The sequence below is a fragment of the Gastrolobium bilobum genome, unplaced genomic scaffold (assembly GCF_033153095.1).
Source record: "Gastrolobium bilobum isolate Gb01-03AN ecotype WA unplaced genomic scaffold, APGP_CSIRO_Gbil_v1 utg11591, whole genome shotgun sequence".
NCBI lineage: Eukaryota > Viridiplantae > Streptophyta > Magnoliopsida > Fabales > Fabaceae > Gastrolobium > Gastrolobium bilobum.
The window spans coordinates 1-123,211 of NW_026899902.1; the positions used below are offsets into that span (position 1 = coordinate 1).

Sequence of the window (123,211 nt, forward strand, 5' to 3'; positions counted from 1 at the left end):
TCAGAATCATATTCCCTATTTCTATAAACCATTTATAATTCATATTTAAAACCTAGAGCTCAAAACTCAATCAGCACGCTTTACGGTGCAACTCTACCGCGGTATTTTGACCCGGTAAAACACTATTCACTGAATTTTCTGAAACTTGCCTAACCATTCAATTTTTCGTTTTGAATCCATTTCCAGGGTTATTTTCATCATCTGAGACCTTCTACTCAATTTTTATCTTCCTAGGGTTGCGTGTTGGCTAATTACCGTTTTGCCCTTTCTTTGTATTTTTGCCTAATTTTCAGAATTTTCACTAATCCTTCACTTTAATCCTCATTTAATAATTTAAAATTTAATTTAGAATTGTGAGGTGTTATAATCACCCCACCTTTTAGAATTTTGTCCACAAAATTAACATCCTAACGATCCCGTAACTCGGGATGTAACCGGAGAATCTCATTTTTCCACTCTCTACTAGCCTCCTTAGGTGTGCATCTTTACAATTTTACTTTCGTCACAGGTATAACCTTGTTTTTGTGGTATCCTTCGTTACCCAATCCTTCACAAAACTTGACAATTTCGGGGATCTGGCCTCTTAATTCACTATATTTTCACTGTTCCCATAGACTACAGTTGCATTTTCGTTAATTTTTATGTCATAATATGCTCATATTACAAACTTGTCTGCCTAATTTCACCTTATTTTCATCTTTATCTATCTTTATGACCCAATGTCGTTCCCAAAAGCCTCTAACCCTATTCATAATAGACTCTACTCGTTCTCATGTATATTAACTGATTATTCCTAGAATATTTCCAACTCACACTTTCTTTAGTACTTACTCCTTTTGTTGTCCCTGCTGTTTCAATACTACCCCAATATATCGGTACTTTGCATTAATGTTACAATCTTACCATTTTGCTGTTGCCTTAGCTTTCACATGAGCACATACCTTCTTGTCTAAATGGCACTCTACAGTATCCAATAATCCCAACTCACATTAAATTTCATATTTGCATACTTTACTTTACTCTGTCACATGTCTCCACATCCATTGGATAATCACAACTATATTTTTCCCTTTGGGATACGAAGCTAACAATCCCCACAACAGCTCATACTTCCTGTCAGTCATTTCAAGGTCTTCACCCACAATTCCAATCATGACTCTTTCCATCTACAACATCATGTTTATGATCTACACTCTTTGTTAATCTATTTGTCATTTAAACATCTAAACTCTATCAATTTAGCCCTCTCAGAGCCTAAACACAACATCTATCAATGGCTTCCGCATTAAAGGCCTCATTCCTAATACTTTCACTAACTAACCATTTTTATCCTTTCATTCGATGTAAATGTTGCAATTCAACATATGTTCCCCTTATTTGTACCTCAATTTCGTAACCATCGACATTTAATCATGGATGTCCAACTCAAAACACTATATATAATTCTCCTTTAAAAGTCTCATCACATTGGCAATTTCCGAACATCTTCGTTCTATCACATGGAACTACTTTCATTCTTAACAATTTTCAAAATTTTATCAATAATTTGTATCTCAAAGGACCTATCTCTCACACTTAGCATGTATCACTACCGTACTCCTAAGCACTCCAACGAGTTATCAACCTTTCTTTAATCACTACAATTTAAATTACTGATCTTATTAGACATCTCCACTTAACTCATCACAACTAACTTCTTATGAAAGGCCATCAGGCCACCATCTTAACTGCACATTTATTCTTCATTAGTCCTTTCTAATATACATTCACTCCATTCATCAATATTAACAAGTTGCTATTCTTTACCATAGGGCAAGAATCCCCAATAAACTTCACACTTTCCTTGGAACTCAAAATTCATGTCACCACACTCGGTGTACACCTACGCACATCCCCTAGTGCTTAGGACTCATACCTCAAATACCTTCTCATGACGTCTCATATATTATATTCCATTTGATACATTACTGTTCACTTAAATTTACCTGATATCGTATCTTGCGTTCTTTACACGACACAGTCCTCCCAATACAGTGGGTAAAATATCCCCAGGTTAAATCCCTCGAGCTCTTGCTGTCCTAAGGGCCCCAGATGTAAATGACCCACCGATCAGAGAATCTATCCTTATGATCTATGCAGTAATAGGTAACCTACCACCAGCTGCCTGCTAGGAGCATCCCCGAATGTTTCTTATTTGTGCATTTCTATAAAACACCTCAACTATACTAGCAGTTCCATCAATGCAGAATACTTCCTCGTCTCCGGGAACATAATCCGCACGGAGATAACTATACACTCCGGGCACATAGGCCGCACAGAGATATCCATACTATCAAGTCGTATAACATGCACCCAGTGCACAGAGAAATTTATATTTATAACATATCTGTATATCACAGCCAACGTTTACCCAGTACACACCAGATCACACCTGGGCCGAATCCATTTGGTGTCTGTATCATACCCTATATAACGGTAAAAGTGTTTTGTATATCCACATGGGGCTACCCCCATAATCATAGTAGTAGTAGTATAATAACCATATCACATATATGTATAGTGCATTATTTCTTCCTTGATTATTCTTCTCAAAGATTGTTTACTCTTTTACTTTGACTAGTCACCTGACATGGTTCATAACATAATCTCTATTCCATGAATCCAGAATTTTTCTAAAAGTTCTGTACACATCTCACATCTCTTAATATATTGTATCATATTTCCCACATATAATTTCCATCACATAGGGATTTTCTAAACATAGCAGTCCTATCACAGAGCACTAGTTATACCTCCGTCCTTGCAGCAATAATTGTACATCAGCCCTTGCACTGAAAACTTTACATCAGCCCTTGCACCGAAAATTATATGTCAGCTCATTAGCTAATCTTATCATTTTCCTTTTGACATTACACATTAGATCTTTCGCTAACCACATACTTTCACACTCCATGCACATTTTATACATCAGTTCTTTTGCTAACCACTTAATTTCGCACTCTACTGCAACCTAGTTCATACACTAATCACGTGATTTCACATTAAGTTGTACATTAGCTCATTCACTAATCATACTATTTCATCTTGTTGTTGTAAAACCATATCTCACAAAATTTTGTCACTGTTCTAATCCATTGCCTACTATGGCTCATATAAACCTATACTCAATACCGTAGAGCAACTCATCCATTTTCCTGCTCACTTCTACCCTTCGTGGTCGTAGAATATTCCTTACATTGAAAATACCTCCACTCCGTCTATCCATCCATATCAAATACCAAATGATTTCACAAGCACACTACTATTAGTAGTATATATATACAGATCACTATATCATGATTTTTTTACAATTCTCATTACTATCTTACATATGATTATACCATTCAACCATCCTATCCATTTTATCATTGACAAGTCTGCCAATTTGAATCGACACCCATTAACTACAATAATGCCTTCATTGTACCTTTATCTTATGTCATCCATGGCAATTCTCTCAACTTCTTCCCTATACAATAATACATAATTAATTCATCTCACCTATGTTCAATCAACACTACCTCCTTATGGATTTAAATCCCATAATTCAATATCTCTCAAATTAACACTTCACTAGCATAATAATTTCAAGTGGTCCAATCCCTTAGGATTAGACATCATATCTTCCATTTGTTTCTCTACATTAACCACCCCAATTCATTCAAGCGTACACCATCTATCAGGGACTTATAACTTCTACTCAAACATAATTTATTCAAACTCATACCTAAGCATACCTGTTCACATTTTTCAATAATCCATCAAGTTCTAAGTCACTCACCTCAATAAAGTCCATTCACCAAGTCCTCCTGTACATAATTATTTTACTACACAACACATATACATAGGAATTTTACCAATACTGTCTTCGTACTATAAACCCATCTCAATTATATATTCATTATCCACAATACTTTAAATTTTTCCTATGCTAATACCGTACACACCATAGATTTGTTTACAATTTTTACTTATGATACGACTTTATAAATTTCAACAAGAAGGTCAGACAAAACATTTAAGTATGTTTTCCTTAAGTCCTCTAATACTTATATTTTTACTTACCGCCATCTCATGTCCATGGAGCAGTTAACACTGCAGCCACAACATCAGGCTAAGGACTTACATTCAGTGCTCCAGGGTTGCCACATAGGCTTCTTACGATGACCACACATGTAACACAAAGTAATGGGTTGATCAGACCCACACTAAGGAATCACATATACAGTACTCGATAAGAATCTACATACAACTATGCAGCACCTAACACAACTATACATTATCAGAGTTCCCTAAAAAACTGCTCTGATACCACAAAATGTAACAGCCCGGTGTACACCGGTATTGTTAACATTAATTATGATATTAAGCGCAGTTACAATCACAGCAGTTCATTTATAAAAATGCGAGTAAACTTTTTTCCGTTATTACGCGAGTATTTAAAATAATAAAAGGCGTAATAATTAAAAGCTGTGACTATAATTGTAAACTCTTTGTGGAATACTTATTTAAACTACTTTTGTAACTTATTTTACTTATTACAAGTCACTAAGGGGTTCCCATAAACCCACATAGCATAATTCTCACTTTCACGTTTTCTACTCTTCCGAACATGGTTTGGTCACTGATTTTCTGCGGATAAACCGTATTCTAAAAACCTCCCTTCTTTTGATATGTTATTCTAAACTCAATTAAATTTCTAGGAAGCTATCACATGCTTTATTTAGAGCCTGTTTGCTCCGGATATCGTTGTTTGAAGTTGGACAAGCAAAACTGCCAACCAACCCCAAAACAGCTCCAAACATCCCTCACTCCGCGAATTACTGCAGAAAATACACTCAACCAATTTCTCTCAAATTTTTATACAACAAACTAGACACCTCAACCATCAGTTTGATATATCATAAACTTAATTTGACTGAGAAACGAAGCGGGAATAAATTTCCCAAAATCGATCCAGAACTGCCACATGTGCAGTGAGCAAATGGGCAGTCTGTACTCTCTGCCTTCTCCTGGCCGACGATCAACCCAGAATTTTATCAATTTTTACCACAATATATAGGACACCTCAACCTTCAAAACAGCGTATGGCACTTCCTTATCGGACCTCTATGGAGGGAGATATGCTCTCCCGAAGTTCGCCTAAAATATGCCAATTTCTAGAAATTTCGCCAGAGTTTCCTTTGTTTTTATAAAAATCATCAAATTTGCTAATGTGATCTAGGACCTCAAATGTACCTAATAATCATTGGGTGGCACACACAAGGACCAACAATGCCTTGGGAAACTTACAACCCATCACACTTTATTTTACTTATATAATACATAGCACATTGCTTACTTTGTTAATTCTCAATACGTTTCAATCATCAAAGTCCAATTGCATGCATTTACTAATCATACACATAATCACAATCCTAAAATAGGTCTATTTCCCTTTCATCATATTACATGTACTTCATAATTACATCAACTCATGCATAGTTTACAAGGCTTCACATGACACATTACACTTACAACTTAAATCTCCAAATAATACATTGTAAAGAAACCTCCAAATGACATAATACAAATACAACTAAACTTAGGCAAAAATAACATGAACAAATATGACTATAACTCTCATCTTATCAACATATACATGTTCATGCCCTAAGTCTAGCCTAGGCCCAATGACCATCAAAATGCAAAAGTATAAAGTCATCCAACGACTCATCCTACGGGCCTCTAGCCCACCGCTCCGGCACCACTGTTACCTCTTGAAATAATGCCCCCAAGACGGGGTGAGATATACGGATATATCTCAGTAACCCAGAGGTTCTGGAGAATACTCCGCCCAATGGTTCACTTCGATGCATATAAATAATACAAAATAACATCTTGAAAAACGGGATAAAGCAAGGGATTTAGAGAAACTGGGAAAATATAGGAATATAAAATATGACGAAGCGGAAATGGTAGCTACCAATACCACACAACGTCCTGCCTAATGGCTTGGCATATAAGCCTACGAGTCTCATCCAAGGCGTGTTCCAAGAACATCGAACCAAGGTACCCCTCCCATCCACATACACCCGAGACTTCCTAGTGTGCTCTTATTCGGATCACACACCACGACCCTAGATCAACTGGAACTCCCTCTCAGAGACCTATCCAGTGGAAGTCCGAAATGCCCAAAGGCAATACTGTCTACTGGCCAGAGACTCAGTACATATGTACCCACATAAATACTCAATGCATGATCATGTTATTCTACATTACTCATATACATTTCCTACCATCACCATCAACGGGCATGGTGGAACACACAAGCGGATCAAGCCCCAGTACCAAGAGGTTACTTTAATAAACCTCTCCACTTAGCTCCAAAGCAGTACATTTTCCAAGCTCGTTACTCAACAGAAATGCCTACACAGAGGACATCCCCAATTACTTAAAACTCATATGAACACATGCAAGTTACTAATTATACAAGCATTGCTCCAATCACTTATCTAAATCCCACTTGGTCCAGGACCAAGGGCAATCCACCGACTCACGGTTCAGGGTTCAAATCAACGTACGACAACCTACAACAACCATGTACGAATCATCAGTACACGGCAATTCTATCAAAATACAAAAAATGTCAAAAAAAAACCCCTACACCCTTGTAGGTTCGGCCAAAGTAGTGTAAATTTGAGATTTATTTTTCTAAATTTTCTATTTCATTTTTTTAGGCATCCTTAGGTTGCCAAAAGGCAATATCAAGTGCCACTTTTTATTTTACGTCATTTAAACGTTGTTTTGCCTAATACAACCCTTCTAGTTACCATTTAATACATGATACATCATCCAAGCAATGTCAACATCATAAAATCCCTAAATTTCCCTACATGACCGAATTGTAACATAGGCAATTCCAAAGGATTTTCACTCAATTTTAACCATTTCACACCTCATACAATCCCATTATATCAACATACAATCATACAACAACTCACTAATCCAATCCTAACACATTTTCAAAACTCAAAGTCATGACAACCTCACAAATTTCTGTTAAAAATTCACATTTTTCATCAATAATTTTTATTGCATTTATGGCTACTACACATCATTTTAAGACACATTCATGTACAAACATTTTCCATTTGAGCTCTCTAAACACATCAATCACAAAATCCCCCTTTAGGGTTCATGAAATCAATCACAAGATTAAACCGTTAAAATGCAAGGAAACTCACCCCAAAGCTTGGCACAAGGCTCCTCCTAAACATATCCCACCATTGGAGCATCTAGAAACTCCATGAACACAAATCTAAACAACTTGGCTGCGGACTTAGGGAGGATATATCTCAAAAACTAGTGGCTTTCAAGGCTTAGGAGTACCACCAATGGGTTTAGAAGGCAATTTTCAATTAATTTCAACACAAAAATCAAAGGATTTGATGGAGGAATGATGGAGTTATGGAGAAATGAAAGTTTGAAGTGAAATGGCTCATGGGAGGGGAAGGGTCGCGGGTTTGCTTAGAGGAGAGGAGGGAAGTGATGATAAATAGTATCCTAGGCTTATGTGGCTTAAGTGGTTTAACTGGGGTGGGTCCCATCGCCACCTCACATGATTTCAAACTCATTTCAATTTCCTTCCGATTCCACTCAACGTCGATAAATTCAAAACCTATTTAAAAACTCTAATTTTTAACATTAACCATTGTCCTTTAATTATACTTGATCAGATGAATCCGGAGTTCTCCGGACGTTCGGAGAAAACGCTGTTTTAAGCTATTGCGCGCGTCGTTGGCATGCTTCCCCAAACTTACTTATTTCCACCAAATTTCATCAGAATCATATTCCCTAGTTCTATAAACCATTTATAACTCATATTTAAAACTTAGAGCTCAAAACTCAATCGACGCGCTTTACGGTACAATTGTACCACAGTATTTTGATCCAATAAAACACTATTCACTGAATTTTTTGAAACTTGCCTAACCACTCAATTTTTCGTTCTGAATCTATTTCCAGGGTTATTTTTATTATCTGAGACCTTCTACTCAATTTTTATCTTCCTAGCGTTGCGTGTTGGCTAATTATCGTTTTGCCCTTTCTATGTATTCTGGCCTAATTTTTAGTATTTTCACTAATCTTTCACTTTAATCCTCATTTAATAATTTAATATTTAATTTAGAATTGCGAGGTGTTATAGCGCGCTCGCATGTGCGCATATGTGCGCGAGGTACGCGTGTGTGATATAGTTTAACCCAAATTTAAATATGGAGATATAATTTACCCTTTGTGTGTGTGTGTGTGTGTTAGTGCTTAGGCAATGATATAGTTTAATCCAAAATATTAATCAGGAGATATTAGATGCAAGTGAACAACCACTTATATATCTTAATGATATATACTAGATAGTACCTGAGTTATGCAACTTCGGTGTCCCATGTGTTGTATATGTGTGAACATGCACATGCCCTTCATGCGCTGGTTCTTTCTCCAAATCCCAGTCTCAACTTGGGTAACCTTAAAATGGTATTTCTAAAAATAAGCAGTGGCATAAGTATCAACTATAAGGGCACCCGTAGGAGTGCAGATAGGCAAAAATCTAGTGATTGGAAAATCTCCCCATGGTTGCGCATTTAAACAAGGTGATGTAAGATCATTAACTGCATCAGGAAACACATGAACAAAACTGGTGGCCTATATAACACCCGCAGCAAAAGACTTAATTATAAAGAAAATACCCTTCTCAGGGCATAGAATAGGTATAATTTTACAAAGAAATGGGATACAAACACCAATTGCACTACACATTAGTATTGATACTAAAGCTGCTATTATGTATCTAAGAGCTTTGGCTTTATCTCATTTAACGGAAAAAATATACAAATTAAATAATTTTTCACATACAACGAACCAATCACAAAAATCTCAGTACAAAGTCATTTTACCCCATGTATGTATAAGTGTGTGTGTGTGTGTGAGCGCGTGTGTGTGTACGTGAGCTTGCATATACGCGTGTGTGATATATTTTAACCCAAATTTTCATAAGGTGATATAATTTACCCTTTTTGTGTGTGTGTGTGTGTGTGCGTGCTTAGGCAGTGATATAGTTTAACCCAAAATCTTCATCAGGTGATATTAGATGCAAGTGAACAACCACTTATATATCCTAATGATATATACTTGGTAGTACCTGAGTTATGCAACTTCCAAGTCCCATCCCGTCAAAGAACTGGTGAAAAATGAAAGCAGCCACCAAAGGCTTTATTGTCTTTGGATTCTCTGAGGCTCCCAAAGAAATTCCTATTTTGACGGAATGAACCACAATTCCGAACTCCAACACCTATAATGCAATCAAAACCCTCAATCACAATCAATAACAATTCAAAATTAAAAAAATTATCATCAACAAAACAACTCTCGGTTCAAGTGGTAAAGAGCTTTTGAGTTTAAAAATTCAAAAATTATCAATTTAAGATAAGAAGAAAATTCATCTTGAATACTATATTTAAAAATTAAAAAATTAAATATACTACCTATGATATGACCCAATGAGGAAGAAGCCCTGAGGACTCATAAGGAACATTTCCATGTGCATGACCATGTGTTGTATGTGTGTGAACATGCACATGCCTAGGTTCCTTCTCCAAATCCCCAGTCTCAACTTGGGTACCCTTAAAATGGTATTTTTGAAAATAAGCAGTGGCATAAGTATCAACCATTAGGGCACCCATTGCAGTGCACATATCCACAAATCCAGTGAATGGAAAATCTCCCCATGGTTGAGCATTTAAACAAGGTGATGTAAGATCACTAAATGCATCAGGCAACACATGAATAAAACCAGTGGCCAATATAACACCTGCAACAAAAGCCTTAATTATAAAGAAAATAACCTTTTCACGGCTTAGAGCAGGTATAATTTTGCCAAGGAATGAGATACAAACATCAATTGCATGACAAATTAGTATTGATACTAATGCTGCTATTTTGTATCTAAGAGCTTTGGCTTGATCTTATTTAACAGAAAAAATATACAAATTAAATAATTTTTGACTTACAACGAACCAATCAAAAAAATCTCAGTACAAAGTTATTTTACCCCATGTATGTATAAGTGTGTGTGTGTGTGTGCGAGCGCGTGTGTGCGTGTACGTGAGCGTGCGTATACGCGTATGTGATATAGTTTAACCCAAATTTTCATAAGGAGATATAATTTACCCTTTGTGTGTGAGTGCTTAGGAAGTGATATAGTTTAACCCAAAATTTTCATCAGGTGATATTAGATGCAAGTGAACAACCACTTATATTTCTCAATGATATATACTAGATAGTACGTGAGTTATGCAACTTCCAAGTCCCATCCCCTCAAAGAACTGGTGAAAAATGAAAGCATCCACCAAGGGCTTTATTGTCTTTGGATTCTCTGAGGCTCCCAAAGAAATTCCTATTTTGACGGAATAAACCACAATTCCTAAGTCCAACACCTATAATGCAATCAAAACCCTCAATCACAATCAATAACAATTCAAAATTAAAAAAATTGTCATCAACAAACAACTCTCGGTTCAAGTGGTAACGAGCTTTCGAGTTTAAAAATTCAAAAATTATCAATTTAAGATAAGAATAAAATTCATCTTGAATACTATATTTAAAAATTACAAAATTAAATATACTACCTGTGATATGACCCGATGAGGAAGAAGCCCTGAGGACTCAGAAGGAACATTTCCATGTGCATGACCATGTGTTGTATGTGTGTGAACTTGCACATGCCCTGGTTGCTTCTCCAAATCCCCAGTCTCAACTTGGGCACCCTTAAAATGGTATTTTTGAAAATAAGCAGTGGCATAAGTACCAACCATAAGAGCAGCCATTGCAGTGGACATATCCACAAATCCAATGAATGGAAACTCTCCCCATGGTTGAGCATTTAAACAAGGTGATGTAAGAACACTCAATGCATCAGGCAACACATGAATAAAACCAGTGGCGAATATAACACCCGTAACAAAAGCCTTAATTTTAAAGAAAATAACCTTCTCACGGCTTAGAGCAGGTATAATTTTGCCAAGGAATGGGATACAAACATCAATTGCACTACAAATTAGTATTGATACTAAAGCTGCTATTTTGTATCTAAGAGCTTTGGCTTGATCTCATTTAATGGAAAAAATATACAAATTAAATAATTTTTCACTTACAACGAACCAATCACAAAAATCTCAGTACAAAGTCATTTTACCCCATGTATGTATAAGTGTGTGTGTGCGTGTACGTGAGCGCGCGTGTACGCGTGTGTGATATAGTTTAACCCAAATTTTCATAAGGAGGTATAATTTACCCTGTGTGTGTTTGCGTGTGTGTGTCAGTGCTTATGCAGTGATATAGTTTAACCCAAAATTTTCATCAGGTGATATTAGATGCAAGTGAACAACCACTTATATATCTTAATGCTATATACTAGGTAGTACCTGAGTTATGCAACTTCCAAGTCCCATCCCCTCAAAGAACTGGTGAAAAATGAAAGCAGCCACCAAGGGCTTTATTGTCTTTGGATTCTCTGAGGCTCCCAAAGAAATTCCTTTTTTAACGGAATGAACCACAATTCCTAACTCCAACACCTATAATGCAATCAAAACCCTCAATCACAATCAATAACAATTCAAAATTAAAAAAATTATCATCAACAAAACAACTCTCGGTTCAAGTGGTAAAGAGCTTTCGAGTTTAAAAATTCAAAAATTATCAATTTAAGATAAGAAGAAAATTCATACCGTTAAAATGGTATTTCTAAAAATAAGCAGTGGCATAAGTATCAACCATAAGGGCACCCATAGGAGTGCAGATAGCCAAAAATCTAGTGAATGGAAAATCACCCCATGGTTGCGCATTTAAACAAGGTGATGTAAGATCATTAAATGCATCAGGCAACACATGAATAAAACTTGTGGCCAATATAACACTCGCAGAAAAAGCCTTAATTATAAAGAAAATACCCTTCCCAGGGCTTAGAGCAGGTATAATTTTAGCAAGGAATGGGATACAAACACCAATTGCGCTACAAATTAGTATTGATACTAAAGCTGCTATTTTGTATATAAGAACTTTGGCTTTATATCATTTATCACATTAACGGAAAAAATATACAAATTAAATAATTTTTCTCTTACACCGAACCGATCACAAAATCTCAGTACAAAGTTCTTTTACCCCATATGTGTATATGTTTGTGTGTGCGCGCGCGCATGTGCGCATATGTGCGAGAGGTACGCGTGTGTGATATAGTTTAACCCAAATTTTTATAAGGAGATATAATTTACCCTTTGTGTGTGTGTTTGTGTCAGTGATTAGGCAATGATATCGTTTAATCCAAAATATTCATCAGGAAATATTAGATGCAAGTGAACAACCACTTATATATCTTAATGATATATACTAGATAGTACCTAAGTTATGCAACTTCCAAGTCCCATCCCCTCAAAGAACTGGTGAAAAGTCAAAGCAGCCACCAAGGGCTTTATTGTCTTTGGATTCTCTGAGGCTCCTAAAGAAATTCCTATTATGATGGAATGAACCACAATTCCCAGCTCCAACACCAAAATGCAATCAAAACCCTGAATCACAATCAATAACAATTCAAAATTAAAAAAATTATCATCAACAAAACAACTCTCGATTCAAGTGGTAAAGAGCTTTCGAGTTTAGAAATTAAAAAAATATCAATTTACGATAAGAAGAAAATCCATCTTAAATACTATTTTGAAAAATTAAAAAATTAAATATACTACCTGTGATATGACCCGATGACGAAGAAGCTCTGAGAACTCAGATGAAACATTTCCATGTGCATGACCATGTGTTGTGTGTATGTGAACATGCCCATGCCCTTCATGCCCTGGTTCTTTCTCCAAATCCCAGTCTCAACTTGGTTACCCTTAAAATTGTATTTCTAAAAATAAGCAGTGGCATAAGTATCAACCATATGGCACCCATAAGAGTGCAGATAGCCAAAAATCTAGTGAATGGAAAATCTCTCCATGGTTGCGCATGTAAACAAGGTGATGTAAGATCATTAAATGCATCAAGCAACACATGAATAAAACTGGTGGCCAATATAAAACCCACATCAAAAGCCTTAATTATAAAGAAAATACCTTTCTCAGGGCTTAGAGTAGGTATAATTTTACCAAGAAATGGGATACAAACACCAATTGCACTACACATTAGTATTGATACTAAAGCTGCTATTTTGTATCTAAGAGCTTTGGCTTGATCTCATTTAATGGAAAAAATATACAAATTAAATAATTTTTCACATACAACGAACCAATCACAAAAATCTCAGTACAAAGTCATTTTACCCCATGTATGTATAAGTGTGCGTGTGTGTGAGCGCGTGTGTGTGTGTGCGTGAGCGTGCGTATACACGTGTAGGACATAGTTTAACCCAAATTTTCATAAGGAGATATAATTTACCCTTTGTGTGTGTGTGATAGTGCTTAGGCAATGATATAGTTTAACCCAAAATTTTCATCAGGTGATATTAGATGCAAGTGAACAACCACTTATATATCTTAATGATATATACTAGGTAGTACCTGAGTTATGCAACTTCCAAGTCCCATCCCCTCAAAGAACTGGTGAAAAATGAAAGCAGCCACCAAGGGCTTTATTGTCTTTGGATTCTCTGAGGCTCCCAAAGAAATTCCTGTTTTGACGGAATGAACCACAATTCCTAACTCCAATACCTATAATGCAATCAAAACCCTCAATCACAATCAATAACAATTCAAAATTAAAAAAATTATCATCAACAAAACAACTCTCGGTTCAAGTGGTAAAGAGCTTTCGAGTTTAAAAATTCAAAAATTATCAATTTAAGATAAGAAGAAAATTCGTCTTGAATACTATATTTAAAAATTAAAAAATAAATATACTACCTATGATATGACCCGATGACGAAGAAGCCCTGAGGACTCAGAAGGAACATTTCCATGTGCATGACCATGTGTTGTATGTGGGTGAACATGCACACGCCCTGGTTCCTTCTCCAAATCCCCAGTCTCAACATGGGTACCCTTAAAATGGTATTTTTGAAAATAAGTAGTGTCATAAGTATCAACCTTAAGGGCACCCATAGCAGTGCAGATAGCCACAAATCTAGTTAATGGAAAATCTCCCCATGGTTGCGCATTTAAACAAGGTGATGTAAGATCATTAAATGCATCAGGCAACACATGAAAAAAAACTAGTGGCCAACATAACACCCGCAGCAAAAGCCTTAATTATAAAGAAAATACCCTTCCGAGGGCTTAGAGCAGGTATAATTTTGCCAAGTAATGTGATACAAACACCAATTGCACTACAAATTAGTATTGATACTAAAGATGCTATTTTGTATCTAAGATCTTTGGCTTTATCTCATTTAACAGAAAAAATATACAAATTAAATTTTTTTTCACTTACACCGAACCAATCACAAAAATCTCAGTACAAAGTCATGTTACCCAATGTGTGTATATGTGTGTGTGTGCGTGCGCGCATGTGCGTATGTGTGTGTGAGCGTGCGCGTACGCGTGTGTGATATAGCTTAACCTAAATTTTCATAAGGAGATATAATTTACCCTTTGTTTGTGTGTTTGTGTCAGTGCTTAGGCAGTGATGTAGTTTAACCCAAAATTTTAATAAGGAGATATTATATGCAAGTGAACAACCACTTATATATCTTAATGATATATACTTGATAATACCTGAGTTACACAACTTCCAAGTCCCTTCCCCTCAAAGAACTGGTGAAAAGTCAAAGTGTAACGCCCGACCACTTGCAAGCATCAATGACTATCCCCACACATTAACACGAGACTTTTCAGCGTGCTTTTTCCTCACTCGCACACTTCCCGGAAAAACTTCCCAAGAGGTCACCCATCCTTGAATTGCTCCAAGTCAAGCACGCTTAATTGCGGAGTTCTTTCGATCCAGGCTAGCGAAAAGTATATGCGTCTTGTTAGTATAGGTAGTACCAATTAATTCTTATAAGCTATCCTCAACTGTGCTGTCCTATACCAGCACAATCTCTAGAATCCCTCTCTTTCCGGTGTTATTCGATTCATCCATGTACCCCTCCCGCTGATAGTACGTGATGGGACGTAAATTCATTCTCATCTAAGCCCATTTTGATGGAAAAATACTATACGTTCCCTCCTCTGATGAGCAACTTCAGCATGAAAATCACTTGTTTTACACATTTGTGACAAAAACACAGTGGGGGAACGGATGGTAACGTATTCCTTTAAAATATATTAAAAGGGGAACGGACTGAGACACATTTAATGCACCTGCTCTATTCATTTAATGCTTCTGTACACTTTGCAGGTAACGCAGAGTTAAAGACTTCTAAAAAGCAAGGCGGTGCACCAACTGAGCAGCTGGAAATGTGAAGAACAAGGAATCAATAGTTCCCATTGGCTGAAAAGAGAAGCAAAACATGGGAAGGTCTGCAAACTACGGCTAATCATCACCAAACCTTGTTCCATCCAGCAATTTGCGCAGCTTCCATACTCTGCTGCCACCGTCACGTCCCCTCATTTAAGCAACTTGCTCCAAAGGATTTACAAGATTGCCACTCTGCTTCCATCTATAAATAGGACCACCCTCATACAAAAACATCATCAGATTCTGGAGGGATTAAAGTCCAGAAGGAAGAAGATCACCTAGTAGTAGTAGTAGTCAGTAACTTAGTTTAATTTTAAGTTGTAACTGTAGTTAAGTGACAACCCCTTTTCTCTTCTCTGTAAACAACCATCAAGACTCCTTACGAGCAAATACCCATCTTTCTCCATTTTCTGTTTCCTTTTGTAAACTGTCTTTTAATTTAATATAAGTGTTTTTCTCTTTGTTCCAATCATTATCTCTTGACTGAATCTCGGGTCTATGTGATCTCAATTGAGAATAATTATGTTTAAACTATCAGCCATGAGCTGAACTATCTGTGGAACAGGTAAACTGTGAAACTCTTAAAGAACTGTTTTCAAAACTCTTGACCGAAGCATTTTGTATTTCTTTGGCTAAGTAAGCTATATTCATTGTGCGCCAATGGAAATTGGGTACATACTGAGAAAGGAACTTCCATAAGGAAGGGATTTCAGACAGCTTAGCCATTGGGGGAAGGTAGATGTCATGGCAAAAACGCTACTAGTCACCTTAGGAATAAGGGGCCAACTCGTCCATTTTAAGGTTCTGAACTAAGTACCTTTTCGAGTCAAGGGAGCCATAGGAATATGGAAACTTGTGAGCCATCTAGACCATGAGCTGAGGAATCAGAGTTGGCAGGCAAAGAAACTGGGACAAAGCCAAAAGGTGCTAAGTCTCGAGCAGAGAAAACAACCCCTTTAAGAGTGAAGCAGTGAATCTGTTTCTTCTGTTAAACTGTTTTAACCACCTCCCTGTTGTCTCTTGATTATAGTTATTTCTGTTTTAGTAGTTTTATTTTATTTCATTTAGCACTTATAAAACTCCAATGATTGTTATCTCACCTTCTTCCAAACAGGAAGGATCACATACATAACGCAGCGAGCAACTGTTTGCCATCAGATTGAACCTACTGTTCCTGAGGAACGTTGTCAAGACAGTAGGGAACGTTTAACCTGACAGTTCATTTACTAACTTTTCTTCTCATTTTCACTCTTTATAAACAGTGATAAAACAATAATTAGCACTCTATCCTCGTGGGAACAATAATTTGGGCATTAATACTCCCTTTATTACTTGATGCGTGCACTTGCGCACTTGGGTTGGAACTAAGGGACGAATCTATGTTCTGCAAGAACAGAGGAACGTCCCCTATCAGAACTTATATTTTTCCACCATCAGCAAACCACCCAACAAGTTTTTGGTGCCGTTGCCGGGGATAGAAACACTAACTGTTGTTCTTATCATTGTTTTCTAACACATATACTGTATATCTGACTTTACTTTTATATTTTTTTTATCTTTATCTCTGAATCTGCTGTGCATATATATATACCCTGTGTTATTGGTTTATGAGTGAAGAGTGTGAAACAGACTCTAACCACTCAATTGAAGTACCTGAGTTTCTCTTTGATCCTGAGCCAGAACGCATACTACATAGGAGAAGAAGGAACCTCAGAGAAAGATTTCCTGAAAACATGGCTGATCACAATAATAACAATGAAGAGGTTCCCCCTGAACAGAACTTCAGAACTTTGGCTGCTCTTTTCAGGAACAGACCAAACAGGGGAGTAATCCTCCCTCTTGTAGCACCCAATTTTGAACTAAAACCTATCATGTTTCACATGATTAGGGAAACAGGGGTCTTCAATGAACTCCCTGCAGAAGATCCTTACACACACCTCACCACATTCCAAGATATCTGTGACAATTTTAAAGATGAGGGTGTAGCAGAAGAGAGCATGAGAATGAGGTTGTTCCCTCACTCCTTAGGCTTAAAAGCTAAAACATGGATGAAAACTCTCACCCCTGGATCAATCCACACATCGGAAGAACTCTCTAACAAGTTCATAGAGAGGTTTCTCCCAATGTCTCGACAAGCAGATGTTAGAGCAGAAATCTCTAACTTCAGAATGTTTTATGGAGAAAATCTCTATGAAGCATGGGAGAGATACAAGGACATCATAAGAAAATGTCCAAACCATGGGGTAGAAAGTTGGGGAGTGTTACAATCTTTCTATAAAGGACTTGATCATACTTCTCAGTCTCACTTAGATTTTGCTGCAGGAGGATATTTCTTTACAGGAACACTTGAATCAAGATATGAAATCATAGAAGGGACTGCTGAAAGATGTCTCCAATGGCCAATAGACAGAGTGAGCCCAGTGAGGAAGCCAGGCATGCTAGAACTAGATAAACAAACTGCCATGGAAGCCCAGCTGGCATCACTCATGAATGAAGTGAAGAACCTAAAAGCTGACCAAGAAGCACCAAGGATGGAAGTCTTACAACTCACAGCAACTGAAACAGAACCATGCTCAGCCTGTGGTGACCTTCATGACTCAACAGACTGCTCATCCACTGCATTGGTGTGTTATGCAGAAAATTTTGGCAATAGGAACTTCACCAGAGACAATCAACAAGCAGGACGAAATACACATTCAAGCCCTGGAGGAACTATCATTAAGGATCAGAACCACAACACCCAATGGAGGCCACCCATTAACCAGAGACCATTCAACAACAATCAGCAGCAGTATCAGCAAGGTAGCAGCAGTGGAACGTCTGAACAAAGAAGAAACAACTACGTTCCGTTCCACAGAGATGACCAACGCATCAACACCCTGGAAAATTATGTCAAGGAATATGTCACCAGGAATGATGCAGTGGTCAGGAACATTGAGTCCCATCTGGGGCAGATTGCTGCCAACCTTCAAACCAGAACACCAGGATCACTACCAGGGGACACTGAGGTCCCCTCAACCATTTCTGAAACACTTGAGAGGTAAGTACCATGTCTAGCTAAAGACATTAAACTAAGCGCTGACTGGGAGGCAACCCAGTAGATACATTTGCTCTCTGACAAAGAGCAAAGTTTTGGGGTGGTTATCCATAACCACACAGCTCCCAAAAAGGAGGGAACGTCTGATGTTCCTCTCCAAAAAGTCCAAATAAAGTACGTTCTGTTCCAGAAACGTAGTTTTGGGGTGGTCCCTGACCACACAATCCCAAATATATATATATATATATATATATATATATATATATATATATATATATATATATATATATATATATATATATAGATATAATTAAATGTTTTGTTACATGTTCATTTAGATTTATTAAATAATAGGTGATAGGTTAGTACGTTCCCTTTTCCTTATTTAGTGCTCACGGTTGTATATTTTCTTATTATTTATTTCAGTTAGTTATTTATTTATTAGTTAGGAAAAGACAAAGGGAACGTTCCCTGGGTTAGGAGATAAGAGTGACTGGGACACCTGTCCCTGCTGAGTCACTTAAAAAGATACGCAGCCATATCCAATTTGCATTCATTGCAATTCTTGGAAACGCGCGCAGAAAAAGCAACCGTCTCCTCAACCATTAAGACAACTGCACCCTTTCCTTTTCCCTCTCTCCCACGTCTTGACCTAAACCATTCCATCTTCTCACACTCATCCCATCAGTAACTGGTCACCTACTGCTGACCACTCGTTCTGTAACGTCCCCATTCCACTACCTCTTCAACCTCCTCTCCTTAACCTCCACGTCCCAGAAACCTTTCATTTTCTCCCCCACAGTCTATTTAAACTCGGTCTCTGATTTCTTCAAGTTCTACTACTTCCATTCAACTCAGAACCCTTTTATCCCTCCTGCATTTGTGCCCTAACTCCCTTTCTGAACAAAATGACTAAGCTTTCATTTAAAGTGACCCCTGTAGCCAACCGCGGCGAAGAACCAGAGCTCACTGAACCCACCATCATTCTGTACCCAGAAAGGAACATTTCTCTGCATCAGGACAAAGTGGTTCTGCCTTCATTTGTGAAGGAATCACTGGACAAACTTCGGTGGTTGCTTTTCGCCACTGATGACCGTGAGTTAAACTTGAACTGGGTGGGGGAATTCCTATACCAGACGAGGAGGCTGCCCGAAGAGGAGGCACCTGATGTGGTCACAGTGAGGGGAAAACAAGTATCATTTTCCCCCGCTGATGTCCAGGAAGTACTCCACCTTCCCTCCGTCACCAACTGTCCATACCAGGAGTATTTGGATAGTAGGGAGGTGTACAAATTTCAGAAGGATCTGAAGCAGACAGTAGCCCTGGACAATCCCAACTACTACAAAGGGTCCCTCTGCAAGGGGAGCATGAAGGACATAGCCAGGTTCTGGGCACTGTTTGCCAACTCCAACATCACCCCCACCTCTCATGAAGCCTCTGCTAGCTGGGGACTTCAAGTTCAAATTTACTGTATCATTAAGCACATCCCTTTTGATGCAGTAACCCTCATCTACAACAGCTTGCAGAGGGACATAAGGAAGACTACGGTCTTCCTCCCCTGCCTCATCACCAAACTCTGCAGGAGAGCTGGTGTAGAGGAACTCCCAGATGACACCACAAAGGTGGCATCTATCATTGATGCTAAGACCTGGAACGGTCTTAAAAGCACCTACATTGACACCACCCAACCTATTCCTGCCAATCTCAGACGTTCCCCCACCAGAGATAGTGAGGAGGAAACATCTGTGGCCTCACTAAAGGAGACCACCAAGACCACTCCTACAAAATCCTCCTCCTCTGGCCACGTTCCGGCCAGAAGAACCATCCCTCCTCCTACCAAGGTGAAGAAGGATACCCCTGTTGCTACTGATGGCAAGCAGGGCAAGACGAAATCTCCTGCCAAACCTCCCCCAAGAAAAGGGGAACATTCAAGTCAGAGTATAAAGAGGGTCCTCAATAGCAATAGGCCAGAGGGAGCATCCTCTGCAAAGCCTATCACCCTCTCGGACCAGGAGAGTGAAGACAATGAGCCTTTGGCAAAAAAGCTGAAGGCTGGCAGCACCAAAACTAGCTGCAATGGAGACGTCCCCAAGCAGCTCAGACTCTACATTTTCTGACATTCCATCCCCACCACCTGCTCACTCTCCACTACAACAAATCACCCCACAACCCTCTCCTAGGCAACAACAAGGAGAGGGACAGAAAGACAAAGAAGCAGCACCTGCTGCAGAAACACCAGTGGTTGAGCAAGAAGCTCAACCACAAAAGAAAGATGACAAAGGAAAGGGGATTCTTGTGGAATCCCCTAAAAAGAAGGCGAAGCCATCCGTCCCCAGGCAAATTAGTTTGGGAGGCCCTCTTCTGTACCCCATCAATCGTCCTGACACCACTAGGGATGAAGCTCTAGGTAGAGCTCTGGAAGAGGAAGAAGGGATGACAGTTCCTCCACTGATGGGGGAACATAATGAAGCAATACCCTCATCATCCAGACCACCAGAGGATGAGCCCAGGCAAGCACCTGAAGCACCTTTGACTGCTGGCAGCAGCCAACAGCAAAACCAGCAGCCGTCCTCCTCCCCTGCTACAACAATCCCTCTCCCAGCTAGAAAGAAATCACAAATTGGGATTGTTGAGATTTTTGAGATGATAGGGAAGAAAAAAGAAAAGTTGTTGCCAGCAAGGCAATCCGTTCCCCAGATTAACATTATAAGCACCAATGAAGAGCTGAAAGCTCTAAAGGACGGATTGAACCAACTCTCTTCATCCTTCAACCAATTCCAGGAATAGCAGAAGGTAGAAAAAGAACAACAACTCAGCATCATCAAGACCAACATCCAAGAAGCCAACACTGCCTCCTATGCATCCACTCTCAAGGCTGTCAAAGAAGAAATCAGAAGAGCATCTGACTCCCTGATACTCTCAAACTCTCTGCATAACCATAGAGCTGAGCTCCTGCTGAACAAGCACCTCCTCAAGCATGCTGAAGAAAGGAAAGAAACCAAGGAAGCCCTCAGGGCCTTTGGAACATACTTGGAGAAGAAAATTTATCAGCTGGAGATGAGACTGATAGATGTTAATAATGAGATTGTCCACATTCGCCATGGCAGAACAATGATGAGGTCCACCATCAACTCCCTGGTCGCAATCATCAGCGATCTACTGAAGGATGCTGAGAAATGGCTCCCTGTAAATGAAGTCCGCAGATTGCAAGATCTGCTCAGGAGGAGACCATTGACACAGGAGGAGATTGATGAAGCCAAGGAAGCTGAAGCTGCAAAGAGGAACCCTTGGGACAGGAGACCTCCACAATGAAAAGGAGAAACCCTCCTATTTATCTTAGCTTAGCTTATTTTCAATTCTGTTTTTAATTTGTTTTCTTTCTGTTCCCTTGTAATTAATCTTTTTGCAATGAAAAAGACTTTTTTTTTATCAAACTGTTTGGTATATACATGCATTTCAGTTATAGTATTAAGACTGCCCCGATTCTTTTGGATTAACTAACATACATGAAACACAAAGTCACTAACTAATCATGCTTGTTCTTTCTCTGAGTACTAGAAAATAGAAATAGTGCAGGGAATTTAATCCTCAGATTTTTGAAAGAAGCTGATCTGTGTGAACTCAAACTGATAAGGAATGGAAAAATGCCAAACACCTACTTCTGAGAGCGTTCCTGAGGTGTAACCACAATGAAACTTCTCAGCTTGCCTTGATGCTGTAAGTACTGTTGAAGACAGATGAATTCTGCTGTCAAGGATCAAAACAGAATCACACACTCACCTCACCCCCATCATACACCATCTGGCCAATCAGAAAGAACAAGGAACGTACTCAACAATGAACCAAAAAGGGACAGAAGAAAAACAAGAAAAAGGGGAACAACCATTCAAAAGAATTCAAGAAAAACCAGAAAACCTTCCTCCAAAGAGGGAAAAAGGTTCAAGAAAAAGTGTTCCCTCAAAATAGAAAAAGTCCAATTTCAAAGACACAAAAGCTAAACGTTCCTTGATCCCACAAATCAAACCACCACTTCTTCCACATTTCCATACACTCATCCATCAAAGGTCCTTGAAAAGGGAAGACAGCTGTACTTCATAGGAACGCAGCAGAAAGGCAAGTTCTGAAGAATCACATCCAGGAATTGATAGAGCAAACACCAACCCATGAGTGACAGTGAGACAAGAGATCAACAACCTTCTCTTCTCTGGGGACAGAATACTCTTACTGTTCACTATGAAGAGTAGTTCATTTTTCTGAAAAGTTCATGATTGCTCACTGGCTCAAGTTCCTTTCTGTTATGCTATTCTTTTAAATTGGGCAGACCAATACAATATTTCTGAGTTGTTTGAGGACAACCAACAATTTAGTTTTGGGGTGTTTGATGGGACGTAAATTTGTTCCCATCTAAGCCCATTTTGATGGCAAAATACCATACGTTCCCTCATCTGATGAGCAACTTCAGCATGAAAATCACTTGTTTTACACATTTGTGACAAAAACACGGTGGGGGAACGGATGGTAACGTATTCCTTTAAAATATATTAAAAGGGGAATGGACTGAGACGCATTTAATGCACCTGCTCTATTCATTTAATGCTTCTATATACTTTGCAGGTAACGTAGAGTTAAAGACTTCTAAAAAGCAAGGCGGTGCACCAATTGAGCAGCTGGAAACGTGAAGAGCAGGGAATCAAGAGTTCTCATTGGCTGAAAACAGAAGAAAAACATGGGAATGCCTGCAAACTACGGCTAATCATCACCAAACCTTGTTCTATCCAGCAATTTGCGCAGCTTCCATACTCTGCTGCCACTGTCCCGTCCCCTCATTCAAGCAACTTGCTCCAAAGGATTTACAAGCTTGCCACTCTCCTTCCATCTATAAATAGGACCACCCTCATACAAAAACATCATCGGATTCTGGAGCGATTAAAGTCCAGAAGGAAGAAGATCACCTAGTAGTAGTAGTAGTTAGTAACTTAGTTTAATTTTCAGTTGTAACTGTAGTTAAGAGACAACCCCTTTTCTCTTCTCTGTAAACAACCATCAAGACTCCTCACGAGCAAATACCCATCTTTCTCCATTTTCTGTTTCTTTTTGTAAACTGTCTTTTAAATTAATATAAGTGTTTTTCTCTTCGTTCCAATCGTTATCTCTTGACTGAATCTCGGGTCTATGTGATCTCAGTTGAGAATAATTATGCTTAAACTATCAGCCATGAGCTGAACTATCTGTGGAACGGGTAAACTGTGAAACTCTTAAAGAACTGTTTTCAAAACTCTTGACCGAAGCTTTTTGTATTTCTTTGGCTAAGTAAGCTATATTCATTGTGCGCCAATGGAAATTGGGTACATACTGAAAAAGGAACTTCCATAAGAAAGGGATTTCAGACAGCTTAGCTATTGGGGGAAGGTAGATGCCATGGCAAAAACGCTACTGGTCACCTTAGGAATAAGGGGCCAACTCGTCCATTTTAAGGTTCTGAACTAAGTACCTGTTGGAGTCAAGGGAGCCATAGGAATATGGAAACTTGTGAGCCATCTAGACCATGAGCTGAGGAATCAGAGTTGGCAGGCAAAGAAACTGGGACAAAGCCAAAAGGTGCTAAGTCTTGAGCAGAGAAAACAGCCCCTTTAAGAGTGAAACAGTGAATCTGTTCCTTCTGTTAAACTGTTTTAACACCACCCTGTTGTCTCTTGATTATAGTTATTCTTGTTTTAGTAGTTTTATTTTATTTCATTTAGCACTTATAAAAACTCCAATGATTGTTAACGAAGACTTTTCATCATATCAAATATATAGCATACTCATAGGACCATGCATAGGTCAAATCTTGCCTAAGTATTACAACCCATTAACATGCATTTTAACTAACTTTTCAAGCTTAGTTTACTTCAAAAACAATTACCAAGTGTAACACCCCGTGTATACCCGGTTTGTTAACATGTCATCGTATTAAGCTGTGTTTAATTAAAAATGCGGAATATCTTTTTCTTTTTCAATTATGACGTCATTATACTTAGCCAAGTTGATTATTTAATCATTTTCATAAAATCATCGCCTGTATGTAAATGCAAAAGACATCTAACAGAAATACCTCAATGTATAGATATAAAGTGAGTATCTAAGTCACGGCATTACAACACGCAATTCGGACAATAATCCTGATACATTATTACAACTCCAGATAAAATAAGACAATAATCAAGTCTATGTGGCATGGACAATCCCCATGCTCACCAAATCGACAGCATAACCAACAAAGTCTCGACATAGAAATCCATAAATTGAAGCTAAAAACATAAGACAGTAAACAAGATCCAGCATCCAATCATAACAGCATAACAACATAAGCAGCGTAAACAAGTATCATCTATCAGCTAAGCTCTAGCCTCCTGCCACTAGAGGTCTCAACCCCCGCATTACCTGAACCTGAAATGGTGCCCCAAACATGGGGTGAGATCTCTAAACAGAAATCTCAGTAAGACAAGGGGTCCTCAAGGATCTTCCACCCCAAGCTCACTTACATGTGCAATATAAGTTCTAAAAGCAGTTTACACAATATATATAAGTTCCAAAGTCAGTGTAATGCACAGATAACCATGTCATGTGTGTCAATATAATCTACTGGCCAGAGAAATGCAGGATATACGTCTATCTCCTACAAATAGTGCAAGACGCTACTTGCATCCACCCCAGTCTCACCATCTTGTATGACGCTACATACTCAAGCTTACCGTCAAAGTGGAACAACACATGCATATTATAAGGCCCTTACACATAACAGTTCAAAAGAATTCCAATCGTCAAAGCATGAAAACACATCATGCATATAAACCATTCCCCCATGGGGTATGGTGGAACCAACAATGGCTAAACCGAGGACACGAAAGCTTACCTTGTAAGCCAGCTAACCAACCAAGAGTCTACACAAGCTCAAGGCCCACAAACGGCACAATCACAATTTGTTAATACAATACTTAATCATCAATAATCATGCTCTACAAATTCATGTCAAAATAAATACGTTTTCTTTCTCATTTTCACTTACTGCAGGCTTTTCTCAAAGACTTAAGCATTAAACTGCGTTTACTCTTTTTAAAGCTTTAATTGCAGCTCTTTACCGAAAATTCCAATACTTTAATATGTTAAACTAGACATCTCGAGCTTTACAACGACATATTAAATGTCTCAATCGGAGTTGTATAACTCTGGTTAAGTTTTACGCAAGGTGACTGCTGCAAACGGAATTTCCAGCAACCAAAATGCGGCTTAAAATTGATACTTCGATCAAACCACTTATCCAATGGCTACGAAAATTTATAGAGTTGTAGCCCTATGTGTTAGATTCACATAGGTCCAAACGGCACTCGATTTGGAGCTCTGTAGCTCAAGATATCAAATTTTTACTAAAATAGGTTTGTTGTTGTCCAGACCAAAATATCGGGATATTGCCAAAGGAATATCGAGATATCGATATCCGGATATTTATGGATGAATATCCGGATATTGGTTTTCCAATATCGGGATATTTTGTGACAGAAAGCCAAAAATGCATTTTTTTAAGAGTTTTTCCTATAAGCTTCAACTTTTAACACTTCTAGACATTCAAGCATGCATTTTTAAACACATTTAAGCTAATGATCATCTTGGTTATTTATTTTCTTCATTTAACATACCAAGGCTCAAGTTTTAACATCTAAAACTCATGATCCAAGTGAGGGTGCTTACCCAAAGGCTCAAAACAGAAAAGATGATGCTCTTGGAGCTCACAAATCAGATGCAAGGGTGCTGTCCCTCAAGGTGCACGAAAATGAGCAAGAAGGTAAAACTTTCACTCAACAAGAAGGCACCTTGGAGCATCAAAATGCCAAATAAATGACCACACCTCACAAGAACAAAGAACACATCCCCAAAACTGACTTCTCACAGCCTCCAAACTCAGAAAAGGTGCTCCTTTCACACTCACAAAGATCTCTCCCACTCACCCAAGGTACAAGGTGAAGAGAAATGAAGGAGAAGAGATCACAAAGCTCAAGGAAAGGGTGAGAGAGCAATGGAACAGTGTTTAGGGAGCTGCTCAGCCACCCTCTCATGCAGGCAAAATAACTGGAAGCCTAGGGTTCTGTGCTAACAAGCATATATATAGCCACTTAACAATTAAATACACAGTATTAGCATTAATAGCTACGCTTAGCATTTTAAATCCCAAACTCAGGATTCTTAACCTACTCAATTTTACAAGAATTATCATATTTTTATTATATTTTTCGCAGCACCTTTCTGGTACGCGCTTTTCCATAGCCAGTATCAGTTCTGGCACCAGTTCTCATTATTTTAACTTGAAACTTGAAATCACAGTCCTACATATTTTTCTAGTAATATATACTCACTTTTCATAATTTTCCGGGATACTTCGCCGGTACGCACTTATACAACGAGCAGAACCGGTATCTGCATTTTTCGTCAGAAAAGTGACTTTCAGCACTATTACCCATTTACTATAATTATTTAAGTCTCATAATAGTTATTAGGGTCAATTATGGAATTATTTCCTAATTTCACATAATCAATTAATTAACTTCCTTAATTAAAGGTGTGAGTTCTTACACCGAGCCTTAACTATATCAAGCATCATGATTAAGCATCATATTATCAAACCCTTAATCAAGAAAAATCATGTTCATAATTCATATCTCAGCATCAAACATCCCATCAAGTAAGTTACCTTAAAAAGCTTCCAAAATAACAGGTTGATCTCGACACTTCAAACCATCAAACAAGACTTCTTAACCTCCAAAGATAGCAACATATTCAAATAAGGAAGAGGCAGAAAACACATTCAAACAAGCTTTTCAAGAAGAACAAAGCAGATGGCTAAGTTCACAAGCTCACAAGCTACAAGTTTCATGTAGAAATCATGTTCTAAAAGTGTTTAGTTTTCAAGATACAAGTTTTCCTTTCTTCAAGACATATGTTCGGCCAAGAAGACAAGGAGAGGAAGAGAAAGTGTACATGAGACAAGGAAAGAAAGAGGAAGCCTAATATGTTTAGAAAAAGTCACAAAGTTACTTAACTTAGTTATTAAGTTTGCTTGCTAACTTTTTCACCCCGCTTTTTACTAATCAACATTAACTTACACATCATTGGTCCATTTTCCTTCTTCATTCCACATAGACACACGGCTGTACACGGGGAAAAAGAAGAGAGAAAATCGACTTACATAGTGAAAAAATCAACCAAAGTTACTTAATTGGCAAGTTTACTTCATCCTTTGACTTTTGGAGCTTAAAACCAATACCATTGATTTATATTAATCAAGACTTTGACTTAATTATACGAATTAATCTAATCATAATTTAATCAATCTAAAACCACTTCTGCAGATTAAAATTCTCCAAAGAATTTAATTAAACCAACATAATCAAGTTTAGACCAAGCATTTTGATTATTTGCAAATTAGTACCTAAACTTTCACATAGTTATACTTTAACCCACAAACTTTTCAAATAATACCATTAGGGTCCTAATTAACATTTCTGACTTAAATTGTATCATCATACTTTCTTATCATGTCGATCAGATGATTTACTCAACAAAACAAGCATCACAAACTTATTCATCTCAAAACATGCCAAATTTAGTGATCATTCTCAAAATCCTTATATAACCTCAAGACTTACTAGGGAGGGTTATTATAATAGTCATTGGATATGTTGTGTATATGTTGAATTACCAAACACTAGACAATACATTATCTTATATAATATATTATCTTATACAATACCATGCCAAATGTAACAGCCCGTTACGTACCGGTATTGTTAACATTAATTATGATATTAAGCGCAGTTACAATCACAGCAGTTCATTTAAAAAAACGAGAATAAATTTTTTCCGACTATTACGTGAGCATTTAAATCATAAAAAGCGTAATAATTAAAAGCTGTGACCGTAACCGTAAACTCTTGCGGAAGACTTATTTCAACTATTTTTATAACTTACATCATTTATTATGAGTTACTAAGGAGTTCCCATAAACTCACTTAGCCTATTTCCAACTTTACATTTTTACCAATTCGAACATGTTTCACTCTAAATTTTTCTGCGACCAAACCGATCGCAACCAACCCTTCTTCTCAGATTATATTTTTGTATTACTTAATTCCCTTTTTAACAAGCTAACATACGCTCAATTCGGAGCTCATTTGCTCCGGTTATCGCCGTTTGAAGTTGGATAAGCAATTAGCCCAAACAACCCAAAAAACAGCTCCAAACCACTCACATTGCTCGAATTACTGCACTCAATCGACTCAAGCATTTGCTCTCAAATTTTTATCCTACAAACGAGACATCTCAAACTTCATTTTGATATATCACACGCTCAATTTGACTGAGAAACGAAGCGGGAAATAATTTCCCAAATCCGGTCCAGAATCTGCCTCCGGTGCAGGGGCACATGGGCAGTCCGTGTTTCTCTATTTTTTTCAGGCCGAAGATCAACCCAGAATTTCCTCAAATTTTGACACAAGGTAGAGGACATCTCAACCTTCAAAATGGCGTATGGCACGTCCCTAGGGGACCTCTATGGAGGGAGATATGCTCTCCCGAAGTTCGCCTAAAATCTGTCAATTCTACAGAAAATTCGCCAGAGTTTCCTTTGTTTTTCCAATAATCCCAAATTCGTAAAAGATCATTTAAACCTCAAATGTACCTAATAAACACATGATAATACAGTAATAATCCAATGGGTGGCACACACAAGGACCAACAACGCCTTGGGGCACTTACAACCCAATCCAGTTTATAGTTATTAAACATAGAGTCCATATTAATCATTCTTAAGTAGTTGCAATCACTAACACCTTTTTAATGCATATTTCCATCATACATATTATCATAACCTAAAATAGGCCTAAGGCCCTTCCATCATAATTAGACATGCATCAATACTATTACTATATGGCTTTACAAATTACAACTTGAAACTAAAACTTCAAATTACATTCTTCTAAAATTTCAACTTAATTTAAAAGACAACATAACCAAATACATCACTACTAGACTTAGGCAAAATGGCATGAACAAGATGCTAATGAAGCTACTAATAAATACAAATGACATGTTCATGCCCTAAGTTTAGCCTAGGCCACACGGCCAACAAAATGCAAAATATGAAGCGCTCCAGCGCTCACTCTGCGGGCCTCTTGCCCGAGGCTCCTGCTCCACTGCTACCTCCTGAAATAAATGCCCCGAGACGGGGTGAGATATACGAATATATCTCAGTAACCAAGAGGTTCTGGAGAAAACTCCACCCAATGGTTCACTTCGATGCATATCAATAGAATACAACAACCACTTTGAAAACGGGATATAGCAAGGGATTTAGAGAATGGGGAATATAAAGAAAACAAAATACGACGATACGGGATGGTAACCCCAATTCCACGTACGCCCTCGGCATATATAAGCCTATGGTTATCATCCAAGGTGTGTTCACAGAAACCACAACCATGATGCCCAAACCAACCAAAACGCCAAAGACATTCCTAGTGTGCTCCTACCCGGATCACACACCATGACCGCAGTCAACTGGAACTCCCTCCTGGAGACCTATCCAGCGGAAGTCCGAAAATGCCCGAAGGCTAATAAAACTGTCTACTGGCCAGAGACTCGGTACTGCAGTACCCATAGCAATAATGCATGCATGCTCATGTGTTCTATACTATTCATACACACTTCCTACCGTTGCCATCAACTGGCAAGGTGGAACAGAAAAGGGGAACAAGCCTCAGTACCAAGAGGTTACCTTAATTCGTGTTTCCACAAGCTCCGCAGCAGCTTATCCCTCAACTCGGTACACAGCGGAATGCCTACACAGAGGACATTCCCAATCACTCTCAGTTCAACCCATACATGTTAATTTATAATTACACATGCAATGAACCAATTTCTTACCTCAATCCACTTGGTCCCGGACCAAGGGCAATTCACTGATTCAAGATTCGGGATTCAGGTCGACGTACGGCAACCTATACAATAACGTACATCCATCAGTACTCGTCAAATAGTATCAAAACGCAAAAACACAAAAATCCTCCCCATCCTCCCTTGATGGTTCGGCCATTGTAGTGTAAAAGTGAGATTTATTTTTCTAAATTTTCTTTCTCATTTTGTTACGTCTCATTAGGTCGTCAATAGGCCAGTTCAAGTGCCGGTTCGTCATTTTCGCGTCGAATTACATCAAAACGCGAAAATCGCCAAATCACCCCTTTTCCCCTTGGAGGTTCGGCCATGTAGGTGTAAATTTGAGATTTATTTTCTTAAATTTTCTTTCTCATTTTATAACACTCCCTTAGGTTGTTTAGAGGCTAGTTCAATCGTCGTTTTTCCGTTTTCCGACATTTACGCATCGTTTTGCGAAATATTTCATTCTGGGCTCATTTAGGTCTCTAACACAATTCATTTTTTTCCATTGATTCAAACACTCTCCAAGCACAACACAACCCATCTAAGCACCATATAACTACACAAATCATCATCCAAATCATTTTTCAACATCAATTCCTCAATCTTTCCTCAAAGAATCGAATTTTACCCTATGGCATTCCAAGGAATTTCCATACAACTTTAATCATTTCACACCTCATACAATCCTATTATATCAACATACAATCATACAACAACTCATCAATCCAATCCTAACACATTTTCAAAACTCAAAGTCATGACAACCTCAAAATTTTCTAAGTTAAAAATTCACATTTTTCATCAATAATTTTTATTGCATTTATGGCTACTACACATCATTCTAAGACACATTCATGTACAAACATTTTCCAATTGAGCTCTCTAAACACATCAATCCAACAAGCCCTCTTTAGGGTTCATAAATTCAACCACAAAATTAAACCATTGGAACACAAGGAAACTCACCCAAAAGCTTGGCACAAGGCTCCTCCTAAACATACTCCACCATTGGAGCATCAATCAACACCATTTTCACAAATCTAAAGGAAAGGGCCGCAGCTTTGGGGAGGGTTTTTCTCAAAATCTAGTAGCTTTCAAGGCTTGGGAGTACCACCAATGGATTTAGAAGGCCATTTCCATCAAATTTCAAGACAAGAATCAATGGATTTGGTGAAGAAATGGCTAAGTTATGGTGAAATGAAATCTTGGAGGGGAAGGGCTATGGTGGCTGCGGGTTTGAGCAAGAAGAGGGAGGAAAGTGATGCATGAATAGTGTCAAGCACATATGGCTTAAGTCACTTAAGTGGGGTGGGTCCCACTGCCACCTCACGCGATTCAAAACTAATCCGAATTTTCCTCCGATTCCACTAAACGTCCGTAAATTCACAACCTATTTAGAAATTCAAATTTTTAACATTAACTATTCCCCTTTAAATAGGCTTGATCAGATGAATTAGGAGTCCTCCATTCGTTCGGAGAAAACATTGTTTTAAGCTATTATGCGCGCCATTGCACGCTTCCCCAAACTGTCTTAATTTCATCGAATATTATAAGAAATCATATTTCCTAACTCATTAGACCATTTTTAACTCATATTTGAAACCTAGAGCTCAAAACTCAATCGGCACGTTTTACGGTGCAATCGTACCGCGGTATTTTTACCCGCGAAAAACACTATTCACTGATTTTTCTGAAACTTGCCTGTCCACTCAATTTTTCGTTCTGAACCCATTTCCAGGGTTATTTTTACCATCTGAGACCTTCTACTCAATTTTTATCTTCCTAGGGTTGCGTGTTGGCTAATTACCGTTTTGCCCTTTCTTTGTATTTTGGCCTAATCTTTTGGATTTTCACTAATCCATCACTTGATTGCTCACTTAATATTTTAACTACTTGATTTAAAATTGTGAGGTGTTATACCAAATGTTGGATAATATTAAAATTTAACCAGGTCTAATACAATCAGACCTTATACTATCAGGTCTTATACTATTAGGCCTTATCCTATCTTGTACACCAGACATGCCTTTACTTGCAGAAGAAATATTTGTAAAATTTTTTAAACACCGGAATAGCAAGTGTAATTATATAAAATAAAATTCATGTAATTATCATTTTAATAATACTAAAATGAGAAATATATCAAATGTTAAAGTTAATACTTCTAATTTTTAATTTTTTCTTTTTTTTTTCTTTTTACCAAACCAAAAGTCAATTTTAGCACTAAAGTTTTTAGCCCTATAAAAATATTGTTAATAAAAACTATTGTCTTTTGCATAAAAATTATTAACATTTTAGTTCATAATTAAGAAATCTAAACACACGTATATTTTATATTAAAGGGTAATACTTTTCTTATGTTACATAGCAAAAATATTATCTCCTACATTTATATTTTTTAAATGGTCCCATAATTTTTTTTTGTTTCTCCTCCAACTCTCTTCTCTTTTTTATTTATTGTTTGGATAAGAGAAAATATTTTTATGATGTGATATAAGAAAAATATTACTCTATATTAATTAAATATAGGAAATGACATGTATATAATATGGATAAACCTCTTAAACCCCAAAATCCCAATTATCAATAAAAATAAAGAAGCTGAAGCACCTACTGTCTGTAGGAGCTCAAAGCGCGCCTATTTTCATTCCACTCCCAACTCCGAAACCCACCAATGGACCTCATCGTTCCATACAGGCCAAACCCTCTTATTGTTTCATCATCACCACTCACCCCAACTGCTCAGAATCCTTATTTTTTCACATTAACAGCTCCACACAGGAGCAGAAGGCTCAAGTTTCAAGCTTCAGCCAACGTAGACCCAGATGCCGCTGATGGGTCTTCTTGGTCCGGATCGTTGCGGCGCGGTTCGAGGCGGTTTTGGGTGAGATTTGGGGAGATGGTGAAGAAGGAGACGGGTCTTGACTTGGAAGATGGTAGTGTGAAGGTGGGTGCGTTTGTGGGTGGGGTCAGGGATGGTGTGAAGACTAGTAGAGATGAATTGGGAAGGTTTGGGACTCATTGGGTATCCCAGTTTGTGGATTGGAACAGTTGGGAACGTTGGAAGGTAACTCGTTCAATTTGCTATACTGGGATTTTTGCTGTTAATTTCATTTCTAGTGAAAAAAAAAAATGTTCTTTGGGATTGGTTGATGGAAAAGTAGAAGTGTTATATATAGGGTTTGCTCTATGACTGATTGTGTTATTTTCAGTGAAGTGAGTGTTTTTTCCTTCTTTGTAAGGGTGGGAATGTTAAGTTTTCCTTTATTATTGTTGTGGGGTTGTTGAGTGAGAGCAAAATCTAATTTCCACAATCAAGTGCAACATAAGAGTGACTGGCCAAAATTTTGTGGCAGTGCCTGCATTTCAAAGGCATCTCTTTTCCTTTACATACTTGATAGGACAGGATAGGACAGAATTGTGTTTATGGTCTGTCTCTACTGTTCTACTCACGGTTGATTTTCAAGCATTTCATACGCGTGTGCAGTTTATGCTATATTCTGCAGATATTTAATACAAATTTATTCTCACAAGATTGTGTTTGTTTGATCAATTGCTTGAGGTTAATAATTATTTGGCATTTATGTAATTTTTATCTCCTAGAACCGTTTGCATTCTGCTAAACATTTTGATTGAAAGGGATGTAATGTCAACTTTTGGACCAGCATGGCAAAAGTGGACTGATTGCTTTGTCCATACAATTGGCTTCAGTTATTTATTATTATTATTATTATTATTATTATTATGGGGAGGGATCTTTTGACTCTAGAGTAAGACTTACAACTCTTACTCTCCAACTCAACCGTTGATTTCCGTCCATCTAACGGTTATCAAATAAATAATAACCTTTAGATGGACGGAAATCAACGGTTGAGATGAGGAGTAAGAGTTGTAAGTCTTACTCTAGAGTCAAAAGATCCCTCCCCTATTATTATTATTATTATTATTATTATTTCTTTTTCTTTCTTTCTTTCTTTCTTTTTCTTTAATAAATGTAAACTAAAGCAATGTTGCCTGTTTTTGTTCCAGAATCTCAAGAACTGGGAACCTAAGAGAATTGGTGCATTAGTTCTTTATATCTTTGTTTTGGCATTTGCTTGTAGAGGAGTGTATGTAGCAATTCAAGCACCTTACATAAATCGCCAGAGAAAAGAATTGACAGAAGCTTACATGGAGGCGTTAATTCCTGAGCCTTCCCCCAGTAACATTAGAAGGTAAGTAAATCCTCATTTATTCACATATGTTTTTAAGACATGCACTCTTGCTATATATAATTTTGGCATATCTAATTGTTATTGTCATAATTCTCTTAGAAATCAAATTGATGATTTCTCAAACTTCAATTCTTCAAAATGTATCTTTCACTAGTTTCCTACTAAGATTTTAATCAAATTGATTGAAAAAGAATTCCTATCCTGTTAAAAATTAGACAACTCATTCATTAAAACAAGTCAATGATAGAAACTGAATCCTGTACCTATACACTGGCATACTGAACTACAGGATGGCTTCTTGATTTGACCAATACATGTTTGATGGTGTATGTTCCATAACCTTGGCCTTGGACTATCAAAGAGGACGTATGTAACATTTATAATCAGCTACGAATTATGATGCCTCATGTGTTGTTTCAAATTGAGGACCAGACTTGATTTATAGTGGTGGTGGTATCATCTCACAATTGAAGAGTGATCTTTATTCCGAAAAAATAATCCGCAATGTAACTGCAGTGACTGGATCAGCCGCAATGTTGCAGCTTTGTTTAAAAATTAGATTTCATGGCTGAAAACTTCAAAAAATATCACAGCCACATCAATTGCAACCTGCAATGCTCAGAATTGCAGTAATCACAATGCAACCGCAGCTGCAACCGTGACTACAACCACAATTTAAACCATGATCACAACTTATCTATCAACCAAAAAAAAAAAAGGTCACTTTAATCACTGTTGAGATATATAAAGCCATTAATGTAACCTCACCCAACAGCTTAAGCTTTTGGGTTGAATTGGTTCTTTACATGGTAGAGCTTTGTGTCCCGGGTTCGATCCTCACTGCCCTCCACTTTCTTTCAAGTGAAATTTCTTTGTTCGCACAGGTAGGTGGGCCTGTGCATTGTCCACCCTTCAAGCCCAGTGGGCTCTCGTGTGAGGGGGCGTGTTGAGATATATAAAGCCATTAATGTAGCCTCACCCAACAGCTTAAGCTTTTGGGTTGAATTGATTCTTTACAATCACAATGTCATCTTCTTTTTGAATCAGTATCTGTGTGTTTTTTTGCTAATAATGCTGACATCGGCCTTAAAATTCCTAAAATCATGTTGCCAATGTTTTCCTTCAACCACTGATGGCCATTGACGTTGGACCATTTTCAGACCTATCTGAAGCCTAAACTATAAAGCCAATTCATATACTGAACCTTTTAATGTGTTCTGTCCATTTATCCATGGTTTTCCTTAATTCTTTAATTGCAGGTTTAAGAAGGGTATGTGGAAGAAGACAACACCGAAAGGATTGAAAATGAAAAAGCTTATTGAAAGACCTGATGGAACACTTGTTCATGATACTTCTTATGTTGGAGAGGATGCATGGGAGGATGATCGAGAAGCTCCCGAGGAACATGTAAAACAAATTATAGAGGATGATGATAGGTTTAAAAAAGAAGAGAAGAAAGAACTAATAGAAAGCTTGGGCATTTCAGGTTCTCTTTACTTTGCACAATTTCGGTTCTTTTTTATTTTTAAATTTTTGGGGTACATTGAGAAGTTGTTACCATTACTTGATAAATAACATTCCATAGCTTGATGTTTCATTTCATTCCTGATTATAATTTATTTCATTGTGTCCTCTGCATTGAAATAAGATGATACCAATAAATATGTATACATCATGTATTGGATTGTCATTGTTGTTCTTGCAGTTTGATTTTATATACAAAACATAAACTGTTACTTTTATACACTTTTCTTTTTTTATGCTACAAAAAATTTGAGACTTCCGGGTGAGAAATCTTAAAAATGTGGAGTGAAAATAAAAAAAGTCTCTTAATGGAGAAATCGAGGTTTGGCTTCGCCACTCAAAAGCTAATCTATTGAATCGTTGTTTTAACAAATATATTGTCATGGTATCCATTTGACTGACTTGCCACCGAAGGTTCGTATTAGAGTCATTGTAGAAAAGGTTATTGATGCCCCATTGCCATATTTTGAATTTGTTTTTGTGGTGGTTAGAAAATTTTATTTTTTGATAGAGCTCAATGACATGATTTGATCCCAATGAATTTGATTAGTGGGTCTGATAGGGTTTGTTTGTTGTTGCTGGGAATTAACAAAGGCCTCGTACTTTGAGTTGGCATACTGTTAAAGGCTTTTTCTTTCAGGCTGACTTAATCTTGATGTCTGGGACTTTTTGCGTGACAACTACAACTGGAGATATTTTAATACTCAAAATTGTCGGATTTGTGAGCATATCCAAGTTTCCATTATAAACTTTTCCTCTTGAGGTTACATGCATAGCTCTAGGCTGGTTATGGTTCAAATAAGATATTGAAATCAAGCCTATTGGTAGTTTGATTTTCATCCCTTTATCTGTCTAAGGAGCAGCATACTTTCCATCTTTTTAATTCTTAATAGAACACATTTCTTAGCAGGTGAAGTTCAAACTGAGAGCACATGGCGTGAGAGACTTCATAAATGGAGGGAGATCCTTAGAAAAGAACGTCTTGTTGAGGAATTGGATTCCTTAAATGCCAAATATGTAGTTGAGTTTGACATGAAAGAGGTTGAAAATAGCCTTCGCAAGGATGTGGCAGAAAAGGTGACAGCCACACGGGGAACAAGGGCTCTCTGGATTGCTAAGAGATGGTGGCGCTATCGTCCTAAACTTCCTTACAATTATTTTCTTGACAAACTTGATAGTTCTGAGGTGAGTTCCATTTCTATAATTGTACTCTACATTTTTCCTTATCCTTGTAAGAATATCATCTTTCTAAATAGCGTTTATGTGTCATGATCCACCCCAAGCTGCGATTGATAGACAATCTAGCAAATATAAGCAATAATAATAATATTTTATAGGTTCCACATTCCAAAGATATTTCTACTGAAATTTTGCCAAATCTCCTCTGAAATATGGACACCCCAAAATAATATAAGTACTTTTAAAGTTATAAAAATGCAGCCAACCAAAACTTGGGTCTCTCACACAGCAAAATAGATCAGAAACTATCCACCAAAACTCCACTAGAAAGTATAATAACGCCACTATAGGATTTGCGTATTACACATTCCAAAATAGACATTATTGCAAAATAGGAGCAAAGATGGCGGCAACAATCTAACGATGGAGCATCACTAAGAAGCCTGTTGGAAAGTATCTTTTATTTAGGGAAATACTTCCTATATCTCCTATTTAGGTAGAATATATATACTGTAAATATGATTAGGATTTCATTTGTATTTTCATTAATTTCTTAGTTTTGTTGTCTTCTTAGTTTCATTTGATTTATTCTATGAGTGCATTAAGTACAATATCTAATCAAGGACTAATTACAGATCTAATTAACAGGTATTAACTCCAGTAATAACTATAGTTGACTAATATTCTAGCATGTGCTACATATGCTAATGAATCCAGACTAATATGATAATCTGGACTGAGACTGGTATTCTAACAACATATGAGTGTAAATGGTTAGTGGATAATGTAACCCTTATTAGAACTTGATACAATCTTTAGTAACGACTGTTCATCTAGATGACCTTAAATTTTGATAGTAATGCAGTTGCATCTTCTTGATGTTTGGACTTGGGTAATATAATGGGAAATGCAATTTTTGGAGTCAAATTAGCAATTGCAATGGCTGACTGTAAATATGAATGTTAGAATAGAATATCTCGGCTTTTTAATTATCATATGAAGTCCTCAAGTCTAGTTAAATTCCATGCACATTCTACCTTTGACAAATCAGGTCAGTTGGCAGTTGCTGAGCTATATTCTTTTGAACAGGTAGCAGCTGTTGTCTTTACTGAAGACTTGAAAAGATTGTATGTGACAATGAAAGAAGGTTTTCCAATGGAATTTGTTGTAAGTTACTAAAAAGTTGTTACGGCTGATCAAGAATCTCAAATTTCTCTCCAAGGTTCTCCAGCTGTTGTCCCTTCGGGGACATCTATTGATTAACGTAGTTCTTATTTGGTAGGTTGATATCCCTCTTGATCCTTATCTGTTTGAGATGATTACAAGTTCTGGAGCTGAAGTAGATCTCCTTCAGAAGCAACAGATCCATTATTTTATGAAGGTAGTGATTGCATTAGTACCAGGCATTCTAATTCTCTGGCTTATAAGGGAGTCTGTGATGCTTCTACATGTCACCTCCAAGCGTTTTCTTTTCAAAAGATATAATCAACTCTTTGATATGGCTTATGCAGAAAATTTCATCATGGTAAGCTTTTGATCTCTCATAAACTGTAAGAAATAGACCACCAAAATAAAATTACAGCACTTAATTGAATTTTTCATAAAATGTCTCGCTCCTTTTCTGCTAATTTTTCTATTTCTGCAAGTTTTATTACTAGTTATGTTCTTTTATTTGCCAGCCAGTTGGAGATGTTGGTGAAACAAAATCTATGTACAAAGAAGTTGTGTTAGGGGGCGACGTTTGGGATCTTCTTGATGAATTGATGATCTATATGGGAAATCCTATGCAGTTCTATGAAAGGGACGTACAGTTTGCTCGGGTAAAATATTTGATATTTGCATAGAGAGTTATCCTCCTCAATGCTACGTTTGAATTCACATGATATGAGGTAAGTTGTTTGATGAGAAATCACATTTCAGGGTGTTCTACTCTCTGGGCCTCCGGGAACAGGAAAAACACTTTTTGCTAGGACACTTGCAAAAGAAAGTGGACTGCCTTTTGTTTTTGCTTCGGGTGCTGAGTTCACAGATAGTGAAAAAAGTGGAGCAGCTAGGATCAATGAGATGTTTTCCATTGCTAGGAGAAATGTAAGCAACTAAGCACTAGCTACCTCTAATATCAAATGCAATTTTAAATGTCAATGATGGTCTGAGGTAAAGTTTTGTTGCATACTCTTGGTTAGAGATGCTCAAGCCGGGTGTTGTTTGATTGAATTTTACTATTTGTCAGATAAATGAATATTATATGTTGTAGCTTGTTCCAAATTTCTGGTTACAATTTTGAAAATATAAATACATTCTTTCATTTTCGTGCTCTATAACTATTAAATTCATAATTGTTTTTCCCGAGTTCGATCTACTAAAGCCTTGTGGTAGAGGATGGTTATAAAGTGTCAATTTAATCCAAAAGTTTAAGTTGTTAGGTTTAGGCTACATTAATTATTTTATATTATATTTCTCTAACACGCTCCCTTACGAACGAGCAGATTGGATTTGAAGGGTGGACAATGCACATGCCCGCCTATTGATGATAAGAAATTTCACAATATTTAATTATTTATTATTGTAAATAATTATTATTTTATTTATTATTTATTGTTGTATTATAGAATCTTCTTTGGGCTTAGCCCAATAGGTCAGTTAGTCTCTTTAAATAGAGAACTCTTTTTACAGTTGTAATTACAATTCAGTAATATATTTTCCTTTCATTTTACAAGTTGGTATTAGAGCTCTCGATTCTGAGGGCTCTGTTTTCCGCGACTACCGCCTTTAGAGCAGAACCCTATTTGTTTGCCACTTGCTGCCACCGGAAAAATTTTCGGGAACCTTTTGGACCGAGAGGACCTTTGTTTGACTTTTTTTTTACCAGATCTATCAGTCTACAGACGTACTGCTCATCGCGTGCTGTTCACCGCGCACTGTTCATCGCCCGAGTCAGAAGTCGTTTGGGTGTGCTTTTGTGTGTTTTTTGTGCCTTCCATTGCTTTTTTTGATCTATATTTTTGCATTATGGCCAACTCCAATGACGATTCGATTGTTGCACAACCTGTTGCGACCCCGCTTGGTCCTAATGATCTTCCTGCTCTACATCAGAGTGATCGACTTGATGGGTCGAATTATTTGTCATGGTCTTAACTTATTTGCACTACCATCAAGAGTCGTAATAAGATTGCTCATCTTGATGGCCCTAATCCTGCAACCACTGATTCTAAATTTGCTGTCTGGGATAATGAGATTCCTTTATTATGACTTAGTTATGGAACTCGATGACTCTTGAAAGTTGGTTTTCACTGCATGGTTTTGTCTTCCACTATGGAGATTTGGGAAACTGTCCGCTCAACCTATTCCTTGAAACAAGATATGGTTGCGCGCTATGAATTGCGCAATAAAATGTTTTTTATTACTAAATAGGACTCCTTATCTGTGACAATTTGTTATGGTGTTATGAAGGAATTATGGACTGAGCTTGACCAATTTCAAAGTTTGAATATGCAATGTACTGCGGATGCTACTGCCTCAGCCAAGGAGGTGGAAGATGAGCGTAATTTCGGCTTTCTTGCTGGGTTGAATTCCAAATATGATCATATTCGGGTTCAAATACTTGGCAAAGATACATTACTATCCCTCTCTGCTAATTTCAATACTGTTCGGGGTGAGGAGTGATGCATCCCAACACATCAGATAAGTCTGCTTTGCTATCATCCTCTGAGGCTACTGTTGTTTCACTTGTCTCAAGGGGGTTCTTTCACCAAATCTGTTGATGGTGCATCCTCCAGATCCAAGAAAGATGGTCGCTGGTGTTCCTATTGTAGAAGGGTAGGTCATATCAAGGATCTATGCTTTTGCTGCCATGGAAAGCAAAATGACTTGGACAAGATGGCAAAGATGCGTGGTCAAGCTAATTTAGTTTCCTCTGGTGTGACTGTTGCTCTTAATGAGGCACAACCTGCATCTTCAAAATTTACTTCTATATGTCGAGATGAGTTGGAGCGGATTCAGACTTTGCTTGATTCTCTGAGTAAGACATATGATACTAGAGCTTTGGCTATGACCGGTATGAGCTCTACTACTCATTCTTTTCTTGCTTCTTGCTCTGATTTTAAACATTTTTGGATTTTCGATTTTGGTGCTACTGATCATATGGCTTATTGTGCGAACTACTTTCTTTCTTATAACTCTACTATTTGCACCAATACATTAGCCGTAGCTGATGGCTCACATACATCAGTTGCGGGTTTTGGTAACATATTCTTACAGTCTTCCTTACATCTCCAAAATGCTCTTCATGAACTCTCCACTAATCTTTTATCTATTTATAAAATTGGCAAAGATTTGAATTGCACTGTAACCTCTTTCCTACTCACTGTGTCTTTCAGGATCTCACCACAGGGAAAACAATTGGGAGTGTTAAGGAGCGGGGTGAGCTGTACTATCTGGTTCCAGAATCTTCCACAGGAGGTGTTAAGGATCACTTCTTGCTGACTCATGGCCAGTCTACTATTGATTCTTTGATTTGGTTTCATCATCAACACTTGGGGCATCCTCCATTTAGTTTGCTTAAGTCTTTATTTCCATCATTATTTTTGTCCAAGTCTATTGAGTCTTTTCATTGTGATGTTTGTGAATTTGCAAAACATCATCATGTGTCTTTTCCTTCTTGTACCATTAAAAGTGTTGAACCTTTTGATCTTGTTCATTCTGATGCTTGGAGTCCTTCTAAAGTCCCTTATGCTTCTAATAATAAATGGTTTGTTTCTTTTATTGATGATTGCACTCGTCTAACCTGCATTTACTTAATGCATGAAAAGTCTGAGGTACCACAATTATTCTTTCAATTTTATAAAATGATTGAGACCCAAATTGGTAAACGAATTAAAAAACTAAGGTCCGACAATGGTACAAAATATGTCAATCAACGTCTTTCCCAATTTATCCAAGATCTGGGCATGACTCATGAACTTACTTGTGTAGACACCCCTCAGCAAAGTGGGGTTTCCGAGAGGAAGAACCGTCATCTTCTTGAAGTTGCTCGTGCCTTACTTTTTCAGATACATGTACCCAATTGCTGCTGGGGAGATGCCATTCTTGTTGCAACCTTCTTAATCAACCGCTTGTCCTCTCGGTTCCTTGACAATGGAAGTTCTATTCACTCAATGACTTCATTCTTTCCCTCTGTTCCCACTCAAAAGCGAATATGATGAATCGTTGTTTTGACAAATATATTGTCATGGTATCCATTTGACTGACTTGCCACCGAAGGTTCGTATTAGAGTCATTGTAGAAAAGGCTATTTATGCCCTATTGCCTTATTTTGTATTGGTTTTTGTGGTGGTTAGAAAATTTTATTTTTGATAGAGCTCTGACATGATTTGATTAGTGGGTCTGATAGGGTTTGTTTGTTGTTGTTAGGAATTAACAAAGGCCTTGTGCTTTGAGTTGGCATACTGTTAAAGGCTTTTTCTTTCAGGCTAACTTAATTTTGATGTTTGGGACTTTTTGCGTGAGAACTAGAACTGCAGATATTTTAATACTCAAAATTGTCGGATTTGTGAGCATTTACAATTTTCCATTATAAACTTCTCCTCTTGAGGTTACATGCATAGCTCTAGGCTGGTTATGGTTCTAATAAAATATTGAAATCAAGTCTATTGGGAGTTTGATTTTCATCCTTTTATCTGGTCTTGGTTCTCATTTTTTCCTCCCTCTCAATTTGTATCTCTCGACTCCCTCTTCTTGTACATTGACTCTCAATCTTGTAGACCATAAAGCTCTTTTCTCACTCTTGACTCAATGTTTACATGCCCATTCGACAACCAGCGACTGACTTCCAGCAGACTTAGTTGTTGCGCTATACCACTACCTGCTTTTCGGGGGGTTAGGTTCTACCCGCATTTGGTAAAACTATATTGGAGAAAAGTGAATCTTAAATCTCTTTTGCCCTCTCCTCCTACTAGTTAATCCCTATTGGGCGTTATTCTTGTGTGAAGTATTGAAAATATGTTGTTAAGAAGTCCCACATCGTTATATTAGTCCTATGTAATTGTTATAGTCACTCTATATAATAGAGCCTCCACTGTGCTATTGACACTCATGGATTTAAACATTTGCCTTTTGTTTCCATGTTATTGAACATGGTATTAGAGCATTATTGTCTCGAAAATTTAGAACTCTATTAGCGTAGCTTTCTGCTATAGGTCTCATTGTATTAGACTCTAGCTTATGTAAATGTGTTAGTGTACTTCTGAGTTAGTTAGAGTGACAACTGTAAGCTAAGTGTGTGACAGCTGTAAGCTTCAATGCTGAGTCATCAGTTTGTAGTTTGTATATATATCATCTTGTATCTGAAACGTATTGTAACTTTTCATTCTTCAATAATACAAATGGGTTCTTTTCAGATTACTCTCTTCTCTCTCTCTCTCTCTCTGATCTTCTTCTCTCTTCTTCATGCAACTCTCAGATTTCTAATATGGTATCAGAGCTCTCTTTCTGAGGGCCTGATCCAGTTAGAACTCCACTATGTCTTCCGCTTCCGACTCTGATTCAAACGCATCTGACTCGAATCAACCACATTCCAGATCTAAATCTCAGAATCAACGATCTTCCAGATCTACTTCCTCGTCAATGAAGATCAAGACAACTTCTCTGTTTAACCTTCAGATCTCTGCCAAACTGACAGAAGATAACTATCTTTTTTGGAATCAAATTATCGAACCGGTAATCACATCACATCAGTTGCATCATTTTCTTGTTAATCCAAAAATTCCTCTTAAATTTGATTCAGACGAAGATCGAGAGAGTGATCAATTGAGCTCAGAATATATTGCATGGCTTAATCAAGATCAAATGTTACTTACATGGCTTCTGTCAACAATTTCTGAATCTATTGTCAATGATATCTTACCTGTTAAGCATTCTTTTGAGGCCTGGAATAATATTCATAAGCTGTTTCATGGAGTTATGAAATCTCGTGCTCGTCAACTCAGATCTGAGTTGAAAACGATGAAGAAAGGCTCAAAGTCCATCAAGGAATACTTAGCACACATCAAAACTCTTTGTGATTCGCTGAAATCGATTGGAAAGCCTATATCAGTTGAGGAGCACACTGAAACTATTCTTGAAGGCTTACCATCAGAATATACTCCGTTTGTTATGATGATACACGGACGTGAGCGTGATTGCTCTGTTGCAGATCTAACAGTGGAGCTAATGGCTCATAAACAACTTCTAGTCAAGCAAAATGATAATCTCCTAACTGAAGGAATAGCTGTGAACCTCACCCAACGTTCTCCAAGTTCGCTCCAGGAAGTTACTAACGAAGAAGACGACTCTGTTTCTGAAACCAGAAAACAGAGTCGAACAGAGCAATTTTCACAACCTGCTTTTCCTTCCTCCAATGCTTATACTAATCAAAACAGAGGTCGTGGACGCTCTTTTACACGCTACAATCGAGGAAGAGGACGTGGAAACAGAGCTAATGTTCATTGCCAGTTATGTTTCAAGTTTGGCCATGATGTCACTACCTGTTGGCACCGGTTTGATGAAAACTTTGTGCGTAGCTTGCCACCTCCACAACATGTGCCATATTCTCAGTTTTTTCAACAACAGCAACCTCAAAACACACAATCATTTCAGTATGTCAGGCCTTCAAATCAGCAACATGCCTTTGTTACTGCACAACAAGGACTGTTACCTACTCCAAATACCATACCACTGATGAAGTGGTTGCCAGACTCTGGTGCATCTAGCCATGTAACTGGAGGAGCACAAAACATCTCTCACAGCCAACAGCTAAATGGTTCAGACCAAGTTTTGATAGGAAACGGTCAAGGTTTGCCTATTACAGCCATAGGATCTTCTTCTTTTCTTTCTCCTCTTGATGCTACCACTTGTTTACATCTAAACAATTTATTGTTGGTTCCTTCTATTACTAATAATTTGATCAGTGTGAGTAAATTTGCTAGAGACAACTCAGTCTTCTTTGAATTTCATCCTAATGTCTGTTATGTCAAATCTCAGGTTTCACATAAAGTCTTACTTCAAGGAACTGTAGGAGCTGATGGTCTCTATTGTTTCTCTGACATTCATTTTACTTCACAAACTGATCCAGTGACCAGTAATAGTTGTCCTCCAATTTCGTGCCTGTCTACAGTTACTGATTCTTGTAATTCTCAGTCTGATCGTGCTCCAGTTTACAGTAGTGTTGATTGTAAAAATAGTTGTGTCAACACTGAAAATAGGACATTGTGGCACTGTCGTTTAGGACATCCACACTTTGATTCTCTCAAAAATGTATTGAAAACTTGCAATATTCCTTTAAGTAATAAAGTAGCTGGAGAATTATGCTCTTCTTGTTGTGTTGCAAAGGCTCATAGACTACCCTCATCACCTTCTACCTCTCACTATAAATTTCCTTTTGAATTGGTGTTCAGTGACTTATGGGGACCATCACCCTTCAAATCTACTCTTGGTAATAACTACTATATATCATTTGTTGATGCCTGCACACGGTATACTTGGATCTATCCACTTAAACAAAAATCTGATGCTATTTCCATTTTTAAACAGTTCCATGCAATGATTAAAAACCAATTTCAAACACCCCTTAAGTCATTTCAATCAGATTGGGGTGGGGAATTCATAATTTTTACCCAATATCTAAAACTTCACGGGATCCATCAATAGAGTCACTTGTCCTCATACTCATCACCAAAATGGTGTTGTTGAAAGAAAGCATAGGCATATTGTTGAAACAGGTCTTGCATTACTTGCACACTCTTCCCTTCCCATGATCTATTGGGACTATGCCTTTACCACAACCACATATCTCATAAATAGATTGCCCTCTTCCTCTATTGATTTTACTGTTCCATACACTAAACTGTTCCATAAAAATCCAGATTATACCTCCCTAAAAGTTTTTGGGTGTACATGTTTTCCTTTGCTTCGGCCTTATAATAAGTATAAATTGGAATATCGATCAAAGGAATGTGTGTTTCTTGGTTATTCTTCAAACCATAAAGGTTACTTGTGTCTTAGTCCTGATGGCAGAATTTACATATCCAAGGATGTACTCTTCAATGAACATAGATTTCCTTTTACCTCTTGGAAAAACAATACATCCTCTCCCACTTTACAACCCACCTCTACCTCTGTTCCCCTTACTATTCTTTCACCACATTTATCCTCTCCACCAAATGCCCCATTTCTGCCTCAGCCCTCTTCCCCATTACCCATACAGTCACTGCACACCAATGATTCTCCTCCTTCAAGTCAGCATACACCCCCCTCTCCTATTATTGGAGATCAATCCCCTGTTAGACAGCCCGTTGATGTCAGTCCGTTGATGTCAGTCCGATTCCTTCTCCATCCTCTCCAGTTCACACTTCATCTAGTTCTTTATCTTCCACATCCTCACCTTCTGAGTATGTCCCATCCGGTTCCCTTCACACCTCTTCTCCTCCTCGTTCTATTATTACCAGGTCCAAAACTATGGCTAGAAATTTGGCTCTTCTCACTCATCTTGAACCAACTACAGTCAAACAGGCTCTCAATAGTCCTCATTGGTTAAAGGCTATGGAAATTGAATATGATGCTTTACAATCTAACAAAACTTGGTCTCTTGTTCCTTTACCTGTTGGCAGAGAAGCTGTTGGATGCAAATGGGTTTTTAAAGTAAAGGAAAATTCAGATGGCAGCCTTAACAAATATAAAGCAAGGTTGGTTGCTAAAGGGTTTCATCAAAGACCTGGTTTGGATTATACAGAAACTTTTTCCCCTGTCATCAAGCCTGTAACTGTTCGGACTATGCTCACAATTGCTCTTACCTATGGCTGGACACTAAGACAGCTAGACATCAACAATGCTTTCTTAAATGGAACTCTACAAGAAGAGGTGTACATGCAACAACCTCCTGGGTTTGAAAGTGATGACAAGTCCTTAGTTTGCAGACTACATAAATCCCTCTATGGTCTCAAACAAGCCCCAAGGGCTTGGTTTGACAAACTCCAGGATACTTTGCTCTCATTTGGTTTTCAAGGCAGTAGATGTGATTCTTCTCTCTTCATTTATAATTCTGGTCCTCAACGCATTTATATGCTTGTTTATGTTGATGATATAATCATCACTGGGAATGATGACAACTTCATACAGTCCCTAATCTCTCGGCTCCATTCCATTTTCTCTCTCAAAGATTTGGGTGCCTTGGACTACTTTTTGGGAATTGAAGTCAGAAGACAGTCCCCTGGATCTCTCTTCCTTACTCAAACAAAATACATTAGAGAACTTCTTCACAAAACTAATATGTTTGAAGCTAAGGCTATCTCCAGCCCATGCCCTCTAGCTGCAAATTATCCAAGTTTGGCTCCAATTACTTTGAGGATCCTGGCTTATATCGATCAGTGGTTGGAGCTCTCCAATATGCTACCATTACAAGACCTGAAATCAGTTTCTCAGTTAATAAAGTGTGCCAGTTCATGAGCCAACCTCTTGTGGATCGTTGGAAAATAGTCAAAAGAATTCTCAGATATCTCCAAGGTACTATATCCTTTGGTCTCTCTCTGACTGCAGCTCAAACACCTCACTCTGATGCTCTATTTCACTTGGCAGCCTTTTGTGATGCTGATTGGGGTAGTGATCCTGATGATAAGAGGTCTACCTCTGGTGCTTGTGTATTTCTAGGTCTAAATCTCATCTCTTGGTGGTCTAAGAAGCAGCCTCTTGTAGCAAGATCCACGGCTGAAGCTGAATACCGCAGCATGGCTTTAGTTTTCTCTGAAATTCTGTGGCTACAATCATTATTCCAAGAATTGAATCTGCCTCTTTCTGTCCCTCAGGTTTACTGTGACAACCTGAGTGCTGTAGCACTTGCTCATAATCCCATTCTTCATGCTCGCACCAAGCATCTTGAGTTGGATCTTCATTTTGTACGTGAGAAGGTTTTACTCAAACAGATCACTGTTGCTCATGTCCCTGCTTCAGACCAGATAGCTGACATCTTTACTAAGCCACTCTCTCCAGATCCCTTTGCTCTTTTTCGTGCCAAACTCACAATCCTGGATTCTGCCTTGCAGCTCCAGCCCTGATGAGTTTGTGGGGGAGTATTAGCGTAGCTTTCTGCTATAGGTCTCATTGTATTAGACTCTAGCTTATATAAATGTGTTAGTGTACTTCTGAGTTAGTTAGAGTGACAGCTGTAAGCTAAGTGTGTGACAGCTGTAAGCTTCAATGTTGAGTCATCAGTTTGTAGTTTGTATATATATCATCTTGTATCTGAAACGTATTGTAACTTTTCATTCTTCAATAATACAAATGGGTTCTTTTCAGATTACTCTCTTTTCTCTCTCTCTCTCTCTCTCAGATCTTCTTCTCTCTTCTTCATGCAACTCTCAGATTTCTAATAAACTCCATGTTATCTTCTTTCTGTGTCAACCATCTCTCTCAAGTGTCTTACTTTGTATCTTAATCAACTGTCATCTATTTTCCGTAATGTCCCTCTGGCAATGTTCCTAGCCTCTAGACTCTAGCCACCATCCTAGCCTCCAACCGTTGTCATTTGCCATGTCTTCGACGAGGTTTTGCCACCATCTCACGGCGGTCCTTTTTGTCTAAGACCCACTGGCATCCTCCTATCGACGTGCCTACACGCTCCACCTTTCTCCAAGGTGTTTGAAGCACTTTTTTGGCGTGTGAGCCACCACAGACCGACTCACCTTTGCACCCTCTACCTTGATCTGATGTTTTCGGGTTGTTGGTCCATCGTTAGGTTTTTTCTGGCGAGCCCATCAACTTTTTCGGCAATCAAAATTTTTTCTTGGCGAGGTTTTTAAGATTGAACAACAAATTTTCGTCGTGCCAACAAGACGAGTCTATTCTTCCAAGGCTCAGTTCCAGAAGCCTTCTTACGTAGCCTCGCGAAAACTTTTTCCTTTTCCCTTTGGTAATGTTTATGTGCATTTATTTCTTTTTGGTGTGACCCATTGCCAAACCTAGCTTCCTTTGTTTCTCTCAAGGATATTCGGAAGCTCAAGGTATCCATTTGCAGCAATTATGTCAATACTCCACTAAGTTTGCATGTATTGAAGCTAGGAGATGCTGTTATTGATGAACTTAGAGAAGTTTTAGTTCTTTTGTCCCTGCTTGCTAGGACATTTCTGCTGATGGTTATTATAATGAAGTCTCTCCTTCATTGGTTATGCAATTTGACAACCAGCTCTCTAAGTTTATTGTCATTCTAACCACCTTCCTGAGTTGTTTTTCCAATAGTTTTCATCTCTTTGACATCTGAAGCATCCCTGGGTTGACTTTGCAGCCATATTTTTGGATCCAAATTTATTATTCGGTTAATCTTTTTATCTATAAGGGTTCATTTGTAACAAGCTTAAAGCTTTAGTAAACTTTAGCTTGAGGGGGAGTGTTCAAAGTACTGAATATAGGTTGTTAAGTATTGTTATAGTTAGTCTATATAATAGAGCCTTCACAATGGTATTAACACATGTGGATTTAAACATTTGCCTTTTGTTTCAATGTTATTCAACAATTCTAATATGAGGCCAAGAACATAAATCCAACAATTCAAACTACGAAGAACTTATCCCTATTTATAGTAATATTAGACTCCAAATCCTAGTCAAATCAAGAAACAGTTTATGAAATATAAAGAAATAAGGAAATTATTCCTAAGAGATCATATAAGATACTCTAAATTATTCTAAGATACAACGAGATGTTATGAGATATTTTTCATATGTTATAGCACCCTCAATATACAAACTTCTTGTTTTTTATTCTTCAGTGAATGTTGCTTTCATTTTTAACTTGGGCAAGATAGGTTATAAATATTTTTTCGATTTTGGCAGGCACCTTGTTTTGTATTTGTAGATGAAATAGATGCTATTGCTGGAAGACACGCTCGAAAGGATCCACGGAGAAGGGCAACTTTTGAGGCTCTTATTGCACAGCTTGATGGGGAGTAAGTTATTACTTTTAAAGGGGATTTTATAAGACATTTGAAGTTTTACATCATGGGAATTTATATTATCAAAATTATTTCTTGTTTGTTGGTTTGAGCCCTCCAATGGCGAGGGATAAGCATTTTCTTGCATTATAGAACAATCGTTTAAAGTGAAATTGTATTGTTAGACCAAATTAAGGTTGAACAGATAATTGGTATGAGACAGGGCCTTTCGGACTAGTGTCCTATACTTCCGATTCTTGAAGAGAAGTTGGCTTTTATGGTCAGGATATGTTGTTTGTGATTTTTTTTTTCTTCTGCAAGTTGGAGTTGATTGTGAGATATTTAACCATTCACGAACCTATACCTGAGTTGGTCATTTCTTGACATGGTCAAATAAAGTTGAATTTCAGTGCAAGTTTGTAGTAGACCCATCTCAAGCCAAAGGCCTCTTGTGTGAGGGAGCTTGTTACATTTAAGAGATCATTCTTGATCCTCTGCCTGAAAAGCTTAAGTTTTTAACAGAATTGCTCCTTGACAGTCAGGGCTAAGGAGAATGCAGAAAAGAAGACAGGTTACTATAACAACGTATGCTGAATACAATTCAGAAGTTTAACTGATGCTAAGTGTTGAATTATGAATAAAAACATTAAACCCCAACTAGTGAAGATAGGGGTGAGGCCAATCTTGTATACAACCTTACCCTTACATATTGCAAAAGATTATTTCCCAGATTAGAACCAGTGATATTTCAATCACAAAGGAGCAACTTTACTATTGCTCTTGGTTCGCCCTTTTTTGGTGTTGAATTATGAATCCGTGTGTATAAACGACATAGCAGAGTTCTGATTTTATAACCAAAGAATGAGTAACAACAAACATGTTTTACATAGAATGAACCTAGATAGTGAATATGTCTCTATACATATAATCAATTTATACATGGTTTTAAACACTCCCCCTCAAGCTAAATCACATAAATAATATGCACCAAGTTTATTATATATATAACTTCTTTGAGGACCCCTCAAAGTCACAATAAAGACATCTGTCAATTGATCTTTTGGATTGACAAAGCGACCGATGATATCCTGATAAGATTTGCTACCACTGTTTTCACCTTCCCCTTTTATACCTGAGCAACAACTCTGCGCTTGGAATGGGTTTGCTCCACTGCATTCCATATCCCCTTTGCAGTAGTCAAACACATTCAAGTGTCACTAATTTCAAGAATCATCAAATTCCACAACCATGACATAATCATGGAGTTTTCATTCCATGCTTCAATGTTGGAATCTACTGACTTAGTCCTAGTACCCGTGAAGTGACTAACTCCCCTTTCCTTCCAATATGTGGTGCAAATAAGTTGTGACAACTTTAGATAATTCTTTCCATTCAGCCCATATCTAGATTAAATGTTCTGCAATTCTCCGGGGTGCTGAGAACGAGCTTCTCCGCTGATTGGACTATGCTAGAAACCTACTTCTTGTGGGATTTCTCGAGAGTGGAGCACGCACCACACACCCTCTTCAACAATTAAAGATAGGGAAAACCAGTAAAGACAACTAGCAGATGCAAGGAATCAGCAATGAAGGCTGATTCCCGTAGGAGAGAAAGTAAAACTAGTAGGCAAGGAATGATTGGCAATGAAGGCCAACCGATTTCATTCAAATTGCTTCAGCAGGAACAAAAGAAGTCTCAGATTGCAATGATACCATCTCTGAAATTGAAGAATATGCGTTATTATTATCTATTTCATATGGTACACGAATAAGTAGAGTGATCATTTTTATGAGTTATTCAGTAAATAGCTTTCTTCTTTGTTGGGCACGCAATCCAATACTAGGTTTGGTACCTAAATTCAGTGTGGTCAAAATCAACTGCATCTGCCATTGAGATGGGGTGAAAATAAGCCACTCGATGTGAGGCACTAGCTTGATGCGGCTAATGCAGTCATCATGCAAATTCATTAGTCTTGCCCAATTAACCTCACTTAAAATGGATATTCTAGTCAAATAACCTTATATGAACTAAATAATACCTACCAATTCAAGACGAACACCAAAAATAGAATTTGAGGTACCTGATGTTCCAGAAGCAAATGCATGTTCTAAAACTTGTACATAAGTGTGCATGCGTTAGTTTTCTCCCTTTACCCTAGTAATGATGGTTCAAGATAATTAACATTGGTAGAGCTAATTTTACTTCAGGTATAAAGATTAATAGAGGGTGATTGTCTGATAATCAGCACGATTAAATTATGATCACATAGTTTGGGAAACAACCTCTTTACAAATATGTAAGGGTAAGACTGTATACAAGGATTGCCCTCACCCCACCCTTGTTAGACGTGATTTTTTGAGGAGTGGTTTGTAGGGAAAATGGAAGGGCTTGAGTCTGATATGACTGCTTTGACAGCTATGGGTAATGCCCTATAATTATGAGTATCTTGTTTTCTTAATTTCAATTAGTTTTGCTTTGTTAAACCTGAAAGATAGAACTTCGTATTTTCTAATATCATGAGGGTCTGACCTCAGCTTAATTTCTTGTACTTTTGTCTGATAATTTTGTATTTAGCTCCATATGTTAGGAATTTGTTTTCATCTTCATTACTTTTCTCTTGTTAATGCCTTTTTTCTCATCTATTTATGAATTTAGGAAGGAAAAAACTGGTGTTGACCGTCTATCACTAAGACAAGCTGTCATATTCATTTGTGCCACAAATAGGCCAGATGAATTAGATCTTGAATTTGTTCGTCCTGGACGTATTGATCGTCGTCTTTACATTGGTTTGCCTGATGCAAAGCAAAGAGTCCAAATTTTTGGTGTGCATAGTTCTGGAAAGCAACTTGCAGAGGATGTGGATTTCAAAAAGGTAAATGGTTCATCTATCTTTGGTTGATTTCTCTCTCTCTTTTTTTTTTAAATGTACTCTTCAGTTGATTTCCTGGCTTTATCAAATAAATGCACACATCATCATATAGACGAATAGTGAAGTACATAAACATAGGCTAATGAAATCAAAAGGCACTTAATATAAATTAGACTTAGGTACTCACTTTATGAGAAAGACAAGAATGTGCCATTTTGAGAACAAGGCTGGATTAGTAGATTCAAACATGCTCTAGCTAGCTACAGCCAAAACAAAATGCAAATACTAATGGGCTGTTAAAATGTCAAACATTGAGCAATAGTGTAATGTAAACCGTAGACAATTTAGTTTCTTAGGAATTTCAGACTACTGTATACAGTGATGAAATTATGAGTCACATCTTGGTATTAGTATTCAATTCAACTTCCTAATGGTCAAAACAGAATCTGCTTCGAAAGTATCTTCCAAACAATTGCCATTAAGATGGAAAGGCTTTTTTTTTTTTCTCGTATTTATGTCTTCCTTCTTGTGTTTAGTCTATTCTATGAGTTAGTATGTGAGACTTGATCTTCTTTGTGCTGACTGTGGCTGCTCTCTTTCTTCCTGTCAACAGCTTGTCTTCCGCACTGTTGGATTCTCTGGAGCGGATATAAGAAACCTTGTCAATGAAGCAGCAATAATGTCGGTAGGTTGGTAGGTTGATGTTGCATGGACAGTTATAGCTACTGATCTTCAATTGATCAGCCTCTGCCCTGTGTACCTCTTGCATACACTAGTTCCCCTTGTGCCTTTCATTGTAAATTTTATCAGATAATAGAGAGGAAAATAAGATTAACCTACTATGGGTCGTAGATTATAATAGGCAGTAAAATCATTATGTCAATGTTGGTCACTTTGTATTTTTCTTTTTTCTTCTATGTTTAAGGAGGATAACATATCCTTTATAATTCTTCTTTGATTCGATAATTTTTTTCTTTTATAAAGAAACGTGTATAAGGGAATAAAACAGTATTGATTTCTTCTAATTAAAGAGCAAGAGCATTGATTCTCCTGATTGTTTATTTAATCAGTATTTTTACTCTTTCATTATTGCTGTTTGCCCCTTTCATCTACCTCCAATGATCACCCTTCTCTAGTAACCAGCATTGCAACTGTCTCAACCAATCCCTGCTTGCCTTAAAGTTTATGACCTTGTTGGTAATTATTCCTTGGTCTCTACAGGTTTGTGAGTAGATAATTTACCTTTATATTACCCTGAATCAGAAAAAAAAAATGGCAAAATCTCCTTGCTTTATTGAGCTGCTCTAAGTTCGAGTACAGTTTCGTGAATGGGTAGGCATTTGTTTGCACAACATTACTCTTAGAGCTGAGCCCTGCTTATTCCAGCATATGAGGTTCAGCACTACAAAATTTGTAGCTGCTTTTCTTGCATTCTTTCTCAATATATCTTTTTACTCAAATGTTTCTTAGCATAGAGGGGTTTATATTCAGTGGTAATTTTCAAATGAAAATAAAAAAGAATTAGATTTTGTGGATAATTTTAGAAACACAATTGAAAATCTTAATGTCATGTAATGTGTTTGTGTTAATCTGAATATTTTTGTGTTTTACATGGTAGTTATGTTGTGTCATGTTCTCATCTGTATGTTTTGAAATCCTTGCATTGCATTTTCGATATATTGTATTCATTTTGGCAATGATAATTGATAACATTTTTTTCTTGTTAATCTGGCAATAAGCTATGATAAAATTTGAAGCGATAGCTTTCATTTTCCCTTTGTTGTAATCATACAAAGTTGTTGGTTACAGGTGAGAAAAGGGCATTTCAAAATTTTCCAGGAAGACATTATTGATGTACTAGACAAACAACTGCTCGAGGGTATGGGTGTCCTTCTCACTGAGGAAGAGCAACAGAAGTGTGAAGAGAGCGTATGTCTCTATCTTTGGTAGCTCTTTTTACTGCGGATGTGACATAATAAACTATTTTGTATTGAATTTGTTACTGTACCATAGGTATCTTTTGAAAAGAAGAGACTGCTTGCTGTCCATGAAGCTGGTCATGTTTTGCTAGCTCACTTATTTCCTCGGTTTGACTGGCATGCATTTTCACAGCTCCTGCCTGGTGGTAAGGTATGAAATCTGGTTAGCAATATGCTAAATGATGTTGATTATCACTATTATTATTTTGGCTTTATTATGGAATTTCTGTTCCAATTAAGCAGGAAACTGCAATATCTGTATTCTACCCTCGAGAAGATATGGTAGACCAAGGTTATACAACATTTGGTTACATGAAGATGCAAATGGTAGTGGCTCATGGTGGACGATGTGCTGAACGTGTTGTATTCGGTGATAATATAACTGATGGAGGAAGAGATGATCTAGAAAAGATAACGAAGGTGATTGATATATCATTTTAGGATATATTTGCTACCTCAGGCAAATGATATTTGATGGAACTTACTTTTATAAATATGAAATTGCAGAAGACATAAATTGAGCCAAGCTCCTTACAATATAAAATACTAAAAATAAACCCAGAAATCTCAACTCCCAGAGATCCCTAATTTCTCCATAAGCCAATACTACATTACACACACTGTCTACCCTTTATCCTATACTTTAGAAAAATTCTAGAATAGTTTCCATAACAAACTAACTAATTCACTAACTTTCAAGCCCATGGCCCATCAATACTCTGATGGACCCGTAATACCTTTTAACAGACATTATTCAAGAAGGAGAACCAAAGCCCAAAGAAAAGGAGTCACTCAACAGGCCCAAACAAATGACAAGAGCCCAGGAGAAGGAAAAAGCAAGGTGGCGGAGCAAATGTGTTATAAACAGCTGGAAATGCAATCAGTTATAAACATGGCTACGTGGAGCAATGTGAATGGAGAGGGTCACATGGGAAAAGGAGCAGTGCTGAGCTGAAGGAGAATATGAGGGACGGTTAGGGAAAGAAGGACAGTATGCATTGTAGTGAGTGGTGGTAGCACCTGAACGTAGGGTTCAGAGTGGGTGGCAGAGCAAAGGGTTATGTAATCGGATGAGGGTTAAGGGTGTTACCAGGGAGCCTGTATTTGTGGAGGTTGCTGGTTATTTCTGATTAGAGTACGGATTGTTTATTTTCTTGTAAGGGCAGTGCCCATCCTAGTAAATAGGAGTTGGTTTCCTTAGTATTCTTATTGTAAGGGAATTATCCCAACCATCAATTAATGCAGAAGTTGTTATTTGAGTTATTTCATTGATTCAGTGAGTACCAAACTATTCTTAGATTATTGTTCTGTATCTGACAAAACTGGTGCCATTATACTCCCCCTCCAAAATTCACCTTGTCCTCAAGGTGAAGAGAGGACAAGTAAATTGAGAGAAACTTCCATCTAGATCCCATTGCTTAAAGGATGTTACTTTATTTTCCATGGCCTTTCTGTCAAATAAACTGTTTGGTAAGGTGAGGAGAAGTGTAATACCCGAGATGGCATGCGGTTGATAAGGTAAGTGGCTGTAAGAATAGCTTCCCCCCAATAATTTTTGGATGTATTTGAGGCAAAGAGTAGGCTACGAGCAACTTCAAGTAAATGGCGATTTTTTCTCTCAGATACACCGTTTTGTTGTGGGGTATTGACACAAGAGCTCTGGTGGATGATGCCATGGTCTTTTAGGTAAGCTGAAAGGTCCAAGTTAAAATAATCACGTGCATTGTCAGATCTAAGGGTAAGGATTTGGGTTTGAAATTGGGCAAGGATCATTTTGTGAAAGACTTTAAAGGTGGATGTGACTTCAGATTTATTGGCTAATAGGTACACCCATGTCATTCGAGTATGATCATCAATAAATGTGACAAACCAACGAGCACCCGTAAGGCTTTTAACAGTTGCAGGTCCCCACACATCACTGTGGATAATGGCAAATGGTTTAGAAGGAACATGCATTTGTAAGGGATAATGAGACCGAGTTTGTTTTGCAAGTTGACATATATCACATGAAGGAAAATTCGAATTCTCATTAAATAAAGAAGGGTACATCTTTTTCATATATTGAAAGTTTGGATGCCCTAATCTAAAATGCCATAAAAGAGCCTTATTCAAATTGCTAGTTGCTGCAAATGTGCTGTCTTGAGTCTTCATAACCGCGGCTGTGTAAAGTTGATATAAACCATTAGAGACCCTAGCACTGCCAATCGTCCTCCCCGATGCCAAATCCTGAAAAATACAATCAACGTGGGTAAATTTGACTGTGCACTTTAAATCCTTGGTCAATTTGGTAATAGAAATTAAATTGCAGGTAAGAGATGGAACGTAGAGAACTCCAGTTAAAGATATGGTTGACGATAGGTGAACAACACCAATTCCGTGAACCTTGGCTAAGCCTCCATTTGCTGTTTTTACTGATTTTGCCTCGAAAATGGGAAAGTATTCAGAAAGAAGAGAGGAATTACCAGTCATATGATCTGTAGCCCCAGAATCTACCATCCAGGAATCACATTTATCAAGATCGGATTGGAGAGCTGTATGGAATGTACCTGATTGATGACTATCAGATGAGGGATTAGATTTGTCCTTATTGCAATCTTGCAGCATGCGTTGTATGGCTATCACTTGTTCCCTTGTAAATGTATGGCCTTCGGATTTTGCTTGCGGAACATCTTCTACAACTGCAGCAACATGATTAAAGTCTCTGTTTTGTCTTGGCTTCCAATCAGCTGGCTTGCCATGGATTTTCCAGCATGTATCCCGAATATGCCCAGTTCTGTTGCAATGGTCACACCAGAGCTTACCATTTCGCCTAGGTCTGGAGTCTGCATTGTTGGGTCTAGAGACAAAGGCTGCTGCTTCCAAAGGTGCATCAACTTTTGGGATGCTATTGGTCAAAACTTTGCGGCTTTCTTCCCACTTTAATTCAGAAAAAACTTCTCGCAAGGATGGCAGAGGGCGAGTGGCCATGATGCGGCTGCGAGCTCCATCATAGATTGGATTGAGTCCCAAAAGAAGGTTGTAGGTGCGGTCTTGTTCAACAATTTTCTTATACTGAAGAGTATCGGCTGGAGTAGTCCATTCATGTTGATCATAAAGATCCAATTGTTGCCAGAATTTTAGGAGTGAATTATAATAGCTGGTGACATCCTTGTCCTCCTGTTTGAGATCACGAAGAATCCCCTTGATGTGAAACAAGGCAGCTGTGTTATCTTCCTTAGAGAAGGCTTCCTTCACGCCATCCCAAATTTCCTTGGCTGTGGAGCACAACATGTATGTTTCAGCTATTTCAGGCACCATGGAATTCAGCAACCAAGACATCACAAGGTTATTTTCAATGGACCACTTCTTGTATTGTGGATGACTGGTTTCCAGAGGAGCAGCATCACCCGTACCGGTGAGATGATCTCCCTTGCCACGGCCTCCAATGAACATACGAACGCTGCGTGACCACAACAAATAATTGTCTCCATTGAATCGATGACCAGTGATGACTAATGCTGGACTATCGTTGGTAATGACAGCTGCTGAGTTGTTGTTGGTTTGGTTTGATGCTGAAACATTGAGTGGGGTTGTTGTTGGAGTGGTATTTGTACCGGTGGTATTGGAAGAAGTAGTTTGGTAGGCTCTCATGGTGCCAAAGAGTGGCACATTGGTAGCCATGGGTGGATCAGTCCCTTAAAAATCAAGCTCTGATACCATATAGAAAGTTTGAATGATGGAACCAGTTTTTCCATTAAAACTAAAGGAAAAAAAACGTACAATAAATAGACACCAGAAATATTCCAGTGCAACAAATCCCTATAATCAGGGAAAGAGATAAAACTAGAAAACTGAATCCTATTTTAACTAAACAGGAAAAATATCAGAAACAAACTAATCCTAGGAATTTAAATAACAAATAACGAAACAAACTCCTAAGATTAAGGAGGAAAAATAAAACATTCTAGATGCTGAAAACTAGGGATTGCAACATAAACCAAGTCCAATTGTATTCTTAAGAAAAAGCCTTTCAGCCCACAAAACAAAAGCCTTACTTCCTTTCGTTTGTGCTGGGCCCATTAGGTCAAGAAATTGACCCAATTCTTGCAAGGCCAATTCTGCCTTTCCTCCCTCTCTCCCTCTCAGCACCTTCAACGTCAGATTGCCTTCACTTTTTCCTTCTACGATTTCTTCTCTCTCTGTAGCAGAATGGATGGGACCATGAGAAGGCTTGATGTTCATGTGCTTGTGAAGGAATCTCATGTACTTCCTCTCCTGCCTAACGAGTCCATTGGAGATACAAATTTCCTCACACCACTCAACCACCACCTTCTTCCCGTTGAGAAGTGTTGGTCCCAGATGAACTCAAGAGGGGGGTGAATTGAGTTTTATAAAAATAATTCGCTAATTAAAAATTAACTCAAAGCAATAAATCAAGATAAGGATAGAGAGATATTAACACAATAGTTTTTACATGGAAAACCCAAAAGGGAAGAAAAACCACGGGCCCTAAAATCGAATACTGAAATTCGACGGGAAACTCCACTATGAAACTTGTGTACAAAGAGTTCTCTAGTATCCTAGTTTCCTAGTCTACCCCTTACAACAATTCCCAAACTGGTATCCTAGTTTCCCAGTACGAAACCCTAACCCTATAGGATTCCGAAACCCTATCACACAAGGGTTCTCAACTTACTCTCAATTTCCAAGAAAAAGAGATGGTATCCCAGTTTCCCAGCACAAGAACTGGTATGCAAGTTTCCCAGCACAGACCTTCGAAAAGGTCAAGAAGAAATTTACAATTAAATGACTTACCTTAGTGCTTCTTTTCTTCAAGCATATAGGTAATTTGAATTCCTATGGAGAAATATTCACTTTGCCAAAGGATGAATGTATGAATGAATGTTCTTGAGAAAACTCTTCAATTGATGCACAAGAAAGAATCCTAATCTTGAAAATATAATTCTCTCTTTTCTTTCTTGTATATTCTTCTCTCTTCTCTCTCTTGTATTTTCTCTACAATGAAATAATATGCAATTAGCCCTATTTATAATAACATCTTAATCTATTATGCAATGCAATCCTAATCAAATCTTTGGCAAAGAATATTTTATTTCTCTTACATGAAATCTAAAAAGATAAAATCTTTCCTAATCTTTACTTGATTCCATGCTTTTATATATCTTCATGATATCTTTCATATCTTCTCTAATCTGCATGCAATCTTTAATTATCTTGAATATTGATCTCATGATATCTTCCATATCTTCTCCAATCTTCATGCAATCTTTAATTATCTTGAATACTATTTCAAATCAGAATAAATATTATTCTAAAAACTCAAACAATCAGCTCATTAGTGATTTCAAGACAATAAAATATTATCAATTAAATTAACATTATTGATTGTAATCATCAAAACTTATTTTAAATCAATTAAACAATTGGGGTATAACAAATATCCAACAATTTCCCCCTTTTTGATGATGACAAACAATTTATGCCATGTACCGAGAAAAAGTAATTCATGACAGATATAACATGAATGCTCAATGATGATTGCATGCACACTATTCCCCTTGACTTTGTTAAGCTACAACGAAATTATTATTCTCAAAATGTGGCATCTATTTTTCCCCTTTTAGCATCATCGAAAAGATGAAGAGTAAACACTCAAGATAAGGAAGAAAAACTGTCAAGGTAGCATGAATAGGGAGTAATAGCTCAATAGTGAAAAAACAGTGAAGAATGAGAATATAGAAAATGATGAAAGGCAACAAAGGAAAACATTCCAAAGCATATGCAATAACAATGCAGCAATAACAATGCAGTAATTTTCCTTTGCACTCAACTTTAGAATCACTCTTGCTTCTTATTCTCTAAGCTTTCCATAGGCTTGTACTTCATGACTGCTCTCCACTCTTAGTGTTGAAATGTTTCATAATCCACCAAATCAATAGGACTTTAAAGCTTGTAATGTAACAGGTGGATATGAACAAAAATAAAATAGTATCAGGTAGGTGAAAAATAAAGAAGGGATAGTACAGTTATGCATAGTCCCTAAACCTTATCTTTTGATATTCTCAATACTATTTTCCATCATGAAGATTTCTTTTTCTACTTTTCAAAGTTTACAGTTTCATATGACTAACACTCAAAAACAGGGTTTTTTTTTTTTTTACATTGAAACTCAAATGAAACTTGTTCCCCCTGAATTTGATATTCTTTTTTTTTTTCATTCCTTTTTTTTTTTTTTTCATTCTCACTTTTTCAGTTTTCTTTCTTTTTCTCATCACATTCTTTTTCTTTTTCTCATCCCCTTTCTTTTTCTTTTTGCTTTTCTCATTCTGACTTTTTCAGTTTTCATTCTTTTTCTCATTCAAATTCTTTTCTTTTTCTTTTTCTTTTTCTTATCCTTTTTTTTTTTTTTTCCTCATTCCTCCTATGTACTTTTCTTTTGTACTCTAACAATTTATTCACTAAATCTAGAAACTATGCATACCCATACATAAAAAAGGTTTGTACTAATTAAAACACAAAGGGCTAAATATGAGATTTAATCGACAAAAAAATAGGCTTAAGGCTCAAATGGGGTAACTAGGGATAACAATTACTATTAAGGTTGGCTTGAAAAGCTCAAACGACCAAAGAAGGCCTATATCCTTTTCAGTTACTCATGAAACATCTCAACTAGCTAGCCTTGAGCTTCACTCATACAAGTTCTAGATTGCTTCCTCACAAAGAAAATCACACATAGATATATATCCTCACAAACATGGCAAACAACCACAAAGTTAAAGCATACACTTCAGAATGCATGTAACAAGGAGTCATGTGAAGTGAATGGTGAGGCAAATATAATTGAATATGGTAGTGAAGAAGAAAATAGGTCAACAAATAACATGAGTATTTTTTTTTTTATCATCAAAACTAGCCAATCATTGGGGGAAAAAGTCATCAATCAAATTTTTTTATTTTTTTTTTATTTTTTATATTATAGTAAACATCTCAAGCTTTCCAACAAAGTATAGATCACTGAAATTGAAGTTCTACAACTCAAGATATAACCAGTTAAAGTATGCGATCTAAAAACAGAGTTATCAACATTCGAGTCACGTTGACAGATCAACTAACAATATTATACACATCCAAAAATTCTGAAAATTTTCCAGTCTTAAAGCTTAATAAGTTAGCTTTTTAATGCCACTGGTTTCATGCAAAAAGGATTTGTATAACTCAAGTTATGACTGTTTAAAGTTAACTAGTTCAAACTTCAAAACAGAATTTAAAACTCAACACTCACTTTCACGAAATTTCTGGGAACAGAGGGGTTAAGAAAAAATTATGAAAATATCCAGAATCAAACTTCATCATCTTAGCTTTCAATAGCAACTGGTTTCATCAAAAAATGATTTTTCTAGATTAAGTTATCAAGAAATTAGCTCAACAATGTCGAAATTCAGCACATCAGCAAACACACATGATTAAGTTGATATACTACCAATGTTATGATCATGTGAAAAAATGATTTTCAACTTAACTTTATGCCTTAATCCCTTGACATAATAAACATTTTCAATAGAGTGTGTAGGTTACTTACCAACTTTACTTGTGCTCATAATTTTACCTTTGTAGTTATCAGAAAAAGTCGCACATCCATTTTGGAATGGTTTGAGTAAGAGAAATTTGAAAACATCTCTTGTCATATTCTTAGAACAACCGTTGTCAAGGTACTATGAGTTGTTCCCCCTCACTCCAACCTGCATTCTTAAATCAATGATTAGATTTGGGAACCCAGACTAGCTTGGGTCCTTTTCTCTTTGCAACAAAATTAGAAAGCTCATCTTTTCTAATCCAGATTTGTTTGACTTTGCATGTAGAAATATAATTTTTATTTTTAATGTATGAGATATTCTTTTCATAAGCATTGAATTTAGCCATGCAATCATATTTCAAATGTCCTACATTACCACAATGAAAGCATACTCTTTTCTCATACACATCTACATGCTTAGTTTTTGTTTTCCAAGGAGTTTTCTTATTTTCTTCAAATCCTAACCCATGTCTAGATTTATTGCAATTCTTGTTCAACCAGTCAATGACATTGGGTCTATCTACCTTGGGGGTCCTAAGGGCTGCTTCTAGCTTATTTTGGAGGTCATCTTTTTCAGTCAATTCTTCTACCTTGCCCTCCAATCGCTCAATCTCTTTATCCATTTGAGTATCACTTATTACAACACATTCCTTTTTCTTAGTTTCTTGCAGTTTCTTTATCAAAGAGGCATTCTTGCTTTCTAGTTCAGAAGTAGTGCTCTTAAGCCTAATGATTTCCTCTTCAAGACTATTATTTGATTTCTTCAGATCTTTGTTAGCCTTAAAGAAGTTCTTAAGCTCATTCTTCATTTCACCAAAACCATCTAACAACTCATCTTTGTACTCGCACATTATTAAGTATTCATCTATTACAAAATCCAACTCTTGTATTAAATGCTTCTTGGACAACTTATGCATGGATGATCTTAGTTCAAGAAAATTTACCTCATGGTCTTCATCTTCAGAGTCAGTTCCAGCCATAAGACAAATTTTTGCTTCTGCCTCACTGCTTTCAGAGCCTTCTTCTTCTGATTCAGAGTCACTCCAAGCAGCCATCATTGCTTTCTTGAATTTTTTATTCTTAAAGTTTTTGTGTTCTTTTTCCTTATTCTCTATCTTGACTTCTTGCTCAAATCCAGGACAATCCTTGACCCTGTGATCTGTTCTACCTCACTTAAAGCAGCCATCATTAGTTTTAAAAGATGAGTTTTTGAATTTTACCTGCTTGTTGCTTGAGCTCCCATTTTATTTTGGGTTCTTGAAGTATTTTCTGAATTTTCGCATACGCATAATGATTTCTTCCTCATCATCTGAATCATCATTAGCCTCCTTGCATTGAGCTTTAAGAGCTATACCTTTATCCTTCATTCTCACATCATCCTTTTTGTGAGACTCTAGTTGCATCTCATAGGTCATCAAGGATCCTGCCAGTTGCTCTAAGTTGAAGATTTTGAAATTTTTAGTCTCTTGCAGGGCAATGACTTTAGGCATCCAACCTTCTCTTGGAAGACTTTTTAGAAATTTTCTGACCTGTTCTTCAACTATGATTTCTCTGCCTAAGGCATTTAACTCATTTACAATATTAGTAAAGCGTGTAATCATATCTCTAATTGACTTTTTTGGTTTCATGGTAAATAATTCATATTGATGCATTAAGAGATCAATTTTAGATTGCTTTACCTCATTGGTTCCTTCATGAGTTACCTCTAGGTGATCCCACATTTGCTTAGCTGTTTTGCATCCCATTACCTGGTTGTATTCTTGTGTTCCAAGGCCACAGTGAAGAATTTTCTTAGCTTGTGCATTGAATTCTAGCTTTCTCCAATCTCCATCAGTGTATTCAGCAGTGGGCTTGGGAATAATTTTTTCGTTTTCATCTTTCTTTGTGATCTGAAAGTCTCCGTTTTCAATCACGTTCCAAACTAGGTAGTTGTCAGCTTTGATGAAAATTTCCATTCTGTTCTTCTAGTAATTGTATAACTTTCCTTCAAATAGAGGAGGTCTTTGTGTAGAGAATCCTTCCTTGATATTTTCCATTGGGTTCATCTTGGGATCTACTCTTCAGGGGTTACCTGCACAAATAAGAGAACACAGCTCTGGTACCAATTGTTGGTCCCAGATGAACTCAAGAGGGGGGGGGGGGGGGGGGGGGTGAATTGAGTTTTATAAAAATAATTCGCTAATTAAAAATTAACTCAAAGCAATAAATCAAGATAAGGATACAGAGATATTAACACAATAGTTTTTACGTGGAAAACCCAATAGGGAAGAAAAACCACGGGCCCTGAAACCGAATACTGAAATTCGACGGGCAACTCCACTATAAAACTTGTGTACAAAGAGTTCTCTAGTATCCTAGTTTCCTAGTCTACCCCTTACACAAATTCGCAAACTGGTATCCTAGTTTCCCAGTACGAAACCCTAACCCTATAGGATTCCGAAACCCTATCACACAAGGGTTCTCAACTTACTCTCAATTTCCAAGAAAAAGAGACATGCTGGTATCCCAGTTTCCCAGCACAGACCTTCAAAAAGGTCAAGAAGAAATTTACAATTAAATGACTTACCTCAGTGCTTCTTTTCCTCAAGCATATAGGTAATCTGAATTCCTATGGAGAAATATTCACTTTGCCAAAGGATGAATGTTTGAATGAATGTTCTTGAGAAAGCTGAGTAATAGCATACATTCGTCCTACAGTCTGAAACTCAGGGACAACTGGAGTAGGAATCATCTGAAGAGGAGCAACCCTGACATCTCTCTGGAGTAGTGGCCAGTCTTGCCACATTTATAACAAATAAGCTGGCCCAAGGCACAAGGTCCTCTGTGCTCTCTACCACAACCAGTGCATTTAGGAACAACAGTAGACGGCCTGACATAGGTGCCCCTTGGTACACCTAACTTCTTGAATTTATCAGAGGATTGATTAACCTGCAATTTCTTATTCTTGTCATTAGCTTTCTTATCCTTCCAATAGTTAGAACCACTAGACTTTCTAAAGTCAGACTCTTTAGAATTTCTGTTCTTTCGCCTCCTGTGGATATCCTCTACAGCCCTGCATTTATTAATTAAAGTGGGAAAATCTCTGGAACCACAACATGTAAGACTTTCTGCAATTCTATCGTTCAAGTCTATCTGAAACTTTGTAGCTAGAGACTCAGAATTTGGCATAGCCCTCCTGAAGTGCGCATACTTAGCCAACTGATTAAATTTGGCCAGATATTCATCAACATACATCTTACTCTGCACAAGATCATTATATTCACCTTCCTTCCTTTCCCTAGAATCTCGGGGAAAGTACCTGTCAAGAAAGTACCTCTCAAACAAAGGCCAAGTAATGGCATAACCCTGCAGCTCCAATGGGCGAGAAGTATTTAGCCACCAATCAGTGGCATCACCTTTCAGCATATAGGTGGAATACAACAGTCTCTGGTTATTCAAACACTCCATCACCCTAAAAATTCTCTCTAGATCCTGCAACCATGTAGCAGCAACAATAGGGTCTTAACCACCCTCAAAAGTAGGCGGCTGATGCTTCTTGAAAGCATTTAGTCGTCTCTCTTTGGCCTCAGCATTATCCATTGCAACCGTGTGTACATATCGCAGCCCAGTTTGAATAATAGCACCACCATGATGACTAGCCTCGCCCTCTCCATCCCCAAGCTCTACATGGAGAGTATGTGAAGATGGAATGGGTGTATGTGGCGGAGGAGGTGGTGGCAGTGGTGGGGGCTGGTTCCCTGCTTTACCATCTTTTATAGCTCTCAACTTGGCCATCATTTGGTTCATCAAAAGTTGATTGACAACAATTACATCTTGATTTGTCTTCATTAAATTCTCATTAGCTTGCCTACTAGTAGCCAACTCCTGCTGCACTCCATCCAAAGCAACAACTATAGGATCAGGCTGTCCTGATGTGGCCCCCTTATTATTCCAGGGTCTCACCAAAGCAGCTAAGGTAGGATCTGTCTGATCGTCATTTGTTGCGGGCTCCTAGGAGGAACCGTAACTCTGCATATGTTACACAAATGAATGAGTTGATTAGGCCTACACTAAGTGGTTACACATGCATTATCATAGTAAAACCTAAAAGTCACTCGTAAACAACACAGTTATTGCAATACATCAAGGAATTCCCTTTTCAAAACTGCTCTGATACCATAAAATGTAACGTCCCATCTGCAGCCGATTAATTAACATTCATATGATAATAAGCGCAATAAACTTTAAAAATTAAATGCGGAAGCTAACTGGTCAACTTTTTCTTTTTCTTTATGTATTGCAAATTTCATCACTTCCATGGCCAAAATAAAAGGGATGGCATTTCGTCTGTATTTTGGACCACTGGGGATCTTTCCCACCATGATAATTTCCACCTGATTAACAGTTTAAACATATTCCAATCACAAAACAACATAGATGAAACATATTGTGCAGCCATCCTTGGCATAGGCTATCTCATAACCATCGGGTCTCAAAATAATGTCCATGATGTTACTTATTTAATTACATCAAATAAACAAAAGAGATGCAATTAAATAAGTAACATAGACCTGAGTGTATATCACTGATAGAAATGAAGTTGGAGTAGGGAAAACTTACCATAAATCATGCTAGAATATTAGGGAAGGTAAATCCCAAGCTCCATTGTTCCCAAAACACTCAAATCATCCAAATTTCTTAAAAAAATGAAATGGTAGAGGGGTGGTATCTCACTCCATACAACTCCCCACTTGAAAATGATGGTTTGGCTTTGAAGAGGAGAGGATTTGACACACTTTTGGCTTTGGAACTAATGGGGCGTTTGGTTGAGGAGAAATTTTTGTGATTCATAGGGAAATGTGATTAGTAGGGAAATGGTTGGGAAATGAGTTTTGTAGGAAAATGTAAAAAAAGTTGTTTGGTAGGGAAAAATTTTACCGGGGAAATTTACTTTTGTAAATCTATGTTTGGCTTTTGGTAAAATATAGATGGGAAAAAAATGTGATATTACAAAAATATCCTTGTTTTTAAAAAATGTTGATAAGCCTTGCTGCCCTTTACCCATAAAAAATAGTCTTTTCCTTATTACACAGTATACCCAAATGCATAGCTAACTAAGAAAACCACATCAGAAAAGGGTTTCTTTGGCATGCTTTCTTGCTTCAAAATGCTAGATAAGGTGGTTTGCTAGCAAAGGAATTTAGGTACCTAAATTAGGAACCTCTCTCAACCAAATATGGACATCCAATTTCCCCACTTCACATTTGTCTATCAATCTCCTCAAAAACCTCCAACCAAACACACCCTAAGTGATTTGGATGTCTCTAGCTCTCTTTATGATTTTTGGAAAATTTCAAGCTTTCATGTAATGGGGTAGGGGGCTCTATCGACAGGAAGAAGAAATGAGGGGGAGAGAGAGTGTTTTGTTTATTTAAGTGAGTTCAAACTAACCCAATGAGTATAAACTTATCTACTCCACTCACTTATCTCTTATTCCATTTTTACACACTAGTCCAGAATATTTTTGTGTTAATATTTATAATTTTACTTTTACTTTTTGGGTAACTTTGTTTACCTGCATTTTTACCCCAACACTATTATTTTTACTCTTTTTCATCGAAGGTGACTTTAATTCATTTAATTATAGGTTAGGGTCATTATAAGAGAGAAGCGAGGAAGGTGTGAATATAGTTAGACACTGTGTTTAAAAGGAGAGAGAGAGAGGGAGAAGGGGAAGGCAGCGTGGGTTGGGTTATTCTGTGCGTCCATTGAATTCCCTTGTTATCTTCTATCTTTTCTCAACATTTCCTGTTCTTTTCTCATTCTCCTAATAGAGATAAATTTTTTTTATTTTTTTTTGTAAACCCATACAGAAATCTACAGCTCCATCTAAGGTCAAATCTTTTGTCTGAACTACTGTTCTTAACAGGATTTTAACTAACTACATGTTACAAAAGCACAGACCTCTCACTGCTTTGTTTCTCAACATAAGTGTTTTGAGCAGATCTAGTCCGGAAACCGAAGCTCATCTCTTTTTGCATTGTTCTGCTGCTGCTTTTCTTTGAAATAAGTTGTTTGGGATATTTTAGGAGTATTGGTCTATCTTTGCAGCTACTATGTACTTGCATTGGTTTCTTTTAATTAATTTTAGAGGTTGTGGCTCTTGCCAAGAAGAAAAGTATATGTGGAAATGCATTCTTTGTGGGTTTATGGTGTTTACGGTTGGAGAGGAATGCTAGAATTTAAGGATTTGTCTCCACTTTATTTGGGATAAGGGTGTTTTTTTTAGCCTCCCTTTTGTATTCTGCTCATGGGCTTTCTAGCAGTGTTTCTTTGTCTGGCATGCAGAGAGATTGAATTGATGTCTCATGATCCCATCTCCTAGGTTCTAGTTTTTCTCCTTTTTGTTGTTTTTGTGAGGATGTCTAAACCTCTTTATTCATAATTTTCTTTTTATATAAAATATAAAACAATTATTCACATTCAATGATGTAGAAAATCAGGATTAGGATCTTTCCACTTTTAGTAGTGATTGATTTTTTCCTTTAATAAGAATTTGAATTTAGAATTTGCTTTTATAGGATAAGGCTGATGACTCATTGCTAAGTCGTTCTTATCCATTTTTTTCTCTCTCATTTAGGGCATGTTTGGTGCATCATAGTATATGATAAGACCTGATAGTATAAGACCTGATAGTATAAGACCTGATTGTATAAGACCTGATTAAATTTTAATACTATCCAGCGTTTGGTATGATATTGTATAAGATAATATCCTCCAATATTTTAAAAATTAATATATTAAAAAAAATTATTTTAATATATAAATATTGAAATGATATATTAGTTCTTGGGAATTGTACTTGCAAGCAATATTAATACATCAATCCCTTATCATGCCTAATCCACCACTCCTAGGCCGGATTAAGTTATACATCATTTTGATGTATAAAGGGTTCATGTTGTATAAGCTTATACTATACGATGGTCACACCAAACAATTGAAAATATCATAACGTATAGTATAAGCTTATACTATCAGGCCTTATACACCACACCAAACAGGCCCTTACTCTTGTATAAATACTCCTATCAGTGTAAATCAAATGTATCAATTCAAAAAACTCTTTGGTTTACATCTTTCAATATGGTATCAAGAACAGGTTTTTTCCTACCCTAAATCAGCCATCCTCAAAGGCTGAAACTAGTCCGAATACTATCCAAACACCAACCAACCTCTGCAAAACCCCTTCAGTTTTTTTAATTTTTTTCGGTTATTGTTCATGCTGATACTGTTCACCCCCCCTAAAAAAAAACCTTGTAGTTTTATGCCGGAATCTTCATCTGCGAAGGTCTAATCACCAGAGTGAGGGCATCAGTCACCGCAGAATCAAATTCTAAGCTGAACCCAACTGGTCATCACCGACAGAAAAAATATTCGGTGACTTTTTTTTTTTTTTTTTCCGGCGACTTTTATGGGTAAATTTTGTCTTCTCTCATGGCTTCACCTGTCCCTTCCGCTGCATCCAACACGCAGTTTGAAAAAAGTTTGGCATTGCAAATCACCAGTTTTGTGGTCTAACAAGGTACAACGTTCCATGTTGATAATAGTAGTCAGTGGATTCTTGATTCAGGGGTTTCTGATCATATGACAGGTAATGTAATCTTGTTTTGTTCTTATACCCCTTACTATCAACAATTGCGAATAAGAACAGCCGATGACAGCTTCTCTACGATTGCTGGAATGGGATCCATTAAAATTTTTGAACACATTCCTTCATGTTCTCTCTCTTACTTGTAATCTCATCTCTATCAGCAAACTTACCTCTGGATTACATTGTGTTGCCAAGTTTTCTATCTATACTTGTGTTTTAATTTTGTTCTTGGAGACTATCTCACCCAGTATGGTATTCTTGACCAAAGTTCTTGTCCTAACACCCCTCAACAAAATGGGGTGGCTGAAAGAAAAAATAGACATCTCCTTGAAGTTGCTTGAGCTCTTGTCTTTACCATGCCTTTCTAGTGTCCTAAATTTTCAGTCTCCTTTATCTTATCTTACACCTTTTCTTCTTTCCGGGCTCATTCTTCCCTTCCTCTCAAGTTGTTTGGTTATGTTGCTTTTGTACATGTTCCTTCCCATCAAAGGTCTAGGCTCGATCTTAAGTCTATTAAATGTGTCTTCATAGGATATCTTCCTAACCAAAAGGGCTACAAGTTTTACTCACATTCTCTTTGTAAGGTCTTTGTTTCTATAGATGTCACATTTGATTAGAGACAATTCTTTTTTCTTTCGACTTCTCTTCAGGGGAAGTCTATTGGGGTAGATGAAGATAAGTCTTGGAAATCAAACAATTTTGTTGTTTTGCCTTTGCTGTTGGAGACAGGGGGAGTCTTTGCGCAAAAGATAGGGGGTTATTGTGCCAGAGAATGGAGATCCTCGTGGTAAATGAGGAAAGTTTTATAGAAGGCGCAAATCACCTCAGGAGCCTCTAGACTGTCAGGATTTTGACTTAAGTCTTAGTTCCAGCAACACTGATAAAGCTGACCTAGATGTGCCTATTGCTTTTCGAAAAGGTACTAGATCTTGTATTGCTTATCCTATTTCTCATCATTTCACGTATAAAATGTTGTCCCCCGATTTTCGTGCTTTCGACACTATGTTAGACTGTACAAAAATACCAAAAAAATCCAAGAAGCACTTGATGATCCAAAATGGAGGAATGCAATGTTTGAAGAAATGGATGCTCAACAAAAATGGAACTTAGGAGTCCGTAACATTACTTAGAGGAAAGAAAACTGTAGGTTGCAATCGGGTGTTCACAATAAAGTTTAATGCAGATAACAGCATCAACAAGTATAAGGCTAGATTGGTTGCTAAAGGATTCACTCAGACTCATGGGATAGACTATTAGGAGACATTTGCCCTGTTGCCAAGCTTAACACTATCCGAGTTCTTCTATCACTTGTTGCCAATCTTGATTGGCCATTGCAACAATTAGATGTAAAGAATACTTTCTTGAATGGTGATCTACATGAAGTTTATATGGATCCACCACCTGGTTTTGAAAAGGGAGACGGTTCAGTATGCAAGTTGAATAAGTCTCTTTTTGGTCTTAAACAATCCCTTAGAGAGTGGTTTGAGAAGTTTACTCAAGCTATTAAAGGAAGAGGATTCCTCCAAGCTTAGACTGGTCACACTTTATTTTTAAAATATTCTAATGATGGTAAAATTGTTGTTCTCATTGTTTTGGTGACATAGTTGTCACAGATAATGATTGTGGGGAGATAAGCTCTTTGAAGAAATGTTTAGCTGATCAGTTTGAATTGAAAGATCTTGGATCTCTCAAGTATTTCCTAGGCATGGAGGTTGCTCGAAGTAAGGCAGAGATTTCTTTAACTCGGAAGAAATATATTGTAGACTTGTTACAAGAAACAGGAATGCTTGGGTGCAGGCCAGTAGAGACTCCAGTTGAACCAAATATTAAATTGGGAATTGAAATGGGAAAGAAGTTGACAAAGAGCAATACTAGAGATTGGTGGGGAAGTTGATCTACTTATCTCACACTTGGCCTGATATTGCATTTGCAGTTAGCATGGTTAGTCAATTCATGCATTCTCCTAAGGAAAAACACCTGAGTGCAGTTTATAGAATTCTTAAGTACCTCAAAAACACTCTTGGTCAAGGATTGTTCTTTAAAAGAGAACACAAGACGATGCTTGAAACATATACAGATGCAGATTGGGCTGGCTCTGCATTGGACCAAAGATCAACTTCAGGATATTGTACCTATGTTTCGGGAAATCTTATGACCTGGAGAAGTAAGAAACAAACAGTTGTTGCCCAGAGCAGTGCAGAAGTAGAATTTCGGGCTTTAGTCCATAGTATTTGCAAAGGAATTTAGTTAAGAAGACTCCTTGAGGAATTGAAGATGTCTTTTTCCCTACCTGTTAGAGTGTATTGTGATAATAAGGCTGCTGTTAGTATTGTTCAAAATCCAGTTCACCATGACAGAACAAAACATGTTGAGGTTGATCACCATTTTATCAAAGAAAAACTAGATGATAAAAGTGTGTGTATGATGTATATTCCTACCAAAGAGTAGACTGCAGATATCCTCACTAACGGCTTACACCGGCCAGCCTTTGAAGACCTGATTGGCAAGTTGGGAATGATCAACATTTACCTCCCAACTTGAGGGGGAGTGTAGAAAATTAGGATTAGGATCTTTCTACTTTTATTAGTGATTGATTTTTTCCTTTAATAGGAATTTGGATTTTGAATTTGCTTTTATAAGATAAGGCTGATGACTCATTGTTGAGTCATTCTTATCCATTTTTTTTCCATTTACTCTTGTATAAATACCCTTATGAGTGTAAATCTATCCCAAGGTTCTTTCCATGGTATCAGAGCTTGAGTGATTATAAGGTCACAAGTTCGATTCTCACGGCCCCCCACTTTCAAGTGGAATTAAAATAAAAAGCACAACCAAAAATTGAGCCTGTGCAATTCCACCCTTCTAGGCGTGAGGGAGAGTGTTGAGATATATAGTCCCACATTGATTGTATGGGCAACTAATGTGACTTTTATAAGGTCTTGGGCACTCCCACCCTTTGAGCTAGCTTTTGGGGTGGTGTATCCCAAGGTTCTTTACAAAATCAAATGTATCAATTCAAAAAACTTTGTTTTACATCTTTTAATATATATATATATATATATATATATATATATATATATATATATATATATATATATATATTTGTTGGTCTCGGCAACGGAACCAAGAATAGTATAAACCATTTAAATGACCCTCATCTATCCGCTTAAGTTTTTGGGTTGAATTGGTTCTTTACATGGTATCAGAATCTCGTGTCCGGGTTCGATTCTCACCGGCCCTCCCACTTTTTCTTGTGAAATTTTCTTAGCACAAGTAGGCAGGTCTGTGTATTGTCCACCCTTCAAGCTCAGTGGGCTCTCGTGTGTAAGGGCATGTTAGAGAATAGTATAAACCTTTAAAAAGGCTCTCACCTACCAGATTAAGCTTTTGGGTTGAATTGGTTCTTTACAAATGAACCAACTGATTCCTACCTACTTCATCTCATTTGCTCATATCCAAGTAGTTATTGAATTAAAATAAGTTTAATCCTAATTCTTATGATCACTGCTGAGTTGTAATGCACCCACATCATCACTTCCTTTATTAAGATGTCTTATTTATTTATTTATTCGAGGGGAGGCGGGTGTTGGCCGTGAGGGCTTGCTGCTTAAATATATTTTATGCCTGAGGGTGATCTTTACATATTTTTATTTTTTATTTTTTATTTTTTGATATAATGGTCGCACTAAGATTTGAATCTATAACTTCTTGTAAACTACTCAAACCTCTCACTACTAGACCAATCCTAGTAGCTTAGTATATGTCTTTCTTTACATGCATATAATGTGGATATTTTTATCAGTAAACTTGTTTTATTGATTTGGATGATTCCATCTTCTTGGGTGTATAATAAATGATGATATACTTATTTTGGTTTTAGTTAGTTTGCCTCTCTCACTGAAATTTGTTTTCAGATTGCTAGAGAGATGGTAATCAGCCCTCAAAATTCAAGGTTGGGGCTAATAGCTTTAACAAAAAGGGTTGGGTTAGCTGATCGACCAGACAATCCAGATGGCGAGTTAATAAGATATAGAGTATGTTCCTTCTTTGAAGTAGTAAAAATAACAATGTTACCTCTCTGTAATGTGAAAGTAATACAATTTTATTTTCTCTTCATTCATATTCAGTGGGACGATCCTCAAGTAATTCCTGCTAATATGACAGTAGAGGTGTCTGAGCTCTTTACACGGGAGTTGACAAGGGTAATTCTGATTTGCTTTCTTTCTTTTTTTCTTGTATTGCATTTGGAAGGAGCTATAAGCCTATGCAAATTCTTCACTCTTGAATCTAAAAAGCCTTCTGTTGTATGTAACGTGTTTCATTTTATACAGATGTTGACACAAAAGATGACATAACATGAACATGATATATTTGTATACAAGGTGAAGAAAGAGAGGACCAATCATGATGAGATTTTTGCTTTTGGCGCTAAACAATCAAGAGGAAAATAAATATTATAAAAAGTAGAACATATTTGTTTAAAATTTTGAAATTTCCCTCTGTTAAAGGAATTGATTTTCTTATTGCTAGTCAGCTGTCTAGAGATATTTGTAACCTTTTAATTGGAACTGTGTAGTAAAGTAATCATGTTTTGAATGATGATATGAAGTGTTAGAGAATAACATAAATCATTAAAAAAATCCTCACTCAACACCTTAAGGTTTTTGGTTGAAATGAGTTCTTTTCATGGTATCAGAGCTTCCTTGACCACAAGGTCACGTGTTCGATCCTCACCTCCCCCGCTTTCTATTGGAATTAAAATATTCACAAGGTGAACCAAAAATTGGGCTTGTGTAATATCCACCTTTAAGCCCAAAGGGCTCTTGCGTAAAGGGGTGTGTTAGAGAATAATATAAACTATTAAAAAGGCCCTCACCCAACACCTTAAGGTTTTGGGTTGAAATGGTTCTTTACATGAAGTAATGGCTTATGATGTGATCACCGTACTTCAATTTTTTTTGTCAGTACATATACAATGATTTTAAAGAGGACGAGCCTGGAGCAGTGATAAAACTGTTTCTTTGTGATTGAAAGGCCTCGAGTTTGAATCCTTGAAACAGCCTCCTTGTAAATATGCAAGAGTAAGGCTGCGTACAAGGATTGTTCTCACCCTTACCCTCTCTAGACGAATTTTAATGGGGAGTGTTTTTTTACATGTACTATGATTTTAAGTTGTTTGTTTGATATGTCATGACAGTACATTGAAGAAACCGAAGAACTTGCAATGAATGCTTTGAGGGATAATAGGCACATCCTGGACATGATTGCAAGGGAACTATTGGAGAGATCCAGAATAACTGGATTGGTATGCTATGCTCCTATTTCTGCTGTCAGTTTTTCTTTCCTTTCTTTCATTGGAGAGAGGAAGTGATTGAAGTATAATTATATTTTGTTTTGTTTTGTCCATCATGGCACTATCATGTATTCTTGTAATAAATAATACTTATGCTTCCCGCATGTCAAAGACTAATTATCTCAAAAGTTTAAGTTGTTCGAATGAGGCTTAGGAATGGTTTATCTCACATTTTGTCTCATGCAAGAGCGCTTTGGTGTTAAAAAGTGTGGATAGTGCATGAGCCTACTTTACCTTGGTGATAAATTTAATTTAGTTGTGAAGAATGGGAGTGGGAAGAATCAAACTGTTGACCAGTCGTAGAGTTTTTGATCAAAGTCTATTTTTCCCTTCTGTTCTAGATTGAAGCTATTGGCCTGATTATATATATATACATATATATATATATATATATATATATATATATATATATTCTCCTTTTTTCTCTCTTTTATGAAAATTTATATGATATGTTTACGGTTTTAAGTATCTTCTGTTGTACGCATCCATAGGAGGTTGAAGAAAAATTGAAGGGACTGTCTCCAGTAATGTTTGAGGACTTTGTGAAGCCATTCCAGATAAACTTAGAAGAGGTACTTTCTTCCCAACTGCTTAATTTGGTTTGATTTATTATTTAACGTGAGTCTTTCCTCGTGAACATTAATGTTAGGTAACATATTTGGTTTTCTTCTTGTTTTCCTTCACACCAACTCATTTGGAACTATGCTCCTCTCTCTTTTTTTTCTCCTCCAAAAATGTAGTAATTATAGTTTTATGGATGTAGGAGGGACCATTTCCGCATAATGATCGTGTACGATATCAGTTACCAGACCTATATCCTGCTCCTCTCCATAGATGTTGACACGTTCAGTTCTTTCTTTATATGACAACCTCGCTTCCTACAGTTCTTATTGGGGACAGAAAAATGAGTTTGGTGGTGTTAGATTCTACATAGAAATTCAACCACTTACCTACACATTTATAGGACAATAGATGGAGTCTTTCAATGACCAAAAAATACACAAGATCATAAGTACAATGTTGTCCCCATTGTTTGATTTGAAACTTGCAGTGGTCCCAATAACCCATTTTGCAATGGAATTTTGTATTTTACTGGTCCCTTACGTTTTGTCATTTTGCCGCAGTATTCTCCTAAATTCTAAGTTGTGCATTTGTTGGGCTCATGCATTTTGTCCCTATTTAAATTTTATTATTTTGCTCTTTGCTTAATTATAAATTAATATGTTCCTGTTTGATCAATATTTGACCTATACTCAATCAAGTAAATGGACAAATTGATCAAACAGTATTGGTCAAATAAGAACATATTGATACAAAGTCTAAGGGAGGCAAAATGATAAATTAGTTTTAAAAGGGGACGAAAGAGTTAATCAATCAGTATTTGTTGTTACTTGTGTTTTTAATGTAAAACGTATACACAAACAAAAAGGGGGGAAAATCCTTCGTTAATATGTGAACAACTAAGAAAGTACTTAGGGGGCGTTTGCTAGACATGCTTTTTTTAGAATCCTGAAAAAGCCTGATTGGGATTCTAAGATATCTTTGTTTGGTATAAAAAAAGCAATTTTTTTTTTCCCAATGAATCCTATTTACCTAGACTTTTTATTGTAGTGTAAATTGTTAACCCAAATACCATATACAAATACCACAAAAAGGGAAGTATTCCTCGAATCCGGTTTGTAGGGAAAATTAAACATAAATTTGGTGACTTTTTTACCCTTTCTTTATCGTGTCCTAATGAGATGAGTATACCCGATGAACAAATGTGTTGCCATTGTTGAGAAGGAGGTTGTGGTTTGTTCTGGGAATAGCAAGCACATCTTCCGGAAAATCTTCGCTTGAAAGACGACAACTGCTCACGGTATTCGAAATATACAACTTGTTTTCATTGACGTCAAGCTTATATAGGGTGAGTTTTCTTCGTACCGGTGACGTCAAGCTAATGTGATGAGTGTTCTTTGCTTTCTTTAGTTCCCCTGAAATCGCTGCTGAATGGTGCATTCAATATGCCATTTTGGTTTATATAATACCAGATTCATGTGCAATTTCCTTGTTATAAAAACAATATTCACAATCGGATATAGTCAAGGAGCTGAAAAAGTTAACAACGAAAGACTTTTTTGAATATTAAAAACACCCCGTCAAGGTTATTTTTGTAAATTTTGTAGATATTCCTGATAGTATTTTATTATTAACCAAACATTGCATTTACAAAATTAATTCAATTTTTTCAATAATATTTTCATTAACCAAACAACATTTTCGTAACATTCCCGATAAACTTATTTCCTTGTATATTCCCAAAAACTAGGATTTTCGGATAAAAAAAAATTTCTCCACTATCAAACGCTCCCTAGCTCTATGCCAAATGAGTCGAAGATGGAATCAATGGACACACTCACACACACCTAAACATTAATTGAATGGAACTAAAGATTAGACAAATCCGGATTGTATATATTGAATATTGGCGGGACAACTTATTAAGCATCATAATGATATCAATATTAATAAATGTTATTACTTAATCCTTGACATGACTTTAGAGGGTTAATAGAATTCAAGAAAGATTTAGTAATAATGAAAATGTCTAATGAAATTTGAAATTAGGAGATTCAACTTATTTTGTTGACGACAAGATATAGATGATTCTCCTAAATTTATTAAGGATGATTTATAACCGGATTTGCATGTAGGAATCTCATTCAGTATAATATCACTGATTTATACGAGGTAGAGGAGCTGAACCTCTGAACTATCATGATTTGTTGACATTGATTTATGAGTTCGAACCTCAAAAAATGGTTAATTCATGTTAGAAAAATAATTTCTAAGAATACTATTTGATATGGATAAAATATAGTAGGCCCATTAGAAGTCCAAAGACATACAAACAAAGCCCGATCACACGAAGGCCCAAAACTAGGCGTGATGGCACTCATCGCGCATGACATAAACGCGATGCCCTCATCGCGTATAAAACCACTCTTTAGCATAACTTCAGAGGTAAGGAAGCTATCTCAAGAACTACTACGAACCCACCACGCCTTTGCACTAATAAACTGAGGACAGCACCAGCTTGTCGCTACTCTATCAAGATAGTTTGGCATTAATAGATAAGGCTATCGATGCTATAGCCAAACCTGTAGCCCTGGAACGGCCAATCAGAGGCCATACCGCCTTCCGAAGGCGGCGTCAGAGCCACTATATAAATAGAGGGTACATGCCTAGGTATGATCATCTAATTTAGTAAGAATATACATACACCTGCAACTGATACTGACTTGAGCGTCGGAGTGTCATCGCAGGCACCCCCCCCCAATTGGAGACACCGCGCCAAAGGAGAACTTGAGTTCTCACATCATCAACTTCAACCTCAAGCCTAGAGAACAGATCATCCATAAGGCCCTCTCCATCAACCGTGTGTGATTTGGCTCAGTACATATTGGCCAGCCCATATTGTATTTGGTCTGATCATTGGCGCCGTCTGTGGGAATCTATCATTTAGAACCCATCTCTTTCCAATTTAAAAACATGGTTGATACCAGAAGCAAATCTCAAAACGGCTCCAAAGGAAAGCAGAAGGAGACTCCTGCCTCCCGTGAGAAATCAGCCTCGTCGGTGGCACCAACCCAACACTTGCTGAAACTTATCACACAGCAGAAAAAAAAAAGCCCAGCAGAATCGAGATTTAGCTCGATTAAAAAAATCACAAAATGCTAGAGAGAAAATCAGGGAAAAGGAAAAGAAAAATAAAAAGAGCCTGAGAAAGAACTTGAAAATTCCGGCGAAAGTGAGCCGATACAGGAGTATTCAAAAGGAGATCCTGGACCTTCGGGTCACAAAAACAAAAAAGGAGAGGAAGAAAAAGAAACCAACGAAAATTCTCACGGGAATTCTAGAACGGTTTCATGTATTTTTCACCCATTCACCCCATGTATCATGAACGTCCCTATTCGTAGAGACGTAAAAATTACAACTGAGAAGTACAACGGGAAGGGAGACCCGCAAGAACATCTGGAACAATTCCAGACAAACATGATGGCGCAAGATGTAGCCGACCCAATAGCCTGTCGGTTATTCCCAACAACCTTGAAGGAGGTAGCACTTAGGTGGTACTCCGCGTTACCACCTAATTCAGTCCAAAGTTGGGAGGACTTAACTAGCCAATTCCTTATACGGTTTGCAACAAGCAAAGTGTAACACCCCGTGTATACCCGGTTTGTTATCATGTCATCGTATTAAGCGTTGCTTAATTAAAAATACGGAATAAATGTTTTCTTTTCAATTATGACGTCATTATCATTAACCAAGTTGATTACTTAATCCTTTTTCAAAACATTGCCTGTATGTAAATTGCAATAAAGCTAAAAACACTAAATAACCTCATTACATAAATAAGTGAGTATCTACATCACAGAACTACAACACGTAGTCCGGACCATAATCCTGATACATTACACAACTCGAAGCTAAATCAAGGCATTTATGGTTGGCAGCAAGGTAATCTCTCTTCCACCAGTTGTGGGAATCTCTACCCCTGCTGCCTGACACATGTACTGTATCAGAGAACTATGGCCAATGGATGCCTTCTTACTGTTTGTGTGAGCCATGTCATAAAGGCTCTCAGCAAGGATCCTGGGAAAATCTATGGGCCTTTCAGTCATAATTGCCCAAATCAAAAATGCCCTCTTAACCACCACCTCAGTGTGGTTGCCTGTTGCGACTTGGCAAGTGCACCGAACAGGTGGTGTGCATGTGTGTGAAGATACTTTTTGACTATAATTTGAACACGTTAGATCCATATCAACCACAACAAGGCAAAAAAATAACTCCAATTAACCTCCTTGTGCAATGATTTGTTATGGGTATAGTGTAATTCATCTGTCCTAATTGGAACCCTAGGTTCGGTTTAATGAACCTTGCACTATCTTCTCAATTTCACGATGGTGATAGACTTACCCTTAGGTTTAATTCTTCTACTTCCATGTTGCAATAATGAAATTAGGGAAAAGAAAAACATACCGTGAATTCCTTGTGCCAAAAATGGCAGATAGATGCTTGAGGGAGGGAGAGAGTGTAGAGAGATGAGAGTGAGGTGTGAGATATGAGAGAATGTGGAAATGAGGGGGGGAAAGGGCTATTTAATTTTTTTGGTCCGCGAAGGGGCGTTTTAGCGCACATGTAGCACGCTAAAACGCTCTTAGTCAGTAAGTTTGGGCCTTGTGAATGCATGAGCGCGCTAAAACGCGCTCTTCGACCCTTTCATTAATCCTTTTCCAGAGCGTTTCAGCGCTCATGGCTAGGGTTGGCAAAAACGAGCCAACCCGTCGGGTTGGCTCGCAACCCGTCCTAAATGAGTCGGGTTGGGTTGGCCTAAATGAGCTGTCAACCCGATACAACCCGACCCGATACAACCCTAACCCAAACGAGCCAGCCCTCGGGTTAAACGGGCCAGCTCGCGGGTTGGGTATTTTTTTTAAATAAAAATAAAATGTTTGGTTTGAGCGTTTTAACGCTGAAGACCAGAATCCTTTTCTGGCATCAGGGCGCTAAAACGTTTGAGCTTTAACGTTTTAACGCTGAAGACCTGCATATTTTTGGCTTTGACGTGCAGCAGCGCGCTAAAACGTTCTGGATGGACGTTTTAGCGCTCCAGACCAACATCTTTTGACTTCTTTCTGTAGCAGGGCGCTAAAACGTTCTGGATGAACGTTTTAGCGCTCAAAACTTAGAATTTTTTCTCTTCTTCAGAATCTTCTTCCTTCTCCTACAGCCAACCCGCGAGCTTTTTTCCGAGCCAACCCGCAAGCTGATTATCGAGCCAACCCGCAAGCCAACCCTAACCCGGCTCGGGTTGGGCTGGGTTGGATTTTCTGGCTCGTTTATTTTTTCGAGTCAACCCTAATCCGACCCGATTTTTACGGGTTGAATGCGGGTTGGGCCGGGTCGAGCCGGGTTGGCCCGTTTTGCCAACCCTACTCATGGCCGCGCTAAAATGCTCAAGGGCAGTGAGTTACTTCATTTTTTTATGTTTAGCACATTTTAACATGTTGTTGAACGTTTAAACGTTCTTGACTTCAACTTCTTGTAGTCTTACTGCCTGATAATGTTTTAGTGCGATATTTCTGCGCTAAAACGCTCTTGAAACTTAAAAAATATTTTTCATACCTTGGCTGCGTGTCCCCTTTCTTCTTCCTGTAACTTAGTAACAACCATTAGTCACACATATATACCTATTTTTGTTTTCTTTTCTTGAAATCAAAATTAAATAAAATTTAAAGTAAATCATGGGTTTGCCTACCCATCCGCGCTTGTTTAACGTCACGAGCCTGATGTACCTTATTCAAGTTACTTCTACAAGGGCAACGGTGGTTGTTGCCCTGTCTATTTCTCCTCCCATGTATAGTTTCAGCCGTTGACCATTCACTGTGAAGCTTCTGTCGGAATCTAGCAGACTGATCTCCACTGCTCGATATGATTTCATGTTCCTTACGATGAATGGTCCCGACCATCGGGACTTTAGTTTCCCAGGGAAGAGACAGAGACGAGAGTTGAAGAGTAATACCTAATTTCCCACCTTAAAGTCTTGAGGCAGGATCTTCTTGTCATGCCACTTCTTCGTCTTCTCTTTGTACAGACTAGCACTCTCGTATGCAGAGAGTCTGAACTCGTCGAGCTCGTCCAGTTGAAGTAATCTCTTTTCAGCTGCGGTCTTGGAGTCGAAGTTCAGGTACTTGATTGCCCACAATGCTTTGTGTTCCAACTCCACTGGTAAGTGACAAGCTTTCCCGAACAGTAACTGAAAAGGAGACATTTCTATTGGTGTCTTATATGCAGTCCGGTATGCCCATAGTGCATCATCAAGCTTCTTGGACCAGTCTTTTCTGGAACTTACCACCGTCTTCTCTAAGATACGCTTCAGCTCTCGGTTGGAAATCTCCACTAGACCACTTGTTTGCGGATGGTACGGTGTTGCAATCTTGTGTTTCACTCCGCATTTAGCCAGTACATATTCAACTTGCCTATTGTTAAAGTGTGTTCTGCCGTCACTTATGATTGCTCGTGGTACTCCATATCGGACGAATATATTTCTTTGGAGAAATGCAATGACTACCCGAGCTATTAGTATATGGATGTCCTAGAGACAATCTTTTGATTAGATTAGGACATATGTAAACTTTTTATATTGTCGCAAATAAAAGCACTATTTATCCTGTTTCATATTTTGTCTCAGTATTACTATTAATATTTATATGAGTAACTGGATAAACCCCTTGAAATAAAATAGGTATCTCTTGAGTATCTGTGATGAGATCACGATCATGAGGATTCAAGGATACTGCATGTTTATTCCTAATTTTATGTTCCTAGTCTAGAGACACTGAGAATGGGGATCAGTGATCTCGGGTAAGACTAGCACGACTTATCTACTTGTATTTGGATGCAAGGTAAAGACCTCATGAGCTACAGATATAGAGATGTCTTAGCTAAAGTCGTGGGTGGACCTATAAGGGTATAGCTCGCACTGAACAGACCCACAAAGAGACTCTATGAGGAACTCTCACAGAGAGTATCATTAGAGTAGTCTCTTTATATTTGGGTATGTCTTTCCTAAGACCAGAAGTTATTACCTAGACTGTGTTCTAGAAGGCATGCTTTGATTGTGCACCTCGTCTGCCTGAAACATGAAGACTCATAGGTATACTGTTGGGCTTGTCCTGAAAGAACACAGGGCTAAGGTGATAAGCTGAAGGAATTCGTCAAATCTCTGTGAGAGATTAGGTTATCTGTAAACCGGAGAAATCAGGATGACATTTACAGGGACTCGGGAATCTATGCATAGTAAAAGAGATCATGAGATGATCTGCCTTTAGAGTCTGTAAATTGAAGATTCCCTAATTTCGAATAAAGCTTACCCTAAACCGCAGGGGTTGATACGCTTCCTTACCCTAGGTTTTATGGGAAGGTAACCGAGACGAAAGGAAATATGTATGGCAACCAAATATGTTTAATAGGATGATCAAATCATTAATCTAACTAGTTCTGGGGCAACAAAGCATTGCGAGTGCTCTGTGTTGTCATTAGATGGGTTGTGGGCTTATTGGGCCCAAGCCCATTTATGTCAGTGGCTAAGTTAGACCTAACGGGTCACACACAAACACCTAATTGTCTAGATGCTCTAGCATTAAAGGTATTGGGCCTAATAATAGTTATTAGCCCAAGAAGTTGTTTGGAACTCCACCTAAAAGGGTGGAGGGCGCATGGTTCATTGTAATGGGCTTGGATAGTCCAAGACATTACTAATTAATTTAATTAGTTAAATTAATTATCAAACATTTAAATTTTGAATTTTGGAATTTGAAATTTGAAATTTGAATTTTGAATTTTGAATTTTGAATTTGAATTTTGAAATTCGAATTTTGAAATTTGAAATTTGAATTTTGAATTTTGAAATTTGAATTTTGAATTTGAATTTTGAAATTTGAAATTTGAATTTTGAATTTTGAAATTTGAATTTGAATTTAGAATTTGAATTTGAATTTAAAATTTAAGTGTTTGAAAGTTTGAATTCAAATGTTTGAAATTTGAATTTGAATTGGCTATGAAAAGTTGTTTCATAACAAAAGGATAAGATGAGATCTTGTTGGAACATATCAGGAGGAGATCTTTTGGACATAATCCAACGATAATGGGGTGCTGATTTTGGCTAGATTTGATCATCAAAATCAGCTCCAGAAGATACGGTCTGTTGGGAGAATATTTGAGTGAGTTGATTTAAGTTTGAAATGCAATTAACTCAAATGTATTTGATCACCTTTTAGGCTATATGGGGCGCACCATATAGCTGATTATATGATGATTCATGATCAGATTTCTGACTAGGTTTTGAACTTAGTCTCATGAGAATATTCTGGGATGTTGTTGGCAATTTTTGAAATGCAACAACTCCACTTATTCTCTCCCCAAGGGCGCCACTTTTGATCAGATTTTTGGGAGAAAAATCTGATTTGTTTTTGAAACTTAAAAGGCTCCTCTTGTGTACTTAATGAGTTGTTAGTTCCTCCTTAGGCTTGTGTGAAAAGCCAAGCCTTTCTCTACTCATCTATGCGCCCCTTGTGAGGTTTTCTCTTAGAACACTTCACTCTTCTAAACACTTTTACCTAGCCTCCTGCATCACACACTGAGCGCATAGCAAGCCTTATTGTGGTGATCAATCGGCGGCCTTACTGGAAGGAGTTCCTGTATCTAGACGCGGGTGGTATGGATCAACTTTAGAGGGTCTGAACCCTTCAGACCTACCTTGATCATCTTGAGTTTTCACGAACAAGGTATGCCATACGTCTTAAAGTATGTATCTTGATATGTATGTGTGTTCCGCTTGCGAAAATTTTTTGTTTTTCCCTCACGCATGTTTCGGCTTTCAAGGCCAATTCTACTTTCACGAGCATCATCAGTGGGAAGAGCAATAGCTTCAACCCATTTGGAGACGTAGTCAACTGCAACCAGGATGTATTTGTTGCCATAAGAGGGAGGAAAAGGTTCCATGAAGTCTATTCTCCACACATCGAAGATTTCAACCTCCAATATGTTATTAAGGGGCATTTCATGTCTTCTGGAGATATTCCCCGTTCTCTGACATCTATCACATGATTCCACAAATTTCCTTGCATCCTTGTAGAGGGTTGGCCAATAGAAGCCACTCATCAGTACTTTTGCGGCTGTTCTTTCTCCTGCGAAGTGTCCACCGTAGCTTGAACCATGGCAGTGCCACAAGATGTCCTTCATCTCTTCTTCTGGAATGCATCGCCTTATTACTTCATCAGCACATCTGTAGAAAAGGAAGGGCTCCTCCCACAGGTATTTCTTGACATCATGTAGAAACTTCTTTCTTTGTTGCCATGTAAAGTCTATTGGAATTTCTCCTGCTGCTTTAAAGTTTGCGAAATCCGCAAATCATGGAGGTGTACTTGTGCTCTTCACTTCCTCCAATTTCAGGTCCGAGATGACATTGATAGCCAGAATTTTCTCATCAGGGAACTCTTCTCTGATCTTCAGCTTAGGTCCGTCTTGAAGATCTTTTTTCTTAAATTCTGGAGAGGTGATTAGCCACCAAGTTCTCCACACCTTTCTTGTCTCTGATCTCTACTTCAAACTCTTGAAGGAGCAGCATCCATCTGAGCAGTCATGGTTTTGCATCCTGCCTATTCAAAAAATACTTTAAAGCAGCATGATCAGTGTAAACAATTACCTTAGACCCCAGCAAATATGGTCTAAATTTATCAAATGCATAGACAAATGCTAGTAATTCTTTTTCAGTGGTTGCATAATTCATTTGTGCATCATTTAGAATTTTACTAGCATAGTATATCACATGCAATAATTTATTCTTTCTTTGTCCTAAGACAGCTCCTATAGCATAATCACTAGCATCACACATTAATTCAAAAGGTAGTGTGAAATCTGGTGCAGTGATTATAAGTTCAGTGGTCAATCAATCTTTTAAAATATTAAATACTACTAAACATTCATCTGTGAAATTGAATTCCTCATCCTTGACCAACAGCTTGCATAGTGGCTTTGCTATCTTGGAAAAGTCCTTGATAAAGAGCCTGTAAAAACCTGCATGACCGAGAAAACTTCGAATACCTTTTACGTTAAAGGGAGGGGGAAGTTTCTCAATAACAGATATCTTAGCTCTATCAACTTCTATACCATCTTTGGACACTTTATGTCCTAGAATTATGCCATCTTTTACCATGAAGTGGCATTTTTCTCAATTTAAAACAAGATTACTCTCTTGACATCTTTGTAAAACACAAGATAAAATTTCTAAACAAGTGTCAAAAGAGGGGCCAAAAACAGAAAAATCATCCATAAAGATCTCAATAGATTTTTCAATCATATCAGAAAAGATGGAAAACATGCACCTTTGAAAAGTTGTAGGAGCATTGCACAAGCCGAAGGGCATCCTCCGGTAAGTAAAGACTCCGTAGGGGCATGTATAACACCTCACAATTTTAAATCAAGTAATTAAAATATTAAGTGAGCAATCAAGTGATGGACTAGTGAAAATCCTAAAGATTATGCCAAAATACAAAGATAGGGCAAAACGGTAATTAGCCAACACGCAACCCTAGGAAGATAAAAATTGAGTAGAAGGTCTCAGATGGTAAAAATAACCCTGGAAATGGGTTCAGAACGAAAAATTGAGTGGATAGGCAAGTTTCAAAAAAATCAGTGAATAGTGTTTTTCGCGGGTAAAAATACCGCGTTACGACTGCACCGTAAAACGTGCCAGTTGAATTTTGAGCTCTAGGTTTCAAATATGAGTTACAAATGGTCTATTGAGTTAGGAAATATAATTGTTCATAAAATTTGATGAAAGTAAGTCATTTTGGGGAAGCGTGCCAACGGCGCGCGCAGTAGCTTACAACAGTGTTTTCTCCGAACGATCGGAAAACTCTAGACTTACCTAATCAAGTATAATTAAAGGAGAATGGTTAATCTTAAAAATTAGAGTTTCTAAATAGGTTGTGAATTTACAGGCATTTAGTGGAATCGTAGAGAAATCCAGATGAGTTTTAAGTCGCGTGAGGTGGCGTGGGACCCACCCCACTTAAAATCCACTTAATCCACCTCATCACCACTATTCATCATCACCTTCTCTCCTCCCCTTTCAGCCAAAACCCGCAGCCCCTTCACCAGCAACACCATTTTTGCTTCAAATTTTCATTTCATCATAACTTTGTCATTTTAGCACCAAATCAAGCGATTTTTGTGTTGAAATTTGTTGGAAACAACCTTCCAAACACATTGGTGGTATCCATTCACCTTGAAACCCTCTCATTGTTGAGTTATTGGGAAAAATCAGCAGCGAAAATTTGGGGGAGAAATGGAGTTTCATGGAGTCATTTGAGCTTCCATTGCTTGGAGGAGTCTTGGGTTAGCTTCTAGCCTTTGTTGTGAGTATGTTTCCATCCCATTTACATGGTTTAATTGTGATTGAATTTTTGGAAACCTAAAGCTTGAATTTGATGATTTGTGTTGTTAGAGAGCTCAATTAGAAAATGTGTATTAGATGATAATGTCTTAGAATGATGTGTGAGAGCTAGAAAGGCCATGAAAATTATTGATGAAAATTATGAAAATTTAACTTAGAAATTTTGAGGAATGTCATGACTTTGTGTTTTGGAATTTTGTTGGGAATTAATTAATGAGTTGTTGTATGATTATATGATGATATAATGTAGTTGTGTGAGGTGTGGAGTGATTAAAAGTGAATGGAAATCCTAGAATTGCCCTAGGTTACAACTTGGCCTTTAAAGGAAAATTAAGGAATTGATGTTGTTGGAAATTGTTTGAGTGATGAATTATGTGTTAAAAAGGTAATTAGATGGGTTGTGTGGTGATTGGCAAGTGGAAGAATCAATGCAAAAATAATAAGTGGCTTAGTTGGCATAAAGAACCTAGAGTGAAATATTTCGCAAAACGATGCGTAAATGTCGTAAAACGGAAAAATGACGATTGAACTAGCCTCTAAGCAACCTAAGGAAGCGTAATAAAATGAGAAAGAAAATTTAGAAAAATAAATCCCCAATTAACACCTATATGGCCGAACCTCCAAGGGGAAAAATGGGGGATTTTGCGGTTTTCGCGTTCTGATGTAATCCGACGCGAAAATGACGAACCGGCACTTGAACTGGCCTATTGACAACCTTATTAGACGTAACAAAATGAGAAAGAAAATTTAGAAAAATAAATCTCAAAATAACACTTCATTGGCCGAACCATCAAGGGAGGATGGGGAGGATTTTGTGATTTTGCGTTTTGTTGATATTTGACGCGTACTGATGGATGTACGTAATTGTATAGGTTGCCGTACGTTGACTTGAATCCCGAAACGTGAATCTGGGAGTTACCCTTGGTCTTGGACCAAGTGGATTGAGGTATGTATTTAGTTCAAGGCATGTATAATTATAAATTAGCATGTATTGTTTGAATTATAAGAGATTGGGAATGTCCTCTGTGTAGGCATTCTGCTGTGTACCAAGTTGAGGGATAAGCTGCTGCGGAGCTTGTGGAAACAATATTCCAGGTAACCTCTTGGTACTGGGGCTTGTTCCCCTTTTCTGTTCCACCTTGCCAGTTGATGGCAACGGTAGGAAGTGTGTATGAATAGTATAGAACACATGAGCATGCATGCATTATTGCTATGGGTACTGCAGTATCGAGTCTCTGGCCAGTAGACAGTTTTATTAGCCTTCGGGCATTTTCGGACTTCCGCTGGATAGGTCTCCAGGAGGGAGTTCCAGTTGACTGCGTGTCATAGTGTGTGATCCGGGTAGGAGCACACTAGGAATGTCTTTGGCGTTTTGGTTGGTTTGGGCATCATGGTTGTGGTTTCTGTGAACACACCTTGGATGATACCCATAGGCTTATATATGCCGAGGGCGTACGTGGAATTGGGGTTACCATCCCGTATCGTCGTATTTTGTTTTCTTTATATTCCCCATTCTCTAAATCCCTTGCTATATCCCGTTTTCAAAGTGGTTGTTGTATTCTATTGATATGCATCGAAGTGAACCATTGGGTGGAGTTTTCTCTAGAACCTCTTGGTTACTGAGATATATTCGTATATCTCACCCCGTCTCGGGGCATTTATTTCAGGAGGTAGCAGTGGAGCAGGAGCCTCGGGCAAGAGGCCCGCAGAGTGAGCGGTGGAGCGCTTCTTATTTTGCATTTTGTTGGCCGTGTGGCCTAGGCTAGACTTAGGGCATGAACATGTCATTTGTATTTATTAGTAGCTTCATTAGCATCTTGTTCATGCCATTTTTCCTAAGTCTAGTAGTGATGTATTTGGTTATGTTGTCTTTTAAATTAAGTTGAAATTTTAGAAGAATGTAATTTGAAGTTTTAGTTTCAAGTTGTAATTTGTAAAGCCATATTGTAATAGTATTTATGCATGTCTAATTATGATGGAAGGGCCTTAGGCCTATTTTAGGTTATGATAATATGTATGATGGAAATATGCATGAAAAAGGTGTTAGTGATTGCAACTACTTAAGAATGATTAATATGGACTCTATGTTTAATAACTATAAACTGGATTGGGTTGTAAGTGCCCCAAGGCGTTGTTGGTCCTTGTGTGTGCCACCCATTGGATTATTACTGTATTATCATGTGTTTATTAGGTACATTTGAGGTTTAAATGATCTTTTACAAATTTGGGATTATTGGAAAAACAAAGGAAACTCTGGCGAATTTTCTGTAGAATTGGTATATTTTAGGCGAACTTAGGGAGAGCATATCTCCCTCCATAGAGGTCCCCTAGGGACGTGTCATACGCCATTTTGAAGTTTGAGATGTCCTCTACCTTGTGTCAAAATTTGAGGAAATTCTGGGTTGATCTTCGGCCTGAAAAAAATAGAGAAACACGGACTGCCCATGTGCCCCTGCACCTGAGGCAGATTCTGGACCGGATTTGGGAAATTAATTCCCGCTTCATTTCTCAGTAAAATTAAGCGTGTGATATATAAAAATGAATTTTGAGATGTCTAGTTTGTAGGATAAAATTTTGAGTGCAAATGGTTGAGTGGATTGAGTGCAGTAATTCGAGCAATGTGAGTGGTTTGGAGCTGTTTTTGGTGTTGTTTGGGCTAATTGCTTATCCAACTTCAAACGGCGATAACCGGAGCAAATGAGCTCCGAATTGAGCGTATGATAGCTTGTTAAAAAGGGAATTAAGTAATACAAAAATATAATCTGAAGAAGGGTTGGTTGCGATCGGTTTGGTCGCAGAAAAATTTAGAGTGAAACATGTTCGAATTGGTAAAAACGTAAAGTTGGAAATAGGCTAAGTGAGTTTATGGGAACTCCTTGGTAACTCATAATAAATGATGTAAGTTATAAAAATAGTTGAAATAAGTCTTCCGCAAGAGTTTACGGTTACGGTCACAGCTTTTAATTATTACGCTTTTTTATGATTTAAATGCTCGCGTAATAGTCGGAAAAAATTTATTCTCGTTTTTTTAAATGAACTGCTGTGATTGTAACTGCGCTTAATATCATAATTAATGTTAACAATACCGGTACGTAACGGGCTGTTACAGCATGTAAATGCTATCTTTTCTTGATTTTCTGGAGCTACTGCTATTTGGTTGTAGCCTGAGTACCCATCCAGGAAGCAGTAGAAGGCATGGCCAGCTAGTCTCTCCAACATCTGGTCCAAGAAAGGAATTGGGAAGTGGTCCTTCCGAGTGGCGGCATTAAGTCTTCTATAGTCAACGCACATCCTCCACCCGGTGGCTGTCCTTGTTGGAATCAACTCGTTGTTCTCATTTCTTACCACGGTGACTCCACCTTTCTTGGGTACCGTTTGTACAGGACTTACCCATGCACTGTCAGATATAGGGTAGATCATCCATGCATCTAACAGTTTAACTACCTTTTTCCTTACCACCTCTTTCATGGTTGGATTGAGTCTCCTTTGCGGCTACCTCACAGGTTTAATATCATCCTCCATTAGAATTTTATGAGTACAAAAGGAAGGGGTTATACCTTTTAAGTCGGAGAAGGACCATCCCATGGCAGCTTTGTGTTTCTTCAGCACCTTGAGAAGTTTTTCTTCTTGACCGGTTGACAGCTCAACATTGATGATGACTGGATATGTGTTGTTGTCACCAAGGAAGGCATACTTCAAATTTGGAGGTAACTCCTTAAGCTCCACCTTCGGTGCTCCAAGAGGGATGTCATCTTTCTTTCTTTCTAGTTCTTCCACCACTGGTTCTTTATCAGCTATTTCAACTTCTTCGTTGATTTGTTCTAACTCGAGTGGGGAACTCTCCTCTTTCATAGTATCATCAATTGCTTCTTGTATTATGTCAATCGTAAAACAGTCTCCTCCGTCTGATGGATGTTTCATTGATTCGAAGACATCGATGGTGATTGTTTCTTCGTTCATCCTCAGCATCAGTTTTCCTTGCTCCACATTGATCATTACTCTTACGGTGGCTAAGAATGGCCTTCCAAGCAGTAGGGGAATCTCGGCATCTTCTTCCATATTCAGAATTACAAAATCTGCAGGGAAGATAAATTTGTCAATTTTAACTAAAACATCCTCAATTACCTCATCTGGTCGTCTGATCGATCTGTCAGCTAACTGGAGAGAAACCGTAGTCGGCTTTAGCTCTTTGATTCCCAGAGCTCTGCACATGGAAAGTGGCATCAGGTTTATACTTGCTCCCAGATTGCATAGTGTTTTTCCTACTTCAATATTTCCTATGGCTATAGGAATACTGAAGCTGCCTGGATCTTTCAGCTTGGGAGGGAGTTTCTTCTGGATGATTGCACTGCATTCCTCAGTCAGGGCCACTGTTTCGCACTCCTTCAGCTTGCATTTCTTTGACAGTAAATCTTTCATGAATTTCGTATAGTTCGGCATGCTTTCCAAGGCTTCTGCGAATGGAATGTTCACTTGTAATTTCTTGAATATGTCCAGAAATTTGGTGTATTGTTGTTTCTGGATTTCTTGTTTTAACCGCTGAGGGTATGGAACTCGTGCATAGGGAGATGGGTCTGCCGGCTTTGGTTGCCTGTCCAGAGCTTTCTTTTTCTCCCATTTGAGCAGCTTCTTTTCTGGACTGCTCTTTTCAGTTTCTCCTGCATCTTCTTCTTTTTCTTTTTCGGCTTCAAGTTCAGCTTCTTTTCTCTTTTCAACTTGCGGCTTTATCACAGGTTGGATCACGATCCCGCTTCTGGTAACAGTTGAATTACATTGTGCATTTGGGTTTGTATCTGTGTTACTTGGGAAGTTGCCATGGGTTCTTTCAGAAAATTATCTTGACAGCTGACCGATTTGAGTCTCCAAGTTTCGGATCGAAGCTTCCTGATTCCGGAATGATGCTCGTGTTTCCTCTCTGAAGGAGTTTGAATTCTAAATGTAGTCTGAGGTAGTCTTGGACAGCTGCGCAAAAGCTTTTTCCCATTCTGAAGTGGCGCCTTGAGGTGGAGGTTGTTGTTGCAATGGCAACAGAGGGTTCAGTTGATGGTTAGACTTATAACTAAACCCAGGGTGTTGGTTAGGATTTTTCCACCCTTGATTACCATATTGATTTCTTCCTGGATTGTTCTGGTTCTTTTGATCGTACCAGATTCCATTGGCCTCTGCTGGTGGCTTTTCAGTTGTTCTCATGTAGTCACAATCTTCAGTCGCATGAGCTTCTGCACAAATACCACATTTAATTTGAGAATTACTAACAGAAGAAACTTGAGAAAGATTAAATTTTAGTAAGGGCATCTAATTGTTCTTGTTGTTTCTTGTGCATTTATAGCATTTGTTCATTTTGGGCTAAGATTGCATCATAGCTGTCGAGCTTCATAATTCCTGCTCTCCTTTATGCAACTAGGGCATTGTCAAATTATTGAGAAGCTAAGGATTCCAACAATTCTAGCGCTTCCTCTGGAGTTTTTGTTTTCAAGGAGCCCCCTGCAGCAGCATTTACCAGTGTTCTTGTGTTGGGTGTCATTCCTTGGAAAAAGACTCTTGCTTTCTCCCATGCTTCAATTCCATTTTGAGGACACTTCCTTAGTAATCCTTTAAATCGCTCCTAAGCCTCATACAGAGATTCACTTTCTTTTTGTTCAAAAGAGGTGATTTCTGATTTGAGTTTTGCCATCTTTGAAGCCGAGAAAAATCTGGCCAAGAATTTTCTTGCTAAGTCATCCCAACTGGTTATGCTTCCTTCTGGTTGAGACTGCAGCCAAGCTCTTGTATATCCTTTAGTGAGCATGGAAATAGTTTGAGCAAGATAGCGTCACTAGAAACTCCATTCACTTTTAATGTAACACAGTAAAGTAGGAAATCATCAAGATGACTATAGGGGTTCTCTGTGCTTCCTCTAGCGAACTGATCTTTTTGAATCAGTTGCAGCAGCGCCGGCTTCAGCTCGAAGTTGTTAGCTTCTATGGTCGGTCTAACAATGCTCGTCGTCTGTGGAACTCGGGCTGGAATCATATAATCCCCCAATGTCCTTGAAGCGAGTTGATTGTTTTCTGCCATCGATTCCTCCTTTGGTTTCGTCGAACTTGATGCTTCTTTCTCTTCTTTTGCTTTTCTTTCTTTTGCGTTTTTCCTGAGTTTCCTTTCTGTCTTTTCTATCTCGGGGTCAAACTGCAAGATTTGCGGGTTAAGAGTACCTCTCATAAACTAAGATTGAAAAGATGTGCAGAAAAAAATAGAAAATGCAAAACAGAAAATCGAAAAATAAACAAAGAATGCAGAAAATTAAAATATGCAGAAAATTGATGCAGAATTTTTAATGCAGAAAAATGTTTTTGAAGAATGTTCAAGGTGCAGAAAAATAAAACGTCCAATCTAAAAGGTAATTAGTTACTTCTAATGTTGAAGGATCCAATCCCCGGCAACGGCACCAAAAACTTGTTGCGACTCGGCAAGTGCACCGGTCGTTAAGTAATAAAAGTGTACCGGAGTACGAGATTGTTCCCATGAGGATCGGATTTTCAACCACTAATTCGCTAATCGCGTTTTAGTTGGACAATCAAAAGTTGGATTTGAGAGAATTGTAATTGAAGAACTTAAAAATTAAAGACAAGTAATGAGATACAATTAAAGAAATTTCAAAATTAAAAAGACAATTGAAAAGATGATGATTGATTAAAGAATTAAAACAAGCGTAGTTAGGGTTTCGACTTCCCCCAATATCCTCGTTATGTTATGAATTAAAGAGTCAAGAACCTTTTCTTAATATATTGCCAATCAATTCTAGCTAAGTTAATTAAGGCTCAATTCCTTGTTACCCTAAATCTATGTGATCTTGAAAGAACTCTAGTTCCCCGATTATTCCCCAAGAAAATATGCATTATGTTAGGAAGCCAAAAAAAAAGATAAGGGTGCATTGTAGGGAGAGTTATAGGAGATCTTTACCTCCACTTTTACTTGCTGAGTCAGAAGCACAAGTTCACCATTCAGTTAGTAGGAGAAACGGTTATGATATGGCTGATGTGGTGCAATGTTGAGAAGCTTCTAGAGCTACAATTCAAGCATAAAAAGGGATCATGGAAAGACATTCAGCATCTTTGGGACTGGGAACTTTTGGGCACCTCTTGGGTAATTTGGGAGAGACCAAGAGCTCTCGAATTCTCTTGGAATATCTTTTCCTTTTTCTTTCTATTTTACAGTTCTTCTTCATATCTGTTGTTGTAATCTTGCTCTATTTTACTGTTATAAGTTGTATTTCAGTTGAATCAACTATTATCAATATAATGTTCCATGTCTTCTTCTTCTGTAACCTTTAATTCTGGTTGGTCCCTAACAAATGGTATCAAAGCTCCAGATCTGGGAGCCATGAACAGAGGAAACCAGAGAAAGAAAATGGAGAGCAGATTCGAAGCTTGGGAGGAAAGGATGGAGGGATTAGAGGAAAGGGTGAGCAGAATTGAGGAACGCACTAGCAGGCTTGAGGCAAACCTAACAGAGATTCTAAGGCTCAGCGAAAAGCTTCGGCAGAAGCAAACCCAGCGTCATTTAGGCAGTGATTCACGAAAGGAAAGATCATGTGGAAGAATGAAAGATTCACTCAAAGCTGACAAAGGAATTGTAGTGAATTTCCAGAAAACAGAGGTGATTATTCCTTCTCAAAAAACTGAGCAAGCAAAATTGGAGGAATTAAAACCAGAAATGGTGATGGAAGGAAAGACTATAGTGGAGAAGGTGGATATCGAGGAGGAGAAACAAAAGACCAAAGCCGTTGGGGAAAAGCAAGCGGTGGCTAACAAGATCGTGATCGACGCACCCCTCTTACTTGAACCATCAGATTCGAGGGGTCTTTGTGTTGCAGTGCTGCACAAGGTCAGCAAGTGGAGAAAACTAGGTCAGAGAATGAGCTAGTAGAATTGGGCCTCTTTGCTTACTTAAAAGGTAAGGCCCATTTTACACTTGAATTATTCCAAGCCCAACTCAAAAACAATGGGTTTTTTATAACATTGGGCTTAATTCAGATTGGCTACTATCCAACGAAAGTAACCAGATTTTTAAGGGTGCAATGGGCTTCCGATTTTGAATGGGCTTTGCATCCTTGTATACCCATTAAAATGCACTTTGGAATGAAAAATGCTACAAAAGTTATAAATCCCAAACAGCAGAAGTGGGGCTATTTCGAATGATGTCATACGGGTATTCTCAACTTTCTTCCTATTCATCGAGGATCTACACAAAGCACTGAAGTGTCAGAAGTTTGTGGTTCAAATGCATTGACTCAACACTTGGAAGTTATAGAGATGCAATGGGACCCGGGTGGAAGTTGTTGTGCATCATCATGTGGAAGTTCTTATGCATCATCATACATAAGGAGATCCTTACAATTCAAGCAATGGGACCCTGGAAAATAATTTTTGACCTTCACCTTGAGGACAAGGTGAAAGTTTTGGGGGGAAGTATTGTTAGGAAGCCAAAAAAAAAAGATAAGGGTGCATTGTAGGGAGAGTTATAGGAGATCTTTATCTCCACTATTACTTGTTGAGTCAGCAGCACAAATTCACCATTCAGTTGGTAGGAGAAACGGTTATGATATGGCTGATGTGGTGCAATGTTGAGAAGCTTCTAGAGCTACAATTCAAGCATAAAAAGGGATCATGGAAAGACAATCAGCATCTTTGGGAATGGGAACTTTTGGGCACCTCTTGGGTGATTTGGGAGAGACCAAGAGCTCTCGCATTCTCTTGGAATATCTTTTCCTTTTTCTTTCTATTTTACAGTTCTTCTTCATATCTGTTGCTGTAATCTTGCTCTATTTTACTGTTATAAGTTGTATTTCAGTTGAATCAACTATTATCAATATAATTTTCCATGTCTTCTTCTTCTGTAACCTTTAATTCCAGTTGGTCCCTAACACATTAAGATCAAGATTCCAAGATTTCACAATTACCCTATGTCTATCCCTAGATCACAAGGATTATGATAAATTTATCAAGTTAGGGTTCATACACCAACATCCCTATTGTCATACAATTCCCTAAAATCATTCTATAAAGAGCAAACTCATAGAAAGCATTAAAGACAGATAAATTTATTCAATTATAAAAAGAAAAGAATTCAGAGACAATTTAATTCATAAACATAAATGATTCAGTTGGGTTCCATCTACCCCTAACTACATAAAAGACTAGCCTAGCATACTGAATTTAAAAACAATAGTAAAGAAAAGAGAACCCTAAGCCTCCATTGGTGTGATGTTGACTTGGTTCCTCAGTGTTCCAGCGCTCCGCAATAGGATTCCTCCTTCAGGTCTCTATGTAATTCTCCGGACTTGTGAATTGGTGAATTGGTCTGACCCTCAGCTCCTTATTTGTAATTGATTTTATAATTGTTTCCTTTTTGCGTTTAAGATCTTGTAGATTGGTGACAGATTTTTGACTTTGAATCTTGTTATAATCTTTCTTCACATCTTCCCATGGATTTCTATCAATCAAGATTCATATGTTTTCGCTTTAATCCCAGATATCATGATCTGTATCCATTGGCAAATCTTAGTTGAATCTTGGGCTGATGAGATCATACAGGGACGTTTTAGCGTGCTATTTGCGCGCCAAAATGTCCTCCCAGTGTGTTACTGTCTGCCTCTGGGCGTTTTGGCGTGCTGTTGGGCGCCAAAACGTCCTCTTCGAAGGGTGACTTGTTACTGTTGGAGCGTTTTGGCACTCTGTTTGCCGCCAAAACGATCTGGTCCAGGGAGTTATTGTTGTGTTCTTCATTTAGAGCATTTAAATGTTCTTCTTGGACGCCAAAACGTCCTCTTCCAGCTTGCACATGCTTGGAATCTTGCTTCTTTGAGGCTTGAACTCATCTTGTTCCATTCCTTTGGCTCCAAAAAGCCTTGATGGATGTTAAAATCCCTTGAAATAAGAATTATTACAAGATGTTAGCAAGATATTCAATTCTTGTGACTTTATGGTGTAAAACCCTAATTTCCATGCAATTCATGATATATTTCAAGTATAATTAAGCGTAAAACCATGGTAAACCAAGGGTTTATCATTGCCAGATGGCATGATGTTGCTGACCACAAAATGATACCAGACCTTGGCTGGATTATTCAAGTTCTTCAGCCAAACTCTCTTAGGACACCCACCCTTTGTTTTGTCTCACTTCTCTCCTGGATTTGTGATGCATTCCAGTATAGGCTTTGCAACCTCTAATTCATCTTCATCATATTCTAGGGAATGACACTTGTTCTGATATGCACAAGTGGTGACAGATGTCCAATAAGATTTGAATGGAGAGGGGATCATAGTTGTTCTCTTTCCCCTTCACGAAGCTCACATACTGCTTCTCCACTCCCTCTTGCTCCTCAATGTAAGCATTTGCAAATAATTCCCTGCAGATATGTTCCATTGTCACTACCGACAAGGTGCAGAAGTTTCTCCAACCCTGCCTGGTGATATTGGTGTAGAAATTAGGGTGCTGGCCCATGGTGAGATGGAGAACTCTCTCCTTGCATATTGCCTTGCCCAAGATGTGAGCATGGTATCTCTGCTCATGGGTGGGTGACTTGAACTTTTGCACCTCCACCCTTGGTGGTTGGGAACTATAACCAACACTGGTTTGCTTGGTGCCTCTGTGCCTCTTGTTTCCCATGTTTTTGCCTCTGCCAGACATCCTGAAACTCAGAAAAAATACCAGAGTCAATACAATTATGCATTTTTCATTCCAAGATTTAGTCTATGACTATCATCCTGGAAGCAAAATTATCAGTTGCATAATGTTAATTGGGGAAGTGGATATTTCATTAACTTGATTTGAGTATGAACCTTTTTTAGTGTATTTAACAAATCCAAGTAATGATGCAACATGGTTCCAACAATATTTATGAACAATATGTTATTCCCAGAATTAGTTTGTAATTCAAGTATATTTGTGAACTACACATCAATGACAACTATTTTCATTTATCATGATCAGCATCACATTCTTATTCGGTTCTCTAAAATTAATGTACCCAACACGCATAACTATGATAGCACCTATGTGAGCATTTTCAACTAACAGTTCATGTGAGCATTTCAACAAACATTTCATATGCAAAGTTGTCTCAACTGAGACCAACAAGAATCGGTCATCCATTGTTAACCCATAAACATATTTTGCAAACAATCAATTTAATCTCATGAGTGCAATTAATCATCAAGGTTCTTCATTCCTAAATTATCATGCAAGAATTAAAGGACTCCCTATCATGAACCCTAGAATCCCCAAATTCTGAATTTTCCTTTAAACCATGACCTCTTTTGGAGAAGATCAATGATTCATCAAAAAAGTATTAGATAGAAGAGTCATACCTTGTATTCTTGTGGAAGTGATTGAATGGAATAACGAACTTGAAGGGAAAAGAGGCTAGGGTTTAGAACCAAAAAAATATGTGTGAGAGAGAGAGAATGAAATAAAATAGGGGGAAGAATGGGGGAGAGAAGAATTTAAATTGAAAAAATCTGGAACCGCTGCAGCGCGCTCGAGCGTCCAATGGGGCGCTCGAGCGTGCAGTTCGTATTGCACTTTCCTCCCTTTTTTTTTGCACCTGAGCGCTGGTTTGAGCGCTCGAGCGCATAGTGGCAGGTAGACACCCCTGTGACTTTCTTCTTGCGCGCTTGAGTGGCAAATTGGGCGCTCGAGCGTGCAAAGTGCCAAGTATTTTCAATTTTTCCTGTTATAACGTGCCTGAGCATCCAATTGGACGCTCGAGCGCCCTGCTCGATCATTTATTTTCATTGCAATTGAGCGCTCGAGTGCTAAGGTGTGCGCTGGAGCGTCCACTAAGCCACTTAGATTTTTCTTTTACTCCTCACTTTTGATCACCTTAACCTAACTATCTAATTTTTTTGTATTTTCTTAATTATTAGAAGTAAAGAAATTGGAAAACAATAAATTCTAGGGTTGCCTCCCCAGTAGCGCTTGTTTAACGTCACGAGCCTGACGTACCTGACTCACTTTACCTCTACAAGGGAAACCGTGGCTATTCTGTCAATTTCTCTTCCCATGTATAACTTCAGGCGTTGGCCATTGACTGTGAAGCTTCTGTCGGAATCCAGTGGACTGATCTCTACTGCTCCGTATGACTTCATGTTCTTCACGATGAATGGTCCTGACCATCTGGACGTTAACTTCCCAGGAAAGAGACGGAGGCGAGTTGAAGAGTAATACTTGATTTCCCACCTTGAAATCTTGAGGTAGGATCTTCTTGTCGTGCCACTTCTTCGTCTTCTCCTTGGAAAGACTCGCACTTTCGTACGCAGAGAGTCTGAACTCATCCAGTTCATCCAGTTGAAGAAGCATCTTCTCGGCTGCGGTCTTGGAATCAAAATTGAGGTACTTGATTGCCCATAAAGCTTTATGTTCCAATTCAACTGGTAAGTGACAAGCCTTCCCAAACATTAATTGGAAAGGGGACATTCCAATTGGAGTCTTAAATGCAGTCTGGTATGCCCACAGTGCATCATCAAGTTTCTTGGACCAGTCTTTTCTAGAACTTTCAATCGTTTTCTCCAAGATACGTTTCAGCTTCCGGTTGGATATCTCCACTTGACCACTTGTTTGCGGATGATATGGTGTGGCAATCTTGTGTTTCACTACGCATTTAGCCAGCACATACTCTATTTGTCTGTTTTTAAAGTGAGTTCCTCTGTCACTTATGATTGCTCGTGGTAGTCCATATCGGACGAATATATTTCTTTTAAGGAATGCGATGACTACCCGAGCATCATCAGTAGGAAGAGCAACAGCCTCGACCCACTTGGAGACGTAATCAACTGCAAAGATGTATTTGTTGCCATAGGAAGGGGGAAAAGGTCCCATGAAGTCTATTCCCCACACATCGAAGATCTCAATCTCCAATATGTTATTGAGGGGCATTTCATGTCTCCTGGAAATATTCCCCGTTCTCTGACATCTATCATATGATTCAACGAACTTCATTGCATCCTTGTAGAGGGTTGGCCAATAGAAACCACTCATTAGTACCTTTGCGGCTATTCTTTCTCCCGCGAAATGTCCACCGTAGCTTGAGCCGTGGCAGTGCCACAAGATGTCTTTCATCTCATCTTCTGGAATGCATCGCCTTATTACTCCATCAGCACATCTGTAGAAAAGGAAAGGCTCATCCCATAGGTATTTCTTGACATCATGTAGAAACTTCTTTCTTTGTTGCCATGTGAAGTCTACTGGAATTTCTCTTGCTGCTTTAAAGTTCGCGAAATCCGCAAACCATGGAGGTGTACTTGTGTTCTTTACTTCCTCCATTTGCAATTCTGAGATAACATTGATAGCCAATATTTTCTCATCGGGGAACTCTTCTCTGATCTTCAGTCCAGGTCCATCTTGAAGATCTTTTTCTTGGATCCTGGAAAGGTGATCAGCCACCAAGTTCTCCACGCCTTTCTTGTCTATGATCTCTACTTCAAATTCTTGAAGGAGCAGCATCCATCTAAGCAATCGTGGCTTTGCATCCTGCTTATTCAACAAATACTTTAAAGCAGCATGATCAGTGTAAACAATTATTTTAGACTCCAGCAAATACAGTCTAAATTTATCAAATGCATAGACAACTGCTAGTAATTCTTTTTCAGTGGTAGCATAATTCATTTGTGCATCATTAAGAATTTTACCAGCATAGTAAATCACATGCAACAATTTATCTTTTCTTTGTCCTAAGACGGCTCCTATGGCATAATCACTAGCATCACACATTAATTCAAAAGGTAAAGTGAAATCTAGTGCAGTGATTATAGGTGCAGTGGTCAAGCGATCTTTTAAAATATTAAATGCAACTAAACAATCATCTGTGAAGTTGAATTCCTCATCCTTGACCAACAGCTTGCGTAGTGGTTTTGCTATCTTGGAAAAATCCTTGATAAAACGTCTGTAAAAACCTGCATGACCGAGAAAACATCGAATACCTTTAACATTAGAGGGAGGGGAAGTTTCTCAATGACAGATATTTTAGCTCTATCAACTTCTATACCATCTTTGGACACCTTGTGTCCTAAAACAATGCCATCTTTTACCATAAAGTGGCATTTTTCCCAATTTAATACAACATTACTCTCTTGACATATTTGTAAAACACATGATAAATTTTCTAAACAAGTGTCAAAAGAGGGACCAAAAATAGAAATATCATCCATGAAGATCTCGATGGATTTCTCAATCATATCAGAAAAGATAGAAAGCATACACCTTTGAAAAGTTGTTGTAGCGTTGCACAGGCCGAAGGGCATCCTCTGGTAAGCAAAGACTCTGTAAGGGCATGTGAATGTTGTCTTCTCTTGATCTTCTGGAGCTACTGCTATTTGGTTGTAACCCGAGTACCCATCCAGGAAGCAGTAGAAGGCATGGCCAGCTAGTCTCTCCAACATTCTGTCCAAGAAAGGAATTGGGAAGAGGTTTTTCCGAGTGGCTGCATTAAGTCTTCTATAGTCAACGCACATCCTCCACCCGGTGACTGTCCTTGTTGGAATCAGCTCATTGTTCTCATTTCTTACCACGGTGACTCCACCTTTCTTGGGTACTGTAAGAACCCGCACAGTTAATTAAGGTATTTAATTAATTAATTATGCAAAATTAGGAAATGATTCCATAATTGACCCTAATAATTATTAAGAGGATGGTAAGTGATTAAGAATGCTGAAAGTCGCTTTTCGGAAGAAAAGTGCAGTTACCGGTTCTGCTAGTCCGTATAAATGTGTACCGAAAAAGTATCCCGGAAAATTAAAGTAAGTGCATGATAATTACTAGAATAACATGTAGGACTTGTAAAACGAGTTTCAAGTCCAAATAATGAGAACTGGTGCTAGAAACCGGTACTGGCTTTGAAAAGCGCGTACCGGAAAGGTGCTCAGAAAAATATAATAAAAATATGATAATTCTTGGAAAATGTGTAGTTTCAGAATCCAAAGTTTGGGATTAAAATGCTAAGCGTAGCAATTAAAGTTAATACTGTGTCTTTTAATGAGTTTTGGCTATTTATACCCTTTGTAAGGGCTCAAAGCCCTAGAAAACTGATTTGCTGCGTGGCTTTTCTTGGAGGCTGACCAGAAATAGTGTTCTTAGGCTTCCTTCTCCATTTCTTGATCAAGTAATCACATTTGATGCTTGTTCTTCCATTTAAACACTTGGTGAGGGTGAAGGTTGGCCTTGGGACTGCATTGTTGGCCTTTTTCTGAGTTAGAGAACCTGTGTGAGGGAGTTTGAACTGTTTAGTTTGGTGTTTGAAGGGTGGGAGTCTCATTCTTGACATTTTGATCTTCAAAGTGTCACCTTTGTGAAGAAAAACCTACTCTTGATGGTGTCATTTTCGTGCACATCCTTGAGTCAGACTTGAGGGGCTGTGTTGAGCTCCAAGAGCATCTCCATTCTGAGTTTTGAGCCTTGGTATGTTGTACCACCCTTTGATCTTGAGTTTTATGCTTAAAAATGGAAGCTTGATGCATGTTAAGGTTAAAAGACGATAACTTGTTGTTGGGTAAGGCTTAACACACCTAGAAATGCATGTTTAAGTGTTTAAAATCGGTAAAAACCCAACCTTGAAGGATATCTTCACGAAATGCAGAAACTGCATTCTGTCGTGAAATATCCAGATATCTGCCCGTGGAATATCCGAATATTGGATATCCGGATATGGTATCCGGATATGTGATATCCGGATATGGGGTTTTGGGATATCTGGATATTGGATATCCGGATATGGGAATCTGTATATCCGGATATTACATATCCGGATATTACATATCCGGATATGGACAGTGAGATATCCAGATATTGCATATCCGGATATGGTCCCGAGGAATATCCAGATATTCTGGGATTTCGTAGAACAGTAGCTGTGCTGTGTGTACAGTAGGCTATTGGGGGTTTGTGGATCCTAGATTGATGAAGTTGAACTTCTGTATTTAATGGACTAAGCCAGAATCTTGGGATTTAGGGTTTGTGGCTTTGTTAGAAGCTTTAAGACATTAAAACGTAATGAAAAGGCGTCGTCTTTAATTTGTATGCATGTGTTACATTTTTATTGATTTATATTTGGTCCATATCAGATTGTGATCTGCTGTGATTGGACTTTGAGCTTGTGGCATTGGATAGCTAGCTTAGAGGTAAGCTTTCGTGTCCTCGGTTTAGCCATGTTGTGGTTCCACCATGTCCCATGGGGATATGGTTATATGCATGCCGTGTTACATGCTTTTGATGTTTTGGAAATGCTGTTGAGCTATTGTATGTTAGTGCCTTGTTGATATGCATGGAGGTGTTCCACCTATACGGTAAGCCTGAGTATGTAGAACATACAAGAGGGTGAGGCTGTGGGTGAGGTGCAAGCGGTGTTCCTTGTACTACATGTAGGGAATAGACGTATTCCTACATTTCTCTGGCCAGTAGATAGTGATTACACACATGCCACAGATATCTGTTGCACTACATAGTTTTGGAACTGATAATGATATAAATAATTTTAGAACTTATATTGCACATGTAAGTGAGCTTGGGGTGGAAGATCCTTGAGGACCCCTTGTCTTACTGAGATTTCTGGTTTAGAGATCTCACCCCACGTTTGGGGAATGCTTATTTCAGGGTCAGGTAATGTGGAGACCTCAGGCGGTAGGAGGCCGGAGCTGAGTTAGATTGCTGTTATATTATGCTGCCATGTTGAATGCTAAATATGCATGTTGCTTATATGCTTATAGCTTCAGTTATGTTTATGGAGTTTTATGTTGAGACTAGTTGTTTACTATGTTTATTTGGTGAGCATGGGGATTGTCCATGACACATAGTATTATTATGTCTTGAGTCTTTTGGAGTTGTAATAATGTATCAGGATATTGTCTGGATTACGAGATGTAATACCGTGATTTAGATACACACTTTATTTATATATTGAGGTATTTCAATAGATGTCTTATTGCAATTTATTTACAGGCGTTATTTATGAAATTGATTAAGTAATCAAGTTGGTAATTGATAATGACGTCACAATTGAAAAGAAAAATAATATTCCGTATTTTTAATTAAGCACAACCTAATACGATGTAATGTTAATATTCCGAGTATACACGGGGTGTTACATTTTATGGTATCAGAGCAACGGTTCAAGGGAAAAGCATGTATGTATTGCAATGATTAGGATGTTTGGTTGTGTCTGTTTTGTGTGTTTGCTCTGTCGAGTATTATTATGATAATGCATATGTGATCACATTGCGTGGGCCTGATCAACTCATAATTTGTGTAACTTGTGCAGAGTCATGGTAAGACCCGGGAGAAACCGCGAGACTTCGGAGGATCGGCCCGATCCTGTCCTGGCTGCATTGGCTGAGATGCAGGCGGCCCGACAAGCCGACAAGGAGGCCATGAGAATGGCAAACCAGGCCATGCTGGACGCCGTCAGAGAGGCGAACAGGAAGGTCACTGAGGACGTGTTGGAGGCCAACCGTCTGGCGAACATGACGATGTTTAGAGTCATGTTGGAGGAGATGAGGAATGGCCCTGATGTTGGTCATGTTCCTCCGCCACCACCTCCACTGCCACCGCCACCACCCAGTCTGCAGGATGACTCTCAGAGTCAGATGGGAGATGGAAGTCACCTTACGGGGGCCATGCAGACCGTCCCTGTTTTTGTTGAGGATCGTGATGAGATCGATCGCCGGCTGAATGCTTTCCGTAAGCATAAGCCACCTGCCTTTGATGGATCCTTTGATCCTGTTGCTGCAATGCGTTGGCTACAGGCGTTGGACAAGATATTTCGGGTCATGCAGTGCACAGATCCGCAGAAGTTGATGTTCGCTACTTACATGCTGGAGGGCGATGTCCATGAGTGGTGGACAAACCTTTATCATGTCTACGAGATGCAGGGTCATATGATGACTTGGCCTATGTTCGAGGATTTCTTCTTGGGTCAGTACTTTCCATATGACGCTCAGGAGAGGCAGCAGGGAGAGTTTGACAGATTGGTTCAGGGCTCGTTGTCTGTGGACGAGTACCTGGCCAAGTTCAACCAGTTGGTGAAGTTTGCACACTTCAGGATGGCGAGGCCTACTCCTACATTTCTGGCTGCTAAGTTCCGCAGGGGACTTAGTGAGGATATTGTTGGTTACCTAGTTGGTTCTGCTTCTAGAGATTTTTGGACACTGGTTCAGCAGTGTCGTGATATTGAAGATTACTACAGCTCGAGTAAGGTCAAGAAGGCCAAGGTTGCTGAGGCGACGAAGGTTGCAGCTGGTAGTTCCACTTCTTGGCGAGACAGGAAGTTTGGGAACAAGGGCAAGGGTAAACATATGGCAACTCGGCAGGTGCCGAATCAGTTCAAGAGGACTTCTGCTCAGGGTAGTGCAGCGAGACCTCCTGCTCCCAAGTGTTCGGGATGCGGGAAGACTCATTTTGGGCCGTGCTCTACCGGCCAGTTGATTTGCTTTCAGTGCGGCAAGGAGGGCAACTTCTCCAGAGACTGTCTGTCGGCAATGGCGAGGGCTACTGCAGTGCAGGCAGTGCCACTTTAGATGATTCCCCTTCCACATACTTCGGCACCGGCAGTGCCACCATCTTCTGGGAGAGTTTATACTCTGGATCGTCAGCAATCGGATCGAGCTCCGAACCTTGTCAGAGGTACTGTTACGATTGGTACATCAGCTGTTGATGTTTTGTTTGACTCTGGGGCTACGCATTCTTTTGTTGCTACCCCGATTGCTGTGGGGCTTGAGTTGCCCATGTCTGTGCTTTCTCCACCGCTGCGGGTGACTACCGCCACCGGAGAAAGATGTGATGCTACCACTGTTCATCGCGATGTGGCGTTTCAGTGGGATGGCCGTGAGTTCTCGGTGGATCTGATAGGATTGCCGATGGCCAACTTGGAGGTTATTCTGGGCATGGATTGGCTTCCAAAAATTGTGTGATGATTGACTATTGTGCCAAGCGTGTAGTGTTGTCTCCGTGTGATTCCACAACCAGTTCCTCGCCGTACATTTCGTTGCTTCAGGCTAGGAGAGCCTTGAGAGCAGGGGCATTTGGTTATGTCATGTTGGGAGGTTTGGTGAGTGGTACACAGGAGGATATCACTGGCATTCCTGTGGTGAGGGAGTTCCTCGAGGTGTTTCCTGAGGAGATTCCTGAGTTTCCGCCACAGAGGGAGATAGAGTTCTCCATAGATCTGTTACCTGGTGTGGAGCCGATTTCTTTAGCTCCATACCGGATGTCACCACCGGAGTTGGCAGAGCTGAAGAAGCATATTGAGGATCTTTCAGCGAAAGATTTCATTAGACCGAGTGTGTCTCCTTGGGGAGCACCGGTTATCTTTGTGAAGAAGAAGGACGGGACAATGCGATTGTGCACCGACTACAGGCAGCTGAACAAGGTGACAATTAAGAACAAGTATCCCCTTCCTCAGATTGATGATCTGTTGGATCAGCTCAGGGGTGCTTGCGTGTATTCCAAGATTGATCTCCGGTCCGGATACCATTAGATTCGGGTGAAGCTGGAGGATGTCCCGAAGATCGCTTTTCGCTCAAGATATGGTCATTTTGAGTACTTGGTGATTCTGTTCGGTCTCACCAATGCACCTGCTGTGTTCATGGATTACATGAACTGGATTTTCCAGCCGTACCTGGATCAGTTTGTGATCGTCTTCATTGACGACATTTTGATTTACTCCAAGACAGAGGAAGAGCATGTGGAGCATTTGAGAACTGTTCTGCAAGTGCTGAAGGAGAAGAAGCTGTATGCGAAGCCTTCCAAATGTGAGTTTTGGCTCAAGTCTGTGAAGTTTCTTGGGCATGTTATTTCTGCTAAGGGAGTTGCAGTGGATCCAAACAAGATTGAGGTCGTGCTGGATTGGGAGAGACCCAAGACAGTTACGGAAGTGAGGAGCTTTCTGGGTTTGGCAGGTTACTATCGGAGGTTCATCAAGGGATTCTCCACCATGGTTTTGCCATTGACTAGCCTTACTCGGAAGGAGACTCCATTTGTGTGGACTCACGAGTGTGAGGTCTGTTTTCAGGAGTTGAAGGAGAGACTGACTACTGCACCTGTGTTGGTCCTTCCTGATCCTGCGCTTGAGATTGAGCTATACACCGACGCCTCCGGGAAAGGGCTAGGTTGTGTGTTGATGCAGTTGGGCAAAGTGATTGCCTATACTTCGAGGCAGTTGAAACCTCATGAGGAGAACTACCCTACTCATGACTTGGAGTTGGCTGCTATTGTGTTTGCTTTCAAGATTTGGAGGCATTATCTTTTTGGTTTGAGGTTTGTGGTGTTCAGTGACCACAAGAGTTTGAAGTACCTGTTCGACCAGAAGGAGTTGAACATGAGGCAGAGGAGATTGATGGAGTTCATAACGGACTACGACTTCGAGCTAAGGTATCATCCTGGCAAGGCCAATGTGGTAGCTGATGCTTTGAGTCGGAAATCCAGTAGCTCATCCAGTTTGTTACTTGGTAACTTTGATGTGGTTGAGAAGTTCCAAAACTTGGCAGTGACCGCTCCGTGTAAGAGTGTACTTCTCGAGTTGGAAGCAGCAGATGTTGTGAACGAGTTGCTAGAAAAGATCAAAGAGGCACAAGTTCAAAGAGAGTGTCTGGATTATGTGAAGAACCAAGACGGTGTGTCTTGGAATGATGATGGACTGCTTTTGTTTCAGCAGAGGATTGTAGTTCCTCGAGGTCCGTTGACAGAAGAGGTTATGGTAGAAGGCCATAAGGGTCAGTTTTCTATCCACCCTGGTGCTACTAAGATGTATCAAGACTTGAAGAAGAACTTCTGGTGTTCGGGCATGAAGAAAGATGTTGTTATCTTTGTGTCCAAGTGTTTGGTTTGCCAGAAGGTGAAGATTGAACATCAGAGACCGTCTGGTGAACTTCAACCTCTTGAAGTACCACAGTGGAAGTGGGAAGGTATTTCCATGGATTTCGTGGTGGGATTGCCGAAGACTCAGGCGAGTTGTGACTTTATTTGGGTCATTGTGGACAGACTGACGAAGTCTGCCCATTTTCTTCCAGTGAAGGTGAGCTTCACTACAGAGCAGTTGGCTAAGCTTTATGTTCGCGAGATTGTGAGGCTTCACGGGGTGCCCGAGAGTATCATTAGTGATAGGGACCCGAAGTTCACATCTCGGTTCTGGGAGACGCTGCAGGAGGCTTTTGGTACGCAGTTGAGATTGAGTACTGCCTATCACCCTCAGACTGATGGACAGACTGAGAGGACCATCCAGACCTTGGAGGACATGTTGCGAGCTTGCATGTTGGAGCAGGGCTCGGCATGGGATAGGTACCTTCCGTTGGTTGAGTTTTCTTACAACAACAGCTTTCATGCTAGCCTGGGCATGGCACCCTACGAAGCACTGTATGGTAGGAGATGTCGGACTCCTACTTGTTGGTCTGAGGTTGGGGACAAGGAGCTTTTTGGCTTGGACTTTGTCCAAGATACCACCTTGCAGATCCAGATGATCCGTGAAAAGTTGAAGCAGGCGCAGAATCGCCAGAAGAGCTACTATGATGTCAAGCATCGTCCGCTGGAGTTCAGTGAGGGTGAGCACGTTTTTGTGAGACTTTCACTGTCACCAGTGTAGGTCGGGCACTCGGAGTGAGGAAGCTGAGCCCGCGATATATTGGGCCATACCAGATCCTTGGTAGAGTAGGACCTGTTGCCTACCGGCTTGCCTTGCCTCCGAACCTGGCTAACATCCACGACGTGTTTCACGTGTCTCAGCTTCGGAAGTACATAGCAGATCCTTCGCACGTGGGGCAACCGAATGATGTGGTGGTTCGGGAGAACATGAAGACTCCCGTCGGGCCACTCAGAATTCTCGATCGTGGCGCGAAGCAGCTGAGGAGCAAGATCATTCCAATGGTCAAGGTGCAGTGGACCGGAAGAACTCCTGAGGAGTGTACTTGGGAGCGTGAGGATGAGCTTCTCCGGCAGTACCCCGAGTTTCGACCAGGTATATTTCTGATTTTGAGGTCAAAATCCTAAAAAGGTGGGGTGAATGTAAGAACCCGCACCGTTAATTAAGGTATTTAATTAATTAATTATGCAAAACTAGGAAATGATTCCATAATTGACCCTAATAATTATTAAGAGGCTTTAATAATTATGGTAAGTGATTAAGAATGTTGAAAGTCGCTTTTCGGAAGAAAAGTGCAGATACCGGTTCTGCTAGTCGGTATAAATGCGTACCGAAAAAGTATCCCGGAAAACTAAAGTAAGTGCATGATAATTACTAGAATAATATGTAGGACTTGTAAAACAAGTTTCAAGTCCAAATAATAAGAACTGGTGCTAGAAACCGGTACTGGCTTTGAAAAGCGCGTACCGGAAAGGTGCTCAGAAAAATATAATAAAAATATGATAATTCTTTGAAAATGTGTAGTTTCAGAATCCAAAGTTTGGGATTAAAATGCTAAGCGTAGCAATTAAAGTTAATATTGTGTGTTTTAATGAGTTTTGGCTATATATACCCTTTGTAAGGGCACAAAGCCCTAGAAAACTGATTTGCTGCGTGGCTTTTCTTGGAGGCTGACCAGAAATAGTGTTCTTAGGCTTCCTTCTCCATTTCTTGATCAAGTAATCACCTTTGATGCTTGTTCTTCCATTTAAACACTTGGTGAGGGTGAGGGTTGGCCTTGGGACTGCATTGTTGGCCTTTTTTTGAGTTAGAGAACCTGTGTGAGGGAGTTTGAACTGTTGAGTTTGGTGTTTGAAGGGTGGGAGTCTCATTCTTGACATTTTGATCTTCAAAGTGTCACCTTTGTGAAGAAAAACCTACTCTTGATGGTGTCATTTTCGTGCACATTCTTGAGTCAGACTTGAGGGGCTGTGTTGAGCTCCAAGAGCATCTCCATTCTGAGTTTTGAGCCTTGGTATGTTGTACTACCCTTTGATCTTGAGTTTTATGCTTAAAAATGGAAGCTTGATGCATGTTAAGGTTAAAAGATGATAACTTGTTGTTGGGTAAGGCTTAACACACCTAGAAATGCATGTTTAAGTGTTTAAAATCGGTAAAAACCCAACCTTGAAGGATATCTTCACGAAATGCAGAAACTGCATTCTGTCGTGAAATATCCGGATATCTGCCCGTGGAATATCCGGATATTGGATATCCGGATATGGTATCCGGATATGTGATATCCGGATATGGGGTTTTGGGATATCTGGATATTGGATATCCGAATATGGGAATCTGTATATCCGGATATTACACATCCGGATATGGACAGTGAGATATCCGGATATTGCATATCCGGATATGGTCCCGAGGAATATCCAGATATTCTGGGATTTCGCAGAACAGTAGCTGTGTTGTGTGTACAGTAGGCTATTGGGGGTTTGTGGACCCTAGATTGATGAAGTTGAACTTCTGTATTTAATGGACTAAGCCAGAATCTTGGGATTTAGGGCTTGTGGCTTTGTTAGAAGCTTTAAGACATTAAAACGTAATGAAAAAGGCGTCGTCTTTAATTTGTATGCATGTGGTACATGTTTATTGATTTATATTTGGTCCATATCAGATTGTGATCTGCTGTGATTGGACTTTGAGCTTGTGGCATTGGATAGCTAGCTTAGAGGTAAGCTTTCGTGTCTTCGGTCTAGCCATGTTGTGGTTCCACCATGTCCCATGGGGATATGGTTATATGCATGCTGTGTTACATGCTTTTGATGTTTTGGAAATGCTGTTGAGCTATTGTATGTTAGTGCCTTGTTGATATGCATGGAGGTGTTCCACCTATACGGTAAGCCTGAGTATGTAGAACATACAAGAGGGTGAGGCTGTGGGTGAGGTGCAAGCGGTGTTCCTTGTACTACATGTAGGGAATAGACGTATTCCTACATTTCTCTGGCCAGTAGATAGTGATTACACACATGCCATAGATATCTGTTGCACTACATAGTTTTGGAATTGATAATGATATAAATGTTTTTAGAACTTATATTGCACGTGTAAGTGAGCTTGGGGTGGAAGATCCTTGAGGACCCCTTGTCTTACTGAGATTTCTGGTTTAGAGATCTCACCCCACGTTTGGGGAATGCTTATTTCAGGGTCAGGTAATGTTGAGACCTCAGGCGGTAGGAGGCCGGAGCTGAGTTAGATTGCTGTTATATTATGCTGCCATGTTGAATGCTGGATATGCATGCTGCTTATATGCTTATAGCTTCAGTTATGTTTATGGAGTTTTATGTTGAGACTGGTTGTTTACTATGTTTATTTGGTGAGCATGGGGATTGTCCATGACACATAGTATTGTTATGTCTTGAGTCTTTTGGAGTTGTAATAATGTATCAGGATATTGTCCGGATTACGAGATGTAATACCGTGATTTAGATACACACTTTATTTATATATTGAGGTATTTCAGTAGATGTCTTATTGCAATTTATATACAGGCGTTATTTTATGAAATTGATTAAGTAATCAAGTTGGTAATTGATAATTACGTCATAATTGAAAAGAAAAAGAATATTCCGCATTTTTAATTAAGCACCGCCTAATACGATGTAATGTTAATATTCCGAGTATACACGGGGTGTTACAGGTACAGTTTGTACAGGACTTACCCATGCGCTATCAGATATAGGGTAGATCATCCCTGCATCCAACAGTTTAACTACCTCTTTCCTTACCACCTCTTTCATGGTTGGATTGAGTCTCCTTTGCGGCTGCATCATAGGTTTAATATCATCTTCCATTAGAATTTTATGAGTACAAAAGGAAGGATTTATACCTTTTAAGTCGGAGAAGGACCATCCTATGGCAGCTTTGTGTTTCTTCAACACCTTGAGAAGCTTTTCTTCTTCCATGGTTGACAGCTCGACGCTGATGATGACTGTATAAGTGTTGTTGTCACCAAGGAAAGCATATTTCAGATTTAGAGGTAACTCCTTAAGCTCCACCTTTGGTGCTCCAAGAGGGATGTCATCTTTCTTTCTTTCTAGTTCTTCCACCACTGGTTCTTTATCAGCAAGTTCAGCTTCTTCGTTGATTTGTTCTAACTCGAGTGGGGAACTCTCCTCTTTTATCGTGTCAACAACTGCTTCTTGTATTATGTCAATCATGAAGCAGTCTCCTCCATCTGACGGGTGTTTCATTAACTTAAAGACGTCAATGGTGATTGTCTCTTCGTTCATCCTCAGCATCAGTTTCCCTTGCTCCACATCGATCATTGCTCTTGCAGTGGCTATGAATGGCCTTTCGAGCAGTAGGAGAATCTCAGCATCCTCTTCCATATTCAGAATTACAAAATCTGTAGGGAAGGTAAATTTGTCAATTTTAACTAAAACATCCTCGATTACCCCATCTGGTCGCCTGATCTATCTATCTGCTAACTGGAGAGAAACCGTAGTTGGCTTCAGCTCCTTGATTCCAAGAGCTCGGCACATGGAAAGTGGCATCATATTTATACTCGCTCCCAGATCACATAATGCTTTTCCTACTTCAATATTTCCTATGGCTATAGGAATACTGAAGCTGCCCGTATCTTTCAGCTTGGGAGGAAGTTTCTTCTAGATGATTGCACTGCATTCCTCTGTCAGGGCCACTGTTTCGCACTCCTTCAGCTTGCGCTTCTTTGACAAAAGGTCTTTCATGAACTTCATGTTAGTATATAGGTGTCCTAGAGACAATCTGTTTTATCAGATGAACACCTTTTTTTCTATTTAGTATTTCATGATTAATAAATTTGAGCAAACTTTTATCTTTATCATATTTATATCTCGTCAATATTTTATTGTTAATATGCGTTTAAAGAGAAAGACCCTAGAAATAGAATAGGTGTTCACTCGGGGATCTATGATAGGGATCATGATCATGAGGACTCGAGGACACTGTATATCTATTACCTAAAATAAGTTCGTGGTCTTGAATCACCAAGAAAGGGTATTGGTGATCTCAATAAGACTAGTACGACATCATCTACTTGTATGGAGATAAAAGGTAGGGACCTCATGGAATGCAGGCATGGTGATGCCTTAGCTGATGTCGTGGGTGAATCTATTGGAGAACAGATAGCATTGAACTAACCCACCGAGAGACTCCACAAGGATTCATTACGGAGAGTATCATTGGATTTGTAAAGTCTCTCATCGTTTGGTAGTGCGGATCATCCTAGACTTAAGGATGTCATCGAATACTATGTCCTAGAGTTATACTTTGACTGTACAACTCTATCCGCCTGAAAATGGGGAGAATAATGTACTCTTGGGTATAAATCGAATACATGAGTATAGATGGACATGCCAAAAGGACTCACAATCCCTTATAAGGGATTAGTCGTTCACAAAGACCGGTAGGGCTTGGATGACTTCTAGTTGACTCGGGAATCTATGCATAGTAAGAGATCATGAAGAGTCATGATCTGTCTTAGAGTCAATAGAAGTAGATTCCTAGTTCCTATGAAATATTATATTTAGTCAATAAAGAGAGATGATACTCTATACTTGCTCTCGACTAAATGTGAATGACGATGTGAGGGATAATGTTGGGACGGTATCCAAATCAAAAAGGTAGATCACTTGATCAACTCAATTAGTTTTGGGGCTACAGAGCATTGCTAGTGTATCATGTAGTCATTAAATGGATTGGGCCTTATAAAGGAGTTTAACTGGTTCAAGTTTATTTATGTTAGTAACTAATTGGGCCTAATGGGTCACACACAAAAGTTATTCCTTATTGCAAGTTATAGCAAGTTTGGACCAATAATGAGTTGTTGGGCTTTGTCAAGATTATGAGTCAAGTTGGGTTGGAGTAGGGACTCCAAACCCACTTGATCCATGCGCCCTTTTGGGGCATTAGTGGTGAAAGAGTTTTCTCCACTAATGGGCCCAAATATGATGGTAGGCCAAAGAGGCCTTGGGCAAATTTGGGCAAGTTTGAAATTTGAAATTTTGAAATTTAAAATTGAAATTTGAAATTTGAATTTGAAATTTGAATTTGAAATTTTGAATTTCGAATTCGAATTACGAACTGGGATAAGATTGAATTTATATTTGAGTTTGAATTTGAAATTTGAATTTGAATTTTAAATTCTATGAGGTTAGGTTGTTGAGGATAATTTAAATAATCTTAGGATAATTTAAATTATTTAAAAGAATTATCCAATAGAGATTGGATAAAGATTCTCTTAACTGCTCTTTCATTTGAATTCAAAATTCAAATGAACACTGTTGCAACAAACTTTCTGAGGGAAGAAGAGGTAAAAGGGGCGCCTATGTGGAGAGAGATCCTGACTGGATTCTACATCAGATTTCATGGAACAAATAGATATGGTCCATGCTTGAATTTTGAATTCAAGTCATGAAGCTTCCAAAGGCTCCCAACAGTCTGGTCTGTTATGAAGTGAGAGGATCAAGCAAAGATAGATCCTCTCATCATTCAATATGTGCGCCTAACATAGGGGAGCTGATGCAGTTGATCAGAATCAGAAAAACTGATGCTCCCTCTCTCCTCATAGGGTTCTAGGAAAAGTTCCAACCTTTCTTTTTCCCTCTCTTTGCTTGAACCATCACCTAACCTCAAGACACCATTATAGTCTTGAGAAAAATAATCCAAACACTTGGTAGCCTCTTCCTTGCATGCGCCTAGCCAGCCACCGAGGATAAGGAGGGATCAAGGAGAAAGAAAGAGTTCTCGCTAGCAAGAAGGAGATAACCGTGTGGATCACCGTTGGAAGGCGTCATCCTTTTGCGCCTACATGTGAAAAGGTAATTCTGAGACCCCATCTCGTTTCAACGAAAAGCATTCATACATGGGGTGTATAGATGGTTTATGCTTTCGCACCCAATTTTTTTTTGTTTTTCCACCCATGTATGCGCTTCATAGTATGACTACGGCGCAGATTTTCGAACCAACACTTCGCATAGTTCGACATGCTTTCCAAGGCTTCTGCGAAGGGAATGTTCACTTGCAATTTCTTGAAGATGTCCAGAAATTTGGTGTATTGTTGTTTCTGGATCTCTTGTTTTAACCGCTGAGGGTATGGAACTCGTGCATAGGGAGACGGATCTGCCAGCTTTGTTTGTTGGTCCAGAGCTTTCTTTTTCTCCCATTTGAGCAACTTCTTCTCTGGACTGCTCTTTTCAACTTCTCCTGCATCTTCTTCTTCCTCCTTTTCGGCTTCAGGTTCAGCTTCTTTCTTCTTCTCCACTGGTGGCTTTTCCACTGGTTGGATCACGATCCCACTTCTGGTGACAATTGAATTACATTGTGCATTTGGGTTCGTGTCGGTGTTACTTTGGAAGATGCCATGAGTTCTTTCAGTAAATTGTTTGACAGCTGGCCAATCTGAGTTTCCAAATTCCGGATAGAAGCTTCTTGATTCCGGAATGAAGCTCTTGTTTCATCTCTAAAGGCATTTGCATTCTGAATGTAGTCTGATGTGGTCTTGGTCAGCTGTGCAAAAGCTTTCTCCCACTCTGAAGTGTTGCCTTGTGGTAGGGGTTGTTGTTGCAATGGCAGAGGAGGATTCAGCTGATGGTTAGACTTGTAACTAAACCCAGGGTGTTGGTTAGGATTTTTCCACCCTTGATTGTAGTTATTCCCATATTGGTTCCTCCCTGGGTTGTTCTGGTTCTTTTGATCATACCAGACTATGAAGCACCGACACTTCAAAAATCCTATCGTGTTGTGTCCGACACTTCCCGACACTCTCGGACACTCCGACACTCCAACACGCGTTATTGAAATTCAAAAAACGGTTCAAAGGTTAAATTGCGTTGAGTTTTTAGTTCCAACTGTTAGATTCGTTAGATTACGATTACCATTTTATTGAGTTTAATATAAATATTTGGAATATCTTATGTTTCTTTGCAAAATTTATGAATATTATAAGTTTATATACATGTTTTTGTTAAATTATTGAATATTAAAGATAATATATAGTACATAAATTAAATATATTATTTAATATCAACACGTGTCCTAATGTGTCGAAATTTAACATTTTTTAGAATTAACGTGTCGGAGTGTCGTGTCGTATCGTGTCACGTGTCCCGTGTCAGTGTCGGTGCTACATATATACCAGATACCGTTGACCTCTGCTGGTGGCTTTTTAGTTGTTCTTATGTAGTCGCAATCTTCAATTGCATGAGCATCTGCACAAATACCACAAATAATTTGAGAATTACTAACAGAAGAAACTTGAGAAAGATTAAATTGCTTTGTAAGAGCATCTAATTGTTCTTGTTGTTTCTTATTAATTTGCAGTATTTGTTCATTTTGAGCCAAAATTGCATCATATCTGTCAAGCTTCATGATTTCTGCTCTCCCTTGTGTGACTGGAGCATTGTCATACTCCTGAGAAGATAAAGATTCCAACAATTCCAATTCTTCCTCTGGAGTTTTTGTTTTCAACGATCCTCCTGCTGCAGCATCCACCAGTGTTCTTGTGCTTGGCGTCATTCCTTGGAAGAAAATTCTTCCTCTCTCCCATGCTTCAATGCCATGTTGGGGACACTTTCGGAGCAATCCTTTGAATCTTTCCCATGCCTCATACAAAGATTCACTTTCTTTTTGTTCAAAAGCTGTGATCTCTGATTTGAGTCTTGCCATCTTTGAAGCTTAGAAGAATCTGGCCAAGAACTTCATTGCTAAGTCGTCCCAATGGGTGATGCTTCCTTCAGGCAGTGACTACAGCCAAGCTCTTGCGTCATCCTTTAGTGAGCATGAAAATAGTCTGAGCAAGATGGCGTCACGTGAGACTCCATTCATCTTTAATGTATCACAGTAGAGTAGAAAGTTATCAAGATGAATATAAGGATCTTTCGTGCTTCCTCCGACGAACTGATCTTTTTGGATCAATTGCAGCAGTGCTGGCTTAAGGTCGAAGTTGTTAGCATCCACGGTTGGTCTAACAATGCTTGTTGTCTGAGAAACTCAAGCTGGGGTCATGTAATCTCCCAGCGTCCTTGGAGGGTTCTGAACTACATTATTGTTGTCAGCCATTATTTCCTCCTTTGGTTCCGTTGAACTTGAGGCTTCTTTTTCTTCCTTAGCCTTCCTTTCCTTTGCACTCTTTCTGAGTTTCCTTTCTATCTTTTCTATATCAGGATCAAACTGCAAGATTCGTGGGTTAAGAGTACCTCGCATAAACTATGATTGAAAAGATATGAAGAGAAACAAAAAAATGCAACAACAAAAACAGAAAAAAAAAACAGAAAATTAATGCAGAAAATTAAAATGTCCAATCTAAAAGATAAGTAGTTACTTCTAACGTTGAAGGATCCGATCCCCTGCAACAGCGCCAAAAACTTGTTGCGACTCGGCAAGTGCACCGTGAAAGAAAATGGCCTTGAAGGCCGCAGGCATGTGAGGATGAAAACAAAATTTTCAAAGCGGAATTACACATACCATATCAAGAAACATGCTTTAGGACATGGATGTTACCTTGTTTGCTTTCCTAAACTTGAAGATGATCAAGGTGAGGCTTGAAGATACAAGCCCTCTAATGTTGATCCACACCACCCTTTGTCAAGCCGGAAGAACTCTTCTTCAAGGCCTCCAACGAACACCAAGGGAGGCAAGCTAGGCGTCCCTAATGGAGAGGTAGGAGGCAAGGTTTCAAGGTGTTTAGTTGAGTGAATTTTCAGCAAGAAAAAACACAAAAGTGGCGCAAGGAATTCACTTAGAAAATGCTAGGTAATTTTCAAAACTCTCTTAAGAAAAACCTCACAAAAGGATGACCAAAGAAGATAAGAGAATGAGTGAATAAATATCTAATTTCTTCACTCAAAAATCAGCCCTATGTAGCACACACTAGGAGAGAAATGAGTGGAGTTGTTGCAAATCAAATCTTACCAACAACCTCCTATCATATCCTCATGATATCAAGTGCATATCTCAACAAAAATCTGACTTAACAACCATCATATGGCCAGCCATATGGTGCGCCCCATTTAGCCTCAAAACAGTCCAGATACGTTGAGCAGTTGCATTCAAACTTGAGCCAACTCACTCACTTATTCTCTCAACAAACCAAATCTGATTCGAGCTTATTTGGTTGATCCTATGACCATCACAAGACCCCAAAATCAGCGCCCCAAATCAGCCTTGGATGATGCCCAAAGATCTCCTCTTGATACTTGGGATTTGTTCCAACAAGATCCTATCTTATCCTTTTGTTATGCAACAACTTTTCATAGCAAATTCAAATTCAAATTCAAACATTTAAATTCAAACGTTTAAACATTTAAATTCTAAATTCAAATTCTAAATTTAAATTCTAAATTCTAAATTCAAATTTCAAAATTCAAATTCAAATTTCAAATTTCAAATTTCAAATTTCAAAATTCAAATTCAAAATTCAAATTCAAAATTCAAATTTCAAAATTCAAATTTCAAATTCAAAATTCAAAATTTAAATATTTGATAGTTAATTTAACTAATTAAATTAATTAGTAATGTCTTGACCATCCAAGCCCATTACATGATCCATGTGCCCTTTTCCCTTTTGGTGGGCTTCCAAACTTCTTCTTGGGCTAACAACCATTATTAGGCCCAATACCTTTAATGCTATATTATCATGACAATAAGGTGTTAGTGTGTGACCCATTAGGCCCAACATAGCCACTCACATAAATGGGCTTGGGCCCAACAAGCCCACAACCCATATAATGACAACACAGAGCACTAGCAATGCTTTGTTGCCCCAGAGCTAGTTAGGTTAATGACATAATCATCCTATTACACATATTTGGTTGTCGTATGTATTTCCTTTCGTCTCGGTTACCTTCCTCATTAAACCTAGCGTAAGGAAACATATCAACCCTTGCGGTTTAAGGTAAGCTTTATTCGAAATAGGGAATCTTCAATTTACTGACTCTAACGGCAGATCATCTCATGACCTCTTTTACTATGCATAGATTCTCGAGTCCTTGTAAATGTCATCCCGATTTCTCCGGTCTACAGATAACCTAATCTCTCACAGATATTTGACGAATTCCTTCAGCTTATCACCCTAGCCTTGTGCTCTTTCAGGACAAGCCCAACAGTGTACCTATGAGTCTCCATGTTTCAGGCAGACGAGGTATACAGTCAAAGCGTGCCTTCTAGAACACAGTCTAGGTAATAACTTCTGGTCTAAGGAAAGACATACCCAAATATAAAGAGACTACTCTAATGATACTCTCTGTGAGATTTCCTCATAGAGTCTCTTTGTGGGTCTGTTCAGTGCGAGCTATACCCTTATAGGTCCACCCACGACTTTAGCTAAGACATCTCCATATCTGTAGCAGATGAGGTCTTTACCTTGTATCCAAATACAAGTAGATAAGTCGTGCTAGTCTTACCCGAGATCACTGATCCCCATTCTCAGTGTCTCTAGACTAGGAACATAGAATTAGGAATAAACATGCGGTATCCTTGAATCCTCATAATCGTGATCTCATCACAGATACTCAAGAAATACCTGTTCTATTCCAAGGGGTTTATCTAGTTTATTCATAATATATTAACAATAATATCGAGACAAAATATGAAACAGGATAAAGAGTGCTTATTATTTATTTGCGACAAAAAGGTTCAAATCTTATGTCCTTCTTTAATCAAAAAGATTGTCTCTAGGACACCCATATACTAACAAGCTCCCACTTGACCTAGAGCCAATAAGACCTAAGTTGTATACCCAAAGCCTCATAATGACTATCATGTTTTCTCTGAGAAACAGCCTTTGTCAGAGAATCGGCTAGGTTATCATCTGTGGGAACATAATCCATCTTTACATCCATTCTATCTATGATTTCTCTAATCAGGTGATATCTGCGGAGCACGTGTTTAGATCTTTGATGAGACCTAGGTTCCTTTGACTGCGCAATGGCTCCTGTGTTGTCGCAAAGCAACTGTATGGGCTCATCCACGCTTGGAACCACCCTTAGTTCATATATGAACTTCTTGATCCACACGGCCTCCTTAGCCGCTTCTGAAGCAGTTATGTATTCAGCTTCTGTCGTTGAATCTGCTGTTGTCTCCTGCTTGGAACTCTTCCAAGATACAACCCCACCATTTAAGGTTAATACGAACCCTGACTGTGACTTGTAGTCATCTTTGTCACTCTGAAAGCTGGCATCAGTGAACCCTTTCACTGAAAGCTCATCAACCCCACCATAGACCAGAAACGCATCCTTAGTTCTTCTTAAGTACTTAAGGATGGTCTTGAATGCTGTCCAGTGACCCTCTCCAGGGTCAGACTGGTATCTGCTCGTAATGCTCAAAGCATATGAGACATCTGGTCTCGTACATATCATGGCATGCATGATGGATCCAATAGCCGAAGCGTATGGAATTCCACTCATGCGATCCTTCTCAGGCTGTGACTTAGGACACATAGCCTTTGAAAAATGTACCCCATGACTAACGGGAAGAAAACCCCTTTTCGACCGTTCCATGCTAAACCTCTTTAGCATCTTGTCAACATACGTGGATTAAGATAAACCCAGCAACCTCTTAGATCTATCTTTATAAATCTTTATACCAAGTATAAAGGCCGCATCTCCCAAATCCTTCATGGTGAAGCTTTTTGAAAGCCACTCTTTCGTTATTTGTAATGTGGGATGTCATTTCCTATTAGCAATATGTCATCTACATAAAGTGTCAGGAAGACGACATTACTCCCACTAACCTTCTTGTAAACACAAGGTTCATCCTCGTTCTTGATAAAACAGTTACTCTTAACGACTTCATCAAAACGAATATTCCAACTTCTTGATAAAACCTTCTTGTAGTTTGCATATTATATGCTCCTGATCTTTGATTTCAAAGCCTTCAGGTTGTGTCATGTACACTTCCTCCTTCAAGAACCCATTCAAGAAGGCGGTCTTGACATCCATTTGCCAAATTTCATAGTCGTGATATGCTGCTATTGCAAGCATGTTCCTAATAGATTTGATCATGGCAACTGGTGAGAAAATCTCATCATAGTCAACTCCTTGTTTTTGACGATACACTTTCGCCACCAACCTAGCTTTGTAGGTCTGAATGTTGCCATCTGCATCAGTCTTTCTTTTAAAGACCCATTTGTTACCGATAGGAACTATTCCTTGCGGTTTAGGAACCAAGGTCCATACCTTGTTTTGATACATCGAATCCATTTCAGATTCCATGGCTTCAAGCCATCTAGAAGAGTCAACATCCTTGACTTCCTCTTCGTAGTTACTTGGTTCATCATCCTCGACGGTTTGCTGATTCTCAATCACAAACCCATACCTCTCAGGTGGATGGATGACCCTCGTTGACCTACGGAGTTGTGTGTTTACTTCTCCATTAGAGAATGTCGCTTGCGGAGCAGACTCGGTTCCTCAATCTGTTCATGTGGTTCTTGAACTTCTTCAAGATCAATCTTACTCGCACTGGCTCCGTGAGAGATCAAATCCTTCTCAAGGAACTCAGCATTCTTTGACACAAACACTTTGTGTTCATCCATGGAGTAAAAGTAGTATCCCCTAGTACCTTTGGGATACCCCACAAATAGACATTTAGTACTCTTAGCACTAAGCTTGTCTGATGCCAACGCTTTGACATAAGCTGGCGATCCCTATACCCTGAGGTAACTCAGGTTGGGTCTCTTACCATTCCATATCTTATATGGTGTGGTCTGAACAGATTTAGAAGGTACCCTATTTAGGAGGTATGCCGCTGTGTCTAAGGCATATCCCCAAAACGATTTTGGAAGTTGAGTCTCACTCATCATAGACCTGACCATGTCTAACAAGGTCCTGTTTCTCCTTTCGGAGACATCATTTTGATGTGGTGTGTAAGGTGCGGTAAACTGCGAGAGAATTCCATTTTCTCTCAGATAATCCTGAAACTCATGGCTCAGATATTCACCACCACGATCTGATCGTAATGTCTTAATCATCTTGCCACGCTGTTTCTCTACTTCATTCCTAAACTCTTTGAATTTTTCAAAAGCTTCGGATTTATATCTCATTAGGTACACGTAGCCAAATCTTGATTTATCATCAGTAAAGGTAATGAAATAGGAGTATCCTCTTCTAGCCTCTATAGACATTGGCCCACAAACATCAGTGTGAATGAGTTCTAATAACTCACTAGCCCTATGACTCTCAAGCCCTTTGGGCTTGTGACAAGTCATTTTCCCAGCTAGACAAGATTCACATTGTCCATAGGATTCCATATCCATGGAATCTAGGTATCCATTTGCATGCATCCTAGACAATCTTGTTTCAGTTATGTGCCCTAGTCTACAATGCCAAAGATAAGATTGATTATCTATCCTAGGTCGTTTCACATTTACATTGAGCACTTCAGTTCTCATTTCCAAAACATATAAGCCATTTATTAAAGAAGCAGTACCAAAAACAATATCATTCGAAATGATAGAAAATGTACCATCCCTAATAGTGAAAGCAAAACCATCTTGTTCTAAACAAGAAATAGAAATAATGTTTCTAGAAATGCTAGGAACATAAAGACAAATATTCAAATGCAA

At 38.5% G+C, this 123,211-nt stretch overlaps 1 protein-coding gene, 3 non-coding genes and 3 pseudogenes across 4 annotated transcripts; 3 read left to right on the forward strand and 4 right to left on the reverse strand.

Annotated features, from left to right (window-relative positions):
- Nucleotides 1-9,217: 9,217 nt before the first annotated feature.
- On the reverse strand, nt 9,218-12,282 carry LOC133294134 (uncharacterized; annotated as a pseudogene).
- A 191-nt stretch (nt 12,283-12,473) lies between these two features.
- On the reverse strand, nt 12,474-13,466 carry LOC133294136 (zinc transporter 1-like; annotated as a pseudogene).
- A 135-nt stretch (nt 13,467-13,601) lies between these two features.
- On the reverse strand, nt 13,602-15,661 carry LOC133294137 (zinc transporter 1-like; annotated as a pseudogene).
- Nucleotides 15,662-17,597: 1,936 nt separating this feature from the next.
- Nucleotides 17,598-17,704, reverse strand: LOC133294140 (small nucleolar RNA R71). Its single transcript, XR_009749153.1, has one exon. It is a non-coding gene; the product is annotated as a small nucleolar RNA R71 (small nucleolar RNA).
- Nucleotides 17,705-33,137: 15,433 nt separating this feature from the next.
- On the forward strand, nt 33,138-76,867 carry LOC133294135 (ATP-dependent zinc metalloprotease FTSH 12, chloroplastic). The gene is made up of 19 exons (XM_061492788.1): nt 33,138-33,530; nt 34,493-34,677; nt 35,937-36,163; nt 37,112-37,386; nt 38,470-38,547; nt 38,663-38,905; nt 39,060-39,200; nt 39,301-39,468; nt 50,235-50,347; nt 52,988-53,204; nt 53,815-53,886; nt 55,011-55,130; nt 55,215-55,331; nt 55,424-55,600; nt 74,301-74,420; nt 74,514-74,588; nt 75,584-75,691; nt 76,231-76,311; nt 76,503-76,867. Exons 1-19 carry the CDS (start codon nt 33,138-33,140, stop codon nt 76,578-76,580), a joined length of 2,988 nt encoding a protein of 995 aa, XP_061348772.1. The 3' UTR covers nt 76,581-76,867.
- Nucleotides 76,868-93,304: 16,437 nt separating this feature from the next.
- LOC133294139 (small nucleolar RNA R71) lies at nt 93,305-93,411 on the forward strand. Its single transcript, XR_009749152.1, has one exon. It is a non-coding gene; the product is annotated as a small nucleolar RNA R71 (small nucleolar RNA).
- Nucleotides 93,412-117,205: 23,794 nt separating this feature from the next.
- LOC133294138 (small nucleolar RNA R71) lies at nt 117,206-117,312 on the forward strand. The gene has a single exon (XR_009749151.1). It is a non-coding gene; the product is annotated as a small nucleolar RNA R71 (small nucleolar RNA).
- The last annotated feature ends 5,899 nt before the right edge of the window (nt 117,313-123,211 follow it).

Bases quoted from the DNA above. Each gene is read 5' to 3' on its own strand.
- LOC133294135 (XM_061492788.1), top strand. From the start codon at position 33,138: ATGGACCTCATCGTTCCATACAGGCCAAACCCTCTTATTGTTTCATCA. The intron at 34,678-35,936 runs GTAAGTAAATCC...CTTTAATTGCAG, and splicing joins TCCCCCAGTAACATTAGAAG to GTTTAAGAAGGGTATGTGGA. The intron at 76,312-76,502 runs GTACTTTCTTCC...TTATGGATGTAG, and splicing joins TCCAGATAAACTTAGAAGAG to GAGGGACCATTTCCGCATAA.